General features: G+C 39.2%; 2 protein-coding genes across 4 annotated transcripts in view; both read left to right on the top strand.

Annotated features, from left to right (window-relative positions):
- Nucleotides 1–136,052: 136,052 nt before the first annotated feature.
- UBOX5 (U-box domain containing 5) overlaps nucleotides 136,053–144,179 on the top strand; it is a 99,552-nt gene continuing 91,425 nt past the window's right edge. The window contains exon 1 of the mRNA XM_053704311.1: nucleotides 136,053–136,155. The gene's annotated coding sequence lies outside the window, so the exon portion shown is untranslated. The remainder of the gene's footprint in view (nucleotides 136,156–144,179) is intronic.
- FASTKD5 (FAST kinase domains 5) overlaps nucleotides 136,107–144,179 on the top strand; it is a 20,841-nt gene continuing 12,768 nt past the window's right edge. Inside the window, exon 1 of one of the 3 annotated variants that reach the window (XM_053704308.1) lies at nucleotides 136,107–136,155. The gene's annotated coding sequence lies outside the window, so the exon portion shown is untranslated. Of the gene's footprint in view, nucleotides 136,156–136,274; nucleotides 136,377–144,179 lie in introns of those variants that run through there. The other 2 variants (XM_053704307.1, XM_053704310.1) reach the window with 2 other exon arrangements.

Genomic DNA, 144,179 nt, shown 5'->3' with positions numbered 1-144,179 from the left:
AAATACAATAAAATTACAATTTAGTGAAATACTCGATACAGTATAGATATGGAATCTATAGATATCTGAGCTTGTGGGCTACAGATTAGGATACAATATTTTCAAAATAGAGTAGTGATGATCCTTAGGGGACCATACTGGTAGAAATATAAGAAACCTTATTAACAATTATTAAATCCTATTGACAATTATTAAATCCGCAGATAATTTAGTTAAGATTGGTACAATGTTAAAAGTAATATCTATTAATAATCCATAAAAAGAAAGAAATAATGTCTATTTAGTGAACCAGTGAATAAAACACTCAAAATTGTGTCTAATGTATCAAAAAAAACAAATGAAGCAAAAAACATACAAAAAATCACAATATGCAAAAAAACATAATATGCAAAAAGACAGTGCTTAATCAAATCTTGTGAATCCTAACAAAAAATAAATCCTAACAAAATATAATCATGCGTGTCCTACCCTAAATTCGAACAATACCGGTATGTTCTGGTGTGACTTATCCGCTTCCCTAGCGGTAATACAAAAAACCAAAGTAAAACAAATCACTGATTTATGCGCCTAGTGCGATGAAATAGCCCCTAAAATATCCTAAATGTTATTGTGGGAGTAACATTTCAAAAAGAGTGAAGTATAAAGGGGGGGGAAAAAACAAAAAGCTTAATAAACAAAGCAGAGCAGACAAATATACGTGTTGGGTAAATAAAATAGTCAAGTTTGTGTCCAAAGTCTCTTTGATGTCCCTCGATAGGGTCCGAATTGGCCAATAATCCTGGGAATGTAGCAATCCAAACAAATGCTGTATAAAATAATCCTGAAAAAGAAAACAAAGTGCACTAAACAAAAAAGCCTATGGGGTTTCAGATTATCGGTAAATAAACTTACCCCATTAGGTAATATCCTGGAAATATGGTAAGCCTCACAAATCGTGTGTTGATATTCGTCTACGCGTTTCGGTCCTCTGAAGAACCTTTTTCAAGACATAGTGAGGCTAGGTATATACTGACCTTATATAGTGTGGTTGGGGGTTGTCCCTTTGAAATATTGGCGCCAAAAAAGGTCGGATGGGGCCGGATTTCCTGCCACATCATCTAGGCTATTTTCCGCTAAACCGGATGTCATAACATCCGTACTTCCGGTTGTCGTAAAACCGGAAGTTACTATTATGCGTACTTCCGGATAAACTATTTCCGGTGTTTACGGAGCCATTTTGGAAGCGGGCTTCTATATATAATTTAGTGGCTAACTAGTTCACAAATTTTGAACTAATTTTTAAGTATGGTCTTTCAAAAATATATTCCTATGGGACTGGTGGGTTATATCTCAATAGTTACTTAAAGATTATTATCGGCGACTTCAGTAATTTCGTTGGGTAATGGCCCTATATCAGACTGGGGGATTTTTTAAAAAGATTTTAGGCTTCCATATTCCAGGATTTACAATAGTCATATGTTACATAATATACAACATATACACATAATGAGGGTATCAGGAACCATGTATTTTATTATTAATTATACCATATTTAACTGAATAAATAAATAAATAGATAATCATTGTTATATATTTAAGAGCTCTAAAAAATGGAGTAAAGAATTTCTCTTTGAGAGGAGTGGTTGTTTTACAGAGGTACTAAATATAAGGGTCGTTTTTATAAAATTTTCTCTAAAATTTTTCTTAAGTGTGTGGTGTGTACTAATGCTGATGTTTCTTTGCAGTATTCATCTAATTGTTTATAGACTTAGAATTCTCAAAATAGATGTATTATCTCAAAGTTAGCATTAAGTCCCTTGGGATAAATGCAATCTAGATGAAAGATCCATTTGGCCTCTGTTTTCAGCATTCTTGCTTCCATGTTTCCCCCTCTCCAGTCCTTATTTAGTTTACAGATAGCCAAATACTTGAAGCTTTCATTTTTTCCTCCATGTACCTCTTTAATATGTTTGTAAAGGGGCAGGTCTATTTTCTTCCACTTTATTTGTAGGAGGTGCTCCCGAATTCTGTCTCTTAGCTTCCTTGTGGTCTGGCCCACATATTGTAGGCCGCACCCACATTCAATAAGGTATACTACATGATGGTCTGTGCATCTGATGGTTTGTTTGATGTTATAAGATTCATTAGTAATCTTGGATTTAAAGGTATCTGTCTTCATTCCGTGTTGGCAAGCCTTACAGAGATGGCAAGGGAAGAAACCTTTCAAGTTCTTTCCCAAAACTCCCATGATATTCTTAGGTGTTTTATTTCTAGGGACACTAGGGGCTAAGATGGATTTGAGATTGTTCGCTTTTCTGAAGATGAAGCCTGGTTGTTCTGTCAGATGTTCCCCTAATATTTCATCTTCCTTCAGAAGATGCCAGTGACGTTTTATTATGTCTTCAATTGTTTTCCTTCTTTCACTATATTGAGTGATAAATGGACATTATTTCTTTCTTTTTATGGATTATTAATAGATATTACTTTTAACATTGTACCAATCTTAACTAAATTATCTGCAGATTTAATAATTGTCAATAGGATTTAATAATTGTTAATAAGGTTTCTTATATTTCTACCAGTATGGTCCCCTAAGGATCATCACTACTCTATTGTGAAAATATTGTATCCTAATCTGTAGCCCACAAGCTCAGATATCTATAGATTCCATATCTATACTGTATCGAGTATTTCACTAAATTGTAATTTTATTGTATTTTATTTTGTATTTTATTATTTTAATTTGTCTACACTTTTAAGTATCATCGGTATACATTAGATAATTGTGTATTACCCTATTGATTAAAACGATTTCAAACGTAACATTTGGTCAGAATTAGTTTACTATTATAGTTGTTTTTTCTAATTTTCTATCATTCTTTGACCTATTTCTAGCCCTGTGATATACCTTAGCCTGTAGGCGCTCCTATATACACTTTTCATAGTTACTACCCACCAGATCTGATAGGGGATCTTCCTTATAGTGAAGCAGGTATCAGTTTTTTAGGCGCTGGATACTTAATCTTTGTTGTTTATAATCTACTACCACACCTATCATAAGTGGACAGCAGCCAAAACACAGGTCTATTCATCTATTTAATCTAACGCTATGGATTCTACATTATCAATTAAGAGCCTTAGAGCTGATGTCAGCTCTGACATCAATATAGCCCTGAATAGGGACAATTCAACAGGAACAAACACTGTGATTGACATCAATACCATTTTTAAAAATTTGGAAAAATTATTGATATCAGAAACTAAATACAAAATAGAAGTATCCTTTTTGAAAAAGTGTTTGGAACTAAATATTGTACCCAAAGGCCTATTAATCACTAAAGAATGTTCTTTTAATACTAATTCGAAAGAATTTAGTGATAACTGGAGTAAAATTATTATTGAGGCATCTCAGGAACTTATGAGACTTATTTTAAAATATAGGGAGCTCCTTCTAACCAATATAGACTTAGAAATTCAAGCTGAAGAGAAAAACATGGAACTCTTCAAAGACTCCCAAACGTTTAAAGAAAAACAGGAACACCTATATACAAAAATTAATAAATTGAAAGACGACACCATTGCGAAGAAAACAAAGAAAATCAACAGAGATCTGAATGCAGCCCAAGGGAGTCCAGACATCACAAGGGCGATTCCAAATGACCAGATGGAATCAGAGGCGACAATACCACCTTTAACAACACAAGTGACAAATAGGAATAATTGGATAGAAACACCTGGAAGAGGTTATCCAAACCAAACACGAAGAGAAAATAAAGGACCAAGGGTACACTTTGATCCAGAGAACCATCCCCAGTATGGATCTAACAGATTGAATTTGAGGAGACCCCCCAATGACAATTTTCCGAATAACCACCTAAGAAGAAATTCCTATTATGATAGAAATATGGACTATGGAGGAACCCCAAGGAATGACAGAGGGCAGCCACTGTATCAAGATCACTGGCAAAGTAACCAGAACCATCCACATAGACCATATGAAAACTATGGGTCTTATAGGATTCCGCAACAAAATTTCAGAAGAGCACCATATACACCAAATTGGAATGATAGAAATCATGATAGATTCTATCAAACACATCCAAGGAAAGAAAACCAAGGATACAATTCACAATGGTCAAGTAATTATGAATATAATGATTACCATAGGATGAAGAACTCAGAGCATAATTTCATGAGAAGAAGACCTTTTCACAACCATATAAGAGACTAGAGCCCACAAGGTGGATACAGAGGACAACAACAAGATTGGAAAAAAAATTATAGAGGACTATGCAATAGATTCTCCCCTCTAGTCACACCTACAAATAGAGGACCTCCAGACTATGGTAGAGAAGAAATCAATCCCACTTCTATATCCACGGCATCTTCCTCCTCATCTTTTTTAGAGATGGGTCACAACAACCCACCACCGAGAGAAGTGAAAGGAAAAAGAAAGCAAATCACACTAGAAAACGTGGACACCCCGGTGAAAAGAAGATACACCGGGGAAGAAGGTCAGGGGCCAGATTTAAGAACAGATCCAGTCTGGTCCATCCAATAAAAAGATCTATTGATGCTGTACGCACTCAGGACAATGACCAAAACATCAATGAAGTTAGAGGGATTTTTAATTTAAGCAACACAGTTCTAAAACCTGAAGATAAAGAAGTCTTGGGATACGGTTTAACGTATGCTCCATCAAGAGGTTTAGATAAATTTCAAACATATCTCCATACCAAGGAATTTGTGAGGAAGCTCACTTTGAAGAGATATTTTCTTAAATCTGCGACTGAAAGAAATGTGTCACTTACATCTAGAACTCCTGAGATGGACACCTTCACACATACGGACCTCAAACCAAAGTCCCGGTTCTATCCCACCCACTGCAAGGGACCAGCGATTGAGGCGTTTGAAGCCGTGGTCTGCAATGACATTAAGAAATTAAAATCAGTAAAGGCATACAATAGAAATCTGAGTGCCAGACAACTGAATGTAATCTCTAAATTAGAACATAATTCAGATATTGTCATAAAATCGGCGGACAAGGGTGGAGGAATTGTAATACTTAATAAATCACAGTATTGGAACGAATCTAAAAGAATTCTTGATGACAAGGTGACTTATGAGGTCTTAAGAACTGATCCTACTAGTGAATATCAAAGGAGGTTGGACGAACTGCTGAGAGAAGCCAACGAAATCGGGATCCTAAATGAAAAGGAATTTAGCTATCTTACCATCAAACACCCAAGGATCCCGGTGTTCTACCATCTACCAAAAATCCACAAGAGCCTCGATAACCCTCCAGGACGCCCAATTATTTCGGGTATTGGATCTCTTTCCAGTAATCTTTCCGAATACATCGACAAAAAACTCCAGCCATTTGTAAGAACCTTGCCATCCTACTTAAGAGACTCAACAGAAGTCCTTAATCTACTCAGGAACATGGAGTGGGATGATAGTTACATCATGGTAACAAGTGATGTAACATCCCTATATACATCCATCCCACATAAAAAAGGACTTGAATCTATAAGTTATTTTCTAGACAAAGACACGAACATCCCAGATCTTCAGAAAACATTCATATTGGATGGCATCAACTACATCTTGGAACATAATTTCTTCTGTTGGGACGGAACTTTCTATCGTCAAGTCTGTGGGACAGCCATGGGGACCAGGTTCGCGCCTAACTATGCCAACCTGTATATGGGCAGGTGGGAAAACATCTTCTGGGAGTCATGCCCAGCAGGCGCGGACCTGGTCCTCTACAAAAGGTACATCGATGATATCTTCCTAGTCTGGAAGGGAAGTTTGGAAGATCTACACCACACACTAGACGTGATGAATCTAAATCAATTAAATCTGAAGTTCACGAGTACGATCAGTAAAAGAAATGTGGTATTCCTAGACCTTAACATAAGGGTGGAAAATGGGAAAGTAGAAACCTCGACCCATTTCAAGGAAGTAGATTCAAATAACTTCATCCATCAGACAAGCTGCCATCATAAGAAGTGGACCTCAAATATCCCAAAGGGGCAATTAATGAGAATAAGGAAGAACTGTTCGAGTGAGGATATGTGGGCTAAACAGTCGATAACCCTTAAGAAATTTTTTTTAGAGAGGGGATATAACGAAACCTCCATAAACAAAACAATTGAAGAAGTAAGCCTTATGAAAAGAGAAAGCCTACTAACCTACAAGAAAAAAACAAATATAACTTCTGAAAACCTCAAAATACCATTTATCACTCAATATAGTGAAAGAAGGAAAACAATTGAAGACATAATAAAACGTCACTGGCATCTTCTGAAGGAAGATGACATATTAGGGGAACATCTGACAGAACAACCAGGCTTCATCTTCAGAAAAGCGAACAATCTCAAATCCATCTTAGCCCCTAGTGTCCCTAGAAATAAAACACCTAAGAATATCATGGGAGTTTTGGGAAAGAACTTGAAAGGTTTCTTCCCTTGCCATCTCTGTAAGGCTTGCCAACACGGAATGAAGACAGATACCTTTAAATCCAAGATTACTAATGAATCTTATAACATCAAACAAACCATCAGATGCACAGACCATCATGTAGTATACCTTATTGAATGTGGGTGCGGCCTACAATATGTGGGCCAGACCACAAGGAAGCTAAGAGACAGAATTCGGGAGCACCTCCTACAAATAAAGTGGAAGAAAATAGACCTGCCCCTTTACAAACATATTAAAGAGGTACATGGAGGAAAAAATGAAAGCTTCAAGTATTTGGCTATCTGTAAACTAAATAAGGACTGGAGAGGGGGAAACATGGAAGCAAGAATGCTGAAAACAGAGGCCAAATGGATCTTTCATCTAGATTGCATTTATCCCAAGGGACTTAATGCTAACTTTGAGATAATACATCTATTTTGAGAATTCTAAGTCTATAAACAATTAGATGAATACTGCAAAGAAACATCAGCATTAGTACACACCACACACTTAAGAAAAATTTTAGAGAAAATTTTATAAAAACGACCCTTATATTTAGTACCTCTGTAAAACAACCACTCCTCTCAAAGAGAAATTCTTTACTCCATTTTTTAGAGCTCTTAAATATATAACAATGATTATCTATTTATTTATTTATTCAGTTAAATATGGTATAATTAATAATAAAATACATGGTTCCTGATACCCTCATTATGTGTATATGTTGTATATTATGTAACATATGACTATTGTAAATCCTGGAATATGGAAGCCTAAAATCTTTTTAAAAAATCCCCCAGTCTGATATAGGGCCATTACCCAACGAAATTACTGAAGTCGCCGATAATAATCTTTAAGTAACTATTGAGATATAACCCACCAGTCCCATAGGAATATATTTTTGAAAGACCATACTTAAAAATTAGTTCAAAATTTGTGAACTAGTTAGCCACTAAATTATATATAGAAGCCCGCTTCCAAAATGGCTCCGTAAACACCGGAAATAGTTTATCCGGAAGTACGCATAATAGTAACTTCCGGTTTTACGACAACCGGAAGTACGGATGTTATGACATCCGGTTTAGCGGAAAATAGCCTAGATGATCTGGCAGGAAATCCGGCCCCATCCGACCTTTTTTGGCGCCAATATTTCAAAGGGACAACCCCCAACCACACTATATAAGGTCAGTATATACCTAGCCTCACTATGTCTTGAAAAAGGTTCTTCAGAGGACCGAAACGTGTAGACGAATATCGACACACGATTTGTGAGGCTTACCATATTTCCAGGATATTACCTAATGGGGTAAGTTTATTTACTGATAATCTGAAACCCCATAGGCTTTTTTGTTTAGTGCACTTTGTTTTCTTTTTCAGGATTATTTTATACAGCATTTGTTTGGATTGCTACATTCCCAGGATTATTGGCCAATTCGGACCCTATCGAGGGACATCAAAGAGACTTTGGACACAAACTTGACTATTTTATTTACCCAACACGTATATTTGTCTGCTCTGCTTTGTTTATTAAGCTTTTTGTTTTTTTCCCCCCCTTTATACTTCACTCTTTTTGAAATGTTACTCCCACAATAACATTTAGGATATTTTAGGGGCTATTTCATCGCACTAGGCGCATAAATCAGTGATTTGTTTTACTTTGGTTTTTTGTATTACCGCTAGGGAAGCGGATAAGTCACACTAGAACATACCGGTATTGTTCGAATTTAGGGTAGGACACGCATGAATATATTTTGTTAGGATTTATTTTTTGTTAGGATTCACAAGATTTGATTAAGCACTGTCTTTTTGCATATTATGTTTTTTTGCATATTGTGATATTTTGTATGTTTTTTGCTTCATTTGTTTTTTCTGATACATTAGACACAATTTTGAGTGTTTTATTCACTGGTTCACTAAATAGACATTATTTCTTTCTTTTTATGGATTATTAATAGATATTACTTTTAACATTGTACCAATCTTAACTAAATTATCTGCGGATTTAATAATTGTCAATAGGATTTAATAATTGTTAATAAGGTTTCTTATATTTCTTCCAGTATGGTCCCCTAAGGATCATCACTACTCTATTGTGAAAATATTGTATCCTAATCTGTAGCCCACAAGCTCAGATATCTATAGATTCCATATCTATACTGTATCGAGTATTTCACTAAATTGTAATTTTATTGTATTTTATTTTGTATTTTATTATTTTAATTTGTCTACACTTTTAAGTATCATCGGTATACATTAGATAATTGTGTATTACCCTATTGATTAAAACGATTTCAAACGTAACATTTGGTCAGAATTAGTTTACTATTATAGTTGTTTTTTCTAATTTTCTATCATTCTTTGACCTATTTCTAGCCCTGTGATATACCTTAGCCTGTAGGCGCTCCTATATACACTTTTCATAGTTACTACCCACCAGATCTGATAGGGGATCTTCCTTATAGTGAAGCAGGTATCAGTTTTTTAGGCGCTGGATACTTAATCTTTGTTGTTTATAATGCACTGACTGCACCACTGTGTACTGTTTATGGGATTGATAATCTATCTTCTGGGAATATCTATTAAAAAGTAAGTCTCATTCTCTAAGTATATATATATATATATATATATATATATACAGGGAGTGCAGAATTATTAGGCAAATGAGTATTTTGACCACATCATCCTCTTTATGCATGTTGTCTTACTCCAAGCTGTATAGGCTCGAAAGCCTACTACCAATTAAGCATATTAGGTGATGTGCATCTCTGTAATGAGAAGGGGTGTGGTCTAATGACATCAACACCCTATATCAGGTGTGCATAATTATTAGGCAACTTCCTTTCCTTTGGCAAAATGGGTCAAAAGAAGGACTTGACAGGCTCAGAAAAGTCAAAAATAGTGAGATATCTTGCAGAGGGATGCAGCACTCTTAAAATTGCAAAGCTTCTGAAGCGTGATCATCGAACAATCAAGCGTTTCATTCAAAATAGTCAACAGGGTCGCAAGAAGCGTGTGGAAAAACCAAGGCGCAAAATAACTGCCCATGAACTGAGAAAAGTCAAGCGTGCAGCTGCCAAGATGCCACTTGCCACCAGTTTGGCCATATTTCAGAGCTGCAACATCCCTGGAGTGCACAAAAGCACAAGGTGTGCAATACTCAGAGACATGGCCAAGGTAAGAAAGGCTGAAAGACGACCACCACTGAACAAGACACACAAGCTGAAACGTCAAGACTGGGCCAAGAAATATCTCATCTAAGGTTTTATGGACTGATGAAATGAGAGTGAGTCTTGATGGGCCAGATGGATGGGCCCGTGGCTGGATTGGTAAAGGGCAGAGAGCTCCAGTCCGACTCAGACGCCAGCAAGGTGGAGGTGGAGTACTGGTTTGGGCTGTATCATCAAAGATGAGCTTGTGGGGCCTTTTCGGGTTGAGGATGGAGTCAAGATCAACTCCCAGTCCTACTGCCAGTTTCTGGAAGACACCTTCTTCAAGCAGTGGTACAGGAAGAAGTCTGCATCCTTCAAGAAAAACATGATTTTCATGCAGGACAATGCTCCATCACACGCGTCCAAGTACTCCACAGCGTGGCTGGCAAGAAAGGGTATAAAAGAAGAAAATCTAATGACATGGCCTCCTTGTTCACCTGATCTGAACCCCATTTAGAACCTGTGGTCCATCATCAAATGTGAGATTTACAAGGAGGGAAAACAGTACACCTCTCTGAACAGTGTCTGGGAGGCTGTGGTTGCTGCTGCACGCAATGTTGATGGTGAACAGATCAAAACACTGACAGAATCCATGGATGTCAGGCTTTTGAGTGTCCTTGCAAAGAAAGGTGGCTATATTGGTCACTGATTTGTTTTTGTTTTGTTTTTGAATGTCAGAAATGTATATTTGTGAATGTTGAGATGTTATATTGGTTTCACTGGTAAAAATAAATAATTGAAATGGGTATATATTTGTTTTTTGTTAAGTTGCCTAATAATTATGCACAGTAATAGTCACCTGCACACACAGATATCCCCCTAAAATAGCTATAACTAAAAACAAACTAAAAACTACTTCCAAAAGTATTCAGCTTTGATATTAATGAGTTTTTTGGGTTCATTGAGAACATGGTTGTTGTTCAATAATAAAATTAATCCTCAAAAATACAACTTGCCTAATAATTCTGCACTCCCTGTATATATATATATATATATATATATATATATATATATATATATATATATATAATCCTCTATGATAGCTCTTGTTAGACGTTATTTTAAGAGGGAGATGTCAGTTAGCACTTAGCAGTATTCTACACCTTCACCTGGAACTGAATGGGTTACCTGATGAGATATCTCGGGAACAGAAATCAGACACGCAGCAAGTAAAATCTAATTACTGTTCTGTTTATTAAAAAGTGCACCATACGTTTATAGAAAATGGTTACAGTATATGGGGTTAAACAATGATGTATCATAAATCACACCATTTTACACAGCGTAAGTTAGAACAAAGGAGCACAGTAAAATATAAAACAAAGAATCATCCCAAGAAGCTAACAGTTTTCGATAACGGTATATCCGGGTGCATTGCCAAGGATATTACAAGGCCATTCTTGAGATACAAGTATTTCTAACATCAGCATATTTTCTTCTCACAGCATAATAAGCTGTTATAATAAACTATAATAAACCATTCTTAACAAAATGGATGACTAAAGACAAAATGGCGTCAGTAATCCTAAATATATTTTAACATTCCACCCTTTTATTCTACCAGAATAACATACTATTAAAATTGAATGACTATATAAAAGGCACAGAAAATTAGTAAATCTATTAACAATAATATAAACCTATCTAATCTATGTGATAATACTGTAGAGAAATGTATTCACATTTCCTGCTATAATATATAGACAAATTTTAAAAACTGAATAGGCCAATAGGGCACAATTTGTCACTACACATAGGTACGGTCTCTCCAATCCTCTCCGTCTACCTCCCAGCATCCCCAAACTACTGGTCTATCTGCACAAAGACCCAACCAGCCCCCTATCTACCCCCAAACAACGCTTCATCTTTATTTCTCAACCTGCATAGCTAGCATCCCCAAATAGCATTGATAGTTTCCTGCTCTGTACCCTCTCCACAGTGAAGCATGACATGGGAACAGCACAAGTATCTCTGGGTGGCCTCTGATCACTTCAAGAACAGTCTTTGTCCTCTTAGAGCTCCACCTCCCTCAGACACTCTGCTTCAATACCATAGTCCATTTGCAGTAGGGGTGCTTTGCAAGTGTCCATCTGCAGGTACATGCTGGAAGTCCAATGGTTTGTTCATGGGGTAGACAAGAAAAGCAGGTGTATCCTCATAGCAAGCAGACACTCGAGTCAGAAGGAGTCTAAGAAGGAAACAAAACAGCACAAGATGAGCACACATCCCGATACAATCACAATTATGTCCAACAAAACTTCTTTCACTTTTTTTTAAGCATCACCATTTCTTTTAATAGCTTAACTTATCCTATGTCATTTAAAACCAGGAAAACATTGTGAACATAATACAAACTAAAAACATTGATTATACTTTTACAGAGAATAACTCACAGCTTCTCTATACAATTTAAATGATATCTTAAACATGAATACTAAGCAAGTAAAAACTACTAGACTTCATCAAGAGGCTGTATGGCTATGCTAAGTAACTTGTGCTAAAGCCTGCCCTGCAACAAAAATGAAAAGTAAAACAGTCAATAAAAATATTTTGTTTTAAATTAATTTCTTCACACTTTCTCTTTGAACTACTAAAAAAAAAAATAACTTAGGGTTGCTTTATTCTGCAAAGCTACTATATGTAATGTTAATAATTCTCCAAATGTGATCTTAATAGAATCAGCTGTCTCATCTGATATAGACACTACTTATTTAATAATTATTTTATGCAACCTAAATTCTCTCGCACTCCTGTATGAGGAAAGAATACAATCATAACATTATTAAAACTACAAAATCTTTTAACGGTAAACACATCTTTATGGTAAGACAATTCCTTTCACTGATAAACACCTGGAATTACAAAACTCAAATTGCAGATATCATACCAGTTAATAAAGGGAAAAATGCATTTGCTTTCATTACACAGATTCAATAAGAGCCATTGTAGGTAGAAAATATACTATCAATACCATTATAATTATACTACTCCCAAAACTCATATTTCTCTGTATAATTGATATAAATTTCTAGCTGAGACGTGTCCTCACTCTCTTTATTTCGAGTAGTTTGATAATATACTAAGGAATGATTACAATGGGAAATTCCTACAAAAACTTCCTATTCTCATACCCTTCTCCACCGCAAGACACATATATCCTTTCCTCGCTTAAATATTTAGGGCAGTATATAAACATGGGGGAACCTTCTGTGTTCTAAAATGGTAAAGGGTCTAGAATATTCTGAGATATTTCAGCATTTTCTTTAAACTATAAAGGTGCAAACATTCTTTATACTCAGTGGGCCATTCAATAGATACAATGCTGCAAGGTTTAGAGTTACACTTATCTAGAGGGTTACTCTGTTTAAGTACATTAACTATAATGTGTACTAATACAAATAAGGCATACTTTTCTACAGACAAAGCTATATGACTTCTTATAATTAATATGATCAATAAAAATAACATAATTACAAGAGAATACAAAACAAGCAATATAAGTAAACAAGTTAGCTGTGGATGACTCTGTAACATTGTAACAGGTCCTCAATTCCAATAGGCAAGGCACAGTCAAGAGAAGGATAGTCTTTATATTCTGAAGACACACATCATAGGAAACAGTCATAGATTACCCAGAGTCCAGTTCTGGGGCTGGTACCAGCATGCAAAGCAAAGAATGAATCCAAATGATAGTTCAGCAACTTTTACTGCAGTATGGTGGTAAAAACAAACTTGACAAAAGGTCTTTTATCTTCTTTTTCTTTCCTTCACCTAGGCACCAGGCATCTCTTTATTTAAAAAGGTTTACTTGCATTCAATCTTCAATATTTTGGAGAGTGCACTATGGAATTTTATCTGTACAGATTTACCTAAATATGAAAAACTCAAAAATAATTTAGTTAGTGTTTTTACTTTCTGGATACAGCTTCATGATCTCATCCTGCAGATACAAATGTTGTGTTAATAACAAAATATATTTTTTTAAAATTTTCTTACTTAAAAACAATCACTCAAATTAAATATATAAAGATACTCATCAATACTTCCCCCTTTGCTCGCGTGAAACACCCCATGTGTCACGCAAACACAACATGACAGCAAACTAAAAGACAACCCATGCACTCCTAAAAGAAGTAGTATACTGTTCTTAAAATCAGGCAAAATCAAATACACCTCAATATTCAATATTCCATTCATACAGCACCCTTCCACACATATTCACTAAAAATAAAAACATAACATTCTCTTAGAAAACACTTAAAACCAACTGTCCACTGCACAAAACAAAACATTAACAGCCGGCACAAACTGTTAACAACCACAATCAACTTGATATTCAACACATATACTCACATTCACTGAAACACAGTAACAACCTTCTATGCCCTTGTTTTGCAACCTCTACCATGCACAATACTATGAGATCACGCTAATAATGCAATCACTTCAGAACATCAATAAACTCTAGTTGCACATTTACAAATAAAATCCCTAACCATAAATTTACAAAGGAACACACAATATTATACTCTGTAAAAGGTCCGATAATAATGGCACAGCCACTGTTCTATATGGCCCCTGCTCGCATGCACAGTGCAAACCCACTGTTAAATAAATCCTGTTTGGCACAAATAATTTGTGAAAAGCCTACGCTATACTTTTACATAACCATGATTTTAATAAATACACAATTATTTGATTTAATTTTTGTATATAATTTGATAATCAACATTTTGCGGCTCTCTGACTAAATATAACAATTGTATACAACAAAATGAGATTTCTAAAAAGAATAATAATAATAATAATTTACACTAACAGATTAAAAGGACAGTTTACCCAAAACAATTCTCCTTTAAATTGTTCCCAATGATCCACCTCACCTGATGGAATGCATTTAATTGTTTACAAATAGCTCCTTTACCCCTATTTTGGCATTTAAAATAACTGATTCAGCCTGTGGTATACCCACTTATAATAAAAAATTATATATACTGGAGTCTCATCTATTGAATAGCCTAAGTAAACACAGTCAGAAGAAGAAATCACACTCTCCGTAGGGCACAGGATAGTTAAGTAATAAAATTACATTTTCCATTGCTCTGTCTAAGCACTGAGCTCCGGTTTTCCAGACAAATATCAGATAAGGACAAGGTATGCTATTACCTGAAACTTAACCCATTGTAATAGGCTGTGATGTAAAAACACAAAAGCAACTACTTCATATATACAAATAAACCTGAAAATACAATTTCTCCTACTTTTTATACTAAACAGCTGTAATAACAAATAATTGAAAACACATCAACATAAAAATAATTTTACAGTATACTGTCCCTTAAAGGACTGACCATTTATAACATGTATATTACATATATAACATAGCCATGATTAGGAAACTTGTATTATTTACCATTACAATTCAACTTCTTTACTGTATCATAACCTGCATATTTAAATAAGAGCCATCACAGCACAAATAGTATTACACAGTAATATGTTACCAATTTATATTAAAACTCTACTGAATTACTCTACTTGCAACAGAAACAGACCCAAATACTTTAGATACCATTTAATAACATACAGCATATACAGCCAGATTACCAGTTTTGCGTTATCAGTGGCTCGGTAATAACTTGCAAGTTATTTCCACTGCTCACCTTTGATAGTGCTGCTAATAGTTACATTGTAGCTATCTTAGGTTTTATTTTTATTTTGCAGGTAAGTTAGTATTTATTTTAACTAGGTAGACTAGTTAGTAAATAGTTATTAACTATTTACTAGCTACCTAGTTAAAATAAATATAAAGTTACCTGTAAACTAAAACCTAACCTGTCTTACACTAAAACCTAACATTACACTAAAATTAAATAAATTAAATTACAAAAAATAATAAACACTAAATTACACAAAATAAAAAAGAAATGATCAAATATTTAAACTAATTACACCTAATCTAATAGCCCTATCAAAATAAAAAAGCCCTCCCAAAATAAAAAACCCTAGCCTACACTAAACTGCCAATGTCCCTTAAAAGGGCCCTTTGCGGGGCATTGCCCCAAAGAAATCAGCTCTTTTACCTGTAAAAAAAAAATAGGGCTATATCTAAAAATATAACCCACCCAATAAGCCCTTAAAAAAACCTAACACTAACCCCTGAAGATCCACTTACAGTTTTTGAAGACCGGACAGCCATCCTCATCCAGCCGGGAGAAGTCTTCATCCAAGCGGCAAGAAGTCGTCCTTCAGGCGGGCAGAAGTCTTCATCCAGACGGCATCTTCTATCTTCATCCTTCCATCTTCAAGACATCCGACGCGGAGCATCCTCTTCTTTTGCTGGCTATCAATGAATGAAGTTTCCTTAAAATGACGTCATCCAAGGGTTTATTGGGTGGGTTTTATTTTTAGATTAGGGACTTTGGGCTATGTAAAAGAGCTAAATGCCATTTTAAGGGCAATGCCCATCCAAATGCCCTTTTCAGGGCAATGGGGAGCTTAGGTTTTTTTATATATGTTTTTATTTGGGGGGGTTGGTTGTGAGAGTGGTGGGTTTTTCTGTTGGGGTTTGTTTGTATTTATTTTTTTTTACATGTAAAAGAGCTGATTTCTTTGGGGCAATGCCCAGCAAAAGGCCCTTTTAAGGGCCATTGGCAGTTTAGTGTAAGCTAGGGGTTTTTGAGGGGGCTTTTTTATTTTAATAGGGCTATTAGATTAGATGTAATTAGTTTAAATATTTGATCATTTCTTTTTTATTTTGTGTAATTTAGTGTTTATTATTTTTTGTAATTTAGGTAAAAAAAATTGTAATTTAATTTATTTAATTTTAGTGTAATGTTAGTTTTTAGTGTAAGACAGGTTAGGTTTTATTTTACAGGTAACTTTGTATTTATTTTAACTAGGTAGTTAGTAAATAGTTAATAACTATTTAATAACTAATCTAACTAGTTAAAATAAATACAAACTTACCGGTGAAATAAAAATAAAACTTAAGATAGCTACAATGTAACTATTAGTTATATTGTAGCTAGCTTAGGTTTTATTTTACTGGTAAGTATTTGTTTGTTTTTAAATAGTAATAATTTAGGTATTAATTGTAATTTTTATTTGGAATTATTTTAATTAGGTTAAAGTTAGTGGGTGTTAGGGTTAGGGTTATGGTAGGGTTAAACTTAGGGTTAGGTTTAGGGGTTAATAACTTTAGTATAGTGGCGGCGACATTGGGGGCAGCAGATTAGGAGTTAATAAGTAGTTAGCTGGCGGCGATTTTTGGGGCAGCAGATTAGGGGTTAATAACAGTAATGTAGGTTGCGGCGATGTTAGGGACAGCAGATTAGGGGTTAATAAGTGTATGTAGGTGGCGACGACATTGGGGCAGCAGATTAGGGGTTAATAATATTTAACTAGTGTTTGCGATGCGGGAGTAAAGCGGTATAGGGGTTAATATGTTTATTATAGTGGCGGCGATGTCCGGAGCGGCAGATTAGGGGTTAATAATTTTATTTTAGTGTTTGCGATGCGGGCGGGCCTCGGTTTAGGGGTTAATAGGTAGTTTATGGGTGTTAGTGTACTTTGTAACACTTTAGTTATGAGTTTTATGGTACAGTTTTGTAGCATAAAACTTATAACTACTGACTTTAGATGGCGGTACGAATCTTGACGGTATAGGCTGTACCGCTCATTTTTTGGCCTCCCAGGCAAAACTCGTAATACCGGCGCTATGGAAGTCCCATTGAAAAAGGACTTTAAAAAGTGTGAGGTACAGCTATATCTACAAGACTCGTATTAGCAGCGGTAGTGAAAAAGCAGTATTATGAAGCTTTTTCACTCATAACGCAAAACTCGTAATCTAGCCGACAGTCTTTCCTTTTCTCCTTTTTTTAACTCCTTGCATGAATCTTACATTACGCACATAACATACTTAAATCAACCTATTAATCTCTTGCCAGAAAAACTCTTTTTTGTATTTACCAGACTTAAAATCACTCCCATCATTGCACTTTCCTTAGTTACTTCACTTGCAAAAACAATAGACTAGATTACGAGTCTTGTGTTAGCCTTAAAAAGCGACGTTGAGAGGTCCCAACACTGCTTTTTAACGCCCGCTGGTATTACGAGTCTTGCAGGTACAGGTGTACTGCTCACATTTTTTCAGCGACTCGAGCATACCGCAAATCCCCTTACGTCAATTGCGTATCCTATCTTTTCAATGGGATTTTCCTAACGCCGGTATTACGAGTCTTGGAAAAAGTGAGCGGTACAGCCTCTCCTGTCAAGACTGATACCGCATTTAAAAGTCAGTAGTTAAGAGTTTTATGGGCTAACGCCATAACATAAAACTCTTAACTAAAGTGCTAAAAAGTACACTAACACCCATAAACTACCTATTAACCCCTAAACCGATCCTCCCCCGCACATCGCAAACACTTAAATAAATTTTTTAACACCTAATCTGCCGACCGGACATTGCCATCACTGTAATAAATATATTAACCCCTAAACCGCCGCACTCCTGCCTCGCAAACACTAGTTAAATTTTATTAACCTCTAATCTGCCGTCCCTAACATCGCCGACACCTACCTACATTTATTAACCCCTAATCTGCCGCCCCCAACATCGCCGCCAATATACTAGTTATTAACCCCTAAATCTAAGTCTAACCCTACCACCCCCCTAACTTAAATATAATTTAAACTAATCTAAATAAAATTACTACAATTAAATAAATTATTCCTATTTAAAACTAAATACTTATCTATAAAATAAACCCTAAGCTAGCTACAATATAACTAATAATTACATTGTATCTATCTTATTTATTTTAACTAGGTACAATAGTTATTAAATAGTTATTAACTATTTAATAACTACCTAGCTAAAATAAGTACAAATTTACATGTAAAATAAAACCTAACCTAAGTTACAATTACACCTAACACTACACTTTAATTAAATTAAATCCCTAAACTAAATACAATTAAATACAATTAAATAAAATAAACTAAAGTACAAAAAACCCCCCACTAAATTACAGAAAATAAAAAAATAATTACAAATTTTTAAACTAATTACACCTAATCTAATCCCCCTAATAAAATAAAAAAGGCCCCCAAAATAATAAAAAATCCCTACCCTATACTAAATTACAAATAGCCCTTAAAAGGGCTTTTTGTGGGGCATTGCCCCAAAGTAATCAGCTCTTTTACCTGTAAAAAAAAATACAATACCCCCCCAACATTACAACCCACCACCCACACACCCAACCCTACTCTAAAACCCACCCAATCCCCCCTTAATAAAACCTAACACTAACCCCTTGAAGATCACCCTACCTTGAGACGTTTTCACCCAACCAGGCAGAAGTGGTCCTCTAGACGGCAAGAAGTCTTCATTCGATCCGGGCAGAAGAGGACCTCCAGACGGGCAGAAGTCTTCATCCAGACAACATCTTCTATCTTCATCCATCCGGAGCAAAGCGGGTCCATCTTCATGCCATCCGACGCGGAGCATCCTCTTCCATCCGATGACTAACACTAAATGACGGTACCTTTAAGTGACGTCATCCAAGATGGCGTCCCTTCAATTCCGATTGGCTGATAGAATTCTATCAGCCAATCGGAATTAAAGTAGAAAAAATCCTATTGGCTGATGCAATCAGCCAATAGGATTGAAGTTCAATCCTATTGGCTGATCAAATCAGCCATTAAGATTGAGCTTGCATTCTATTGGCTGATTGTAGTTAGGTTGCGGCGACGTGGGGGGCGGCAGAGTAGGGGTTAATAAATATAATGTAGGGTTCGGCGATGTTGGGGTCAGCAGATTAGGGGTTCATAGGTATAATGTAGGTGGCGGCAGTGTCTGGAATGGCAGATTAGGGGTTAATAATATAATGCATGTGACGACGATGTCGGGGCAGCAGATTAGGGGTTAATCGGAATTAAGGTAGAAAAAATCCTATTGGCTGATGCAATCAGCCAATAGGATTGAGCTGGCATTCTATTGGCTATTTTTTCTACCTTAATTCTGATTGGCTGATAGAATTGTATCAGCCAATCGGAATTGAAGGGACGCCATCTTGGATGACGTCATTTAAAGGAACCTTCATTCTGTGTTTAGCCGTCGTTTGAAGAGGATGATCCGCGTCGGATGTCTTGAAGATGGACCCGCTCCGTGCCGGATGGATGAAGATAGAAGATGCCGTCTGGATGAAGACTTCTGCCCGTCTGGAGGACCACTTCGCCCGGCTTGGATGAAGACTTCTCCTGGCTTCGTTGAGGACTTCGGCCCAGTTGGGTGAAGATGTCTCCCGGTAAGGTGATCTTCAGGGGGTTAGTGTTAGGTTTTCTTAAGGGGGTTTGCGTGGGTTTCAGAGTAGGGTTGGTTGTGTCGGTGGTGGGTTTTAATGTTAGGGGGGGAATTGTAATTATTTTTTTCAGGTAAAAGAGCTGATTACTTTGGGGCAATGCCCCGCAAAATGCCCTTTTAAGGGCTATTTGTAATTTAGTGTAGGGCAGAGCTTTTTTATTTGGGGGGGGCTTTTTTAATTTTGTTAGGGGGATTAGATTAGGTGTAATTAGTTTAAAATTCTTGTAATTTCTTTATTATTTTCTGTAATTTAGTGTTTGTTTTTTTTTGTACTTTAGATAATTTTATTTAATTGTAATTAATTGTATTTAATTTAGGTAATTAATTTAATTGTAGTGTAGTGTTAGGTGTAATTGTAATTTAGGTTAGGTTTTATTTTACAGGTAAATTTGTATTTATTTTATCTAGGTAGTTATTAAATAGTTAATAACTATTTAATAACTATTGTACCTAGTTAAAATAAATACAAAGTTGCCTGTAAAATAAAAATAAACCATAAGCTAGCTACAATGTAACTATTAGTTATATTGTAGCTAGCTTAGGGTTTATTTTACAGGTGAGTATTTAGTTTTAAATAGGAATTATTTAGTTAATTGTAGTAATTTTATTTAGATATATTTAAATTATATTTAAGTTAGGGGGGGTTAGGGTTAGACTTAGATTTAGGGGTTAATATGTTTATTATAGTGGTGGCGACATTGGGGGAGGCAGATTAGCAGTTAATAAATGTAGTTAGGTTGCGGCGACATTGGGGGCGGCAGATTGTGGGTTAATAAATATAATGTAGGTGGCAGCAATTTTGGGGGCAGCAGATTAGGGGTTCATAGGTATAATGTAGGTGGCGGCGGTGTCCGGAGCGGCAGATTAGGAGTTAATAATATAATGCAGGTGTCGGCGATGTCGGGGGAAGCAGATTAGGGGTTAATAAGTGTAAGATTAGGGGTGTAAGATTAAGGGTGTTTAGACTCAGGTTCATGTTAGGGTGTAAGACATAAATGTATTTTCCCCATAGGAATCAATGGGGCTGCGTTAGGAGATTTACGCTGCTTTTTTGCAGGTGTTAGTTTTTTTTTCAAACAAATCTGCCCCATTGATTCCTATGGGGAAATCGTGCACAAGCACGTTCAGCCAGCTCACCGCTAATGTAAGCAGCGCTGGTATTGAGGTGAGATGTGGAGCTCTACGCTCACTTTTTTGCGGTTAACGCCGGGTTTGTAAAAACCCGTAATACCAGCGCTGTCTGTAAGTGAGCGGTGAGCATAAACTGCTCGTTAGCACCGCACAGCCTCTAACACAAAACTCGTAATCTAGGCGATATTTTATTAACGTTCTCTCTCTTTCAGGAAAACATATACAGTATTTCAAACATACCAAAGACATTATAAATACTCCACTAAAAAAAGTGTCCAAATTTGCAAGGAATGGCCATTTTCCCAGCAGATTGAGACATAAACAAATTATATTTAGACAGGATAATAGATCCTCAGATATTTAGTGTGGAGTAAACCTTTAACACGTAACACGGAACACAGTGAACACAGTGAAACATCAGACAGACAAACACTTTTTACACATAAAATACACAGAATCTCCATTTCGTTACTGCAACACGTACAACAAAAAGAAATAGTTTTCACATACCAAGCTATTTTTGTAAAATACATCCTGTCATGTCATATACAGCATTATGTGCAGGGATTCAGGAACTTTTTCCATGAGCACAGTATGCAACAAGCAGCTACAACACTTATCACTAAGCCCTTTGAACAGAAAACACATTCACACAATACGATTAGCAATGAAATAAGCAATTAGACATATCGTTTGTGACCCTTTTAAGATATGTAATAGCTCCCATAGGGTGCTTCACAGGGTCAGGTCATTTAAGTGCCCAATTCTTCAAACTCTCTGAGTCAGGGGCTCTAATCATGGTTTGCTCACCTATAGTTACAAACGGAGCTTCTGTAACAGTTTTTTTTCTTTTGTGTTTCTGATATAGTGTATGCATTTGGCCCCCCTTTCTGTGCCCGTAACATTCCTGAATGCAGAAGTAAACTTTCTAGCTGAATTTACAGGGCAGTAAGCAATTACTTTAATATTCCTAAGCACAGCACAAATGAAAAAGCCTTGAAGCACAAGCAATTAAGTAATAAGTGTCAACAAGTACCCATACCAGTTCCAGTGATATTTTAACTTAATTTTACTATATGCTTATGTAAGGAAATTTAACCCTTTAAGGTGAGACTTTAACTCACGCTAAAATTACGCTACAACTTGCGCTAAGACTCGAACCTCCGTAAATGCACGCTTACTTTTGCGATTCAACTTGCGCATCACTAGCAGGACTCAAACCTGTCTAGAGGAGTTAATACAGTGCAAGACTCAAACTTGCAATATAAATTGCGCTAGGACTCAAACCTACGCAACCCCACGCTCCACAGCAAGACTCAAACCTATTCATGGGAGATTAACCCCTTATAAAAGGACTTTAAACCTTTATATATCACTAACGCCATCCAGACTTCACAGAGGGAAAAACAGAGTACTTAAGATTGCGGGGACAATTGTGGGGTGGGGGAGGAAAGAGAGCTGTTTGAGAGGGATCAGGGCCAGGGGTGTGATGTGTCAGGTGGGAGGCTGATCTCTACACTAAAGCTAAAATTAACCCTGCAAGCTAGACTCACTGCTCACTGCTAGACCTAATACACATGTGATGCGCAGCAGCATTTAGTGGCCTTCTAATTACCAAAAAGCAACGCCAAAGCCATATATGTCTGCTATTTTTGAACAAAGGGGATCCAAGAGGAGCATTTAGAACCATTTGTGCCATAATTGCACAAGCTGTTTGTAAATAATTTCAGTGAGAAACCTAAAATTGTGAAAAATTTTATGTTTTTTTTAATTTGATCGCATTTGGCGGTGAAATGGTGGCATGAAATATACCAAAATGGGCCTAGATCAATAATTGGGGTTGTCTACTACCCTACACTAAAGCTAAAATTAACCCTACAAGCTCTCTACATGCTCCCTAATTAACCCCTTCACTGCTTGGCATAATACACGTGTGGTGTGCAGTGGCATTTAGCGGCCTTCTAATTACCAAAAAGCAACGCCAAAGCCATATGTGTCTGCTATTTCTGAACAAAGGGGATCCAAGGAAGCATTTACAACAATTTATGCCATAATTGCACTAGTTGTTTGTAAATAATTTCAGTGAGAAACCTAAAGTTTGTGAAAAAGTTTGTGTTATAGTGAATGATTTTTTTTATTTGATCGTATTTGGCGGTGAAATGGTGACATGAAATATACCAAAATGGGCCTAGATCAATACTTTGGGATGTCTTCTAAAAAAATATATATATGTCAAGGAATATTCAGGGATTCCTGAAAGATATCAGTGTTCCAATGTAACTATGGCTAATTTTGAAAAAAAAAACTGGTTTGGAAATAGCAAAGTGCTAATTGTATTTATTACCCTATAACTTGCAAAAAAAACAAAGAACATGTTAACATTGGGTATTTCTAAACTCCAGACAAAATTTAGAAACTATTTAGCATGGGTGTTTTTTCGTGGTTGTAGATGTGTAACAGATTTTGGGGGTCAAAGTTAGAAAAAGTTTGTTTATTTCCATTTTTTCCTCATATTTTATAATTTCTTTATAGTAAAATATAAGATATGATAAAAATAATGGTATCTTTAGAAAGTCCATTTAATGGTGAGGAAAACAGTATATAATATGTGTGGGTACAGTAAATGAGTAAGAGGAAAATTACAGCTAAACACAAACACAGCAGAAATGTAAAAATAGCCTTGGTCCCAAACGGACAGAAAATGGAAAAGTGCTGTGGTCCTTAAGGGGTTAAAGTATTTGTAGAATACTCACTTTATTGCTCACAACTTTGAGTTGTCCCACCACCACACTACCGCTTGACCACCGCCACACCACCGCTTGACCACCGCCACACCACTCCCAGATGACTCCAGGATGAAAGGCTGTTGCTGCCACACACTCACTGTTTCGCGGGCATTTTCAGGTCCGCCCACGGCCGCACCCTGGTCCGCCTCTCATCTTCCCTGTCTGCCTCCATTTTCATGAGGAAAATAGTTTAAAAGTTTAAAACCGCACATGCGATTAATCGTGCAGCCCTACTCTGGATACACAGGTATGTAACATGACACATGAACAAACACTCTAGATACACAGGTATGTAACATGACACATGAACAAACACTCTAGATACACAGGTATGTAACATGACACATGAACAAACACTCTAGACCCTCCCATCTGTCTTTAGTGCTCAAGACCTGGCAGACTAATTTTTAAACAAAACACATACTATCCGAAGCAACATCCCAACACCAACCTGCAATATTCCATAAACAGGCCCAGTTACTCCCTCTGCCACCCTCTGCATCTTCCATCCAGCCACTGAGAATGAAGTTTTTTCCTTAATATCTTCCTCACGCCTTACTACCTGCCCGCTCGACCCTATCCCTTCCCATCTAATACCCTCCCTATCTTCCACCCTCACTCCTGCTCTTCCCCCCCTCAAGCTCTATGCCGACTTGTAACTTCTCTATCCCTGTTGACGGCATCACCATTTGCCCATCGCCCCAAGTCAGCTGCCTTGGAGTTACACTTGATTCAAATCTATCCTTCGTCCCCCATATCCAATTGCTTTCTACATCCTGCCGCAACCATCTACGCAATATTTCCAAGATTCAACCTTTTGCATTAGCCCCGCCCCCACCTGGTCTTAGCCCCGCCCCCATCTGGTCTTGGCCCCGCTCCCTCTCACAAGTGCTGTGGCTAGCCCCAAAATTTTATTGTGACTGTGTGACATCATGTAAAGGTGCCGGTGCAGCTGCTGGGTTTACTGTAGGCTGTACTACTAGCACTGTTGTCATCAAGTGTACTGTGAGGCTGAGCTTCTAACTTCACGTGGAGCCCCTGTAACCATCACACGCACAAGCCCCGCCCTCTGTCAGCTGGCGCCACATTCACGCTTACAGGCTACTGGTTAAGGAGTAGGTAGGTTGTACTTGTGGTACATGTGGAATTATGCTATGGAGCTCTTTAACTAAAAATAATATCTGTTTCCACTGTAAACAGATATTATGTTTAGTTATAATGTTCCATAGTAAAATATGCTAAAGAGGGGTGTGCAGGGTCAGCAGCCTTACAGCACAGGGGGATACGCTGGTGCTGGTCATCATTGTGACTGAGGTAGGGGAAATCCCCTGAAGCACAGAGAAGCAGAGAGCACAGTACAGGCAGAAGTATCATGCTGCACTCAGCACTGTCTCCCTGAACAGACCCTGCGCTCTCTGCAAGAGATCTGCATTCTGCTGGCTTCTGATAGTGGAGCACTGGGACGGGACCCCCCCAACCTCAGGCAGCTCCGTGTTACTGGAGCTCATGTTGTGTCCTGCAGCACTGCTGTTACCAGACATGTGGAATGGCTTCCCTTCTGCTGCACTGGTAAGTGGGCTAAATGATGTTAGTGGAGGTTCCTGACATCCCTTTTCCTGCAGGGTTGGCTGGTGCAGCACATGTTGCTGTCTGTGTAGGAAAGTGTCACTCTCTCCCCAATTAACAATGAGCATAACTTTAAACAAACTCAAATTGTTATTTAGCTTCTGAGGTGAAGCCCAGGGCCGGACTGGGACCAAAAAGAGGCCTGGGCATTTTAGGGCAAAGAGGCCTCCCCCCCGCCTCCCCCGGCTCACCATTTCTTATTTAAAGGGACAGTCTAGTCAAAATTAAACTTTCATGATTCGGATAGGGCATGTCACTTTAAACAACTTTTCCAATTTACATTTATCATCAAATTTGCTTTGTTCTCTTAGTGTTCTTTGTTGAAAGTTAAACATAGATAGCCTCATATGCTAAGGTCTAAGGCCTTAAAGGCCACCTCTTCTCTGGATGCATTTGACAGTTTTTCACAGCTAGAGGGCATTAGTTCATGTGTGCCATATAGATAACATTGCACTCACGCCCGTGGAGTTACGTATGAGAGGGCACTGATTGGCTAAAATGCAAGTCTGTTAAAATAACTGAGATAAGGGGACAGTCTGCAGAGACTTAGATACAAGGTAATCACAGAGGTTAAAAGTATATTAATATAACTGTGTTGGTTATGCAAAACTGGTGAATGGGTAATAAAGGGATTATCTATCTTTTTAAACAATAACAATTCTGGACTAGAATTGTTATTGTTTAAAAATTGCCAGCAGCCTCTTATTTATTAGGGACTCTAATGATTATTATCCTACATAAAATGATAAATAAACAAAGTACAAAAACACAAATACATGCAAATTTCCCAGAGAAGATAAAATAAAAGCCCCAGCTTCACAGAGATTCAAATATCTGTATATGACAAACTATGTATAGGTAACGATGTTAACACACCTTTTATGTAGACACTGAAATCAACCTCTTGGCATCATAGACAAGCTTTATGGAAAATATTAGGATAGTTACTCAAAAAGGATGAACTTCAAAGGGATTAATATAAAGTATAGTAGTTTATAGTCCCCCAAACATCGATCTGCCTTACCCCCCCCCCTCCCCCAGAGGACAAGTCCTACCGGAGAATGTATAGTGTTAGGGAACTTAGGGGCATACTTGAACATTACTAATCAGGGGCTTAGGTGTTCAGGCACCTTGTGAGGGCTACTCTTGTGGCTGATGGGGTTTACAAGGGGGTGCTGAGGCTGATTGGGGTTACAAGGGGGACCCAGGGGCTAATGAGGGTTACAGTGTGGGGGTGCTGAGGCTGATTGGGGTTACAAGGGGGACCCTGGGGCTAATGGGGATTACAGCGTGGGGGTGCTGAAGCTGCTGGTTAAAGGGGGGTGCTGAGGCTGATGATGGTTATGGGGGGGCCCTGGGGCTGATGGTGGTTACAAGGGGGGGGGGGGGCTGGGGCTAATGGTGGTTACAGGGGGGGGCTGGGGCTGATGGTGGTTACAGGGGGGAGGCTGGGGCTGATGGTGGTTACAGGGGGAGGCTGGGGCTGATGGTGGTTACAGGGGGGTGGTGAGGCTGATTGGGGTTACAAGTAGGACCCTGGGGCTAATGGGGGTTACAGGGTGGGGGTGCTGAGGCTGATGGTTACAGAGGGGGGCCCTGGGGCTGATGGTGGTTACAGGGGGGGCCCTAGGGCTGATGGTGGTTACAGAGGGTGCTAAAGCTGATTGGGGTTACAGGGAGTGGTGCTGAGGCTGATTGGGGTTACCAGTAGAACCCTGGGGCTAATGGGGATTACAGGGTGGGGGTGCTAAAGCTGATGGTTACAGAGGGTGGGGGGCTGGGGATGATGGTGTTTACAGGGGGGGGGGGCTTGGACTGATGGTGGTTACAAGGGGGGCCCTGGGGCTGATGAGGTTTACAGCCTCAGCATCCCCCCTGTAAACACCATCAGCCCCAGCCCCCCCTGTAAACCCCATCAGCCCCAGGGCCCCCTTGTAGATCCCATCAGCCCCAGGGCCCCCCTGTAGATCCCATTAGCCCCAGGGCCCCCTGTAAATCCCATCAGTCCCAGGGCCCCCCTGTAAATACCATCAGCCCCAGGGCCCCCCTGTAAATACCATCAGCCCCAGGCCCCCCCTGTAAATTCCATCAGCCCCAGCCCCCCCCATAACTTCCATCAGCCCCAGAGCCCCCCCCTGTAACTCACCTCAGCCCCAGGGTCCCCCTGTAACTTCCATCAGCCCCAGCCCCCTGTAACTTCCATCAGCCCCAGAGCCCCCCCCCTGTAACTCCCATCAGCCCCACCTGTAACTCCCATCAGCCCCCCCAGGGCCCCACCTGTAACTCCCATCAGCCACAGAGCCCCCCTGTATCTCCAATCAGCCTCATCATCAGTGTCATCACCCCCGTTACCTGTAAACCCCATCACCAGCATCAGGGCACCCCAATCCCCATCATGTAACTTAAACTACCATAAGTCCCAGCCCCCCCCCTCCTTTAACTACCATCAGATCCAGGGTCCCAAGGCCATTTTGTATATAAATGAGAAAAGGTCCTCTCAGTCTCTCTCTCTCTGAGAAAAGACCTGCCTCCTACCTGCCCAGCAGCTGCTGCTGTCCAGTCATCATAGTGGCGCTGCCCACTAGCCCCCCGGCCTCACGGAATGCCATTGCCCATGGTCTGGACTCGGAGTCTGGAGAATGGGATGGAGGCTGCCTAATCGATAATAGAGCCACTCAGGGGACCCACCCGGCCCGGCGGCAGCATGTTTCCGGCCGGCTCCAGGCTCCAGCAACTGACACCCACGTGGACCCTGCATGCGGCATGAGTGTAGTGCAGCCACATGCAGGGCGTGTCACTTGCAGTGCGCGCTCAGCCTCAGAGCTCAGACCCAGGCAGGAAGTAGTGCGCCCGGCGGCCAATACAAATTGGGATTCTATATGACTGAGAAGACAGACAGAACTAAATAATAAACTATTGTAATTTGTATACTACTACTACTAGTAGTAGTATACAAATTACAATAGTTTATTAAACATGTACACAGAGTTAACATATATTAAATATATTTAACATTTAGAAAAAAAAAATTCAGATTAAAAAAAAAATTGTATGCCGTGAGGTTGCAGCCCAACTTCACCGCGGCCTACCGGGCAAATGCCCGGTATGCCCTATGGCCAGTCCGGGCCTGGTGAAGCCCCAACTTCCCTTCCCCTTCTGCTCTATTGGATTTAACATCTTGGCTGCCAACCCCCCCCCCCCCCCCAAAGGACAGCAAAGCCAAGGTATATTTAAAAAGCATAGTAAGCAATATTACTATTTATAATCCCTATCTCCTTCCCCTTGACTGTCCATTTCCTCTCTTTTTATTCTCCCTCCATGCCTCACTGTTATGTGTAGTAAATGTTTTATACTAGTGTATTATGTGAACAAAAAACAAACAAAGAAGAAAACATCAAATTTAGTGCATCAATTGCATATTTCCCCTCCTTTATTTTAATGGCCAGTGAATGAAATGTCAGTTTGTTGTTTTATTTATAATTTGGATTTTTTTGTTTTATAAATGTCAATATGTTCTCTTAGGGCTGGAGATGTAAAATTGGGGGTCGATCCGATAAAAATCGTCGCCCGCAAAAGCCGGCGACGCCAATATTTGCGCGGGTTTGGTATCACATATACGGCGTAACCTAGAAGTTACGCGCGTATATTTCTGCCGTCACCCGTAGTTTTTTGGGCTATAGGCAGGTATACCAAACCGGCGCAGTTTGGTATCCAATATGCAGCGTAAGGACTTACGTGGCGAAAATGGAGAAAACTTACTCCATTTTCACCTCGCCACAAAAAGCAGCCGTAAGAAGCCTTACGCTGACTATTGGAGCCCCGTAACTCCCTAAACTAGCTGCTAAAATAAACCTAACACCTAACGCATGCGCAATGTCTATCTCCCTGTCAACCGCGATCTTCTAAAATAAACCTAACACCTAATGCATGCGCAATGTCTATCTCCCTGTCAACCGCGATCTTCTAAAATAAACCTAACACCTAACGCATGCGCAATGTCTATCTACCTGTCAACCGCGATCCCCCCCCCCCGAAATCCCTAATAAAGTTATTAACCCCTAAACCGCCGCTCCCGGACCCCGCCGCCATCTACATAAACTAACCCCCTACTGTGAGCCCCTAAAACCGCCGCCATCTACCTTATCTATCCCCTAATTAGAACCCCTTACACCGCTGTCATCTACCTTATCTATCCCCTAATCTGACCCCTTACACCGCCGCCACCTATATAAAAATTATTAACCCCTAATCTAATCCCCCTATACCGCCGCCAGCTATATTAATATTATTAACCCCTAATGTAAGCCCCTTACACCGCCGCCATCTCTATTAAAATGATTAACCCCTAATTTAATCTACCTACCCCGCCGCCAGCTATATTATCTATATTAACCCTAAGTATATTATAGTTAATATAGGTATTACATTATATATATTAACTATATTAACCCTAATTATATTAGGGTTAATATAGTTAATATAGTTACTATAGTATTTATATTAACTATATTAACTCTATCTAACCCTAACACCCCTAACTAAATTTATATTAAATTAATCTAATTCATTTATAAACTAAAATATTCCTATTTAAATCTAAATACTTACCTATAAAATAAACCCTAAGATAGCTACAATATAATTAATAATTACATTGTAGCTATATTAGGTTCAATATTTATTTTACAGGTAAATAGTTAATTATTTTAACTAGGTATAATAGCTATTAAATAGTTATTAACTATTTAATATCTACCAAGTTAAAATAATTACCCAATTACCTGTAAAATAAATCCTAACCTAAGTTACAAATACACCTACACTATCAATAAATTAAATAAACTACAAACATCTATCTAAAAATACAATTAAATTAACTAAACTAAATTACAAAAAAAAAACAAACACTAAATTACAAAAAATAAAAAAAAAAGATTACAAGATTTTTAAGCTAATTACACCTATTTAAGCCCCCTAATAAAATAATAAACCCCCAAAATAAAAAAATTTCCCTGCCCTATTCTAAATTAAAAAAATTTCAAAGCTCTTTACCTTACCAGCCCTTAAAAGGGCCTTTTGTGGGGCATGCCCCAAAGAATTCAGCTCTTTTGCATACAAATACAATACCCCCCCCCATTACAACCCACCACCCACATACCCCTATTCTAAAACCACCCAAACCCCCCTTAAAAAAGCCTAACACTACCCCCCTGAAGATCTCCCTACTTTGTCTTCACCACACCGGGCCGAACTCCTGATCCGATCCGGGCGATGTCTTCCTCCAAGCGGCAAAGAAGAATTCTTCCTCCGGCGATGTCTTCCTCCAAGCGGCAAAGAAGAATTCTTCCTCCGGCGACGTCTTCCTCCAAGCGGCAGCAAAGTCTTCATTCTTCCGGCGGCATCTTCAATCTTCTTTCTTCGCTCCGCCGCCGCGGAGCATCCATCCCGGCCGACTACTGAACTACGAATGAGGTACCTTTAAATGACGTCATCCAAGATGGCGTCCGCCGAATTCCGATTGGCTGATAGGATTCTATCAGCCAATCGGAATTAAGTTAGAAAAATCTGATTGGCTGATTGAATCAGCCAATCAGATTCAAGTTCAATCCGATTGGCTGATCCAATCAGCCAATCAGATTGAGCTCGCATTCTATTGGCTGATCGGAACAGGGGGGTTTGGGTGGTTTTAGAATAGGGGTATGTGGGTGGTGGGTTGTAATGGGGGGGGGTATTGTATTTGTATGCAAAAGAGCTGAATTCTTTGGGTCATGCCCCACAAAAGGCCCTTTTAAGGGCTGGTAAGGTAAAGAGCTTTGAAATTTGTTTAATTTAGAATAGGGCAGGGAATTTTTTTTATTTTGGGGGCTTATTATTTTATTAGGGGGCTTAGAATAGGTGTAATTAGCTTAAAAATCTTGTAATCTTTTTTTATTTTTTGTAATTTAGTGTTTGTTTGTTTTTTGTAATTTAGTTTAGTTAATTTAATTGTATTTTTAGATAGATGTTTGTAGTTTATTTAATTTATTGATAGTGTAGGTGTATTTGTAACTTAGGTTAGGATTTATTTTACAGGTAATTGGGTAATTATTTTAACTAGGTAGATATTAAATAGTTAATAACTATTTAATAGCTATTATACCTAGTTAAAATAATTAACAATTTAACTGTAAAATAAATATTAACCCTAACATAGCTACAATGTAATTATTAATTATATTGTAGCTATCTTAGGGTTTATTTTATAGGTAAGTATTTAGATTTAAATAGGAATATTTTAGTTTATAAATGAATTAGATTAATTTAATATAAATTTAGTTAGGGGTGTTAGGGTTAGATAGAGTTAATATAGTTAATATAAATACTATAGTAACTATATTAACTATATTAACCCTAATATAATTAGGGTTAATATAGTTAATATATATAATGTAATACCTATATTAACTATAATATACTTAGGGTTAATAGAGATAATATAGCTGGCGGCGGGGTAGGTAGATTAAATTAGGGGTTAATCATTTTAATAGAGATGGCGGCGGTGTAAGGGCCTTACATTAGGGGTTAATAATTTTAATATAGATGGCGGCGGTGTTAGGGGCTCACTTTAGGGGGTTATAGATATAATATAGCTGGCGGCGGGGTACGGGAGCGGCGGTTTAGGGGTTAATAGCTTTTTTATTGTTAGGATAGTGAGGGGGGATAGCGGATAGAGGGTTAGACGTGTCGGGCTTTGTTAGGGAGGCGTGTTAGACTTGTCGGGCTATGTTAGGGAGGCGTGTTAGACAGTGCGGGTGTTTTAGACTTTAGTCAGGTTTTATAGGCGCCGGCAGTTTCTAACGTGCCGCAAGTCACTGGCGACGCCAGAAATTTGTACTTGCGCAGATTTCTGGACATCGCTGGTTTGTCAGACTTACGGCACGTTAGCATCTGACGGCGACTTATATAGGATAGCTCGAGTTGCGAGCTGAAACTGCGGGCGACGCCGGTTCCCTCGCTTGCGCCGCAAACTGCGATCTATATCGGATCGCGCCCCAGGGATGTAAATTGCCACAGCAGCACCAATATGTCTTTTTACTATTTAAAAAGTATAATAAATACATACAGGAATATCACTAAACACTAAAGTTTAAATGGTTTCTGCATTAACCAGTGTATAATTTTTATAATATCTGCACTAGTGTAGGATTTAAGACTTATTTGCCAATGGGATATGTTATGTAGCATCTGGCTTTTGGGAGGATTTGGTGATATCCCATATTTAAATGTTAGCAAAGCTGAAATGGTTTTTGAGAAGAAATCTGCATGTGTTGAAGTTAACTGCTTAGACATTTCAGTCCTATTTTGCATTGTAACCTGTAAAATTGGGTTAACTGTTTGCAATTTACAGACAGCCATGTTTTGAAAATGTTCACAGAATGTCTTTGTCCCAAAATGAGATTGTAAATATCCATTCTTTAAAGATCTTCTTATACACTTCTTAAACCTGGACTTGTCTAAGAAATTCACATATGAGCCTACCTAGGTTTAGCTTTCAACTAAGAATACCAAAAGAACAAAGCACAATTGGTGATAAAAGTAAATTCCTGTTTAAATCATGAAAGTTTATTATAGAACTTGACTGTCCCTTTAATATAACTGATGGTTATGCAAAACTGTGGAATGGGTAATAAAGGGATACTCTATCTCTTTAACTAATAAAAAAATCTGGTGTAGACTGTCCCTTTAAGTGACAAGAATGATTATTTCACCCACATGAAAAGGCGTGGTTTTCCTCTTTAACTTTTTTTTATAAAGATGACTGTTTCTACCTTATATATAGATGGAAGCCTGCAGTGCCTGCACTTTATTGTATGCAATAATCATGATAGAAAAGTAACTGCTTTATCCAAAGTTGCCTTAAAGCAAGGATGGGGAATCTTGGAACTCCTGTTGTTTCAGAACTACAATACCCATGATGTTTAGGCACTCTGAAGTCCAGTTGAGCATCATAGGAAATGTAGTTCTGAAACCTCTGGAGGGCCAAGGTTCCCCATCCTTGCCTTAAAGGGATAGAAAGGTCAACATTTATATGTGCACAGGTGCATTTCAGTTTAATATAGCAGCATTTTGCAATATAATGCCATTAGCAAAAATGCTTCTAGTAAGAGTTATTACTGGTCTTTAGCAGCATACGCACATATGCTTTGAGGGCCTGTTAACCAATTTTCACACCCCACACCATCTCAGAGAGTCAGTATGGTCTCTGACACTTATTAAGTCTTTACAGACACAACACACACCACCGCCTAATCTCTGAGATTGAAATGGATAGTTTATTGAATATGTCTTGTGTTTACAAATGATTACTTTATATTGTTTTTTATATTTTCCTTTTCTTTCATACCAACCTATTCACAATAGTATACCATTAAATAAGAAATGGGGGAGTGGGCTGCTTTGCCTTAAAATGCCTGGGCCTATTTTTGGTCCCAGTCCGGCCCTGGCCTCTCCCCTCTACCTATCCTCTCTAATACACAAGTATACTCCAGCCCGTCCACTAAGAACCAACAATGGCCTGCTCCTTGCATCCGCAACTATCACCTCTTCCCATGCTAGAGTGCAGGACTTCTGTCGTGCAGCACCTACCCTCTGGAACACTCTCCCTCGTGCTGTCAGGCTTTGCCCTAATCTGTCTTCCTTTAAACACTCCCTGAAGACTTTTCTGTTCAGGGAAGCCTACCACCCAACTCAATAATAAATTAACTTCACTTACCTAACATTTCCCTCATCTAACTCTGTATTAACATATTTCCAAATCTTGCAGTCCTCACCTCCTGTTTCTCAACCTCCTACCCTTCTAGATTGTAAGTTCCCACGGGAATAGGGCCCTCAATCCCTCCTGTATGTGTTTGTAAATTTTGTCCTGTCTTTTACAAGTCTTATATTGTTTTATTTAAATGAACTGTATCCATGGACAGCGCTGTGGAATATGATGGCGCTTCATAAATAAAGTATAATAATAATAAATAATAATAGCATGACGCATGAACAAACACTTTAGAAACACAGGTATGTAACATGACACATGAACAAACACTGGATACACAGGTATGTAACATGACACATGAACAAACATTCTGAATACACAGGTATGTAACATGACACATGAACAAACACTCTAGATACACAGGTATGTAACATGACACATGAACAAACACTCTAGATACACAGGTATGTAACATGACACATGAACAAACACTCTAGATACACAGGTATGTAACATGACACATGAACAAACACTCTTATACACAGGTATGTAACATGACACATGAACAAACACTCTAGATACACAGGTATGTAACATGACACATGAACAAACACTAGATACACAGGTATGTAACATGAACAAACACTAGATACACAGGTATGTAACATGAACAGACACCTGGGGCCCGATCCGATATAAATCGTCGCCCGCAAAAGCCGGCGACGCCAATATTTGCGCGGGTTTGGTATCCTATATATGGCATAACTTAGAAGTTACGCACGTATATTTCTGCCTTCGCCCGTCGTTTTTTGGCCCGTAGACTGACATACAAAACACGCACAGTTTGGTATACAATATACGGCGTAAGGACTTACGCGCGCAGATTTCAGAAAATGTACTCCATTCTCATCTCGCCACAAATTTCAGCCACAGGAACCCTTGCACTGACTTAGAAACCAAAGTAACTCTCTGAAGGCCTAACAAGTGCATGCTTAACAACATACATATCAGCAGCTTGATTACAAATAGTTAACCTCTTCAAAGCATTTATTATTCCTGCCCCTGCAAGTTTGCCAAACCAATCACAAAGGGGTGCATCATGGGGCACAAGGGGTCATCATGGGGCACAAGGGGTGCATCATGGGGCACAAGGAGTGCATCATGGGGCACAAGGGATGCATCATGGGGCAAAAGGGGTGCATCATGGGGCACAAGGGGTCATCATGGGGCACAAGGGGTGCATCATGGGGCACAAGGGGTGCATCATGGGGCACAAGGGGTGCATCATGGGGCACAAGGGGTCATCATGGGGCACAAGAGGTCATCATGGGGCACAAGGGGTGCTGGAAGCCCTACAATCCCCTGTTGTTCTGTCTACACATGCTGATTCTATAGTTGCTGCTGAGGTCCATGGTGATGGTGCTCCCCCTGCTGCAGCTGGTCATCGAATTACATACTGCGGAGTTCCACTGCATGTAAGTGAAACTACTACACACCACTGATCGGAACAGCCAATAGAATGTGAGCTCAATCTGATTGGCTGATTGGATCAGCCAATCGGATTGAACTTCAATCTGATTGGCTGATTCCATCAGCCAATCAGATTATTCCTACCTTAATTCCGATTGGCTGATAGAATCCTATCAGCCAATCGGAATTCGAGGGACGCCATCTTGGATGACGTCCCTTAAAGGAACCTTCATTCGTCGGGAGTTCGTTGTGGAGGAAGGATGTTCCGCTTGATGCTGCTTGATAGAAGACTTCAGCCGGATGATGGACCTCTTCAGCCCCCGTTTGGATAAAGACATCGCCCGGATTGGATGAAGACTTCGGACCCTCTTCTGGACGGATCGGTGATACCCGGCGTGGTGAAGACAAGGTAGGGGGATCTTCAGGGGCTTAGTGTTAGGTTTATTTAAGGGGGGTTTGGGTTAGATTAGGGGTATGTGGGTGGTGGGTTGTAATGTTGGGGGGGGGGTATTGTATGTTTTTTTTTACAGGCAAAAGAGCAGAATTCTTTGGGGCATGCCCTGCAAAAGGCCCTTTTAAGGGCTGGTAAGGTAAAAGAGCTGTAAAATATTTATTTTAGAATAGGGTAGGGCATTTTTTATTTTGGGGGCTTTGTTATTTTTTTAGGGGGCTTAGAGTAGGTGTAATTAGTTTAAAAATTCTTGTAATCTTTTTTTATTTTTTGTAATTTAGTGTTTGTTTGTTTTTGTAATTTAGTGGGGGTTTTTTGTAATTTAGTTTAGTTGATTTAATTGTAGATAATTGTAGGTAGTTTATTTAATTAATTTATTGATAGTGTAGTGTTAGGTTTAATTGTAACTTAGGTTAGGATTTATTTTACAGGTAATTTTGTATTTCTTTTAGCTAGGTAGCTATTAAATAGTTATTAACTATTTAATAGCTATTGTACCTGGTTAAAATAAATACAAAGTTGCCTGAAAAATAAATATAAATCCTAAAATAGCTACAATATAATTATTATTTATATTGTAGCTATATTAGGGTTTATTTTACAGGTAAGTATTTAGCTTTAAATAGGAATAATTTATTTAATAAGAATTATTTTATTTAGTTAGATAAAAATTATATTTAACTTAGGGGGGTTTTAGTGTTAGGGTTAGACTTAGCTTTAGGGGTTAATACATTTATTAGAGTAGCGGTGAGGTCGGCAGATTAGGGGTTAATAATTGTAGGTAGGTAGCGGCGACGTTGGGGGCGGCAGATTAGGGGTTAATAAATATAATATAGGGGTCGGCGGGGGTTAGGGGCAGCAGATTATGGGTTCATAGGGATAACGTAGGTTGCGGCGGTGTACGGAGCAGCAGATTAGGGGTTAATTGTATAATGCAGGTGTCAGCGATAGCGGGGGCGGCAGATTAGGGGTTAATAAGTGTAAGGTTAGGGGTGTTTAGACTCGGGGTTCATGTTAGGGTGTTAGGTGCAGACTTAGGAAGTGTTTCCCCATAGGAAACAATGGGGCTGCGTTAGGAGCTGAACGCTGCTTTTTTGCAGGTGTTAGATTTTTTTTCAGCTCAAACTGCCCCATTGTTTCCTATGGGGGAATCGTGCACGAGCACGTTTTTGAAGCTGGCCGCGTCCGTAAGCACCGCTGGTATTGAGAGTTGCAGTGGCGGTAAATTATGCTCTACGCTCCCTTTTTGGAGCCTAACGCAGCCCTTCTGTGAACTCTAAATACCAGCATTGTTTAAAAGGTGCGGGGGGAAAAATACACGCGTAGCTAACGCACCCCTTTGGCCGCAGAACTCTAAATCTAGCCGATTATTATTTAGATATATATACCCATGTGCAGGGATAGGCAAGGTGTCCTTCACTAAAAGTCTTTACCTTAGAAAATGTCCGCCACAGCCTTGGCTCGTGCCTATCCCTGCACATGGGTCAATTTCTATTGGATGTGAGAAACCTTGATTTACATCTTAAAAGGGAATATCACTATATGTACCCTTCATACACAACTATGTGATGTGGTTTAGAGAACATGAATATGTCATAAACATGATGATATTACCTTTTCTGGGCCATTTCCACACAGGCCTTATTATATTTTTCAAAAATATTAGTGTACTAAAACACCCCTCACATGGATGTGGGGGATGACAATTATATGGTAAATAACAGAGGACAATATTTAGGATGAAATATAACAATATTATTTTTTTTTTTAGGCTTCTTAGATGAGGGGGCTGAGGGGCCTGGAGTGGGTCTCCTGCCTCTCCTGGGTTGTGTGGATTCAGAGGATTCTGTAGGAGTGCTGGCCACAGATGAGAGGCTGGAGGCAATGTCCTGCTGGTGTGTGAAATGCTCCACCAACACACCCAACAGTTGGTTTTGTTCCCTCCATCTGTTGTCACTCTGAATCTGCATATCCGAAATAACTCTCAGCATCTGAGATTGGTTCTGGACGATACCACTTAAAGATGCTGCCATGTCCCGTTGCAGCTCAATGGAACACTGTAGTAAAGTCTGTTGGCTCCTGTAAAACCTGCGTTGGTCTCTCTGCATTCTCTCGCAGGTTGATGTGAGCCTCTCGCAGGTTGATGTTTGCCTCCTCTGGAGGGCAATGTATTCGTCGCCCATGGCGGAAGTCAGAGGATCTATAGGCTCTTCCCCAGCAGGGACTCTAGGCGCAGGTTCACCTCTAGCTGCTGTTTCGAGTTGACCATCCTCAGCTGCTGGTGCTGCTGGAGGGATCACAGCTGGTGCTGCCGGAGGGATCACAGCTGGTGCTGCCGGAGGGATGATGACAGGCGGTGCTGCCTGAGAGATCACAGCTGGTGCTGCCTGAGGGATGATGACAGGCGGTGCTGCCTGAGGAATGCTGACAGCTCTATGCTCCTCCTCAGATGCTGGAGCTCTTCCAAGCGAAGCAAATGGTGGAGATCTCCGGATGGACTGGTAATCCCATTGCCGGCTGGTGTGCACCCACTCAGCCTGGTGGTATAATCCCTGACTGGCCTGATATTGGTGGGGGGGGGGTAAAGACATCTACCCTTCGGGGCTGACTTGGCTCCCCCTCCAAGCCAAAGGAATAGTCCTCTGGCCAGGGCTCCTGCCAGGTATCCTCTTGCAATGCTGGCGGCATGAGATCTGGATTGTCAACAGAGGCACTCCAACCCAGCTCATGCCTGGGAGCATACTCTTGCTGGACTCTCTGGACCGGTGGTCGAGGTGGAGAAATACTTTGTGGCGGTGGTGGAGGGGGATGCATGGGCGTTGGCACCCTGGTGACTGGAGGTTCTGTGGAGGAGTCAAATGATGAGAGGGATTAGTACAGTCAGATATATATCCATGTGGGCATACAATGTACATGCTAGGGCCTATACACATTCTCATGTCAAACTCTATAACATGCATGTGCACATTGAGATTTGTGATATGAGGGTTTTTAATATGCAAAGTATACATGTATGTGCTTCATACAATAGTTCTGTGTACATGTCAGTGATGGAGAAAATGTGTTCTTTAAGTGACACTATGGTTGTGATGACTATAGTGTCCATTTACTGAAAACTCTACATGTGGCTTGTGGCCTGTGTTACTCTGAGACATGTTAGTATTTCACTATTCCACCTCATATCATGAATTTCAATGTGTTAAGTAGCATTAAATGGACATTAAACCCATTTTTATTCTTTCATGATTCAGCTAGAGCATGCAATTTTAACCCCTTAATGACAACTGACGTACCAGGTACGTCATGAATTAACAAGCAGTTAATGATAATGGACGTACCTGGTACGTCAGTTGTCTAACAGAGTGCTGGAAGCGATCACAATCGCTTCCAGCAGCTCTCAGGGTATTGCAGTGATGCCTCCATATGGAGGCATCCTGCAATACCTTTTTAGAAGACTCCGATGCAGAGAGAGCCACTCTGTGGCCCTCTCTGCACCGGTAGCGATGGTGCCGGTTCATTGGTGGGTGGGAGCGTAACAGGGAGGCGGGTGGGCGGCCCATCACTACCCGGCATCCGGTTCCTAGAAGTGCAATGTGCACGCCGGGTGCCGGGAGCGTGCGGGGGGCGTGCATGCTCGTGCATGTGCGCGCGTGCGCGCGCATTAGCTGCCCACTGACACCAATGAGGAGGGAAGAGGGGGGGGGGGAAAGATTAAAAAAAAAAATAATATAAATGGATCTGGGAGGGGGATAGGGGTATTGTGGGGGGCTGCTACACTACAGAAAACAAAAAAAAATCCAAAAGAGGAAAAAATACTTTTGTTTTTGGGGCAAATTGGGTACTGGCAGACAGCTGCCAGTACCCAAGATGGCCGCAATTAGATAGGGGAGAGGGTTAGAGAGCTGGGGGGGGGGGGGATCATGGAGGTTGGGGCTAAGGCAGGAGTCCATCACAGCTAAAATATTTTAGCTGTGATGGACTCCTGTCCTTAAGATGGCGGGGACATTTGTGGGGTGGGGGAGGGAAGAGAGCTGTTTGGGAGGGATCAGGGGGTGGGATGTGTCAGGTGGGAGGCTAATCTCTACCCTAAAGCTAAAATTAACCCTGCAAGCTCCCTACAACCTACCTAATTAACCCCTTCACTGCTGGGCATAATTTACGTGTGGTGCGCAGCAGCATTTAGCAGCCTTCTAATTACCAAAAAGCAATGCCAAAGCCATATAAGTCTGCTATTTCTGAACAAAGGGGATCCCAAAGAAGCTTTTACAACAATTTGTGCCATAATAGCACAAGCTGTTTGTAAATAATTTCAGTGAGAAACCTAAAATTGTGAAAAATGTAAAGTTTTTTTTTTTATTTGCTCGCATTTGGCGGTGAAATGGTGGCATAAAATATACCAAAATGTGCCTAGATCAATACTTTGCGTTGTCTTCTAACAAAAAATATGTCTAGGATCTTATACCTATTCCCACCTATTCCCACCTCTTGAAGGGACCTTGGCTATATCAATTATTTTAACCCTAAAGTTACCTTCATTTGTAAAATGTATTAGATTAAAGTGCCTATCCACTGTAGAGTCCTTACAGTAATTCTAGGCTAGACACTTTAATCTAATACATTTTACAAATGAAGGTAACTTTAGGGTTAAAATAATTGATATAGCCAAGGTCCCTTCAAGAGGTGGGAATAGGTATAAGATCCTAGACAGGAAGGAGTTATACTGGATTTATAAACTCAAAACCAGAATTCCTGATGGCCTGAATCTTGAATGGGACATTAGCTATTTTGTATAATTCATTTGTTAATATATCTGTTGATATTGTTTAGACTAAGGACTCTCCAAAAGTGAGATGACTTGTAGCATATAGTTATTATTATTATACTAAATTAGTTGAAAAAATTCCCCTAATATATATGTTTTATGGGGAAATAAAATTTGGTTGATTCTAATAATATAATAATATTAGGTTGTCTGGCGCAACTTAGGAACATGGATGTTTAGAATTATGAATAGCCAGACATTACCTTAATATATGTTTGTATCTCAAGTCAGCCTTATATATCAATTTAAGATGTGTTCTTTTAACTTGAACCAGCATTAAGTGAGCTTAAGACAAAGTATACTGTAGCATATTTTATGTTTATTCACATATACTTTTAATGCTTTGCTGTTGTGACATTAAGGGGTTAAATATGAATCTATCATGACCGGGTATAAGAGGGCCATGAAGAGGAACACCTGTTGTCTCTGATGAAACGCCACTAGGGGGCGTGAAACGCGTCAGACGTTCATTCCGTGTCACACTTGTTAAGCCTTTCTGGAATAAAAGTTTTTTTGTTGAATTTCAATGCTGGTGCTGCCTTTTTTATGCATTTATTGCTGTGAATGGCAATAGATTCGTTGCCGCTTAGGCATAGCACCCAGTCACCACAAGTTTGTTTTTGCCAGCTTTGCCTGAAGTTACAGCGGCGTCTGTGACGTCATCAGGTGGAGCCGTTGCCGGCTGGAGAGTTTGGAGCGGCCGCTTCTACACTACCAGTATGTATCATGAACAAACACTAGATACACAGGTATGCAACATGAACAAACACTAGATACACAGGTATGTAACATGAACAAACACTAGATACACAGGTATGTAACATGAACAAACACTAGATACACAGGTATGCAACATGAACAAACACTAGATTCACAGGTATGTAACATGAACAAACACTAGATACACAGGTATGCAACATGAACAAACACTAGATACACAGGTATGCAACATGAACAAACACTAGATACACAGGTATGTAACATGAACAAACACTAGATACACAGGTATGCAACATGAACAAACACTAGATATACAGGTATGTAACATGAACAAACACTAGATACACAGGTATGTAACATGACACAAGAACAAAAACTCTAGATACACAGGTATGTAACATGACACAAGAACAAAAACTCTAGATACACAGGTATGTAACATGACACATGAACAAACACTCTAGATACACAGGTATGTAACATGACACAAGAACAAAAACTCTAGATACACAGGTATGTAACATGACACAAGAACAAACACTCTAGATACACAGGTATGTGACATGACACAAGAACAAGCACTCTAGATACACAGGTATGTAACATGACACAAGAACAAACACTCTAGATACACAGGTATGTAACATGAAACAAGAACAAGCACTCTAGATACACAGGTATGTAACATGACACATGAACAAACACTCTAGATACACAGGTATGCAACATGGCACATGAACAAACACTGCATACACAGGTATGTAACATGACACATTAACAAACACTCTAGATACACAGATATGTAACATGACACATGAACAAACACTGCATACACAGGTATGCAACATGGCACATGAACAAACACTCTGAATACACAGGTATGTAACATGGCACATGAACAAACACTCTAGATACACAGGTATGCTACATGGCACATGAACAAACACTCTAGATACACAGGTATGGAGCATGAAACATGAACAAACACTCTGCATACACAGGTATGTAACATGACACATGAACAAACACTCTAGATACACAGGTATGTAACATGACACATGAACAAACACTCTAGATACACAGGTATGCAACATGGCACATGAACAAACACTCTGCATACACAGGTATGCTACATGGCACACGAACAAACACTCTAGATACACAGGTATGTAACATGAAACATGAACAAACACTCTGCATGCACAGGTATGTAACATGACACATGAACAAACACTCTAGATACACAGGAATGTAGCATGAAACATGAACAAACACTCTGCATACACAGGTATGCAACATGGCACATGAACAGACACTCTAGATACACAGGTATGTAACATGGCACATGAACAACCACTATATTGTAGATACACAGGTATGTAACATGACACATGAACAAACACTCTAGATACACAGGTATGTAACATGACACATGAACAAACACTCTAGATACACAGGTATGTAACATGACGCATGAACAAACACTCTAGATACACAGGTATGTAACAACACATTGTCACCTTGTCAAATGGCTCAAATGGGGCTGTGTTGACCTTTGTTTTGCCTTGTCAACTCCCTCCAAGGACTGTGATGCACTATATCACCTTGTCAAATGGCTCAAATGGGGCTGTGTTGACCTTTGTTTTGCCTTGTCAACTCCCTCCAAGGACTGTGATGCACTATATCACCTTGTCAAATGGCTCAAATGGGGCTGCGTTGACCTTTGTTTTGCCTTGTCAACTCCCTCCAACGACTGTGATGCACTATGTCACCTTGTCAGATGTCTCCAAAGGGGCTGTGTTGGCCTTTGTTTTGCCTTGTCAACTCTCTCCAAGGACTGTGATGCACTATGTCACCTTGTCAGATGTCTCCAAAGGGGCTGTGTTGGCCTTTGTTTTGCCTTGTCAACTCCCTCCAAGGACTGTGATGACCTATGTCACCTTTTTAAATTGCTCAAATGAGGCTGTGTTTGTCTTTGTTTTGCCTTGTCAACTCCCTCCAAGGACTGTGACGCACTATGTCACCTTGTCAATTGGCTCAAATGGGGCTGTGTTGGCGTTTGTTTTTCCTTGTCAACTCCCTCCAATGACTATGATGCACTATGTCACCTTGTCAGTTGTCTCCAAAGGGGCTGTGTTGGTGTGACGAACCAAGGTTATCCAACCCTGCGCCAGTCACTTATTTGGCACAGAAAGGGTTTTCAGCCCCCCTTTTCTGTCACCAACAGGTCACAATCTAGCCACACCAGGCCAGCTTGTGATTCAGTTTAGTGGGTGCAAGAGTTAATTCACACTCCCTTAATCTGTACTAGACGTAAGAGAAATGCCCAACACTCCCTTTTTAATGCCACCCACACTAAACCAACAATCCTATAGCTCAAAATACTGCCACCACTCAAGATTTATTAAAGGGAAAATCATAAGGAAAAACCCAGACTTTACACATTAACTCTAGAAATACAATTTTAGCAGAAAATAACCTAAATTATACAGTTCTAATATTCCAGTCTCTTTCAGTAACGTGGTTCAATTATTAGACAAAGGCCAAACTTAATAAAGGAATTATTTATTATGCCAAAAATATTATGCACAATGCATTATTAATAAAAAGTTGTTACAAATAAAATTAAACACGCAAACAGTGTTTTAAAATAAAAAGGAGAAAAATAACAGACCTAATACTTCACTAGCTTATGAGTCTGCGCCCGGGGATGGCATGAAAATGATGGCTCCTTAGTCTGTACAGCAGCTCCCCTTGTAAGAATGACAATCTTATTGTTGAGAAATAAGGTTCTTAAACCTACTTTTCGGAGATCATGTTGCTTAACCCCACCCTCCTGGGCGGGCTAAGAAACCCCCCTGTCTTTAGGACCTTCAATAGACTAATTTCTTGCCTGAAATTATACAATCCAGTATATTTTCTGCTAGGTAAGAAATTTCTATATTTACAAGTCTAGACTCTTTTAGTTTTATTGGGAGACTTGGTTTGATATCAAATATGCCATAGGTTGTCATATTTACCTGCCGTTAAGGTTATAACACTTTTAACCCACATATGTACATAATATACCAATGTTCTGTCAGTGACCTGGTCAGTTTTTGTAATGAAGGGCCTGTTTTGCATCATGCATTCTATTGACAGCTTAAGCCATAAACTTTATCCTGTGTATTTCTGGGATGAAGAGCTCGAGTGGTTTTATGACTCAGTGCCTACACAATAACATAAAAGTGACACACTAGTTGCTCTACCCAACTGATTGAATATATTGCAAGGCCCCTCCCATGCAGCCTCTAGTTTGTTCTGTCTCATGGGCGTGAGTACAAGAACATTATGGACCATCTCACACACTCCCTCTCTGGCAGTAAACTCCTGCAACTGTTTTTGTGTGAATATGGCATCTCTGGGTTTTGCAGGTACCTCCCCCAATAAGGTTTGCATCTTATCCAGGAGTAGCACATCATCCCCTGTTACAGAGGTGCCTGTGAAACCTAGTGTCTTGCTACCTAGGGTGTGCTCTCTAAACATATTGTGTGCTGTCAGTTGCTGCTTAACTACCATAGGCTCTTGCCCTCCCACTGGAGTAGAATTCCTGTACTCCTGCACTCTATTATGGTTGGTAGGGGGTTGACTAACTGCCCCCCTCCTCCTGACTGTGGGTTCTAACTGCTGGGGACACTGATGCTGCACATCTATCCGTGTTTTTTTTTTTGCTGAATGGCACTGTGGGGCTGTGTAAATACACTTCTCTGTACTCCTCTCTCCTGTGCCTGCAGTCTGTGTCAGTCTCTGTCCCCTAGCCTGTGCAGTCTGTTTATAGGTCACAGCTGAGGTTACTGGGGTCTCTGTCACCCACAATCTTTCACACTCACTCTGGGGGTCCCTCAAAGAGTATCCTGTACCCTCCTCCCCCACACACTCTGAAATCTGTGGCTTTGCTGCTTCTGTCATAGAGTGGGCTAGTTTGCCCCCCTGCTCTCGCTCACAGTCAGTCTGCCACTTTGCATAATCACACAGAATCTGAGATCCTTTTGTCACTGGTGCAGACAAGCACACATCTTCCTTCTGCCATTTATCACAACTATTGTGTCTTTTCACAGGGTACGGAATTGTCCCTGGCAGAGACTGGCACACATCATCCAGCGGCCCAGTCACCCAGTCATTCTCTCCCCCGTCAATCTCACCTCCTTCTATAGAATCCACTGATTCAATCATAGACAGACATGCACCCCTCATCTGCCTTCTCTCACAAACAGCTTCTCCCTGTACAGGTGAACTCAGTTCAGGCACAGACAGACCCACACAGTCTATCTGCTTTTCTCCCCCATCAGTCTCACCCTGAACAGCTAATGGTAATTCTGCCGATACTGCTGGTTTACGTACAGGAAGACACACACTGTCTGTCTGTCGTTCTCCCCAGTCAGCATCTCCTCGTACAGCTTCACCTCTCAGCACAGACACCCCCAGTTCAGGCACAGCCCTGCGCACACATGCACTCTGTCCTCCCTCCTGGTCATAATGTTTCTGAGCATTTTTACACACAGCCCTTTCCACATAAGGGTCCGCAACTAATGTCACTAGGTCACATGTAGCATTGTCAGGCACATAAAGAGATAACAATCTACCCAAATCAGTACCCAGTAAAACATCATTAGGAATATTTTCAGATACCCCCACATTTCTTAAACCTCTCCCCACTCCCCAATCAAGATATACACGTGCCATAGGCACTGCAAGTTTAATTCCCCCAATTCCTTTAACTACTAGAGTCTTTCCAGGGATAATGTTCTCAGAGTTCACTAGCTTTGGATGCACCGTAGTCACTTCTGCACCTGTGTCCCTTAGCCCTAGGGTTACCTTATCTCCAACAGTCACAGGTTGCAAGTTCTCATGGTTGTTTTCCTCTGGACAGGTAACAAACAAAATAGATGCTGGTACTTCTGAGGGATTACTTCCTCCAGGCTGATTGCCCCAAGTTAATCCTCTCTGGGCAAGTGGAGCTGATGTGGCCCACTTTGTTGCAAACAAAACATCTGCGGGTATCCCCCTGCCCAGATGCAGCACTCGCCCCTCCTTTCCCAGAGGGAGCAGACACACTGGATAAAGGCACAGCAGGTTTTGTGAAGGGGGGTCATGCAGCAGCTCCTTTACAGGTGGATCCCCCCTTAGAAAAAGATTTCCTCCCATTCTCTGGAGACCTGTTAGCTGTGTAAAAATCAGCCAGCTCGCCAGCTTCCAATGCTGTTATGGGCTTCCGATCTAAAACCAATTCTTGAACTCCGGCTGGGAACAGCTGCATAAACTGCTCCTTCACAATCAAATCTTCCAGCTCCTCCATAGTGGCAACTTTTAATCCTCTGACCCACTGTTTAAAGGCTGTCATCAAGTTCCCAACAGCTGTAATATAGCTCTCTGACAAACCTTTCTGCAGAGAACGGAATTTCTTTCGGTAAACTTCAGGAGTAAGATTGTATCTCCTCTGCAGTGCAGCTTTAATGGAATCATAGTCCTGATCAAACTCTGGGGGTAGTTTAGCAAACACCTCCAGTGCAGGACCTTTCAGGCCAGGGGTAAGGTACTTGGCCCACTGCTCCCTTGGCAACTGGAACTGTCTGCAAACTTTCTCAAAGCTACACAGGAATACATCCACATCTCCATCTTTCTCCAGGGTGGGAAAATTCTCTGCACGCACTCTGGGAGCAGGGGGGTCTCTAGGTTCACTAACAACAGGTGAGACCATCCCTCTCTCCAACCGTGCAAGCTGTAACTGATACTCTCTCTCCGCCTGTCGTTCATCAGCCTGTCTTTCAGCAGCCTGTCTCTCAGCTGCCAGAGACGCCTGTCGTTCAGCAGCCTGTCTTTCATAAAACTTTGTAATCAGTTCCATGCGCAAACTTGCATCCACTGAGCCCATATGTTTAAGAACAGTTTGCAAATAACAGTCCAATGGATCCCCAGATCCTGATGAATCACCGCCCACAGCTGCAGACATCTCTCCTGGGACTTCAACTGGTGTGATTTGGCTGTTATCATATTCAACAAGAGCTTGTATTAGTAAATCTTTGTTCTTTGAATGTATTGGAATATCCCGCTCCTGGCATAGGAGTATAAGTGCCTCTCTAGATCGCTGCTCGTATGCCTCCATAGCAAAAATAAAATAGAAAAGAAAAACAGAATAGGGAAGGGGACTGTTTGCAATGTGTGACTATATAATGCACTGAGTTTTAGCCTTTGGAAATTGTAGGAAACAATTTCTTTTAGTACCGGGATTTTCACACTAGCAAATCCACAAGCACTTAAATCTAATAATAATTTTTTTTATCTACGCCGCTGCCTACCAATTTGTGACGAACCAAGGTTATCCAACCCTGCGCCAGTCACTTATTTGGCACAGAAAGGGTTTTCAGCCCCCCTTTTCTGTCACCAACAGGTCACAATCCTGCCACACCAGGCCAGCTTGTGATTCAGTTTAGTGGGTGCAAGAGTTAATTCACACTCCCTTAATCTGTACTAGACGTAAGAGAAATGCCCAACACTCCCTTTTTAATGCCACCCACACTAAACCAACAATCCTATAGCTCAAAATACTGCCACCACTCAAGATTTATTAAAGGGAAAATCATAAGGAAAAACCCAGACTTTACACATTAACTCTAGAAATACAATTTTAGCAGAAAATAACCTAAATTATACAGTTCTAATATTCCAGTCTCTTTCAGTAACGTGGTTCAATTATTAGACAAAGGCCAAACTTAATAAAGGAATTATTTATTATGCCAAAAATATTATGCACAATGCATTATTAATAAAAAGTTGTTACAAATAAAATTACACACGCAAACAGTGTTTTAAAATAAAAAGGAGAAAAATAACAGACCTAATACTTCACTAGCTTATGAGTCTGCGCCCGGGGATGGCATGAAAATGATGGCTCCTTACTTCAGTACAGCAGCTCCCCTTGTAAGAATGACAATCTTATTGTTGAGCAATAAGATTCTTAAACCTACTTTTCAGAGATCATGTTGCTTAACCCCACCCTCCTGGGCGGGCTAAGAAACCCCCCTGTCTTTAGGACCTTCAATAGACTAATTTCTTGCCTGAAATTATACAATCCAGTATATTTTCTGCTAGGTAAGAAATTTCTATATTTACATGTATTACATGTATATTTACTCTTTTAGTTTTATTGGGAGACTCGGTTTGATATCAAATATGCCATAGGTTGTCATATTTACCTGCCGTTAAGGTTATAACACTTTTAACCCACATATGTACATAATATACCAATGTTCTGTCAGTGACCTGGTCAGTTTTTGTAATGAAGGGCCTGTTTTGCATCATGCATTCTATTGACAGCTTAAGCCATAAACTTTATCCTGTGTATTTCTGGGATGAAGAGCTCGAGTGGTTTTATGACTCAGTGCCTACACAATAACATTTAGTGGGCTAATCAGGGGGCTTCTGGCACTTCAAAGAAAATACAAATACAAACACAATTCTTCTTGAAAACAAATAACTGTTTTGAGTGCAAGCTACACCAAGTTAACTCCTTAGCAGCTGAATCCCGAGATATTTGTGACACCTCCCCCAATAAGAGACGCAAAAGGGGGTGGCTACGAGCCACTCCTGATGCTTATCAAAAGGAGCTTCCCCTTGCGGTGAGAACACCATTGCCAGACAGATTGCACCTAGCAGTTTTGGCAGCAGGATGCCCTCCTTTTAAAAGTGACACACTAGTTGCTCTACCCAACTGATTGAATATATTGCAAGGCCCCTCCCATGCAGCCTCTAGTTTGTTCTGTCTCATGGGCGTGAGTACAAGAACATTATGGCCCATCTCACACACTCCCTCTCTGGCAGTAAACTCCTGCAACTGTTTTTGTGCGAATATGGCATCTCTGGGTTTTGCAGGTACCTCCCCCAATAAGGTTTGCATCTTATCCAGGAGTAGCACATCATCCCCTGTTACAGAGGTGCCTGTGAAACCTAGTGTCTTGCTACCTAGGGTGTGCTCTATAAACATATTGTGTGCTGTCAGTTGCTGCTTAACTATCATAGGCTCTTGCCCTACCACTGGAGTAGAATTCCTGTACTCCTGCACTCTATTATGGTTGGTAGGGGGTTGACTAACTGCCCCCCTCCTCCTGACTGTGGGTTCTAACTGCTGGGGACACTGATGCTGCACATCTATCAGTGTTTTTTTTTGCTGAATGGCACTGTGGGGCTGTGTAAATACACTTCTCTGTACTCCTCTCTCCTGTGCCTGCAGTCTGTGTCAGTCTCTGTCCCCTAGCCTGTGCAGTCTGTTTATAGGTCACAGCTGAGGTTACTGGGGTCTCTGTCACCCACAATCTTTCACACTCACTCTGGGGGTCCCTCAAAGAGTATCCTGTACCCTCCTCCCCCACACACTCTGAAATCTGTGGCTTTGCTGCTTCTGTCATAGAGTGGGCTAGTTTGCCCCCCTGCTCTCGCTCACAGTCAGTCTGCCACTTTGCATAATCACACAGAATCTGAGATCCTTTTGTCACTGGTGCAGACAAGCACACATCTTCCTTCTGCCATTTATCACAACTATTGTGTCTTTTCACAGGGTACGGAATTGTCCCTGGCAGAGACTGGCACACATCATCCAGCGGCCCAGTCACCCAGTCATTCTCTCCCCCGTCAATCTCACCTCCTTCTATAGAATCCACTGATTCAATCATAGACAGACACGCACCCCTCATCTGCCTTCTCTCACAAACAGCTTCTCCCTGTACAGGTGAACTCAGTTCAGGCACAGACAGACCCACACAGTCTATCTGCTTTTCTCCCCATCAGTCTCACCCTGAACAGCTAATGGTAATTCTGCCGATACTGCTGGTTTAAGTTGCTTGCCATATGTTATCTATAGAATTAATTCCTTTATACCTGAAATTCTAGGATTATATGGTTCTAGTCTGTTTTTATAAGTGTTGTATAAGGGAGACGTCCCTTTATTAATTAGGAAAAGCATTTGCTGTTGTTTTTATGTGTTATAAGAATTTTTAAATAAAATAGATTGTATAAAACATAAATTAGATTGGTATCATCATTTCCTAGCTTTTTTTAGCGCTGCTAAATAAACCCCATTTTTTCCTCTTATCCACCATTTAGTTCTCTTTGAGGGAAGAACTTTTTTAGCAGCAGGAATCCACCTTTAGGCGCTCCTATCACACTACACATAAATACCTATTGTTCCCTCTTGGGGTGTTTTTAACACTCCAGACTAGTGAGCTGTCTTAAGATGGAAGATGACATTTTCACATGGAGAGAAAAAACTCTCAAAGATATAGTAGAGAATGAGGAAAGAATAAAAGTAAGCCCCTATCTGAATATTACTGAAATAATGTTTGAATTAGAAAAACTTATGACAACTGAATTAAAGCAAAAAATGGAACTAAAGTTTCTTGATAAATATATTAGTTTAGGGATTGCACCAAGAGGATTAAGGTTGAGAAAAAATTGCACTTTTGAATTAAAAGATAAATTCCAAAAGGAATGGGATGAGACATTAAAAAATGCATCCACAACACTATTACAAATTTTAAAGAGATCACGAGAAGATTCACTTGACATAGTTGAGAAGAACATAATCACCATAAAAAATAAATTAAGTAATGAAAAAGAAAATGTTGACTTTAAAAATTCACAGATAGACATTATGAAAAAATTGGACAATTTAAGTATGGAATTACAGGAGGTTAAAATAAGAAAATTAAAGAGGGATAAGGAAGATTATAATGAAGTTGCAAACAGAGAAGAGGAGAAAATAAATAATAGGGAAGAGAGACAGAAAAATCAACATTTTGAGGGTAACACAGGTAATTACAAACACAATGCACATGCCATAAGGGAAAATTATTCCAATTCCCCTTATCACCAATCCAAGTCATATCAATACAATGATCAAAATCAAGAAAATAGGACACCATATGACAGAACTCCAAAAAGGATAAACTATAGGGAAACTACTGAATTCAGACCTCAACAATATAAATCAAACTACAGAACAAACTATTATAGACCTAGGGGACCACAATACATGACAAATACAAATAGAAACCCACCTGAACACCCAAGCTATAATGACTATAGAAGACCCCATACAAATCGTAACTTTTTTGAGAACCATAACTATAACCACTATAGAAGACAGGATGATTATTATGAAGAGCATAACCAACCAAGGGGCCACATAGCATATAGTTATTGGCCAAATGACAATAAACCAAGATACCAGGGGTACAACAACCGTAATAGAGATTGGGAATATAGAAATAATAGAGAACATAATTACAACACACGAATACAAACAGAACCTGAAAAAGAATGGAGAATAGACACCACGAATAGATTTACACTATTAGAAGAGAAAGAACAACAAAAAAACATGAATTATTTTTTAGAGATGAGCCCACAAAGACCCAGCACTTCAAAAAAAACAGAACATTCAAAAGACCCACCAGTGGGAATGAGAAAAAGAATAAGAGAGGATGTAGAGGAGGAAAAAGAAAAAGACAGGGAAATAAAAAGAGTGAAATAAAAATACAACAAAAAAGTGGCATTTTCAATATTAGTAAAAAAACTTTAACCACAGAGGAAGAAAGAGTGTTAAACTTAGGCCTTAGCTATGCTCCCTCTACGAGATTAAACAAATTCAACACACACATACATGTGAGCCAGTTTGTAAGGAAGTTAACCTTGAAAAAATATTTCCTACGGGATCCAATAGAGAGAAATTGGCAACAACCAAAAGAGACACCCACCATATCGCCTATGGCCTCAAATAGTAACATAGTAATACCACAAGTAATTCATTCAAAAATGAAACCGAAATCCACTTTTTATCCGACAAATGAAAAAGGAAGGAATATTGAATTATTCGAAAAATTGGTTCAGGAAGATATTAAGAAAATAAAAACTAACAATAAGATACCAAAAAATTTAACTTACAAAGAAAGAACAGTTCTTAAAGAATTGCAAAATGATACCAGCATAGTAATTAAACCGGCAGATAAAGGGGGTGGGGTTGTAATCATGGACAGAGATAAATATATAGAAGAAGCACAAAGATTACTTAATGAAGGGGATACATATCAGGAACTAAAACTAAATCCAACCAAGAAATTTCTGGGTGAACTAACCAAATTATTAGAGGATGCAAGAGAAAAACAAATTATAAATAAAAAAGAATTTGATTTTCTATTTACAAAATTTCCAAAAATACCAATTCTATATTTCTTACCAAAGATTCATAAAAATCTAAATAATCCCCCCGGTAGACCCATAATATCGGGTATTAACTCCCTCACCTCCAACCTCTCGAAATACATAGATGGATACCTACAGGGCTATGTTAAAAAATTACCCTCTTACCTAAAGGATACCACTGACATCTTGAAAAAATTAGAGGTAATTAAGTGGGAATCACACTACACATTAGTGACATGCGATGTTTCGTCGCTTTACACCAATATAAGTCATGATTTGGGACTGATGGCAATCTCAAATACCCTAGATAGGGACAACAAACTATGTATGGAACAAAAGAAATTCATAGAGGATGGAATAAAATTCATCCTAGGCCATAATTATTTCTCATTTGAGGACAAATTTTACATTCAAAAGAAGGGAACAGCTATGGGCACAAGATTCGCGCCCAGCTATGCCAATCTCTTTATGGGATATTGGGAGGAAGGTTTCTTCCCTAGGCATAGTCTGGGCGCGGATCTTGTGCTCTATAGCAGATACATAGATGACCTGTTCTTTATATGGGGGGGTAGTGAAACTGATCTAAACACTATTCTGACAGATATGAATAAAAATGAAATGGGACTATCCTTTACCAGTAACTATAGCAAAAGCCAAATCACCTTCTTGGACTTAGATATCGAAATTGTAGAAAACCAATTAATAACCAAAACACATTTTAAAAAGGTGGATGCCAATAATCTAATCCATTATAACAGCTGCCACATGAAAAAGTGGAAAGACAATGTCCCTAAAGGGCAATATTTAAGAATTAAACGGAATTGCTCAAGAATGACAGATTATCAGGATCAAATAAAGATCTTAGAAAGGAAATTCTTAGAAAGAGAATATAGTCCAGAAGTAATCAATGAAGCTAAACAAGAGGTAGATAAGAAAGTAAGGAGGGACCTCTTAGAATATAAAACAAAAGATATCAAAGAAAATCGAGATGAAATTAATGTGCCCTTTATAACTGAGTTCAGTCATGACAACCTAAACATCCAAAGAGTTTTAAAAAAACATTGGCACTTAGTACAAACTGATCCCATCATAGGGGGAAAAGTGGGGGAAAACCCAAAAATAATATATAGGAAAGCACAGAATTTGAAGAGCCTACTAGCTCCCAGTCAATTGAAAAGCATAAAGAAGAAAGACACTCAAAGGTGCCTAGACGGAAATCCTTTAAATGGTTTTTTCCCCTGTTTTAGATGCCGGGCCTGTAAATTTAGTAGTAAACAAAAGATTTTAAAATCAAAAAGTGGAAACTTTACTTTCAAAATAAGAGACACAATTAGATGTCAAGATAAAGGCGTTATTTACGCCATTCAATGTTCATGTAAAAAAATTTACATAGGAGAAACAACCAGAATGCTCCGTGAAAGGATAAGGGAGCACCTCTCTTGCATAGATAGGGGTAACCTTGACCCTTATATCTATCGCCACTTTAGGGAAGTACACAACAACAACCTTAAAGATTTTAAATATTGGGGAATTAAAAAAGTTCACCCCGACTGGAGAGGGGGAAACTGGGAAAATAAACTCCTAAAGGCAGAAGCTGAAATTATATACCTAATGAATACCCTCCAACCTGGAGGCTTGAACTCTGAGATAGACATTTCCCCCTTCTTATAAAAGTCTCTTACAATATGCGAACATTTTCCAGGTTAAATCAGCCACTTATATAGAAAATACTCACATACATTAAATAAGCAATAACATTTCAATTTATCTTGGGCAAAGATAGTACAAGCCCTATATAAATTCATTTTTCTAGTAATTAAAAAGGAATTTTTATCCCCCTAAAATAAATAAATTAATTGAATAAGCCATATTTTTACTCACTAGCAATAACTCTAGTTATGGGATTGATAATTTCTGATTTAATTGTACATCCATTTTTAAATTGTTAATTTATAAATTGTTGAACTTACTATCCTTTGTTGAAAAGGAATATGTATATATCGTTCATTTTTACCCACTAACAATAATTCTAGATATGGGAATGATGATTCTGATTCTTATATTTTCGTTTCGTCCATTTTTAAATTGTTACAAATTTATAAATTGTTGAACTTACTATCCTTTGTTGAAAAGGAATATGTATATATCGTTAATTTTTACCCACTAACAATAATTCTAGATATGGGAATGATGATTCTGATTCTTATATTTTCGTTTTGTCCATTTTTAAATTGTTACAAATGTATAAATTGTTGAACTTACTATCCTTTGTTGAAAAGGAATATGTATATATCGTTAACATTTACCCACTAACAATAATTCTAGATATGGGAATGATGATTCTGATTCTTATATTTTCGTTACGTCCATTTTTAAATTGTTACAAATTTATAAATTGTTGAACTTACTATCCTTTGTTGAAAAGGAATATATATATATCATTAATTTTTACCCACTTACAATAATTCTAGATATGGGAATGGTAATTCTGATTCTTATATTTTCGTTTCAGTTTAGGTAATTTTAAGTTTGCACGATCTAAATGTATATTATCTAATAAAGGCACTTTAGAATTGAAATATATAAGTTGAATTGTGTGAATGCTAATAAAGCAGAAATGATAAGTTCTCTTCCTTGTGTATCATGTAACTAAATAACAACACAGAAACAATCATTACCAACTTAAATAAAGTCCACCTTTACATTGGAAGCCACACAGGTGTTGATAGAAATCAAAAGGAAATGAAGGAACCAATCAAAACACATTCATACCTTTAAAAAGCCAGAAGCTAGCAGGATAAGCATTCTTGATAAAGCCCAGAAGGGTGAAACGCGTTGAATGGGACCTGCTACACTCTACTAAACTTCATTTACTACTGTCACAAAGCTGTGTGACCCTGCAACTTTAAACTTTTCTCCTGACCCTGCAAGTTAAAATCTACCTTTGGTAACTTCAGGGAATACGGTGTTACTGCTAAACACTGACCAAAGATTTCTTCAAACCTTAAGAAGTCTGAGGGAACCCAGATGAAAACAATATTTGGGCTATAAGAAGAAAGGAAAACAAAAAAAAAAAAAAAAAAAAAAGAATAACTACATCACCAGAACGGATCATCACCCCTGACCTCTGAATCAAAGAGAAGGTCAGGTGACTTATCAGAAGCACCAGGAACAAACAGTCTGTGAATCCCTCACAGTGAAGATAATCAGCGGTTGCAACCAGGACAGATTAAGGTACCTCTACACTAATTTGCACTACGTTTTTTAAAACACGCAAACTGAACTTTAAAGACATCAAGGTATTCATCTGTTAAATTAACCATTTCCATTAACCACGATTGCTTTGGCACCTAAATCAGAATATTGGCTGTTTTTTGCCTTTTTAACCATCCAGCACACCTGAGCCAATTATATGTCCAAGGAAAGTAACTGTGTAACTTTATAACTGAATTTGTTACTGAAGAACTGTAAAGCTATTAGGATTGATACATTTGTGCCTTTTAAATATTTAATTCACCATTTATCTTAGAAATTTGTTGCTTGCCATATGTTATCTATAGAATTAATTCCTTTATACCTGAAATTCTAGGATTATATGGTTCTAGTCTGTTTTTATAAGTGTTGTATAAGGGAGACGTCCCTTTATTAATTAGGAAAAGCATTTGCTGTTGTTTTTATGTGTTATAAGAATTTTTAAATAAAATAGATTGTATAAAACATAAATTAGATTGGTATCATCATTTCCTAGCTTTTTTTAGCGCTGCTAAATAAACCCCATTTTTTCCTCTTATCCACCATTTAGTTCTCTTTGAGGGAAGAACTTTTTTAGCAGCAGGAATCCACCTTTAGGCGCTCCTATCACACTACACTTAAGTACAGGAAGACACACACCGTCTGTCTGGCGTTCTCCCCAGTCAGCATCTCCTCGTACAGCTTCACCTCTCAGCACAGACACCCCCAGTTCAGGCACAGCCCTGCGCACACATGCACTCTGTCCTCCCTCCTGGTCATAATGTCTCTGAGCATTTTTACACACAGCCCTTTCCACATAAGGGTCCGCAACTAATGTCACTAGGTCACATGTAGCATTGTCAGGCACATAAAGAGATAACAATCTACCCAAATCAGTACCCAGTAAAACATCATTAGGAATATTTTCAGATACCCCCACATTTCTTAAACCTCTCCCCACTCCCCAATCAAGATATACACGTGCCATAGGCACTGCAAGTTTAATTCCCCCAATTCCTTTAACTGCTAGAGTCTTTCCAGGGATAATGTTCTCAGAGTTCACTAGCTTTGGATGCACCGTAGTCACTTCTGCACCTGTGTCCCTTAGCCCTAGGGTTACCTTATCTCCAACAGTCACAGGTTGCAAGTTCTCATGGTTGTTTTCCTCTGGACAGGTAACAAACAAAATAGATGCTGGTACTTCTGAGGGATTACTTCCTCCAGGCTGATTGCCCCAAGTTAATCCTCTCTGGGCAAGTGGAGCTGATGTGGCCCACTTTGTTGCAAACAAAACATCTGCGGGTATCCCCCTGCCCAGATTCAGCACTCGCCCCTCCTTTCCCAGAGGGAGCAGACACACTGGATAAAGGCACAGCAGGTTTTGTGAAGGGGGGTCATGCAGCAGCTCCTTTACAGGTGGATCCCCCCTTAGAAAAGGATTTCCTCCCATTCTCTGGAGACCTGTTAGCTGTGTAAAAATCAGCCAGCTCGCCAGCTTCCAATGCTGTTATGGGCTTCCGATCTAAAACCAATTCTTGAACTCCGGCTGGGAACAGCTGCATAAACTGCTCCTTCACAATCAAATCTTCCAGCTCCTCCATAGTGGCAACTTTTAATCCTCTGACCCACTGTTTAAAGGCTGTCATCAAGTTCCCAACAGCTGTAATATAGCTCTCTGACAAACCTTTCTGCAGAGAACGGAATTTCTTTCGGTAAACTTCAGGAGTAAGATTGTATCTCCTCTGCAGTGCAGCTTTAATGGAATCATAGTCCTGATCAAACTCTGGGGATAGTTCAGCAAACACCTCCAGTGCAGGACCTTTTTCATTCCAGGGGTAAGGTACTTGGCCCACTGCTCCCTTGGCAACTGGAACTGTCTGCAAACTTTCTCAAAGCTACGCAGGAATACATCCACATCTCCATCTTTCTCCAGGGTGGGAAAATTCTCTGCACGCACTCTGGGAGCAGGGGGGTCTCTAGGTTCACTAACAACAGGTGAGACCATCCCTCTCTCCAACCGTGCAAGCTGTAGCTGATACTCTCTCTCCGCCTGTCGTTCATCAGCCTGTCTTTCAGCAGCCTGTCTCTCAGCTGCCAGAGACGCCTGTCGTTCAGCAGCCTGTCTTTCATAAAACTTTGTAATCAGTTCCATGCGCAAACTTGCATCCACTGAGCCCATATGTTTAAGAACAGTTTGCAAATAACAGTCCAATGGATCCCCAGATCCTGATGAATCACTGCCCACAGCTGCAGACATCTCTCCTGGGACTTCAACTGGTGTGATTTGGCTGTTATCATATTCAACAAGAGCTTGTATTAGTAAATCTTTGTTCTTTGAATGTATTGGAATATCCCGCTCCTGGCATAGGAGTATAAGTGCCTCTCTAGATCGCTGCTCGTATGCCTCCATAGCAAAAATAAAATAGAAAAGAAAAACAGAATAGGGAAGGGGACTGTTTGCAATGTGTGACTATATAATGCACTGAGTTTTAGTCTTTGGAAATTGTAGGAAACAATTTCTTTTAGTACCGGGATTTTCACACTAGCAAATCCACAAGCACTTAAATCTAATAATAAATTTTTTTATCTACGCCGCTGCCTACCAATTTGTGACGAACCAAGGTTATCCAACCCTGCGCCAGTCACTTATTTGGCACAGAAAGGGTTTTCAGCCCCCCTTTTCTGTCACCAACAGGTCACAATCCTGCCACACCAGGCCAGCTTGTGATTCAGTTTAGTGGGTGCAAGAGTTAATTCACACTCCCTTAATCTGTACTAGACGTAAGAGAAATGCCCAACACTCCCTTTTTAATGCCACCCACACTAAACCAACAATCCTATAGCTCAAAATACTGCCACCACTCAAGATTTATTAAAGGGAAAATCATAAGGAAAAACCCAGACTTTACACATTAACTCTAGAAATACAATTTTAGCAGAAAATAACCTAAATTATACAGTTCTAATATTCCAGTCTCTTTCAGTAACGTGGTTCAATTATTAGACAAAGGCCAAACTTAATAAATGAATTATTTATTATGCCAAAAATATTATGCACAATGCATTATTAATAAAAAGTTGTTACAAATAAAATTACACACACAAACAGTGTTTTAAAATAAAAAGGAGAAAAATAACAGACCTAATACTTCACTAGCTTATGAGTCTGCGCCCGGGGATGGCATGAAAATGATGGCTCCTTACTTCAGTACAGCAGCTCCCCTTGTAAGAATGACAATCTTATTGTTGAGCAATAAGATTCTTAAACCTACTTTTCAGAGATCATGTTGCTTAACCCCACCCTCCTGGGTGGGCTAAGAAACCCCCCTGTCTTTAGGACCTTCAATAGACTAATTTCTTGCCTGAAATTATACAATCCAGTATATTTTCTGCTAGGTAAGAAATTTCTATATTTACATGTATTACATGTATATTTACTCTTTTAGTTTTATTGGGAGACTCGGTTTGATATCAAATATGCCATAGGTTGTCATATTTACCTGCCGTTAAGGTTATAACACTTTTAACCCACATATGTACATAATATACCAATGTTCTGTCAGTGACCTGGTCAGTTTTTGTAATGAAGGGCCTGTTTTGCATCATGCATTCTATTGACAGCTTAAGCCATAAACTTTATCCTGTGTATTTCTGGGATGAAGAGCTCGAGTGGTTTTATGACTCAGTGCCTACACAATAACATTTAGTGGGCTAATCGGGGGCCATCTGGCACTTCAAAGAAAATACAAATACAAACACAATTCTTCTTGAAAACAAATAACTGTTTTGAGTGCAAGCTACACCAAGTTAACTCCTTAGCAGCTGAATCCTGAGATATTTGTGACACCTCCCCCAATAAGAGACGCAAAAGGGGGTGGCTACGAGCCACTCCCAATGCTTCCCCTTGCGGTGAGAACACCATTGCCAGACAGATTGCACCTAGCAGTTTTGGCAGCAGGATGCCCTCCTTTTAAAAGTGACACACTAGTTGCTCTACCCAACTGATTGAATATATTGCAAGGCCCCTCCCATGCAGCCTCTAGTTTGTTCTGTCTCATGGGCGTGAGTACAAGAACATTATGGACCATCTCACACACTCCCTCTCTGGCAGTAAACTCCTGCAACTGTTTTTGTGCGAATATGGCATCTCTGGGTTTTGCAGGTACCTCCCCCAATAAGGTTTGCATCTTATCCAGGAGTAGCACATCATCCCCTGTTACAGAGGTGCCTGTGAAACCTAGTGTCTTGCTACATAGGGTGTGCTCTCTAAACATATTGTGTGCTGTCAGTTGCTGCTTAACTACCATAGGCTCTTGCCCTACCACTGGAGTAGAATTCCTGTACTCCTGCACTCTATTATGGTTGGTAGGGGGTTGACTAACTGCCCCCCTCCTCCTGACTGTGGGTTCTAACTGCTGGGGACACTGATGCTGCACATCTATCAGTGTTTTTTTTTTTGCTGAATGGCACTGTGGGGCTGTGTAAATACACTTCTCTGTACTCCTCTCTCCTGTGCCTGCAGTCTGTGTCAGTCTCTGTCCCCTAGCCTGTGAAGTCTGTTTATAGGTCACAGCTGAGGTTACTGGGGTCTCTGTCACCCACAATCTTTCACACTCACTCTGGGGGTCCCTCAAAGAGTATCCTGTACCCTCCTCCCCCACACACTCTGAAATCTGTGGCTTTGCTGCTTCTGTCATAGAGTGGGCTAGTTTGCCCCCCTGCTCTCGCTCACAGTCAGTCTGCCACTTTGCATAATCACACAGAATCTGAGATCCTTTTGTCACTGGTGCAGACAAGCACACATCTTCCTTCTGCCATTTATCACAACTATTGTGTCTTTTCACAGGGTACGGAATTGTCCCTGGCAGAGACTGGCACACATCATCCAGCGGCCCAGTCACCCAGTCATTCTCTCCCCCGTCAATCTCACCTCCTTCTATAGAATCCACTGATTCAATCATAGACAGACACGCACCCCTCATCTGCCTTCTCTCACAAACAGCTTCTCCCTGTACAGGTGAACTCAGTTCAGGCACAGACAGACCCACACAGTCTATCTGCTTTTCTCCCCATCAGTCTCACCCTGAACAGCTAATGGTAATTCTGCCAATACTGCTGGTTTAAGTACAGGAAGACACACACCGTCTGTCTGTCGTTCTCCCCAGTCAGCATCTCCTTGTACAGCTTCACCTCTCAGCACAGACACCCCCAGTTCAGGCACAGCCCTGCGCACACATGCACTCTGTCCTCCCTCCTGGTCATAATGTCTCTGAGCATTTTTACACACAGCCCTTTCCACATAAGGGTCCGCAACTAATGTCACTAGGTCACATGTAGCATTGTCAGGCACATAAAGAGATAACAATCTACTCAAATCAGTACCCAGTAAAACATCATTAGGAATATTTTCAGATACCCCCATATTTCTTAAACCTCTCCCCACTCCCCAATCAAGATATACACGTGCCATAGGCACTGCAAGTTTAATTCCCCCAATCCCTTTAACTGCTAGAGTCTTTCAAGAGATAATGTTCTCAGAGTTCACTAGCTTTGGATGCACCATAGTCACTTCTGCACCTGTGTCCCTTAGCCCTAGGGTTACCTTATCTCCAACAGTCACAGGTTGCAAGTTCTCATGGTTGTTTTCCTCTGGACAGGTAACAAACAAAATAGATGCTGGTACTTCTGAGGGATTACTTCCTCCAGGCTGATTGCCCCAAGTTAATCCTCTCTGGGCAAGTGGAGCTGATGTGGCCCACTTTGTTGCAAACAAAACATCTGCGGGTATCCCCCTGCCCAGATGCAGCACTCGCCCCTCCTTTCCCAGAGGGAGCAGACACACTGGATAAAGGCACAGCAGGTTTTGTGAAGCGGGGTCGTGCAGCAGCTCCTTTACAGGTGGATCCCCCCTTAGAAAAGGATTTCCTCCCATTCTCTGGAGACCTGTTAGCTGTGTAAAAATCAGCCAGCTCGCCAGCTTCCAATGCTGTTATGGGCTTCTGATCTAAAACCCATTCTTGAACTCCCGCTGGGCACAGCTGCATAAACTGCTCCTTCACAATCAAATCTTCCAGCTCCTCCATAGTGGCAACTTTTAATCCTCTGACCCACTGTTTAAAGGCTGTCATCAAGTTCCCAACAGCTGTAATATAGCTCTCTGACAAACCTTTCTGCAGAGAACGGAATTTCTTTCGGTAAACTTCAGGAGTAAGATTGTATCTCCTCTGCAGTGCAGCTTTAATGGAATCATAGTCCTGATCAAACTCTGGGGATAGTTCAGCAAACACCTCCAGTGCAGGACCTTTTTCATTCCAGGGGTAAGGTACTTGGCCCACTGCTCCCTTGGCAACTGGAACTGTCTGCAAACTTTCTCAAAGCTACGCAGGAATACATCCACATCTCCATCTTTCTCCAGGGTGGGAAAATTCTCTGCACGCACTCTGGGAGCAGGGGGGTCTCTAGGTTCACTAACAACAGGTGAGACCATCCCTCTCTCCAACCGTGCAAGCTGTAGCTGATACTCTCTCTCCGCCTGTCGTTCATCAGCCTGTCTTTCAGCAGCCTGTCTCTCAGCTGCCAGAGACGCCTGTCGTTCAGCAGCCTGTCTTTCATAAAACTTTGTAATCAGTTCCATGCGCAAACTTGCATCCAAGTGCAGTTTGTTCTGTCTCATGGGCGTGAGTACAAGAACATTATGGACCATCTCACACACTCCCTCTCTGGCAGTAAACTCCTGCAACAGTTTTTGTGCGAATATGGCATCTCTGGGTTTTGCAGGTACCTCCCCCAATAAGGTTTGCATCTTATCCAGGAGTAGCACATCATCCCCTGTTACATAAGTGCCTGTGAAACCTAGTGTCTTGCTACCTAGGGTGTGCTCTCTAAACATATTGTGTGCTGTCAGTTGCTGCTTAACTACCATAGGCTCTTGCCCTCCCACTGGAGTAGAATTCCTGTACTCCTGCACTCTATTATGGTTGGTAGGGGGTTGACTAACTGCCCCCCTCTCTAACTGCAAACTTTCTCAAAGCTACACATGAATACAACCACATCTCCATCTTTCTCCAGGGTGGGAAAATTCTCTGCACGCACTCTGGGAGCAGGGGGGTCTCTAGGTTCACTAACAACAGGTCAGACCATCCCTCTCTCCAACCGTGCAAGCTGTAGCTGATACTCTCTCTCCGCCTGTCATTCATCAGCCTGTCTTTCAGCAGCCTGTCTCTCAGCTGCCAGAGACGCCTGTCGTTCAGCAGCCTGTCTTTCATAAAACTTTGTAATCAGTTCCATGCGCAAACTTGCATCCCATATGTTTAAGAACAGTTTGCAAATAACAGTCCAATGGATCCCCAGATCCTGATGAATCACCGCCCACAGCTGCAGACATCTCTCCTGGGACTTCAACTGGTGTGATTTGGCTGTTATCATATTCAACAAGAGCTTGTATTAGTAAATCTTTGTTCTTTGAATGTATTGGAATATCCCGTTCCTGGCATAGGAGTATAAGTGCCTCTCTAGATCGCTGCTCGTATGCCTCCATAGCAAAAATAAAATAGAAAAGAAAAACAGAATAGGGAAGGGGACTGTTTGCAATGTGTGACTATATAATGCACTGAGTTTTAGCCTTTGGAAATTGTAGGAAACAATTTCTTTTAGTACCGGGATTTTCACACTAGCAAATCCACAAGCACTAAAATCTAATAATAATTTTTTTTATCTACGCCGCTGCCTACCAATTTGTGACGAACCAAGGTTATCCAACCCTGCGCCAGTCACTTATTTGGCACAGAAAGGGTTTTCAGCCCCCCTTTTCTGTCACCAACAGGTCACAATCTAGCCACACCAGGCCAGCTTGTGATTCAGTTTAGTGGGTGCAAGAGTTAATTCACACTCCCTTAATCTGTACTAGACGTAAGAGAAATGCCCAACACTCCCTTTTTAATGCCACCCACACTAAACCAACAATCCTATAGCTCAAAATATTGCCACCACTCAAGATTTATTAAAGGGAAAATCATAAGGAAAAACCCAGGCCTAGATTTAGAGTTCGGCGGTAGCCGTCAAAACCAGCGTTAGAGGCTCCTAACGCTGGTTTTGGGCGCCCGCTGGTATTTGGAGTCAGTGATTAAAGGGTCTAACGCTCACTTTTCAGCCGCGACTTTTCCATACCGCAGATCCCCCTACGCCATTTGCGTAGCCTATCTTTTCAATGGGATCTTTCTAACGCTGGTATTTAGAGTCGTTTCTGCAGTGAGCGTTAGAGCTCTAACGACAAGATTCCAGCCGCCTGAAAATAGCAGGAGTTAAGAGCTTTCTGGCTAACGCCGGTTTATAAAGCTCTTAACTACTGTACCCTAAAGTACACTAACACCCATAAACTACCTATGTACCCCTAAACCGAGGTCCCCCCACATCGCCGCCACTCGATTAAAATTTTTAACCCCTAATCTGCCGACCGCCACCTACGTTATACTTATGTACCCCTAATCTGCTGCCCCTAACACCGCCGACCCCTGTATTATATCTATTAACCCCTAACTTGCCCCCCACAACGTCGCCGCAAGCTACTTAAAATAATTAACCCCTAATCTTCCGACCGCAAATCGCCGCCACCTACGTTATCCCTATGTACCCCTAATCTGCTACCCCTAACATCGCCGACCCCTATGTTATATTTATTAACCCCTAATCTGCCCCCCACAACGTCGCCGACACCTACCTACACTTATTAACCCCTAATCTGCCGAGCGGACCTGAGCGCTACTATAATAAAGTTATTAACCCCTAATCCGCCTCACTAACCCTATCATAAATAGTATTAACCCCTAATCTGCCCTCCCTAACATCGCCGACACCTACCTTCAATTATTAACCCCTAATCTGCCGACCGGAGCTCACCGCTATTCTAATAAATGTATTAACCCCTAAAGCTAAGTCTAACCCTAACACTAACACCCCCCTAAGTTAAATATAATTTTTATCTAACGAAATAAATTAACTCTTATTAAATAAATAATTCCTATTTAAAGCTAAATACTTACCTGTAAAATACATCCTAATATAGCTACAATATAAATTATAATTATATTATAGCTATTTTAGGATTAATATTTATTTTACAGGCAACTTTGTAATTATTTTAACCAGGTACAATAGCTATTAAATAGTTAAGAACTATTTAATAGTTACCTAGTTAAAATAATTACAAATTTACCTGTAAAATAAATCCTAACCTAAGATATAATTAAACCTAACACTACCCTATCAATAAAATAATTAAATAAACTACCTACAATTACCTACAATTAACCTAACAATACACTATCAATAAATTAATTAAACACAATTGCTACAAATAAATAAAATTAAATAAACTATCTAAAGTACAAAAAATAAAAAAGAACTAAGTTACAGAAAATAATAAAATATTTACAAACATAAGAAAAATATTACAACAATTTTAAACTAATTACACCTACTCTAAGCCCCCTAATAAAATAACAAAGCCCCCCAAAATAAAAAATTCCCTACCCTATTCTAAAATACAAATATTACAAGCTCTTTTACCTTACCAGCCCTGAACAGGGCCCTTTGCGGGGCATGCCCCAAGAATTTCAGCTCTTTTGCCTGTAAAAAAAAAACATACTATACCCCCCCCCCAACATTACAACCCACCACCCACATACCCCTAATCTAACCCAAACCCCCCTTAAATAAACCTAACACTACCCCCCTGATGATCTTCCTACCTTGTCTTCACCATGCCAGGTTCACCGATCCGTCCTGGCTCCAAGATCTTCATCCAAGCCAAGCGGGGGCTAGACATCCACTGAAGAAGTCCAGAAGAGGGTCCAAAGTCTTCCTCCTATCCGGCAAGAAGAGGACATCCGGACCGGCAAACATCTTCTCCAAGCGGCATCTTCTATCTTCTTCCATCCGATGACGACCGGCTCCATCTTGAAGACCTCCAGCGCGGATCCATCCTCTTCTTCCGACGACTAGACGACGAATGACGGTTCCTTTAAGGGACGTCATCCAAGATGGCGTCCCTCGAATTCCGATTGGCTGATAGGATTCTATCAGCCAATCGGAATTAAGGTAGGAATTTTCTGATTGGCTGATGGAATCAGCCAATCAGAATCAAGTTCAATCCGATTGGCTGATCCAATCAGCCAATCAGATTGAGCTCGCATTCTATTGGCTGATCGGAACAGCCAATAGAATGCGAGCTCAATCTGATTGGCTGATTGGATCAGCCAATCGGATTGAACTATATTCTGATTGGCTGATTCCATCAGCCAATCAGAAAATTCCTACCTTAATTCCGATTGGCTGATAGAATCCTATCAGCCAATCGGAATTCGAGGGACGCCATCTTGGATGACGTCCCTTAAAGGAACCGTCATTCGTCGTCTAGTCGTCGGAAGAAGAGGATGGATCCGCGCTGGAGGTCTTCAAGATGGAGCCGGTCGTCATCGGATGGAAGAAGATAGAAGATGCCGCTTGGAGAAGATGTTTGCCGGTCCGGATGTCCTCTTCTTGCCGGATAGGAGGAAGACTTTGGACCCTCTTCTGGACTTCTTCAGTGGATGTCTAGCCCCCGCTTGGCTTGGATGAAGATCTTGGAGCCAGGACGGATCGGTGAACCTGGCATGGTGAAGACAAGGTAGGAAGATCATCAGGGGGGTAGTGTTAGGTTTATTTAAGGGGGGTTTGGGTTAGATTAGGGGTATGTGGGTGGTGGGTTGTAATGTTGGGGGGGGGGTATAGTATGTTTTTTTTTACAGGCAAAAGAGCTGAAATTCTTGGGGCATGCCCCGCAAAGGGCCCTGTTCAGGGCTGGTAAGGTAAAAGAGCTTGTAATATTTGTATTTTAGAATAGGGTAGGGAATTTTTTATTTTGGGGGGCTTTGTTATTTTATTAGGGGGCTTAGAGTAGGTGTAATTAGTTTAAAATTGTTGTAATATTTTTCTTATGTTTGTAAATATTTTATTATTTTCTGTAACTTAGTTCTTTTTTATTTTTTGTACTTTAGATAGTTTATTTAATTTTATTTATTTGTAGCAATTGTGTTTAATTAATTTATTGATAGTGTATTGTTAGGTTAATTGTAGGTAATTGTAGGTAGTTTATTTAATTATTTTATTGATAGGGTAGTGTTAGGTTTAATTATATCTTAGGTTAGGATTTATTTTACAGGTAAATTTGTAATTATTTTAACTAGGTAACTATTAAATAGTTCTTAACTATTTAATAGCTATTGTACCTGGTTAAAATAATTACAAAGTTGCCTGTAAAATAAATATTAATCCTAAAATAGGTATAATATAATTATAATTTATATTGTAGCTATATTAGGATTTATTTTACAGGTAAGTATTTAGCTTTAAATAGGAATTATTTATTTAATAAGAGTTAATTTATTTCGTTAGATAAAAATTATATTTAACTTAGGGGGGTGTTAGTGTTAGGGTTAGACTTAGCTTTAGGGGTTAATACATTTATTAGAATAGCGGTGAGCTCCGGTCGGAAGATTAGGGGTTAATAATTGAAGGTAGGTGTCGGCGATGTTAGGGAGGGCAGATTAGGGGTTAATACTATTTATGATAGGGTTAGTGAGGCGGATTAGGGGTTAATAACTTTATTATAGTAGCGCTCAGGTCCGCTCGGCAGATTAGGGGTTAATAAGTGTAGGTAGGTGTCGGCGACGTTGTGGGGGGCAGATTAGGGGTTAATAAATATAACATAGGGGTCGGCGATGTTAGGGCAGCAGATTAGGGGTACATAGGGATAACGTAGGTGGCGGCGGTTTACGGAGCGGCAGATTAGGGGTTAAAAGTGTAATGCAGGGGTCAGCGATAGCGGGGGCGGCAGATTAGGGGTTAATAAGTGTAAGGTTAGGGGTGTTTAGACTCGGGGTACATGTTAGGGTGTTAGGTGCAGACTTAGGAGGTGTTTCCCCATAGGAAACAATGGGGCTGCGTTAGGAGCTGAACGCTGCTTTTTTGCAGGTGTTAGGTTTTTTTTTCAGCTCAAACAGCCCCATTGTTTCCTATGGGAGAATCGTGCACGAGCACGTTTTTGATGCCGGCCGCGTCCGTAAGCAACTCTGGTATCGAGAGTTGCATTTGCGGTAAAAATGCTCTACGCTCCTTTTTTGGAGCCTAACGCAGCATTTGTTTGAACTCTCGATACCAGAGTTAAATTTATGGTGCGGCCAGAAAAAAACCCGCGGAGCGTTAACAGCCCTTTTACCGCCGAACTCTAAATCTAGCCGCCAGACTTTACACATTAACTCTAGAAATACAATTTTAGCAGAAAATAACCTAAATTATACAGTTCTAATATTCCAGTCTCTTTCAGTAACGTGGTTCAATTATTAGACAAAGGCCAAACTTAATAAAGGAATTATTTATTATGACAAAAATATTATGCACAATGCATTATTAATAAAAAGTTGTTACAAATAAAATTACACATGCAAACAGTGTTTTAAAATAAAAAGGAGAAAAATAACAGACCTAATACTTCACTAGCTTATGAGTCTGCGCCCGGGGATGGCATGAAAATGATGGCTCCTTACTTCTGTACAGCAGCTCCCCTTGTAAGAATGACAATCTTATTGTTGAGCAATAAGATTCTTAAACCTACTTTTCAGAGATCATGTTGCTTAACCCCACCCTCCTGGACGGGCTAAGAAACCCCCCTGTCTTTAGGACCTTCAATAGACTAATTTCTTGCCTGAAATTATACAATCCAGTATATTTTCTGCTAGGTAAGAAATTTCTATATTTACATGTATTACATGTATATTTACTCTTTTAGGTTTATTGGGAGACTCGGTTTGATATCAAATATGCCATAGGTTGTCATATTTACTCGCTGTTAAGGTTATAACACTTTTAACCCACATATGTACATAATATACCAATGTTCTGTCAATGACCTGGTCAGTTTTTGTAATGAAGGGCCTGTTTTGCATCATGCATTCTATTGACAGCTTAAGCCATAAACTTTATCCTGTGTATTTCTGGGATGAAAAGCTCGAGTGGTTTTATGACTCAGTGCCTACACAATAACATTTAGTGGGCTAATCAGGGGGCTTCTGGAACTTCAAAGAAAATACAAATACAAACACAATTCTTCTTGAAAACAAATAACTGTTTTGAGTGCAAGCTACACCAAGTTAACTCCTTAGCAGCTGAATCCTGAGATATTTGTGACACCTCCCCCAATAAGAGACGCAAAAGGGGGTGGCTACGAGCCACTCCCGATGCTTATCAAAAGGAGCTTCCCCTTGCGGTGAGAACACCATTGCCAGACAGATTGCACCTAGCAGTTTTGGCAGCAGGATGCCCTCCTTTTAAAAGTGACACACTAGTTGCTCTACCCAACTGATTGAATATATTGCAAGGCCCCTCCCATGCAGCCTCTAGTTTGTTCTGTCTCATGGGCGTGAGTACAAGAACATTATGGACCATCTCACACACTCCCTCTCTGGCAGTAAACTCCTGCAACTGTTTTTGTGCGAATATGGCATCTCTGGGTTTTGCAGGTACCTCCCCCAATAAGGTTTGCATCTTATCCAGGAGTAGCACATCATCCCCTGTTACAGAGGTACCTGTGAAACCTAGTGTCTTGCTACCTAGGGTGTGCTCTCTAAACATATTGTGTGCTGTCAGTTGCTGCTTAACTACCATAGGCTCTTGCCCTCCCACTGGAGTAGAATTCCTGTACTCCTGCACTCTATTATGGTTGGTAGGGGGTTGACTAACTGCCCCCCTCCTCCTGAATGTGGGTTCTAACTGCTGGGGACACTGATGCTGCACATCTATCAGTGTTTTTTTTTGCTGAATGGCACTGTGGGGCTGTGTAAATACACTTCTCTGTACTCCTCTCTCCTGTGCCTGCAGTCTGTGTCAGTCTCTGTCCCCTAGCCTGTGCAGTCTGTTTATAGGTCACAGCTGAGGTTACTGGGGTCTCTGTCACCCACAATCTTTCACACTCACTCTGGGGGTCCCTCAAAGAGTATCCTGTACCCTCCTCCCCCACACACTCTGAAATCTGTGGCTTTGCTGCTTCTGTCATAGAGTGGGCTAGTTTGCCCCCCTGCTCTCGCTCACAGTCAGTCTGCCACTTTGCATAATCACACAGAATCTGAGATCCTTTTGTCACTGGTGCAGACAAGCACACATCTTCCTTCTGCCATTTATCACAACTATTGTGTCTTTTCACAGGGTACGGAATTGTCCCTGGCAGAGACTGGCACACATCATCCAGCGGCCCAGTCACCCAGTCATTCTCTCCCCCGTCAATCTCACCTCCTTCTATAGAATCCACTGATTCAATCATAGACAGACACGCACTCCTCATCTGCCTTCTCTCACAAACAGCTTCTCCCTGTACAGGTGAACTCAGTTCAGGCACAGACAGACCCACACAGTCTATCTGCTTTTCTCCCCATCAGTCTCACCCTGAACAGCTAATGGTAATTCTGCCGATACTGCTGGTTTAAGTACAGGAAGACACACACCGTCTGTCTGTCGTTCTCCCCAGTCAGCATCTCCTCGTACAGCTTCACCTCTCAGCACAGACACCCCCAGTTCAGGCACAGCCCTGCGCACACATGCACTCTGTCCTCCCTCCTGGTCATAATATCTCTGAGCATTTTTACACACAGCCCTTTCCACATAAGGGTCCGCAACTAATGTCACTAGGTCACATGTAGCATTGTCAGGCACATAAAGAGATAACAATCTACCCAAATCAGTACCCAGTAAAACATCATTAGGAATATTTTCAGATACCCCCACATTTCTTAAACCTCTCCCCACTCCCCAATCAAGATATACACGTGCCATAGGCACTGCAAGTTTAATTCCCCCAATCCCTTTAACTGCTAGAGTCTTCCCAGGGATAATGTTCTCAGAGTTCACTAGCTTTGGATGCACCATAGTCACTTCTGCACCTGTGTCCCTTAGCCCTAGGGTTACCTTATCTCCAACAGTCACAGGTTGCAAGTTCTCATGGTTGTTTTCCTCTGGACAGGTAACAAACAAAATAGATGCTGGTACTTCTGAGGGATTACTTCCTCCAGGCTGATTGCCCCAAGTTAATCCTCTCTGGGCAAGTGGAGCTGATGTGGCCCACTTTGTTGCAAACAAAACATCTGCGGGTATCCCCCTGCCCAGATGCAGCACTCGCCCCTCCTTTCCCAGAGGGAGCAGACACACTGGATAAAGGCACAGCAGGTTTTGTGAAGGGGGGTCGTGCAGCAGCTCCTTTACAGGTGGATCCCCCCTTAGAAAAGGATTTCCTCCCATTTTCTGGAGACCTGTTAGCTGTGTAAAAATCAGCCAGCTCGCCAGCTTCCAATGCTGTTATGGGCTTCCGATCTAAAACCCATTCTTGAACTCCGGCTGGGCACAGCTGCATAAACTGCTCCTTCACAATCAAATCTTCCAGCTCCTCCATAGTGGCAACTTTTAATCCTCTGACCCACTGTTTAAAGGCTGTCATCAAGTTCCCAACAGCTGTAATATAGCTCTCTGACAAACCTTTCTGCAGAGAACGGAATTTCTTTCGGTAAACTTCAGGAGTAAGATTGTATCTCCTCTTCAGTGCAGCTTTAATGGAATCATAGTCCTGATCAAACTCTGGGGGTAGTTCAGCAAACATCTCCAGTGCAGGACCTTTTTCATTCCAGGGGTAAGGTACTTGGCCCACTGCTCCCTTGGCAACTGGAACTGTCTGCAAACTTTCTCAAAGCTACGCAGGAATACATCCACATCTCCATCTTTCTCCAGGGTGGGAAAATTCTCTGCACGCACTCTGGGAGCAGGGGGGTCTCTAGGTTCACTAACAACAGGTGAGACCATCCCTCTCTCCAACCGTGCAAGCTGTAGCTGATACTCTCTCTCCGCCTGTCGTTCATCAGCCTGTCTTTCAGCAGCCTGTCTCTCAGCTGCCAGAGATGCCTGTCGTTCAGCAGCCTGTCTTTCATAAAACTTTGTAATCAGTTCCATGCGCAAACTTGCATCCACTGAGCCCATATGTTTAAGAACAGTTTGCAAATAACAGTCCAATGGATCCCCAGATCCTGATGAATCACTGCCCACAGCTGCAGACATCTCTCCTGGGACTTCAACTGGTGTGATTTGGCTGTTATCATATTCAACAAGAGCTTGTATTACTAAATCTTTGTTCTTTGAATGTATTGGAATATCCCGCTCCTGGCATAGGAGTATAAGTGCCTCTCTAGATCGCTGCTCGTATGCCTCCATAGCAAAAATAAAATAGAAAAGAAAAACAGAATAGGGAAGGGGACTGTTTGCAATGTGTGACTATATAATGCACTGAGTTTTAGCCTTTGGAAATTGTAGGAAACAATTTCTTTTAGTACCGGGATTTTCACACTAGCAAATCCACAAGCACTAAAATCTAATAATAACATTTTTTATCTACACCGCTGCCTACCAATTTGTGACGAACCAAGGTTATCCAACCCTGCGCCAGTCACTTATTTGGCACAGAAAGGGTTTTCAGCCCCCCTTTTCTGTCACCAACAGGTCACAATCTAGCCACACCAGGCCAGCTTGTGATTCAGTTTAGTGGGTGCAAGAGTTAATTCACACTCCCTTAATCTGTACTAGACGTAAGAGAAATGCCCAACACTCCCTTTTTAATGCCACCCACACTAAACCAACAATCCTATAGCTCAAAATACTGCCACCACTCAAGATTTATTAAAGGGAAAATCATAAGGAAAAACCCAGACTTTACACATTAACTCTAGAAATACAATTTTAGCAGAAAATAACCTAAATTATACAGTTCTAATATTCCAGTCTCTTTCAGTAACGTGGTTCAATTATTAGACAAAGGCCAAACTTAATAAAGGAATTATTTATTATGCCAAAAATATTATGCACAATGCATTATTAATAAAAAGTTGTTACAAATAAAATTACACACGCAAACAGTGTTTTAAAATAAAAAGGAGAAAAATAGCAGACCTAATACTTCACTAGCTTATGAGTCTGCGCCCGGGGATGGCATGAAAATGATGGCTCCTTACTTCTGTACAGCAGCTCCCCTTGTAAGAATGACAATCTTATTGTTGAGCAATAAGATTCTTAAACCTACTTTTCAGAAATCATGTTGCTTAACCCCACCCTCCTGGGCGGGCTAAGAAACCCCCCTGTCTTTAGGACCTTCAATAGACTAATTTCTTGCCTGAAATTATACAATCCAGTATATTTTCTGCTAGGTAAGACATTTCTATATTTACATGTCTAGACTCTTTTAGTTTTATTGGGAGACTCGGTTTGATATCAAATATGCCATAGGTTGTCATATTTACCTGCCGTTAAGGTTATAACACTTTTAACCCACATATGTACATAATATACCAATGTTCTGTCAGTGACCTGGTCAGTTTTTGTAATGAAGGGCCTGTTTTGCATCATGCATTCTATTGACAGCTTAAGCCATAAACTTTATCCTGTGTATTTCTGGGATGAAGAGCTCGAGTGGTTTTATGACTCAGTGCCTACACAATAACATTTAGTGGGCTAATCAGGGGGCTTCTGGCACTTCAAAGAAAATACAAATACAAACACAATTCTTCTTGAAAACAAATAACTGTTTTGAGTGCAAGCTACACCAAGTTAACTCCTTAGCAGCTGAATCCTGAGATATTTGTGACAGTTGGCCTTTGTTTTGCTTTGTCAACTCCCTCCAAGGACTGTGATTGCACTATGTCACCTTGTCAAATGGCTCAAATGAGGCTGTGTTGGCCTTTGTTTTGCCTTGTCAACTCCCTCCAAGGACTGTGATGCACTATGTCACCTTGTGAAATGGCTCAAATGGGGCTGATTTCTCATTTTGACTTTTTTTTAAAGTTATCTTATTTCTTTATGTTTTATGACATTCCTATATCATATTTATCATAATAAAAAGAATGTCATTAATATTTTATATTTCTTCTTTATTAATTCATGTCACGTCTTACAAAATATCTTTTATGTTGATAATCCTTAAAGGGACATAAAACCACAAAAATGTTCTTTCATGAATCAGATATAGAATACAATTTTTATAAACTTTCATATTTACATCTATTATTTAATTTTCTTTATTTTCTTGTTATCCTTTGCGGAAAGTTTATCTTTGCAAGATCATGAGTAGCAGATAACCTAGGTTCTAGATGTTGATTGTTGGTTGCATATATATATATTGCTTGTTCTTGGCTCATCCATGTGTTCATTTAGAAACTATTAGTGCATTGGTGCACCTTTAACAAATGATACCAAGATAATTAAACAAACGAGATAATCAATGTAAATTATAAACTTGATGAAAATAGTATCCTCTATCTGAATCATGAACTTCATTTTTTGGCTTTCATGTCCCTTTAAGTGATGCTGACCACAATTCTTAATTAATGGACATGCATTTCTAATGTATTTATTTCCTTTTGACATCAACATGTCATTATTCGTATTCAAAAAAAATATGCAGCCACCAATCAGCAGCTAGAACATAGGTTATTTGCTGCTCTTGAGATTACCTAGAAACACATTTCAGCAAAAGATAACAAGAGAAAGAAGCAAATTTAAATAATATCAGTAAATTTGAAATGTATTTAAAATTGCAATCTTTTACATAATAGTGAAAGAAAAAATGTGGGTTTTGTGTCCCTTTAAACCCTGCTGCTTCCTAAATAGTTCTTCTGAATCTTCCTATGCAAATGAAATATATACTTAATACCAACAATGGATTATATTTCAGTTATCACAGTATTCTGTTATCTAGCATTACATTATGTGAAGATGTGCATTACATGAAACAAACAGATAACAATATAGCACATACTAGTTTTTCAAATACAAAAACGTTTCTTATTGACATGCAAAGGTGTAAAATCCGTCCTTGGATTGGATTACGTTTTTACGCTATCTCGGATGCGCCATGTTGCTTAAGACGTCACATGCAAAGGTGTAAAATCCGTCCTTGGATTGGATTACGTTTTTACGTGATCTCAGATGAGCCATGTTGCTTAAGACGTCACATGCAAAGGTGTAAAATCCATCCTTGGATTGGATTACGTTTTTACGCGATCTTGGATGCTCCATGTTGCTTAAGACGTCACATGCAAAGGTGTTAAATCCGTCTGATTGGATTACGTTGTCCCGCAATATTTGATTTGCCACGTAACCAACGTTTGCAAATGAGAACACAAGTTTAAAACCCTGACTTTCTTGGATTATGGATTGTGTCAATCATGTACATTGTTGAACCATAGCTGATAAAGAACACAAAAATATCTTTTGATGGCTGTCTCGTTGAAGAAACGAATGAAGGCAATAGGGCCTATTTAACAAAGGTCTGTCGGACCTGATCCAACAGTGCGGATCAGGTCTGACAGACCTCACTGAATGCAGAGAGCAATACGCTCTCCGTATTCAGCATTGCACCAGCAGCTCTTGTGAGCTGCTGGTGCAATGCCGCCCCCTGCAGATTCACGGCCAATCAGCCAGCAAGGGAGGTGTCAATCAATTGTACTCCGCCTGCTCTGAAAAGTGGTCTTTAGACTGCAGGTTATGGAGCAGTGGTCTTTAGACTGCTATATATAACTGGTGTTTCTGGTGAGCCTGCAGGCTCGCCAGAAACATGAGCCCTCAAGCTCCATCCGGAGCATGATAAATGGGCCCCAATATGTTTTTCATCCAGAATAAATTTTGAGGCAAGTGCAAATACATGAATATACTCCATCTTGTTTAATATGTTTGTCAACAATATTTCCAATATACAAAATAATTAATGTGTTGTGTTGAATCATTGTTGATTGTTGATCTCCAAATATAGTATTGTGAGCATATTATTATTATTGAGTTGGGTGGTAGGCTTCCCTGAACAGAAATGTCTTCAGGGAACATTTAAAGGAAGACAGATTAGGGCAAAGCCTGACAGCACGAGGGAGAGTGTTCCAGAGGGTAGGTGCTGCACGACAGAAGTCCTGCAGTCTAGCATGAGAAGAGGTGATAGTTGCGGATGCAAGGAGCAGGTCATTGTTGGATCTTAGTGGACGGGCTGGAGTATACTTGTGTATTAGAGAGGATAGGTAGAGGGGAGCGGCGTTGGTGAGAGCTTTGTATGTAAGGGTGAGAATTTTGAATTTAATTCTGCTGTGAATGGGGAGCCAATGAAGGGACTCGCAGAGAGGTGCAGCAGATGCAGATCGATGGGAAAGGTGGATCAGCCTGGCGAAGGAATTTAGGATGGATTGAAGGGGGGAGAGGCGGGAAAGAGGAAGGCCAGCGAGTAGGTTATTGCAGTAGTCAAGTCGGGAGATAACAAGGGAGTGGATTATTTGCTTTGTGGTGTCAGCTCTCAGAAAAGGGCGAATTTTGGAAATATTGCGTAGATGGTTGCGGCAGGACGTAGAAAGTGATTGGATATGGGGGACGAAGGATAGATTTGAGTCAAGTGTGACTCCGAGGCAGCGGACCTGGGGCGATGGGGAAATGGTGATGCCATCAACAGGGATAGAGAAGTCAGAAGTCGGCGTAGAACTTGAGGGGGGGATAAGAAGGAGCTCAGTCTTGGACATGTTAATCTTTAGGTGGTGAGAGGTCATCCAGGAAGAAATGCCAGATAAGCAGTTGCTGACATGAGAAAGGACAGAGGGAGAGAGAGCAGGGGTGGAGAGGTAGATTTGGGTGTCATCAGCATAGCGGTGATATTTGAAGCCATAACTGTTGATAAGTTTACCCAGTGAAGAAGTATAGATGGAGAAGAATTTTAATGTAACTCTTAAAAGGACATGAAACCCAATTATTTAACCCAGTTTGCAATTATCTTCTATTCTCAAATTTGCTTCAGTGTCTTGGTATAATGTGTTGAATGAGCATCAATACACTACTAGTTTTTAAGTGAACACATGGGTGAGGCACTGACAATCGTTAAATATATGCAGCCAGCAAATCTAAGCTATGTTCTTGATTGCTCCTGAGCAGTCCTAGATAAACCTTTCTGCAAAGGATAACAAGATAACGAGTCAAAGAATGTGAGTAAGTGTGAATGTTGTTTAAAATGTTCGTCTCTGTCAAAATAAAGTAAGCGAATGTTCTTCTTTCATACTCCTAAATGAAATATTTTTCTTAAAATATTCAAACACTCTAAAGTAGCTTTAAAAAAACAGACTTTATTTAACACGTCGAGAGAAATATGGCATACAGGCTTAGTATCAAATTCAAATATTTGCTTGTTTTAACAAGTACGTGTAGATATACCAACAAGCCCTAAGGATTAGTATATGTTAGCATATGTTTTTGTTTAAAGGGACAGTCAAGTCAAACAAAATATTAATTATTTAAATCTGAAATGCAATTTTCTTCAACTTTCAATTTAACTTTTATCACCAATTTATCTTTGTTCTCTTGGTGTTCTTAGTTGAAAGCTAAACCGAGGAGGTTCATCTTCTCATTTCTTAGACCTTAAAGAGTGCCTCTAATCTGAATGCATTTTGACCACTAGAGGATATTAGTTAATGTGTTTCATATAGAAAACATTGAGCTCATGCAGTATAGTTACCCTGGAGTAATCACTGATTAGCTGAAATGCAGGTCTGTCAAAAGAACTGAAATAAGGGGTCATTTTACAGAGGCATAGATACAAGGTTAATCACAGAAGTAAAAAAATTTATTTTTATAACAGTCTTGTTATTCAAAACTTGATAATGCGTAATAAAGTGTTTTCTTTGTAACAAAAAATAATTCATGTTATGACTGTCCCTTTAAGCTGTGTTGTTGGCATCAAAACATTGATATGCCATCATGTATAATTGTAATGGCCATTTTGTTTGAGATTGGGAGAACAGTTTGGACATCACATCGCAAAAAAAACAATCAATGTAATCAACAAGGACAGCATGTGATGATGTTGTCTCCACACACTTGTAAAACACACTCTGCAAACAATATGGCTCCATGGACCCAGTCCCATAGAAGCCTATTAAATACAGGGTGTGCTCCACAAGTGTAAGAAGACCACATCATCACATACCTATCCTTTACACATTAAATAAATTTAAAATAAATATATACAAAATTACTTCCTCTTCCTTCCCCTCTTCCCACGAGACGGAGGCTCTGGGGGGGGCAACTGCCCCCTCCGACAAGTTCTCATAGGAAATGTTTGGGGAAGAGGGGGAGGAGGAGTACTGTGAGTAGTTAAGGGATCACCAGGCTGAGGAGGAGATTGAGGCAAAGGAGAAGATGGAGAAGGCCCAGGAGCAGATGGGGCAGGAGCAAATGGTGTGTTTGGCACCTCCCGGAGGACCTGCAAAATTTTTTTTAAGAGTATTCAAAATATCTTTTTGTCCTTCTCGAATTTCATTCAGTACTCCTGTCAGGTACACTCTGTATTCCGCCTGTTCCCTAAGGGAGGCACGCATCTCTTCAAGGAAATCATTCAAGATCTCCACCTCTGGTATCTCTGGGGGGTTGTTCTCCTGAGGAGGAGCTGATGCATGGCAGGCTGCTGGTGCACGGCGGGCTGCTGCATGAGGGGCTGCTGCTGCACGGGGGACTGCTGCAGGGATCTCGTCTGCAGCTGGGGCTTCTTCAGGCGGTGATGGTGCAATGATATCTTCCAGGTCTCCCTGAGGTGGCTAGTCATCTGCACCACTCTTATGCCTGGGTGACGGAGGAGCCTGTGGGTGCAGTGCTTCCTCCTCCCCGGCCTCAGACTCTGTATATTTGAAAATGAAAGAAATTGAGATATTAGCACAGTTCCAAATAAAGATGTAAATGTTCTATTTGAAAGTGTATTAATGAGGCTTCCTTTGTAATTCAATTGTAAGCAAAAGCAATCAATACGATTTCTGTATTTGCAAATCCGTCTTTCAGATATCTAGATGGTCAATATAAATGTATTTTTGTGTGCGTCTTAAATCTGTTTAAATGCACACCTAATCTGTAGACTAGATGTGATGGCTTTTCTTCAAATGCAACTTTCGCAAGGTAATTCTGAATGCGTTTACGTAATAATGTATAAAAAAGCGTAATTGCTTAAATAATTTTTGCTTGTGAATGGGTTATGAGGTTGATGTAAAGAGATTAGTAAATAAGCTTACCGGCAAATGAGAAAGGCAGTTTCCTGGTATCAACTCCTCCGATACAGACTATGACCACCTCAGAGATGTTGGGACGCAGCATTTCCTCCCAGTGGGAATACTCAAAAGTTATTTCCGGACCGCCACCGGTCCCTGCTAGGTATTCTCTCTCCCATGAGAGCTTTCGCTTCACTTCAGCTCTGCAGTCCCGGTGCTGAATCAACTTGACATCCCTGTTATAGACCCCCACTGCATTTATGGAATCCCTGATCTCATTCCACAACTTCCTCTTATCTGAAGGGGTGGCCCTCGGTGCCTGCAGCCTCCTAGCCCTCTCCATATAAGCCTCTATAAGGGTCTCCTTCTTATCCATAGTATATCTCTCCTCCCTCTGCCTGGGCTTCCCATGTGATGTGAGCCCCTGTTCCCCAGACTGTGAAGCTCCCTGTCTACGCTGAAGACCACTGGGCCCAGCCACTTGTGAATCTTCCACAAAGTGGCTGGGTCCACCCACTCCTTCCTCTCCAGTTCCTCTCCCCCTTCCTCTCTCCTGCCTAACCTCCTCTACAAGCTCATCCCTAAACTCAGCCCTAGCTTCCTGCCTAATAAACTCTAATAGCTCCGGGCTAATCTGCCCCCTATCCCCCCTCCCGACATACTCAAACAAAATGTGAAGGTGCACAAATGAAAGGGGGTCAAAATAATTAACAAAAAGAAAAAAGTGTGAATGGGATATAAATAAAAGAGAGTAAGGGGTATTAAACAGACAAACATATATGTTGAAAAAGACGAAAATGAGAATATGTAAACAAGAAGTTTTTTTAACAAAACAAAAACATATGGGATGAAAGGGAATGGGGTTTGGCGTGTAGGATGAGAGGGAATGGGGTATGGAGTGTATGTAGTGTTAGCGATAAGTGTATGTATGTATTGAAGGTGTTTGCATGTAAATGTGTTTATATAATGAATGTAGGAACAAAACACTCACACACTCACCCAAACAAACTCTCGCTCACTAACTCTCTCACACTAACTAACTCTCACACTAACTAACTCTCACTAAATCACACTAAATCTCTCTACTCTCAAATCTCTCTAAAACCCTCCAATGCCTAGACCTGCACCTAACTGGAAAAAGCAACACAGTCAAAGAAGCCATGCTTAGAGCGTGCTTATATACCCTATGTAAATGTTTAATGATGTACCAGGTCGCAAAGTAAACGAGGTTCAGGTGTGCTTTCTTAGTAATTATTATGTGTGCAATGTGGAGTATTTGTTTTAATTTGCGCATGCTCAGATTGAGTTTGTAAATGCACATATGTATTTGTGGAATGTGTATAATGTGATGATGTCATAGTGATCGTTTGGCATAACATTCTTCAAAAGTAGTATCTCTAAATCTAAATGTTGATTTGTGATGGTCTCATATTTGTTAAGTTTTGTAAATGTTTATTTGTACTAATGTTTCGTAATCTGCAATGCGAATGTTTTGTTTGTGTATCAGTGAGCAATTCTTTTTGCATGTTGTTTTGTTCCGTGTTGCAAGATCTCAATGTATTTTCCTATTCGTTTAGTGTAAATAATGTCTATTTTTTTTTATAATGATTATGAATGTGGAATGTGTATGTGCTATGTTGCGTGTGCGATTGTTGTTTGTACATTTGAGCGGAGTGTTTTTGTTGTCCATTATGTGGTATACGTAATATGACAGAGCAGTGTGTATTTCTCGTGAGATCGAGTGTTAGAAGAAAAATCTTTGTTTTGTTCATTTAGCATTGATCTCTATGGAAGAATCTATAATGTGCCCGTGATTACGCTTGGTAAATAAACGCGGTACTAGTGTTACCACAACGCGTTACAAGGTTGTTTTCAGACTCGTAATACCTACGTTATAAAATATACGCAATGGGGGCGGAGCTAACTACAGAGCTGGTCGGACGTGCTCTGGTGCAGCTCCGGGGCCCAGGATCCTAATTTAGGTTTTTTTTCACATTCTACAACAACCTTTTCATAACCAAAACTGATGTGGACAGACCCAAGAGCTGGTATGTTATTGCTACGAACTTTTAGGGACCCGGAGAGTCTGTACCAGTCCGCCACCACTCTCTAATACTATAGAGCAGGGAGAGAGAGCCGCCATCTTGAGGACGCTACATTTTATTTACAGGTCTCTTGCCGCCTGATTAGCTCTGAGGAAGCTGAACATCCACTTCTCCTCAAGGTCGCCCTACCCAGCTTGTAATATGCAGACTTCGTCCCACTTCCTTGAGGAGCTGAGGCACTTACTTGAAACCCACCATGCTAGCTTGGCAGACAAGCTGTACGCAGCTTCTAGCAGTAATGGCGGCTATCAGTCCCGGCAGTCCATCCTCACTGAGCCTATCTCTATGGAACGGGTTGGGGGTGGTGCTACGGGGTCCCGGCGCTTACCCCCTGCCTGTAGTATATCTATGGAAAAACGGGATGATGGCACAACAAAGGAAAAAACCTTCAACAGTATGTCTACAAACCAAACCATACAGCACTGTGGAACATTTCAAGAGGGAGAGCACTCACTAGCTATAGCCGCTGACAAGTTTAACGCCGTGACAGTGGTAATACTGCAGGACACAAAGCCGAGTCAGCAGAGCCCTGCGCAAGGATGGAGAGCGGTAGGCCGACAGAATCTACATTTATATCTTGCTCCCGAACCATCCTCTTTCAGTGGTGGCCCGAGAGTGGCTTCAGAACCTAAGTTGCAGAGTGCCCTGCAGGTAACTTATCCAACTACCCGGGTAGAAACTGTACTGTTTTTGTTAGCAGAGTTGAAGATGACGGCTAAGGGAGAATCTCCCATCGAGCGGCTCTCATATAAATTAACATCGGCTTTCACTTCATGGTGCTTCAGGTTGCCTATGCTGGTGAGGATCGGCCAGATAACTCAATACTGCAAGGATGAAAGACGGTTAGCGAGCCCCACATTACGCATAAATTACTATGAGATGGGATAGGCATGGCAGGAACTAAACTTACTACGGTGTTATTCCACCTAAGAGACTTTGTTATGGTTATGATATAGAAATATGGACCTGACAATTCTAAGCCTGCAGTTTATTATAGCCAGTTACCTTGCCCCTTTTTTCTTTTTTACTCTATTTGTTTCTTTGTGTGTGATTATTGTGCCGCTTTTGAAATGTACTTACAGCATCTGTTCACATATTAGATCTTTTCATGAAGTTAGAGAAGCAGGTCATCCCAGCCCTGTAAATGTATATGGCACAAATATTTATGGTTAGTTATGTTGGAATCTCTCTTTTTTTTAAATAAGAAGGAAAGAGTGTTAATATATGTATGTTTCCAAATATATTAGTGCCCAAAAGATTTCTTTTTTTTTTATGTGCAACTACAGGTAATAGCTTTTCTGGCACATTAGGGGTTAAATGTTACTGCGGCCACTTACAAGGTGTGTAGCCCGTCACATATATCTCTAACTTTAATAGAATTTTAATTTGCCCCATAATATTCCTGCCTCCAGTCTAGTTCCTAGTTTTAGTTTAAATTTGAAGTTTGCATTTGTGCCTACCTACCATAGCCTGTCTATATGTTGCTCCATGCTTTAGATGTACTTGATAGACATTTAGATTAGTTATTACTATGTTTACTGTTTATTTGGCTTTACATCTCTATATTACTTAAAGGGACATGAAACACACATTTTTTCTTTCATGATTTAGAAAGAGAATGCAATTTTAAACATCTTTCTAATTTACTTCTATTATCTAATTTGTTTTATTCTCTTGATATTTGTTGCTGAAAAGCATATCTAGATATGCTCAGTAGCTCCTGATTGGTTGCTGCACATAGAAGCCTCATGTGATTGGCTCACCCATGTGCATTGCTTTTTCTTCAAATAAGGATATCTAAAAAATGAAGCAAAATAAATAATAGAAGTAAATTGTAATGTTGTTTAAATTAGTATGGTCTATCTTAATCATGAAAGAAAGATTTTGGGTTTAGTGGCCCTTTAAGCTACTTCCATTATAATAAGCCACACTGCAGGTAAACAAATCTAGATTACCATTTTTTGCCGAGAGATCGCTTTCACAGTGTCCTTCTTATCCCTAATAACTCTTTTGCAATACAGCAATAAGCCTGACAGCTTTTTCTTTATAATAAGGCCCTATAATGGTTATAAAAGCTATTTCTTATATTGAAGTAAATAGACTTCTACCCCCCTACACCTTTTAACTAAGCCTGACCACAACCATATGTTACGTGATGCATGCTGAAGCTGATCTCTGTATAGATAGGTTCCTTAACTATAATGAGGATATGGCTAATCTACTTTTCTCTCTTCAGTTTAAGGAGAGGAGGTAATATAGCTTTCTTTATTAGGGTTTTTTTTACAGGAAAATTGAATAGGTATGTATATGTACTAATTCAGTGGCAGGCTATTTTAAGCTCTAACCTTTTTTGGTTGCCGGTGGGTGTAGGGCCCACACCCGTGTGGCAACAAGTGTTTGCATACAATATATTACAATACCTCTCGAGATATTTCCTATGTCAACTCCCTATAACTACTGTTATTTCTTCCTATATCCGCTCCTCCCCATATCTTTACTCTCATAAATCTTTATCAATAATGGCATTATGAAGCTTTGTCTTATAAATAGAAAGCTTAGATTAAAGTTACACCTTGTGACTAGCCTATTACTACTTACAATGTTGACCTTTGAGGTATCCTGCGGCAGGATCAGGTTCATGTAATACTCACTTGTCACATATTCTGTTTCCCTTTTACAAAAATTCATAAGCATTTCCATGCCAGTTTCCAATTTGGCATGGTGGGTTCGATCCCGTCCATTTTAAAGTCACTAATAACGTTTTTGGTGCAGGCTGGACCTGCATCATTAGTAGTATCTCTGGTCTTATTATGCATTGCATTTCGTACCAGCTCTTTAAGCTTCACCAACTATATGAATATTAGACCTAGGGATTCCTAGAACTAGATATAATATCATTCTAATAAGTAATTGACCTATAGGGTTACTAGTGCGCTCTCACAACCACCTCCTCCCGCCCAATACTCCATAATATACCTCCTAACCTAGGAGAGTTAACTAAGTGGCTTCTCTTGACTATGCCGCACCTTAACTATTAACTATTCCCTTCATGAGTCCATTCTGCAGTGTACCATGATATTGCAACTATCTCCCCTTTGTAGGCAGTTTACATAAGTATATTCAATATATTACCATATTACTCATGTATAGGAAAATAATTGTTATAAAAAGAGGTTTTAACTTTATCTGTACAATTCCATATTTGCGGTTCTAAAAATCTTTCTGTTTAATTAACTTCACCATGTAGCAATCAGCATAATGTCAATCCTAATGTTTATTGTGCATGAGCTTGTTTTTGTACCTGTTGAAAACCTCAATAAAAGATATTTAAAAAAAAATAAAAAAATATACGCAATGGAAATAACGTACACAATATTAGCGAGCAGCCATAATGCAAAACTTGGAATCTGGCCCAGAGGTGCTCACCAGTCCTAATTTCAGCCTGTGCTAAGAGGAATGTGGGTGGTATAAAATATAAAAGGGACAGTAAAGTCCAAATTCTAGCTGAGTATCATGGGAAATAGAGTTCCAACACATCTTGGGTGCCAAGGTTGTTGACCCCTGGGCTAGTACATGCACAGCTTTTTCATGTCCCAAACTGTCCATAGTGCATCTTAAAGGGACAGTAATATCAAAATAACACTTTAATGATTCAGATATAGTGCAATTTTAAACAACTTTCCAATTGACTTGTTTTATCAATTTTGTTTAGTGTTCTTGGTATCTTAGGTAATCTCAGGAGTGTGCACGTGTATTTAGCCATCTGGCAGCAGGGTTTGCAATAACGTTTATAACAATGTTATATATAGTTGCAACACTGCTGCCATAGAATGCTAAACATATGTGCACACTCCTTGGCTCCTATTACCCTATCTAGATTTACTTTACATAGAACAAAGCAAATTTGAAACTAGAAGTAAATTGGAAAGTTATTAAAAATTAAATCATTAAAGTGTCATTTTAATGTTACTGTCCCTTTAAGGTGCACTATGGACAGTTCAGTGCATGAAGAAGCTGTGAAAATTAACATTGAGGGTCATGCGCCAAAGAAAGTGCTATGTGGTAGCACAGGTTGTGATTTCTGCATTGAGGACAACTTTATTTGGGACCCTGACATTGGAAGTGATCCTGCAGTAAAAAGTGCTCCAATAGTAGCGTATTAAGTTTTAAATGCCTGTGAAAGCACTGTTTGGCGCTTGGTTATTCGCTCATGATGATGCTGGCGTTCATTACCTTCCTTCCCTGTTATGTCCTTGGCCTGTGTACTGGATCCTGCCCCTTTGCTGAGTTACCTATTTCGAACTGATTACCTGGATGCTGAACCCTGGAACCCTGTACTGCCCTTTGGCACTCACGCCAGGTTCCAGTCTACTACGGCTACAGAGTTCAGCTCTACCTGGCCTTGGCTTAAAGAATATCACCTATATAAGTAAATCCTGCAAACCAACAAGGTAACCCTCAGTTAACTAAACCCAACCAGACCACAAAGATACAGAAAAAAGTATATTGATAATAAAATACCCTTGTATAAAGAATTAAACCTGCATGACATATGGACTACACACCATCCAACAGTAATAGATTATACATCTCTGGCAAAATCATACTCAGAATAAACTGTCTCCTCTGCCCAGTGGCAGAACTTTTTTTCACTTTCTGCAATGACTTTTTTAGTCAAAATTTTCTGCAGATGATTTTGAAATTAAATACAATTTTAAATGAGGCAGTTATACTTAACTACCAGCTCAATTGCAATATAGTGATTAACTGTAGAATAAAGCATTTTTGCAGCAGTTAAAAAGAGTTAGTCATCAATCAATGCGCTGCTGATTTGCAGTGCTACCCCATATTTGACTGTTCTCATCAGACAGTGCTTCACTGTGGCTGCACTATTTTAAGGAAAATGTACACAATGCAGCCAGAGCAAAGCGTTGTTTAAATAGAACAGCCTGGTTTGGAGAAGCACTGCAAAGCAAAAGTGCTAACAGTTCCCTCATGTCCCATTCCTTCTGCAGTCATGCTGCATTTTCTGAGATGACACAGCGTGTTCTGCCTTGGGGCTCCTCTACCAGGAAGGCCTTTCATATGTAACAGACACCAAGCAACTTAGTTAGACCATGTGATATGTGGTGTCAAGATGTTCCTTCTTCCTCTTGTTGAGATGAGTCTCTTTTAGAATGATTTCATATACAAGAGAAACACAAATTCTCTTTATAGACTTTTTTCATGTAATGACATGAAAGAAATATAAATACATCACTAGGAACCCACAAGTGTATGAAACAAGGAGGATTTATTAAACAGGATAAAATCACTTACATGTGGGGCATAACTGGTAGCCAAAGCCACATACACAGTTCATGTCTACACCACATCCCTAATAGAGTTGCCAGCTATACTGGACAATCTGTCAGTGACTAGGTGCACGTGCAGTGGTAGGTGGGGTCACGCAATGCCCCGCAAAAGCTCTAATTTTGCCCCCACTCTTGACCCTACATGTATATTTTTCACAAATGAGCAGTCATTTTACTCCTTAGTTTCCAGTAACATACAAATAAATAACTTTAGCTCTTTAGCTTCTAGTGCCACATGTAAACAGTGATTTGACCCCCTTGACTGCTTCATATTTGTACTGCGTTGAGGCCTAGGAGATCTTTCTTCACACACATATAATTTTTAAGTGTCGAGTATTTTTGTGAAGATTTAACTGGACCACTGCTGAAATACTGGATTGTCCGGTTGAAAACTGGACAACTGGCAACCCTACATCATGAAGTCTCAGTATCTACTCATTCTAATAGATCCCAGGTATGAATTTCTGCCTGTTCCTACATAGCAGGAATGGAAAAGAGAAAAACACAGCAGAGGTTACGGTGAAGGGGGTCAATTACATTATTAGAGGGTGTGGCAAGGGTGGAACACAGAATCCAGCGATCCAAGTGGGCACAGATGTTTAAATAATGTGTGGAGAACATATAAAGGAAGAATCAAATAAGCTGAGCACCTGGTAGCAGAAGAAATTGTAAAGTGACATATCTGGCAAACCTGGCACATGGATAGATGTCTCACTAAAACCCGTGCTTGTGGGCACAGATTCTGTCCGCAATACCCATAAAACCCTGCTGCACTAAAATGCTTCAGATGATGATACTTTTGGTAAAATGTCACTAGCAGTGGTATAGTGAGCCACAATATAGTCACTAGTGTTAACCCATAATTAATTAATTAATTAACCCCATTGGTGACAAAGGCTTAAATACAACTGCAAAAGAGGCAACAACTTGTCAGGAAATTTCTGGATATTTTATGCGGATGTATAAAAATAGTCATACAACCGCCGGGACCCTATATACATTGTATTGCATATACTCCAGTAAGCTCCACTTGATCAGTTTGTTAAAGGTTGGCAAATTATTAGTTAAGACAACAGAATCAATCAATCAAAATGGATGCCAAAGGCTCTGTGTTCTATCATATAAGGAAGGCATTGCTTAAACATTTTTATTATTATCAGGTGTTTGTAGAGCGCCAACAGATTCCGCAGTGCTACATCTGTTGCCCCAAAAAGATAGAGGGCTAATTTTGACAAAATTCCATTTTTTTTAAAAAAATCTCAAGGAAATATTTTTGTTATAGTAACAGTGACAAGTTCTTTACACATCACCTACATAATATTATGTTACAGCATCATCTACTGGACATTTATATGTACTGCTTCTGTTATCATGGTTTAAAGGGACATAATACTCATATGCTAAATCACTTGAAACTGATGTAGTATAACTGTAAAAAGCTTAGGTGAAAATATCACCTAAGCATCTCTATGTAAAAAAGGAAGATATTTTACCTCACAATTTTCTCAGCTCAGCAGAGTAAGTTCTGTGTAAAAAGTTATACTCAGCTGCTCCCAGCTGCAGGTAAAAAAATTAAAAAACATGAAGAAATGAACAGCAGCCAATCAGCATCAGCAGTGCTGAGGTCATGAACTCTTACTGTGATCTCATGAGATTTGACTTAACTCTCATGAGATTTCATAGTAAGCTTCCTTTACCTGATTGGTGAAATAATATGAGAGTGCACGATGCTAGTCCCTTCAGATGTCCCAGGACAGACACACTAAAATGCTGCTTAGAAATCCTTTACAATGGGAGGTGGCTACTGAGGAACTTTTGAGGTAAAATATCTTTCTTTTTTACATAGAGATGTTCAAGTGATATTTTCTAATCAGCTTTTTACAGCTATGCTGCATCACTTTCAAGTGTTTAAACATTTGGGTATTATGGTCCTTTAAAGGGACATGAAACCCAAAAATTTTAATTCATGATTCAGATAGAGCATGCAATTTTAAACAACTTTCCAATTTACTTCTATTATTTAATTTGCTTCATTCTCTTGTTATTCTTTGCTAAAAGCTTTATCTATGAAAGCTCAGGAGCAGCAGAGAATCTAGGTTCTAGCTGCTGATTGGTCGCTGCATATATTATATACCGATTGTCATTGGCTCACCCATGTGTTTAGTTAGAAACCAGTAGTGCATTGCTGCTCCTTCAACAAATGATACCAAGAGAATTAAACAAATTAAATAATAGAAGTAAATTAGAAAGTTGTTTAAAATTGTATTCTCTATCTGAATCATGAAAGAACATTTTGGGTTTCATGTCCCTTTAAGTAACTGTTTTGTGATTTTTTTTTAAGTAAGGAAACCACACTACTTTTTTACTTTTTAACTAGCTCCCAGTAATGCATTGCTGCTCGTACAGCAAAGGATACCAAGAGAATGAAGCAAATTAGAGAACAGAAGTAAATTGGAAAGTTGTTTAAAATTGTATGATCTATCTGAATCATGAAAGAAAAATTGTCTGTTTCATGTCCCTTTTAGAGTTTGCTCTGGGAAAGCTATGCATGTCAACAGGGCCGGCCCAACCATGGGACCAAGTGGGTCCAACGGACCTAGGCAGCACTTGACAATTGGCAGCACTTCAGTGACTAAATCAATCACTAGAATATGTTGGGTTTCTCACAGCACCTCCTCTATATCCTACTAGCTCCCCAGAAAGAGCAAGACACCTACGGCTAGATTTAGAGTTCGGCGGTAGATGGGCTGTTAACGCCACGCGTGTTTATGTCTAACGCACGTCATTGTTTGACTCCGGTATTTAGAGTTAATATAAGACCATCTAACGATGCTCCTAACGCGTGTATGTCACACGCGTAATCCTGCCCGCGTTAGACAGTCTCCCATAGAGATCAATGGGAAAGCAAATAAATTGCCTTTTTTCACCTAACACTCGATCTCGCGAGAATACGCACAGCTCGGTCATATGACGCATACCACATCATGCACAACAATAACACGCCGCAAATGTCACAACAACAATCAATCAACAAAGCACACAAGCATTACACATTCACAAGCGGGGGAAGTTTTAATACTATTTATACGGGGAATACGCATATACTTTAAGATGCGGAAAATCGCACAATAACAACAAGGATTAAAAAATATATACATACACTAGAAACAAAATCGCATTCAATATCATTATATATTTTGAAAAACATACATATACAACACTTCACGAAGAACACACCATCGCAAATTCACATTTAAAAAGAATACTTTTGGACAATGAAAGCTAAAACGAACACTATGACATCATCGCATTCTACACATTCCACAAATACCAACTCTAAATGAGCATGCGCAAATTCACACACCTAATACACATTGCAATAATATTAATTGCTAATAAAGCACACCTGAACACTAATTACAATGGAAATTGGGACATCATTAAACATTTACACAGGGTATATAAGCACCACACAAGCATGGCTTCTTTGACTGTGTTGCTGGTGGGTCTTTGGAGATTGGAGGTTTAAGAATAGAGAGTTTGAGAATTTTTGAGAGTGAGTTAGTGTTAGCGTGAGAGAGTCAGTTGGTAGTGTTAGCGTGAGAGAGTCAGTTGGTAGTGTTAGCGTGAGAGAGTCAGTTGGTAGTGTTAGCGTGAGAGAGTGAGTGAGTTAGTGGGAGTTAGTGGGAGTGGGAGAGAGTCTGTTAGTGGGAGCGTGAGTTAGTGGGAGTTATTAGTGAGAGTTGTTAGTGGGAGCGTCAGTTAGTGGTAGTTAGTGAGCGTTAGTGGGAGTGTTTGTTATTGAGAATTAGAAGTAGTGTGAGTTAGCGAGCGAGTGATTTATCTGTACACTTAACACATTTACACGCAAACACATTCAATACATACATACACTTATCAATAACACTACATACACTCCATACCCCCTACCCCCTCATACTACACTCCATACCCCATTCCTTGTAGTCCCATTCCCTTTCATCCCATTTACTCTTATCCCATACCCCATACCCATCCCATACCCATCCCCTAGTTACATTTAGTTTACATATCCTCCTTTTAGTCTTATTCTTTTCGTTTATTTAAATACTCCTTACCCTCTTTGTTTTTTTTACATCCCTCACACTTTAAGCACCTTTTTTGTCTTTTTAGTTCTTTATTTTGACCCCCTTTCATTTCATCACACTCACTTTTTGTTTGATTATTTGGGGTTTAGTTTAGGGAGGAGATGGAGGCCAGGCAGGGGACAGGTAGAGGGGGGAGTAGAGGGAGGGGGAGAGGAACAGGGCAGGAAGGGGGGCAGGAAGGGGGGCAGGAAGCGGGGGTGGAAGCGGTGGGTGGACCCAGCCACTTGGTTCAAGATGACCAAGTGGCTGGGCCCAGTGGCGGTCAGAGTAGGGCTTCACAGTCCGGGAAACAGAGGGCATCGTCACAGGGGAAGGCCAAGGCGACTAGGGAGGCGAGGTTTACGATGGAGGAGAAGGAGGCCCTCGTAGAGGCCTATATGGCCAGGCATAGGATGCTGCAGCACCAAAAGACCACCCCGACTGACAAGAGGAGGCTCTGGAACGAGATTAGGAATGCAGTCAATGCAGTGGGTGGCCGGAACCGGGATATGGATTCTATCAAACATCGGTACCGGGACTGTAAACTTGAACTTAAAAAAAAGTTAAGCCTGGAGGCCCGACATGCCGCAGGGACCGGTGGCGGCCCTGCCCTTGAAATGGAGTACTGCAGATGGGAGGAAATGTTGCGGCCCAGCATCTCCGAGGTGGAAGTAGTCGGTATCGGAGGAATCGATACCGGGAACCTGCCACTCTCATCTGACGGTAAGCTCATTGAACAATAATTTCACATACGAATGTATTTCAATGGACACTATACGCAAACATTTACTTTCATGATTGAGGTAGCGAATACAATTTGACAAAACATTCAAATGTACTTATATTACCTAATTTGATTCATTCTTGAGATATATTTTAATGAAGAAATAGCCATGCACACGGTGAAACAATCACAGGAGGCAGCTATATTCAGCTAACAATCAGCATCTTATAAGCATATTTAGATATGCTTTTCAGCAAAGAATATCCAGAGAATGAAGCTAATTAGATAAGAAAAGTACATTCGAAAGTTGATACTAAATGTATGCTTCTAAATCATGAAAGATAAAACATTGGGTTTCATGTGTTAAGGATCAGATTAATGCTATTACGCTGTTTACACGCATTCTATTACTTTGCGGTTACATCAGTATCTAGGCTATAGGTTAGGTGTGCATTTAAACAGACTGAAAACAAACGCAAAAACATTCACATTGACCACAGATATCACAAACACGGTTTAGAAAAAGCGGAAATCGTATTGATTGTTTGTTAGATTTCAAAGTGGATTAATGATTCTGCATTTGTAATTGTATCGTAAGCTAAGTCATTTAAACCTTTATTTGCAAATATGCTAATATATACATTTCTTAATTTTTTTAATTTTTTTTTATATACAGAGTCTGGGGACGAGGCAGCACAGCCTCCTGCATCTCCCCGGGATGAGAGTGGTGGTGAGGAATTCCCACTTCGGAGGGAAGAGGCCCCCCGTGACGAACAGCGCACGGGAGATGATGAAGAGGCCCCGGAAGCACAGGAGGATCCCGCTGAACCCGCGGAACCCGCGGAACCCGAGGTCCCTCAAAGACCCGCACTCCGCCGTGCACGGGCACCCCGCCGTGCACGGGTTCAACAGGCACAACAAGAAGAAATAGCGGAGGTGCGGGTTCTACTGGAGTACATAGACCAGATGCGTACCTCCCGGATAGAAAACATAGAAGGACGACGCAGAATACTTGATGGCCAGAATCAAATAATTCAAGGCCAAAATGAAATAATCAGTATACTGAATAGAATACAAGAAGGACAAACAAGAATGTTTAATCTTCATCAGGAAATGTTCACATTTTTCCGGGAGGCGCATGCTGGTCTACCTCCTGTTGCTGGGCCTCTTGTTGCTGGGCCTCTTGCTGCTGGGCCATCTCCTCCTGCCGGCCCATCTCATCCTCCTCCTCAGCCATCTACTCCTCCTCCTCCTCAGCCATCTACTCCTCCTCCTCCTCAGCCATCTACTCATCCTCCTCAGCCATCTTCTCCTCCTCATCCATCTTCTCCTCCTCAGCCATCTACTCCTCACCTTGGTCGTCCCAGTACTCTTCCTTCCACTCCTCCCACAACAGCTCCAAGGAGGACTCTTCGGAGTCGGCAGTTGCCTCTCCCAGAGCCTCAGCCCCGTGGGAAGAGGGGAAGGAAGAGGAAGTAAGTATTTTTTTCCATCTTCAAATTTTTTTTTTGTGTAATGGATAGGTATGTGATGATGTGGTTTTCATACACTTGTGGACCACACTCTGTATATAATCGACTTCTATGGGACCGGGTCCATGGAGGAAGATTCTTTGCAGAGTGTGGGTTATAAGTGTGTGAAAACCACATCATCACATACCTATCCTTGTTCATGATATTGATTGGTTTCTGTGATGTGATGTCCAAACTGTTTCCCGAATCGCTAACTAAATTACCATAACAATTATCCATGATGGCATATTACTGTTTGAATGCCAATAACACAGCTTAAAGGGACAGTCAGAAAATTATTGATTACAAAGAAAACACTGTATTACGCATTATAAAGTTTGAAACAACAAAACATGGAGAAATACATGTGTGACTTATGTGCTTACCCTTGTATCTATGACTATGAAAAATGACCACTTATTTGTTGTTCTGACATAACAACATTTTAGATATCAATGATCAATACATGGTCAATAATATGCTGTATGAGCACAAGGTTTTACATATACAAATGCTATCCAAATGCCCTCTAGTGCTCAAATTGTATAATGATTACAAGCACTCTTCAAGATTTAAGAAATGAGCACACCAACCTCATAGGTTTAGATAGCAAATTTAAATAAACCCAGACAAATGTTCAATTGTTGAGAAACATTTGATATCCTTGATATTACAGAATTGACTTTTCGAATAATTTTAAAAAATAAAATTTTTCTAAACTGTCCCTTTAACAACATTACATATGCTAACACATATTTTAAGCTTGTTGGTATATCTACATGTACTTTGTCAAAAAATAAATTTTAAAATCACATTTATATTGACGTGTTAAATAAAGTCTATTTTCTTTAAGAGACATTATTGTGTTAATATTTTATTGTAAATATTTTTATTTTAACAATGAATATGGTTTAAAGTCCTTTTAGGAGTGGGGGGGGGGGGAAATATGCTAACAAAAATATATTTGAAGATTAAACTATGTGGATCTCATACATGATACAAAAAACAACATTTGCATTCAAGGGACAGTATCCTATATTTTTTACATAACTGTATGTAATAGACACTACTACAAACAACAAGATTAACATATACTGATATCAATATTAAAAAGCTTCAAACACTTGCAAATAAAATAGGGTTAGCTATATTGAAAATATAGATGAACCACCATTACAACCGTAAAACAACACAATACACCATCATTAACATATGAAAAGACCCTTTACACAAACTGGACAAAGCTGGAGATGGTACTCACATGAAACTCAGAGGCTTTGCGAGGAGTAAGAAAATTACTTACATTTTCTTACAACACAAGACAAAATAAACCTATTGGTTAAACAATGGACTATCTAACTAGAGACAAAATCAAATATTTTTATTTATAATGTGAGTGTCTAATGAACCTTTCATAAAATATACAACGAAATTACATTTAGAAGAAGTCGGCATCATATATTTAGCATATGATAAATGCATATTGATTACTTTATTCAAACACAATAGCGCATATTTATTAATTAGATATGTTCAACATTAAACACAACAGTAATTTTTCAGAAAAAGGAACATTGTTGACAAACATATTAAACATGGACTGTAGAGATTTGCACTTGCCTATAAATATCCTATGCATGAAAACATTTTGCTTTCGTTCGTTGATTCAACCAGACATCCAGCAAAAGAGAATGTGGTGGTCTTTATCAGCTACGGGTCAACAATGTAACATGATGCAAATAATACATATTCGCAAGCTTTTTAAAATTGCATGCAGTCACAAACGTTTTTAACGTGCACAAATATTGCGGGACTACGCAATCCAATCAGACTTTTTTTACCTTTACATGTGCCGTCTTAACATGGCGCTTCCTTGATCACGTAAGAACGCCATCCAATGAAAGGCACATTATTGATCACGTAAGAACGCCCAAAAAAAAAAGGCGCATCCTTGATCGCGTCAAAACGCAATCCAATAAAAGGAATATTCCTGATCACGTAAGAACGTCAGTCAATACAAGGAATCATTGGACAGCCTGGCGGGTGACGTCTTAAGCAACATGGCGCATCCGAGATCGCTGAAAAACCGCAGACAATACAAGGACTCAGTGACATCTTGGCATATCACTAAGAAACGTATTTATATTTTAGGAACTAGTATGTGTGTAGATTGCTATCTAGGAATGTCACCAAATCATGAATCATCTTTTCGGACTTGACTGTCCCTTGAACTATAGCTATGGTGTATATCTTTAACATTTAAAAGATACACATGAGAAATACATATGCCATTGATGTTTTAAGATATGTTTGGATTGTTGTTGAATAACAATAGTTATACATGTATTGATTAAACGTGTCATTTATTCAAGTTTAATTATTGTCAGCCTACCTATAGCCATATATGGGAGGAGATGTATTTTGTTAACATATTAGTTAACTAATATTCATCATCTACATTATTTGCATTACACACAGAGATTGATTTGGTTACACTTTGACAATAATATAGATTTGAAAATGAAATACAGGTGCTGTCAACATTACAATAAGATTGTTTATTAATAAAACTATATGTCCTTGTTCTTGTAAAAAGGACAAAAACGCTTTACAAATGGAAATACATTCATTTACAATAGTGATCAACATCACTTAAAGGGACATTATTTTGTTTTTAAAAAGAGCATACACATAGTCAATACTATTTAAATAAAATGAACACTTTACAGGGATTATATCATTGTATCAATACTCAGATCATTTGGTAAAGGTGCATCAATTCATGCAGAGTTTATAAATACACACATGGATCTGAACTTTTAAATATACATATATACACAAATACAAATATATATATACATATATAAAGAAATTACTCTGCTAATCATAATCAGGCAATGATAGAGCTAAGAGAAAATAATATAAACACAAATAATAAGATTACATTGGAGATGTTAATCTTAAAGTCATTTACTATTGTCTTACATATATGATTTCATTATAACAAATATATTTGTTAGGTCCCTTTAAGGATAAACAACATAAACTAGAGCTTTCAAAAAATAACAGGAAGAATGAGGACAAAGATTTGTGAAATAAAATGTATTTTATTAGTATGTAAGAAAACATACACAACGTTTATAAATAATCTTGTAAAAATAAGGAATATATGAGCCATATGACAAGGTAACACAGTGCATCACAGTCCATGAAGAGAGTTGCCAAGGGCCAGCATAGCCCCATTGGAGACACATGGCAAGGTAACACAGTGCATCACAGTCCATGAAGAGAGTTGCCAAGGGCCAGCATAGCCCCATTGGAGACACATGGCAAGGTAACACAGTGCATCACAGTCCATGAAGAGAGTTGCCAAGGGCCAGCATAGCCCCATTGGAGACACATGGCAAGGTAACACAGTGCATCACAGTCCATGAAGAGAGTTGCCAAGGGCCAGCATAGCCCCATTGGAGACACATGGCAAGGTAACACAGTGCATCACAGTCCATGAAGAGAGTTGCCAAGGGCCAGCATAGCCCCATTGGAGACACATGGCAAGGTAACACAGTGCATCACAGTCCATGAAGAGAGTTGCCAAGGGCCAGCATAGCCCCATTGGAGACACATGACAAGGTAACACAGTGCATCACAGTCCATGAAGAGAGTTGCCAAGGGCCAGCATAGCCCCATTGGAGACACATGGCAAGGTAACACAGTGCATCACAGTCCATGAAGAGAGTTGCCAAGGGCCAGCATAGCCCCATTGGAGACACATGACAAGGTAACACAGTGCATCACAGTCCATGAAGAGAGTTGCCAAGGGCCAGCATAGCCCCATTGGAGACACATGACAAGGTAACACAGTGCATCACAGTCCATGAAGAGAGTTGCCAAGGGCCAGCATAGCCCCATTGGAGACACATGACAAGGTAACACAGTGCATCACAGTCCATGAAGAGAGTTGCCAAGGGCCAGCATAGCCCCATTGGAGACACATGGCAAGGTAACACAGTGCATCACAGTCCATGAAGAGAGTTGCCAAGGGCCAGCATAGCCCCATTGGAGACACATGACAAGGTAACACAGTGCATCACAGTCCATGAAGAGAGTTGCCAAGGGCCAGCATAGCCCCATTGGAGACACATGGCAAGGTAACACAGTGCATCACAGTCCATTAAGAGAGTTGCCAAGGGCCAGCATAGCCCCATTGGAGACACATGGCAAGGTAACACAGTGCATCACAGTCCATGAAGAGAGTTGCCAAGGGCCAGCATAGCCTCATTGGAGACACATGACAAGGTAAAAGAGTGCAACAGGCACAACAATAAACTGATAAAAAGGCCAAATGGCAACAATATAAATACAAATTCAACATGTGGACGGAGGATTATTATCTGCCACCATGGAGCATATCCAGATCCTCCACTTACTGGTCATCCTCTTCATTGTCCTGTGCATGTCCAGCTCCAGATTCAGGCCTTGAACGTAATTGCATAATTTCACGCAGAGTCAAGTCCTGAACCCGGAGCTGGGCCTGCATGGTGTCGTTCATCCCTCTCAGGACAGCTGCGTTCCTCAACACGGCCTGCTCTACTCTTGCTATCCCTTCTAGCATGAGCCATGCTGAGTCACAGCCTAAAATAAAATAAAATTAAATATTAAGGATAATTACACAACAGAATAAAAGATTTTAATACATACATTGTCATCATAAAGACAAATAATTATTTACATAAATTATTTTTCATATATTCTTTACACATGAATTAGGTTATTCAGACAGACAGAAATCATTAAAGGCTCATGTTACTCAAACATGTTGTCCCCTTTAATTGGTTTTAGATGATCCACTTATACAGCTTGAGTGTATCAAATCTTGTTAAAGGATTTACATTGTACTTACATCAGCAATTTAAAAATTCAATTTAGACTGTGGTAGGCACACCTATCCTTAAACATTTTGGCATTGAGGACAAGCTGTGTAAACATAGCAACCAGAAGAAATTACATTCCCACTGGGTTAGACAAGAGATAATGTATCCACATTTGGACATAAAATTTTGGATCCAAGTAGTGGTGTTTGGTATATGTAGTGATATCCAATTAAAGGGACACTGAACCTAAATATTTAATGGACTGATTCAGATAGAGCATGACATGACAAATCTTTAGAAATTACACATATTCATTATATGTTTTAATTGTCAAGCTATATTTTGAATGCAAGAATGTTGGTTTTTATGGAAGCCAATATTTGTTGATGAACTTTGTTTGTGCATGCTGGTTGATGGATACATTCATCCAACAATAAAGAAATGATGGCCACATTTATTTTATTGTTTAAACTAATTATAGGAATAAGTTGTTTTCCATAAATATATCAAGAGAATGACGAATAATTCATAAGAGTATTCTATTATACATTGGCTTAACATTGCATGCTGGATTTGAATCACAATTTAACCAATTTAACTTCACTGTACCTTTAAGTATCTTATAAAGTGTATTTAGAATGATACTTACAGCTGTGCCTGGGAAGGACAATCTGACACCCAGGACAATGAAGGTTGAAACAGGGGGGAGGGATGGGATTGGCTTGGGGAGGGATGGGAATGGCTTGGGGAGTGGTGAGCTGCCGCTCCAGGGTAGGCCGTACAGCTGGGGAGTGGGGAGTTTGGGTCTGGGCAGCTGTACGGGCCAGAATACGGGGAGAGCGGCGAAGGGGGGTGTATGGGCGTTTTTTGGGAGGGACAGGATATGAAATATGGGAAGGGCTGGCAGTGGTCGGGGCATGGTCATGAGTTTGGTGATGGGAAGGGCTCTGGGTGTGTGCAGAGGTGTGGCCATGGTCAGGGGTGTGTGCACGGGGAGGGGTCTGTGACTGGGCAGGGGCGGAATCCAGATGACCAGAAGTGGTGGATCCATCTGAAAATGTAAAAGAAATATATTAACATCTCATACATCCTGACATCAAATCAACGCATTTCAAATTGATTATGTTTTCAATATACTTCGAAGTGTGTTTGAATCTGTAAACTATTCTGAAATGAGGATATGGTATCTATATAGGCACTCAGATGAATCTCAATGACTGTCTGTACAATTTGAAACTTATTATTGTGTTTTGGCATGGAATATGCATGTGACATAATGATGGCATGAATTATATATTCTTAAAAAAATATATACAAGCAGATTTTCATGCTGCCTGATATAGAAAGGGGGCAGTAGTGTATTTGAACAGACAAATAATATTCCTTTTTAAAGGGAAAAAGCTGTAGACTTTGAATGTCTTCAATAAAATGATTTCAAAAAAAGAAACATGTTGGAAACATGATAGATATATTTCACATACCATCAGACTCCAAGGCAGCCTCTTCCTCCTCCATCCCACATGTGACATCAATCTCTGTAAAACATAACATGTTGTGTACACCTTAAGATCAGATATTATAACATATGTTACTGTTGCTCAAATACGCACATCAATGTTGCATTAAAGATATACACACACAAAGTTATGATTTACATCATTTTGATGGAGCATACAAATGACAATAGATTTGTTATTGTCAATAAATCAGAATATTAATGTATTGTTTGTCTTAATGTTAAATTCATAAAAGCATAGTACATAGAACATTTAAGATTTCTCATGTGTGTATCACTTGATGACTGTTGTCAAAAAAACAAATTGAAAAAAACATATGTTAGACATCTTATGAATAACAAATGTGTAGACTAATAAAGTAGAAATTATTAATCGCTCAATAGAAAAAATAAATATATAATCAGAAGATAAATTCTATGATTTTTTATAATGTTATGCTTCATCGGAATCATGATCATAATATTGATTAGCAATACACCTTCAATTACATATAAATGAGTCAATGGACTTACCAGGAGACCGCAAAGGCGGCTCTATGTCACTGCTGGATTCCTGTGGGCTTCCCACACCAACTCTCTCTATGAATGATATAGATATATATTATTAAACACATTTTGGATATCACTAAATCACATCTGTCTAGAATTTTAACATTAATCAACTTTAAAATGTGAAGAATAGAGCAGTCATTACACCAGAAAATGCTTGATTGAATCAAGGGGATTCTGTAAACATATCTGTATTGAACATATGTTTAATGTCAGACTACATTAGACATCAAATTCATCTCAGATGCTGCTATTGCATATCTAAATATACCCAATGATCAATGTTCTTAACCCTTTAAGGACACAGCTTTCACTTAGCTCAATTGTTTTATGACGGAATAATTCCGTCATATGTCCTTAAGAAGTTACAAGAATACACACAAACCACATATTGAGGAGCATCTGTTGACAAATCTAAACAAACATGTGTCACATCGACCCATTTTTTCAATGTACAGTAATCTTGTTTAGGACACAACACATATTTATCACAATACATAACAAACTTGATTATTACAAATATGTAATCATGGTGCTGTTAGAGTATGCAGATATCTATAAAGTAACTCCAACAGATAATTAGATTTATATATCAATAGTTTTTAATAAAAATAATGTAAAGATGAATGAATCTATTTTGTCTTAAAGGGACACTGACATGATTAATTTAAATAATTGATTTCTATGTTCAAACTGTAAAAAATGATTTAACATTGACTCCTATTATAATTAGAATGTTGCTCGATATTAATCTTAAAGGCAGATAAGGAATATTGGATTCAATAAATATTGTTTGTTGAAGGTATCCACCAATCATCAATATAAACCCAGGTTGGTCAACAAATATTTAGATGCACATAAACGTACTTTCTTTATTTTAAACTACATTTAGCAATAGAATATGTCACATATGATGATAGTATTATATTTTATGTTTATTAATATTGCATACTGTATGTGAAAGACAATATTAATAATTGTAGCTCAGTATCCCTTTAATCTAAAATTAAATAGATTCCACAATGTTGTTGTTTGTTAATGAATTATCTACTCCATATGTTGATGTAATGAATGGTATTGAGCATGCAATTAAAATCAAATATGTTATTTAAGGATATCCGAATAATTATATAATTTACATCTATTAAATAGACATTACATATAAATATTGAACAATGTGTATTTAGTATGTAATGTTCATTCCATGTTTCTAAGACAAATGTCAATTAAAATGAGACATACCATACTGTGACAAGCCCTGGCTTGAGGATCCAGCAGCCACATCCAGATCTGTAATATATTAAATGAGGATTGCATATCATTAATACTAATCATGCCATGTTTAAAATATTTACATTAATAACAAATCAATAGAAAAATATTAATCCTTTGGTAGTCCCATGAGTTAATAGTTTCCGCAATTAAATTAATGATAAATATATCCTGGACTCTTATTTTCAATCAGTTGTGTTGTTTACTGTATCTTTAAGAATATCTGCTTGTTATTACATAATCATCAATTGATGGCCATATGTTATAATTTATTAGTATTATTCGTTTTTTATTAGATATAATATTTAAAATAAGAATACTGTATTCTTCACTAATCTAAGAATTTCCATTTAATTTTTAACAACATGTATAAAGCAATGCCACTTTCCGCAAACCCATGTTAACGTGGATGAGAAATGCCATTTTCGCGATCATTGCGCAATGATTCCAAGCAGAATTACGCATCCGTCATTTGAACAACATGTATAAAGCAATGCCACTTTCCGCAAACCCATGTTAACGTGGATGAGAAATGCCATTTTCGCGATCATTGCGCAATGATTCCAAGCGGAATTACGCATCCGTCATTTGAACAACATGTATAAAGCAATGCCACTTTCCGCAAACCCATGTTAACGTGGATGCGAAATTACATTTCCGCTCTGTGACGCATACTCTGTAGAGCGCAAGAAACATCATTCCTATTTCATGTGTCAATAATCTAAAATCAGATATCTAAACATCATATGTAGTGTATGTTGTGAGATCTGTATAGGTTTAGTATCTGACTAAATACACATTTTTGATTTTTAAAATTATAAATATTATATGAAGTTGGATAATTACCTGGTTCAGATTCTCTATCGGCTCCTCCCAGGCCACCGGACGGAGAAGCATCTGCCCTGGCCCCCGCGTCAGGACTTTCAGATCCCGCAGCTGGGAGGGAAGAAGAGGAGGCCGAGGATGGCGAGGATCTAAATCTTTTGGGGACCCAGAGATTGAGGAGCTCGCATAAAGTCACCTCATAAGGGAGTAGGTACAGTTTCCGCGGGGCCTTTCTTTGGCCCCCTCTTTTACGGGCTTGTACCCAGTCCCTTATGAGGTTGACTTTTTTCGATAAACGCAACCTCATATCTCCGAATCTCCTCATGATCTGATCCTGGGTCCTCTGGACGTCACACACCAATCTAACCGCATTGGTGATAGACTCCCAGAGGGCCTTCTTAACAGGCGCATCTGTCGAGCTCCTCTTGTTCCCAAACAGCTGGGGATAAAAGTCCTTGACGGCGTGGACCAGTGCAGCGCTCTCCTCCTTGGTGAACCTGGGAACTGACATGCCTGCTGGGTTTCGCAAAAAATATATTTTAATATATATACTGCCTGCAGGCATTAGAGAACTGACAAAGATGGCAACGTGTAATGGACTTTTATATGGTGAAGTAAACATGAGATGCACCATGGGACAATTTATCTGTACATCTGATTGGATAAAAGTTTGAAATATTGTTATAATGTCTGTGAGACCATCCTGACTCAAGTTGTGTTTGTGTGATGAACTCTGATTGGCCGTTCCTTAATGTTTCATATCTTAGTAACTTCCTTACACATACCGCTTGGTGGTGCTGTAACTTCATTTTTCATGTAGACTTATTTGTAACTCATGGGCCTGTCATGCGGATATGTGTGACGCAGATTTAATATCCGGGATCCGTGAAATATTAATGATTAAATACTCTTTAAAATCTAATACTGTCACATTATTAATGTTGTAGACATTTCTCGGTTTAATAACGGTCTGTTTCTTTAATACAAATACACATTTAATATTGTATGTCTTTATTGTTCTTTAAATAAATTTATTGTGAAGTATTGACATTGCTCTATTAAATGTATTTATAATGCACATTGATTGTGTGCTATTGCGTGACATTACACTAATGTTTAAATATGCTAATCTGGTGTTTGAAGATGCGTTTCCCACGCAATATTTATTAATGTTAAAATTCCGGTTAGAATGTCAGTAACTTGGATAATCTGTTTATAAATGTTAAACTACAGCTTTGTTATTCGCAAATAAACCTCGAGCTTGTATTTCTCTGAAGTGCTCATATATGTTATTGTGCAATGGCGTCTTTAGTTTTAAAGAGACATTACAAACAATTGTATCAAATGATCTGTAGAGATAGAAGATTGTTTAGACTTTAAACTGTAAATCATTTTCTCTTAGTATTTATATATCCTCAACAGAAGAAATTTAAATGCACATGGTTGAGACAATCACATAAGGCATCTCTGTGCATCCACCAATCTTCATCTACTGAGCCTATCTCGATATGCTTTTCAAGCAAAGTATGTCAAGATAGGAAGAGAAGTAAATACACTCTTTAAATCTCTTAAAGGGACACTGTCCAAACAAATTTACCATTGGTGATTGAGCATGAAATGTTAATCAACTTTATTATTTAATACGATTATCAAATGTTAAGTTATCTTGTTATGTTTCTTTGCAAATCAATAATGATATTTTATATTACGGACAATTGTTTAATAAAAACCTGGGTTGTCCTTGACGATTGTTGCATCAATTATTTCAAACAATCAAGTTCTGTCCAGAGTACTGAAGCAAATAAATTAGCTATTTACTGCCTTATTTCTAAAGTAATGATAGCAACATCACAATGAGCATTCATAATATGAGACAAGTTTTAAAGTTGATTAAAATAGAATACTCATTCAGAATGTATAAATCATTGTTTTTTTAACTGGCTACCTTTAAGTATATTTTGAGTTCATGTCCCTTTAAATAAACATTTCACAATAATGCTTAATATATCATAAACCTAGGCACCTTCCTTTTGCTAAATGAGTCTAACATATGAGTAAAGCAAATTTAGATTAACTTCTAGATTGTTTTACACACTGACTGAAATATATTTATTAAATGAGGTCTTTTTTAGCCTTCAGCGTAGAGGGACATTAAGCTATATGTTATGTATGCATTTTGTATAATAATCTTATATTTGACCAACTTAATATGTTTTGTTATTCAATCATTATATTGTAATTATATATATTCGTGGATTAAATACATCTCTACATAGGCTATTTTGATGCTGATTGTTGTTTGCATATAGATGCCTTATATCATTGACTAAGATATGTGCATTTATTTTTATTTTAACAAGTATATTTAAAGACTGAATGTAATTCTATAGTACATTCTAAATATGTTTAAATTCTTGTATAATATTTGTAACAATCTATACAAAATATACATTTTGAATGACCCCTTTAAGGACCCAAACATATTGTATTTTGATTTAACATTGACAAAATAAACTAAAGGGGAAATTACATTCTATATAGATATTTGATGTCTAACCCAAGAGGTAAGATTGTAATAAATACATAATATTACTAAGTATAGTTAAATGACTCCACTAGAAAATTACATAGATTAACCTGGCATCCAATAACTAAATTTTTAAAAATATCAAGTTAAATGACCTACCATTTATAAATGTAATAATTGTAAAATATTTTCTAATAATGTTTTGAGATACCTAAGGAAGATACATGATCTTATACAATTCTTTTTACATTCAACAACACTGTCACTTTCATGTAATTGAACCACTTCACCTTATTAAATGTTAAAACAATCATAATATTACTACATATCCTAAATATTTTTAATATATACTTTTTCAATATAAAAGCATTGAAGAATCTGACTCCCCAATTAATGTTAAAAGACATATTTTAATATTCTCGGAAGATTTTTATTTTCTACTATTAATGCATTATTTTCTCTTATGCATGTGCTTGTCAAATAGCCAACTACCAGTCATGGGAGTCCAAGTTTTATTTATTTACAGATTATATTGATATATATTAGAATCTGTTAAAAATAAACATATATTTAATAGAAAATAATTAAATATTCCAGGAAGTCATCAGATGCCAATCTGAAATGACAAATAATAAAAATGGAACAAAGTTAATACACACGTTGTAAAATATTCATAAAATACATTTAAAATCATATGGTGTCTATGCTCTAACTTTGATCAACATTTTTTAAAGATAATCATTACATTGATTTTAAATTAATGAAATACATACACCATTATATTGTTGATTAAAAATTATATTTAAATATCAAAAATTAAAATTATACATAATAATGTATATCACATGTAAACAATATATGTATGCTGAACATAAATGTAATATTTCATGTCCATTCAAATACCTCTATATCAACTATAATATGTATTCCTTTTTCTGATTGTGATCCCTAAATATCTCATTAAGAACTAAATATGACTAATGTATGTAAGCTACTAATATTCTACAGTCTTCACTAGCATGCATTGGTACACCAACCTGGACAATGCATGGTCTTTGAAAGTCAATTCAGGGGTAAACAGTTGATCTTCAATAGGTGTCTTATTCATCAGTTCATTAAATAGAGGACTGGGAAATACCATCTAAAAAAGTACAATCATCTAAGTGTCTGATTGTGATCCCTAAATATCTAATTAAGAACTAAATATGACTAATGTATGTAAGCTACTAATATTCTACAGTCTTCACTAGAATGCATTGGTACACCAACCTGGACAATGCATGGTCTTTGAAAGTCAATTCAGGGGTAAACAGTTGATCTTCAATAGGTGTCTTATTCATCAGTTCATTAAATAGAGGACTGGGAAATACCATCTAAAAAAGTACAATCATCTAAGTGTCTGATTGTGATCCCTAAATATCTAATTAAGAACTAAATATGACTAATGTATGTAAGCTACTAATATTCTACAGTCTTCACTAGCATGCATTGGTACACCAACCTGGACAATGCATGGTCTTTGAAAGTCAATTCAGGGGTAAACAGTTGATCTTCAATAGGTGTCTTATTCATCAGTTCATTAAATAGAGGACTGGGAAATACCATCTAAAAAAGTACAATCATCTAAGTGTCTGATTGTGATCCCTAAATATCTAATTAAGAACTAAATATGACTAATGTATGTAAGCTACTAATATTCTACAGTCTTCACTAGCATGCATTGGTACACCAACCTGGACAATGCATGGTCTTTGAAAGTCAATTCAGGGGTAAACAGTTGATCTTCAATAGGTGTATTATTCATCAGTTCATTAAATAGAGGACTGGGAAATACCATCTACAAAATAGAAAATCATCTAAGTGTCTCCAATAGGATGTCTCCACAGCCTTATTCTATCAAATAGTTTGCACTTACCATGTGAACATGTATTTGTATGGTTTTCAAGGTCAGCAGAATTGAAATATAATGCCAGACATGATCCCATTGGTATACTTCAATTTCAATCTTGGCTTTTTCCCCACTGTCAGTCTTGGAAATCTTCACTGTCAGGCTTCAAATTGTTCCCTTTCAGTCTTTAGATTAAGTCATCTCCCTAATGTAAGAAATTATATATAAAGATTTCATACAAGTGTGTGAATCAGTTCTGTACCCCTCTCCCACCCCCCATTTCATAATAAATATCTATCACTAGCTTACTAAGCCTGTGTATGAACCTGTGTTATTTTCTATCAAGTGTGAAGATGAGTCATATTGAGCAGAACAAACCTCTGTGTGACATTGAACCATAGTCATTCTAGAGTATCCCTTTCTGATTATGTACATTTTAAGTAATGTGTAAACAAAGTTATATTTTTTAAAATGTATGCCATATGATGTATTTGTGTACAAATCATGCCAGCAACAGTCCATACATTTCTACTTACCATCTGATGTCCTCTTTAAAAACCAGGTGGCAAAGACTCGCTATAGGACCCAATGCCCAGAGCATCACCTATATTATGAGAAATAAAGATTATTCTAACATTTGATCAATACTAACATGTTTGCACAATTCTCTACTTGTCATTTCCCTAGAGTTCACATCTATTGAAAATACTCCAGTGTAACTTCTATTATTTACCGTCTAAAGTGGCGGTTGATGACGTCTGCTCTGACATCAAGTCCCTCGTCCTGGAATTCCCCCTCTAGAACAGGATCATCCTCCTCATCTCTGAGGAGGTCTCTGTCCACCGGGACGGCCTGCAGCATCCCAGCCCGCTGTGCAATATTATGCAGGACGCTACAGGCTACAACGATCTTAGCCACCTTCTTTGGGTTGTACTGGAGTGCTCCTCCAGAACGGTCCAGGCACCTGAATCTCATCTTCAGGAGCCCGAACATCCTTTCAACCACCGCCCTGGTTCTCTTATGAGCCCTATTGTAGCGCTCCTCAGACACATCAGTTGGGCTACGCAAGGGGGTAATGAGCCAAGGCCGGCTCATGTACCCAGAATCACCTATAAATTTAGAACAGAACATAATTCAAACAGAATACTTAAACTAGTATATTGTTGTATAAATATATTTTTTTAAAACCATAATCCATATTAAAAGTTGTCAGAAACATAAAAGAAAATAAATAAATTTATATATAATTCTGTATCTTGCCATTTCATCTAAGACATGCTACATATGCGTATTTCTCCTAAACCAAACCTTGTGTAAAATGCTAACTACATGGTTACATTGCATTCTCTATCTGAACACTTAAGGTAAGACATGCTACATATCTGCATTTCAATAAAACTAGACATTAGCAGAAAAAGACAATGACAGGGTTAAATTGCATGAGATAATATCTTTCCATTTCATCTAAGACATGCTACATATGCGTATTTCTCCAAAACCAAACCTTGTGTAAAATGCTAACTACATGGTTACATTGCATTCTCTATCTGAACACTTAAGGTAAGACATGCTACATATCTGCATTTCAATAAAACTAGACATTAGCAGAAAAAGACAATGACAGGGTTAAATTGCATGAGATAATATCTTGCCATTTCATCTAAGACATGCTACATATGCGTATTTCTCCTAAACCAAACCTTGTGTAAAATGCTAACTACATGGTTACATTGCATTCTCTATCTGAACACTTAAGGTAAGACATGCTATATATCTGCATTTCAATAAAACTAGACATTAGCGGAAAAAGACAATGACAGGGTTAAATTGCATGAGATAATATCTTGCCATTTCATCTAAGACATGCTACATATGCGTATTTCTCCTAAACCAAACCTTGTGTAAAATGCTAACTACATGGTTACATTGCATTCTCTATCTGAACACTTAAGGTAAGACATGCTACATATCTGCATTTCAATAAAACTAGACATTAGCGGAAAAAGACAATGACAGGGTTAAATTGCATGAGATAATATCTTGCCATTTCATCTAAGACATGCTACATATGCGTATTTCTCCTAAACCAAACCTTGTGTAAAATGCTAACTACATGGTTACATTGCATTCTCTATCTGAACACTTAAGGTAAGACATGCTACATATCTGCTTTTCAATAAAACTAGACATTAGCGTCGGTAAATAACAAATGGTTAAATTTAATCCTATAGCTGAACATGACGCTAACAGTTAAAAAATACAGGGGCAATTGTCAAAATAATTAACCATGTTGAGCACAAATACTCACCAACGAGATAACCAGGGGGCATTTGTCTTTCCTCAAACTGTCTCCACAGGGACGACAGAGAGAGGATGCGGGCATCATGACAAGCCCCTCCAAAATTCGCATACACATGCATAATCCTCATCCGTGCGTCACAAACATACTGCACGTTGAGGCTATGAAAATGTTTGCGATTTCTGAAGGGCAAGTCATCAATTGGAGCACGCAGCGCAATGTGGGTACAATCAATGGCTCCCAAGACATTGGGCAATTGAGCAATATCAAAGAATTCCCGCTTCAGGCGCCTCCAATCACCATCATTCTGTGGGAATCCTATGTATTGCTTACTGATACGTACCATGGCGTTCAGAAAGTTATCAAACACCCCAGAGAATGTACCTTGAGCCAGGCCATGCATGTACAGTTCTCCGGATTGAAAACTCCCGGAGGCCAGGACGTATAGACAGCTTAGCATCTTACTCATGGGGGGAACAGCAGTCCTTATTTGTATACGTGGCTCCAAATGAGGTTTAAGAAGCTCGTAAAGGCCAATGAGCTGTTCGCGATCGAGCCGATACTTATCAAAAACCTCAAAGTCGCTCATGTTTTCCAAGGTGTGTCTCACCCTGTAGACACGAGGACCTCGAACCAGACGACCCCTTCGTCTCGGTCTGAGCCGCCGAGGCTGCCTGATTCGACCAACAGCTAGTTCGCCAATAGCACCACCAGCAGCGTCTACCATGTCATCGTCATGCATCTTTCAAAACAGCGTAACAAGGTAAGCACTTGATCTGATGTGGATCACAAGTGATGCTTTGGCCATGTTGTTTGGGGGATTTATAGTACAATTAGTCCAATGGTAGTGAGTTTGTAATGATTGCTGATTGTATTCACCTGTTTGTATGTGAGCGGCGCGAATGCTTTCACAGTGGGCGTTTTTTTGTTGTTTGCTGAAATGTTGTTTTCCCCCAATGAATCTCAATGTGAAAGTGTCAAATATCACACATACAGTGCATGTTTGTAATGTTTGATCATATGCGTAATCAATATTTCTTAAACGCGATCTTATAGTAACAAGCACACGTCCAGGCTAACATGAATGAAAGTGCATATTTGTGTATAATGTGCATCGAATGTGATCGATCAATGTTGATGCAATATTGTTTGTAAACGATAAAGTAACATCTGCCATCTGTAGTATTGTATATATAAGTGATTGCCGAGCTGTCAATATTGTACGCGTCCCTTTAAAATCGCAATAATAATTCCGAACTTCCCGTCTGCCATCTGTAGTATTGTATATATAAGTGATTGCCGAGCTGTCAATATTGTATGCGTCCCTTTCAAATCGCACTAATAATTCCGAACTTCCCGTCTGCCATCTGTAGTATTGTATATATAAGTGATTGCCGAGATGTCAATATTGTATGCGTCCCATTAAAATGGCACTAATACTGAATAACTTCCGGCTGTCATCTGTAGTATTGTATATATAAGTGATTGCCGAGCTGTCAATATTGTATGCGTCCCATTAAAATGGCACTAATACTGAATAACTTCCGGCTGTCATCTGTAGTATTGTATATATAAGTGATTGCCGAGCTGTCAATATTGTATGCGTCCCATTAAAATCGCACTAATACTGAATAACTTCCGGCTGTCATCTGTAGTGTATATATAAGTGATTGCCGAGCTGTCAATATTGTATGCGTCCCTTTCAAATCGCAATAATAATTCCGAACTTCCCGTCTGCCATCTGTAGTATTGTATATATAAGTGATTGCCGAGCTGTCAATATTGTATGCGTCCCTTTAAAATCGCAATAATAATTCAGAATTTCCCGTCTGCCATCTGTAGTATTGTATATATAAGTGATTGCCGAGATGTCAATATTGTATGCGTCCCATTCAAATCGCACTAATACTGAAGAACTTCCGGCTGTCATTTGTAGTATTGTATATATAAGTGATTGCCGAGATGTCAATATTGTATGCGTCCCATTCAAATCGCACTAATACTGAAGCACTTCCGGCTGTCATCTGTAGTATTGTATATATAAGTGATTGCCGAGCTGTCAATATTGTATGCGTCCCATTCAAATGGCACTAATACTGAATAACTTCCGGCTGTCATCTGTAGTATTGTATATATAAGTGATTTTATATCTGACAATATTGTATGCGTCCCATAAAAATTGCACGAATACTGAATAACTTCCGGCTGTCATCTGTAGTATTGTATATATAATTGATTTGCGATCTGACAATATTTCTTAATTGTCCCATTGAAATCTCCATAATAATGCTGTTCAAAAGTGTGGTTTACGTATATGTTGTATTGTAGTATTGAGTGTTAAAGTTCCTAAAGGGGCGGTACAGTGGTGAATCTGTGATGTGTATGGTTGAATCTTGTAATGACGTCATGATATTATTAACCTGCCTATGTAGTTGTGAAATCCTCATTGTGTTGTTGTATTGTGCTACATTGTTATTGTGTGCTGAATAAAATCTAAATGTGTGCTTTGTGGTTGCGTGATGGGTGATACGTGTTATGTACATGTACGTATATATTGTGATTGTGTCCCACATATGCTGACTTCTATATAGCGGTCTGGCATTGTTGTTCCTTCCCATAAAGTGACATCTGTAATCTGGTGTAATGATGTTCGTGTTGTACGTAATTCCTAATGGTTTCTGGTGATGGAATCATGATGTTAAAAGTACATTAAAATCCATATGTTGTGTTTTGTGATTCCTAGAGAGAATGTAATGTGTTTTTCCCCCATCATTTGAATGCACATGTATGAGTGAATGTTAAACGTAATGTATGTGCATCCATGAGTGATTATGTGTTAAGCCTATGTAGATATGCAGTTGCTGCAAGCATATGAGTTGAATAACTGAAATGCAATAATAAAGGTAAATGAGAGATGTTTCCCATTGTGTAGTGTTTGTGAATCCAGAAATGTGTATTGAATTTTATTTTAATTGTAAATGTAATTTTATTGAAATAATAATGTGTTACTAGTGATGGGGATTTGTAGTTGATGTAATCTAAAAGTGTTAAAAATATTTATGGTGTGGTGAATATTTAATATTAAAAAACATAAGTCCACCATAGGGAAATAGTCATTTCTTGATCTATTTATCATCGCTAGGTCTAACGCATGAAATCATGTATTTTCTAGCGCTGGTATTTGGAGTTTTTCAGTCTACGCTATTTGCGTGCGTTAGGGAAATGAGGGTTTCGCGTGCACGAGCACGTCTTCCCAATAGAAGTCAATGGAGGCTCCAAAGATTTCTATTTTTTTTTTCTAAGACTGGTTTTCCTCGTAAAGTGAGTGACGTCATGATCTTGTGTGAAAAAGTAAATAAATCGTGTTCTTTTTGTAAGAAATAAATATTTTGTGTATGTCATGTGGTGTATATTGTTTGTATGCATCGATGAGTGTATGTTTGTGATAATGTTATTCGTTAGATGTAGGTATATGAGGGTCTTTTCCCGTATGTCCATGTAAGTCAATGGGAAAATGGATTTGTGTGGATTTTTTTCAAACACCCGAGATCTCGCAACTTTAATCCTTTGTATTTTAACGAAAAAAAAAAAAATAAGAAAAATAAAGATAGTGTTGTGTTTGTATGAGTGTAAGTGTACTTTGTGTAATATTTGTTTTGTGATTCGTGGATGTTTTTTTTGGCGGTATATGTTTACTACTGGGTCTGAGGTGGCGGTAGAAAGGTGAGCGTTAGGTGTATTTTGAGTGGCGGTAAATAAACTCTAAATACCGGAGTGCGTAAGAAACCCGCGTTAGGAGCCTCTAACGCTGTTTTTTACGGATAACGCCGAACTCTAAATCTAGGCCCTAGTTTGTCTTTAGATTCAAAACGGTTTAAGTAGAAATCTAGGGAGCGCCTCACAGTGGGCAGGGATATTTTAAATGACACTATACTGATTGAGGTGATATCTTACAAATTTAATGATACATACACAATAAAAATTAAACAAAAAATAAAATACAAAATAGGCTGTGTTAGAATTACTCAACACAAAGATACCTATATTCTCATACAGTCCTAAGTAAAAAACATTCATGGATCCATGAGTACAATAAAAAATAAAAACATGAAAAAAAATGCAATATTAAATGGTTAAAAAGTCATAGATAGTATAAAATCTCAGTAATATGAGATTACTAAATGAAACTGCTCCAATAAAGCAATGTAGGATAGCAGTCTAGAAAAGCAATCTAGGAAAACAATCTAAAAATGCCAGTCTGACAATGTTGTACAGTAGGAGAATTGGTTGTTTAGGACCAATAAGAAATAGCTGATGAGCTAATGATATAAAATGTATATTAAAACAGTGTGTAGTGTCTCCAAGTGTAGTGAAAAAATCCCTGATTCCAGGTAGTGAAATGATGCTCCAAGATCCTCAGGGGTTATCCTGTGAGTAGAAGATGTGAAGGTGTCCAAAAAGGTGATAAAAATATATAAGTGTACCTTTAAAGTGTAAAAGGTTGAAAAAATGCAAAAAATTGGTGTCCTAATAATGTGGCAAAAAAATAATGTTATAGTGATGAAAATGCAAAATCCAAAAAAAAAAAGAGTTGAAGTAAGAGAAAAAAAGTGTGACAAATAAGTCCAATGTAGTCAGGCCTAAATCACAGTAAAGTGAAAATAAGTGCTTGAAAATGAAGAAGTATTCGTTCTGATATCCTAAATCCAAATAATAAAACACTAAAGATTCCCAGTGTACCTGTGGAATACAAAAAACATATGGTGCAGTAACGCTACAAAATTCCTAAGCTAAATGAAATGAGGCTTACCATCAATAGCCAACGCGTTTCGGCCCTTCCTTGGGCCTTTTTCAAGACTGTATTGTGGTAAGCACTGTTAAGCCTCCTCTTATACTATGATGTACCAATCAGAATGCGCCATTTTCGCGCCAAAAGGTGTGCTTTTGAACCGGAAGTGCTCTTTTCCTATTCAGATTCTTGTGTCACAATTATATTTGTTCATGTTTATGCTTAATTGTATTAAAATGATTTATTATTCACTGTGTCCTTATTCTCTTTTTTTTTTTATTTGCTAATAGCTCCTAGCCAAATTAGATTTAATAGACAGGATCGTCGAAACCGGAAGTGTACGTTATGTGTTAGTATCACTTCCGGTTCGCCATGTAGGGTCAAAGTCTATCTAATTTGTTTAAGTTTTTCTTTGTGGGCAACTGTTCAATATGCCCTTTAAAATTTGGGATATGTTTGTCCCTTACTAATAGCTTCAAGCCGAATATGATTTGGTAAACAAGATCGCCGAAACCGGAAGTGTACATCACGTGTTAGTATCACTTCCGGTTCGCGATGTATGGTCGATGCCTATCTGATTTTATTAGGTTTTTCCTTGTGGGCAACTAATCAACAGACCCTTAGAGTATGGGATATACTTGACCCTTTCAGAAATTATAGTGTCTTCTTATGGTCTCGATTATTTAACAATAAAACGTAGGACCGGAAGTGACATCACTTCCGGAATTGTTATTTCGGTCTCTATGCTCTATCGTAAATGTCAATTGAGAATTGGGAGTGCTGGGATTTAAAATACTCTATTAACAACTAATGAGATATAGTGAATAATATAGTGAATAAAAACTACATACTGCCAAAAATACAAAATAGAATATGTGTAAAAATGGTTATTAAAAGCAGACATTACTACAAATTCTAATGAGCAATTATTATGCAATTGCTTTATAAATGGAAATTAAAATTCCTAATACATTTTTTATCACCTTTTTGGACACCTTCACATCTTCTACTCACAGGATAAACTCATCACAGGGCTGGATCACCCCTGAGGATCTTGGAGCATCATTTCACTACCTAAATCAATCACTGTCAGACTCAGACCACTCCTGTCCTCTTTCTCTGTAGGGAAGTCACAGGCTCCCAGCAGAATAACCTCATCATGCACAAAGACCGAGAACTGGTCAAGTTCGACATTCAAGTTGGGACGACAAATGCATCTCTTCCTTAAAGGGACAGTCTACACCAGAATTTTTATTGTTTTAAAAGATAAATAATCCCTTTATTACCCATTCCCCAGTTTTGCATAACCAACACAGTTATATTAATATACTTTTAACCTCATTGATTATCTTGTATCTAAGCCTCTGCAAACTGCCCCTTCATTTCAGTTCTTTTGACAGACTTGCAGTTTAGCCAATCAGTGCCTGCTCCCAGATAACTTCATGTGCACGAGCACAGTGTTATCTATATGAAAAACATGAACTAATCTAGTGGTGAAAAACTGTTAAAATGCATTCTGAAAAGAGGCAGTCTTCAAGGTCTAAGAAATTAGCATATGTACCTCCTAGGTTAAGCTTTCAACTAAGAATACCAAGAGAACAAAGCAAAATTGGTGATAAAAGTAAATTGGAAAATTGTTTAAAATCACATGCTATATCTGAATCATGAAAGTTTTTTTTTTGGCCTAGACTGTCCCTTTAAAGAGAATGTAAACTTTAAAAATACTATTAAAAACAGGGGCACTTTCATTCATGAAAGTTTACATTGCACCGGATTTTACAAATACTTACCTTCTCCTGAAACACCAGATCGCTGATCCCACGCTTGCAAGTCCTCTGTACATTGTCAGCAATGACGAAACCGACTCTCTCCAATCACAGTTTCCCCCCCAGGAGCATTCGTCTGGTGAGGCCACGCCATGATTGAAGGAAACCGGTTTCGTCATTGCTGTGTAAGTACAGCAGGAAGAAGCAGGCGGGGGGTCGGCGATCCAGCGTTTCAGGAGAAGAAATTAAGTATTTGTAAAATCCGGTGCATGAATGAAAGTGCCCCTGTTTTTAATAGTTTTTTTAACAACCGGGAACTTTATCATGAAAGTTGACATTCACTTTAACTTCCTTCCCACTTATTGCACAATTGTGCAAAAGCATTGGTTGCACACAAGTAGGTAGGCAGGGAGGCTTAGTAAGGTCAGTGGCCAGGCTAGTAGATTGATATGCTAATCAGTAATGTTGCTTCTAGGAGGTGTCATTGCATTTTTCGGACCCAGGTAACACAATATTGACCGTGTCATGGGATGCTGAACCCAGTTCAGAATATGAATGCAATCCATAGCCATTCCCCGTTTTTGCATAATCAACACAGTTATATTAATATATTTTTTTACCTCTGTGATTACCTTGTATCTAAGCCTCTGCAGACAGCCTCCTTATCTAAGTGCTTTTGACAGACATGCAGTGTAGTCAATCAGTGAAGACTCCTAAATAACTTCATGGGAGTGAGCACAATGTTATCTATATGACACACATGAACTAACACTGTCTAACTGTGAAAAACTTTCAAAATGCTCTGAGTTAAGAGGCGGTTTTCAACGGTTTAGAAATCAGTTTCAGCCTAGCTAGGTTTAGCTTTTCAAAAATACCACCAAGGGAACAAAGCAAATTTGATGATACAAGTAAATTGGAAAGTTATTTAAAATTACATGCTCTATCTGAATCATGAAAGTTTAGTTTTGACTTTACTGTCCCTTTAAGTCAGCGGTGAGCTGGTGTAACGTGCTTGTGCATGATTTCCCCATAGGAACCAACGGGGAGAGCCGTCTGAAAAAAAGTCTAAGACCTGCAAAAAAGCAGCGTAAAGCTCCTAACGCAGCCCCATTGATTCCTATGGGGAAATAAAATGTATGTATACACCTAACACCCTAACATGAACCCCGAGTCCAAACACCCCTAATCTTACATTTATTAACCCCTAATCTGCCACCCCCAACATCGCCGCAACCTGCATTATATTATTTACCCCTAATCTGCCGCTGCGGACACTGCCGCCACCTACATTATATGTATTAACCCCTAATCTGCTGCCCCAACATCGCCGACACCTACATACTATTTATTAACCCCTAATCTGCCGCCCCCAACGTCGCCACCACTATATTAAAGTTATTACCCCCTAAATCTAAGTCTAACCCTAAACCTAAAACCCACTAACTTAAATATAATTTAAATAAATCTAAATAAATATTCCTATCGTTAACTAAATTATTCCTATTTAAAACTAAATACTTACCTATAAAATAAACCATAAGCTAGCTACAATATAACTAATAGTTACATTGTAGCTAGCTTAGGGTTTATTTTTATTTTAAAGGCAAGTTTGTATTTATTTTAACTAGGTAGAATAGTTATTAAATAGTTATTAACTATTTAATAACTACCTAGCTAAAATAAATACAAAAGTACCTGTAAAATAAAACCTAACCTAAGTTACACTAACACCTAACACTACACTATAATTAAATAAATTAACTAAATTAAATACAATGACCTAAATTAAATTAAATTAGCTAAAGTACAAAAAACCCCCACTAAATTACAGAAAATAATAAACAAATTACAGATATTTAAACTAATTACACCTAATCTAATAGCCCTATTAAAATAAAAAAGTCCCCCCAAAATAAAAAAAACCCTAGCCTAAACTAAACTACCAATAGCCCTTAAAAGGGCCTTTTGCAGGGCATTGCCCCAAAGTAATCAGCTCTTTTACCTGTGAAAAAAAATACAAACAACCCCCCCAACAGTAAAACCCACCACCCACACAACCAACCCCCCAAATAAAATACTATCTAAAAAAACCTAAGCTCCCCATTGCCCTGAAAAGGGCATTTGGATGGACATTGTCTTTAAAAGGGCAGTTAGCTCTTTTGCCGCCCAAAGTCCCTAACCTAAAAATAAAACCCACCCAATACACCCTTAAAAAAACCTAACACTAACCCACTGAAGATCGACTTACCGGGAGACGTCTTCATCCAAGCCGGGCCGAAGTCCTCAATGAAGCCGGGAGAAGTCTTCATCCAAGCCGGGCAAAGTGGTCCTCCAGACGGTCAGAAGTCTTCATCCAGACGGCATCTTCTATCTTCATCCATCCGGCGAGGAGCGGGTCCATCTTCAAGACATCCGACGCAGAGCATCCTCTTCTGTTGACGGACTAACGACGAATGAAGGTACCTTTAAGTGACGTCATCCAAGATGGCGTCCCTTAGATTCCGATTGACTGATAGAATTCTATCAGCCAATCGGAATTAAGGTAGAAAAAATTATATTGGCTGATGCAATCAGCCAATAGGATTGAGCTGGCATTCTATTGGCTGTTCCAATCAGCCAATAAAATGTGAGCTCAATCCTATTGGCTGATTGGATCAGCCAATAGGATTTTTTCTACCTTTATTCCGATTGGCTGATAGAATTCTATCAGCCAATCGGAATCTAAGGGACGCCATCTTGGATGACATCACTTAAAGTTACCTTCATTCGTCGTTAGTCCGTCGGCAGAAGAGGATGCTCCGCGTCAGATGTCTTGAAGAAGGACCCGCTCCACGCCGAATGGATGAAGATAGAAGATGCTGTCTGGATGAAGACTTCTGCCCGTCTGTAGGACCACTTCGCACGGCTTGGATGAAGACTTCTCCCGGCTTCGTTGAGGACTTCGGCCCGGCTTGGATGAAGACGTCTCCCGGTAAGTCGATCTTCAGGGGGTTAGTGTTATGTTTTTTTAAGGGTGTATTGGGTGGGTTTTATTTTTAGGTTTGGGACTTTGGGCGGCAAAAGAGCTAACTGCCCTTTTAAGGGCAATGCCCATCCAAATGCCCTTTTCAGGGCAATGGGGAGCTTAGTTTTTTTTAGAGAGTATTTTATTTGGGGGGTTGGTTGTGTGGGTGGTGGTTTTTACTGTTGGGGGGTTTGTAATTTTTTTTTACAGATAAAAGAGCTGATTACTTTGGGGCAATGCCCCACAAAAGGCCCTTTTAAGGGCTATTGGTAGTTTAGTTTAGGCTAGGGTTTTTTTATTTTGGGGGGGCTTTTTTTATTTTAATAGGGCTATTAGATTAGGTGTAATTAGTTTAAATATCTGTAATTTGTTTATTATTTTCTGTAATTTAGTGGGGTTTTTTTGTACTTTAGCTAATTTAATTTAATTTAGCTAATTGTATGTAATTTATTTAATTGTATTTAATTTAGTAAATGTATTTAATTATAGTGTAGTGTTAGGTGTTATTGTAACTTAGGTTAGGTTATATTTTACAGGTACTTTTGTATTTATTTTAGCTAGGTAGTTATTAAGTAGTTAATAACTATTTAATAACTATCCTACCTAGTTAAAATAAATACAAACTTGCCTGTAAAATAAAAATAAACCCTAAGCTAGCTACAATGTAACTATTAGTTATATTGTAGCTAGCTTAGAGTTTATTTTATAGGTAAGTATTTAGTTTTAAATAGGAATAATTTAGTTAATGATAGGAATATTTATTTAGATTTATTTAAATTATATTTAAGTTAGGGGGTGTTAGGTTTAGGGTTAGACTTAGGTTTAGGGGTTAATAACTTTAATATAGTGGTAGCGACGTTGTTGGCGGCAGATTAGGGGTTAATAATATAATGTAGGTGTTGGCGACATTGGGAAAGGCAGATTAGGGGTTAATAGATATAATTTAGGTGTCGACGATGTTGGGGGCAGCAGATTAGGGGTTCATAAATATAATGTAGGTGGCGGCGGTGTCTGGAGCGGCAGATTAGGGATTAATAATATAATGTAGGTTTCGGCGACATTGGGGAGCGGCAGATTAGGGGTTAATAATATAATGTAGGTGTCGGCGACATTGGGGAAGGCAGAATAGGGGTTAATACATATAATGTAGGTGGCGGCGGTGTCCGGAGCGGCAGATTAGGGGTTAAAATGTTTATTATAGTGTTTCCGATGCAGGAGGGCCTTGATTTAGGGGTTAATAGGTAGTTTATGGGTGTTAGTGTACTTTTTAGCACTTTAGTTATGAGTTTTATGTTACGGCGTTGTACCATAAAACTCATAACTACTGACTTTTAAATGTGTTAGGACTCTTGACAGGGTAGGCTGTACCGCTCACTTTTTGGCCTCCCAGGACAGACTCGTAATATCAGCGCTATGGAAGTCCCATAGAAAAAAAGACTTTACGTAAGTCGTTTTGCGGTAAGACCAAACAAGTGTGTGGTACACCTAAACCTGCAAGACTCGTAATACCAGCGGGCGTAAAAAAGCAGCGTTAGGACCTCAACATAATCTAGCCAACTGTTTCTTATTAACGGTCCATATTAGCGGAGGTTCTTGCTATGGTTTTGTCTCTTATGTAAGCCTTGTGATATCACATTTTGTTTTAATAAATAGTTTTAATACGATCCATACGAATTCCACTTCTGTGTCTCCATTTGGAGCCCCAATAGCCTTTATATCTAGAGCTTGATGTTAAGCTCTAGAGTATGTGAGAGTATTAACCTTTTATTGTCCACGCCAAAGTCCATTGCACTTCACCATTTGCCATTTTTCTTCTCTTTTATTGTATATATATATATATATATATATATATATATATATATATATATATATATATATATATATAATTCTTCCACAAATGTAGGCACTCACTGGTCTTGTATAAAACATGAAAATTTATTTAATCCATTAAAAAAAGGTTACATGACGTTTCGGTACATTCCTGTACCTTTATCAAATGTGACCGCAATATCAAGAAAAATATTAAAACTTACTAACACGCTTACCTACATCCATCACCTAAATACCCCCGGTGTTCACTGTACTGCCACCACATTGCCGTGAGAGAGGTCGGCGTCTGACGTCATCAAAACGTGCATCATTATGCGCAACGTCAATCCGCAAGTGCCGAGATCACTATGGAAACCAATGACAACATATCGGCCTGTGCGGCAGTTCCAGTGAAAAGAGTCATTTCAATTTGCATGCTGCAACAAGTTTTAGATGCGATCAGCGAACATAAATATCTGTTATACACGCTTCATGTTCATGTACATCAATGGCTCTAGGACCACCTATATATCTTAATGCAGCAGCAATATGAAATGACTTACTGTGTGTGATAAAACAATTTAAAATAGAAAATACATAACAATAGGGGTGTCAAATCACTATTATTGCCTAAACCATAATTGAACTATAACTGACTATTCTACATTTTTGGAGACGACTAATTTTTACTAGGCCCATTAGTCTATCAGTAAGCATTCATTCATGCCTGATTGTAGTATGATAGAAACATAGGAACAACAATAGTGAGACCTAATATAGTCCATAGATCCAAATACAAGATGCAACCATTTGATAAATTTGATACATTTGATTATTCGTATGTATATCAAATGATGTGAAATGTTTTAGTAAAAAGGACTAAAGTCCAGAGAGGTATTCAAGCCATTGGGTATAAGAGTGTCCAACCTATAGATCCATTTGCTTTCACATTGAAGCAGGAGATTTCCTCTGTCGCCTCCCCTAGGTAAAGGGGGTATGTGATCAATGAGCATTGTCCGTAAGCTGGATACGGCGTGTTTATGTTGAAGACAATGTCGTGCCACTGGCTGATCTGCTTCACCAGTGCGGAGAGCCTCTCGTATTGCACACAGATGATTCGCCATGCGTTCGCGGAAAGTGGTTACAGTTTTACCTATGTATACTCTGGAGTATGGACAGATCAGCATATATACTACATAAGTACTAGTGCATGTTAGGCGATGTCTGATGTCAAACCTATAGTTGTTATGTGGATGCTGGAAGGTATTACCCCTAAGCATACCATTGCAAGTAACGCATCCTCCACATGGGAAACACCCCATCTTGGTTGTCTTTAACCAGGTGTCTTTCTTGTAGTGTTTCACAGGGTCTGATTTGACCAGTATATCCCTTAGATTACTTGTTCTTCGGTATGCTATTCTGGGGGCAGGGACCTTCAAAAAGGTAACGTAGGATCAGTGCCTACCACCGGCCAGTGTCTCCGAACCGCCTTGGTGAGATGTTTGCAGGTTGGCGTGTATGTGGTAACCATGTTAATTTGTCCAGAGTTCAACTTTGCTTCATGTTTCATCAGTCCAGCTTTCATGGGATCCGTAAGGACTTCCTGTGCCTTGGCTATCATCTCCCTGGCATAGCCCCTCTCTGCCAATTTGTCGTTCATCTCTTTAAGTTTTTGTTGCATCATAGGTAACTCACTGTTGTTCCTGATGACCCGAGTGAGTTGTGAGGTGAGAATCCCCTTCTTTTGGTGCAAAGGGTGAAAACTCCTCGCATCCAACAGGGAATTGCGATCTGTTGGCTTTGTAAAAAGAGAAGTGCCAAATCGTATTACACCCTCTGCATCAATTTTTGATATAGTGTGATCCAAAAAATGTACAGATTCTACGCTGTATTCCAACTTAAATCTCATAGGACTGGCCATGGAGTTCAAATGTGACACCCACTCAAGCAATGCTGACCCACCTCCTCTCCACACCAAAAACACATCGTCTATATACCGTGTGTAGTACTTTATATTGGTGTTATCAAATGGCTGCATCTGTTCACGCTCATACCACGCCATATAGAGGTTTGCGTAAGTGGGTGCCACATTTGACCCCATGGCAGTACCAGCAATCTGTAAGTAATAATCACATTCAAATCTGAAATAGTTTTTTCAACACGGAACCACTGGCCTTCACGGATGACGACGCAGAAAGAATCAGGATTAGCGATGAACTGAGTGAGTTGGGGGGTGACACCCCCATTAATATTTACCATAAGCTCCTTAATTTACGCAGTAAACAAATAGACTACCACCTTCATGCAGTCTTCTTATCGGGGTATCACAGAAAGAAATATATACCCAGGGGTTTCAGGGTAAAAAATATACCCACCCTTGGAAGAAACAATATAGAATTCTGCAGAAGGTGGTGTTCTGTGTTAAATAAATGTTCATATGATCTCATCTTATTGGTGATAGAGGAGGTTACCAGGTTGGAAAATAAAATTAAAGCTGAGAATGAGACCATTAAACAAAACAGTATGCATATCCTCCTAGAGGATAATAGTCAGGATTGGGTGACCAAGTTGGACAGTATAGTTAACAAATACCGTAATGATTTAATTGCCTTCAAGAACAAAAAGCTTAACAGTGTAGAGACTGACTACAGGGAAAAGCGCGTATATAAATGGCTATATGGCAAAGACGATGTTACATACAACAGGCGGCACAGAAATTTGCGCCCTAGAAACACACTGAGTATAGTGGACAGTAGTGGAGGTGAATCCTCAGGTTCTGAGAATGTCATTGCCAGCCAAACGAATACTGAAGCGACTGAACATACACAATCTTTTTTAGGGGTGGCAACCCGCTCAGCGGCAAAACCTCCACCTATCCCAACCTTAAGAAAAGAACAAAGGGAAGAAAGACCAGAAGGGGGGGGCTATAAAAAAACAGGCAGCAAAGAAAAAGTAGACATCACATTTAATTTGAGCAATAGACATCTCAGTGAAGATGAATTATCTTTACTGAATAGAAGTCTATCTTTTATACCAACGCATCAAAATGACTCTTTCAACATGTTAGTTGATGTACACAAATTACAAAGACAACTCAAACTTAGGGACCATTTCAGGAATGACATCTATACCCCTGTTCCTTTCAAAAAAACATCAACGTTTGAACCCACTAATACACATAACTCCATTAGGGGTTACACAAGAATGTTAAGCCATGACATCAAACATATGCCACAACAGAAGGTACATTCTAATATAAGTAAAGCAGAATCAAAAGCACTTATGGATTTGAAGAATGATACATCCATTATCATCCACCCTGCCGATAAGGGCGGATTGATGGTCATCCTTGACTATGCAGATTATAGGAAAGAAGCACTCAGACAACTGGGTGACAGTGATACCTATAACAAGCAGTACAGTGAACACCGGGGGTATTTAGGTGATGGATGTAGGTAAGCGTGTTAGTAAGTTTTAATATTTTTCTTGATATTGCGGTCAGATTTGATAAAGGTACAGGAATGTACCGAAACGTCATGTAAACTTTTTTTAATGGATTAAATAAATTTTCATGTTTTATACAAGACCAGTGAGTGCCTACATTTGTGGAAGAATTGTGCATCATGGTTGGTAGTGCACCTTGGCTACTGGAATACGTAAGATTGTGCTTTCTCTAAACTTGGATTATATATATATATATATATATATATAGTCAGGTAGAAAACAGCACTCTCTGGACTTAAGTTTTAAACAAATAGTTTAATTAGTAACGTTTCGGGGAATGCTCCCCTTCATCAGACCAACAACATACAAGTGAATCAAACATTTATGTACACATAGACCCCTCCCCCTAGTGCAAAAACCGCCAAAAACTGGTTGTCATGGCAACCAAACCCACAGTGCAAAGTAAATACAAATAATACAGCATATAATCCAGCAAGCAATAAATAAAGCAGTCAATAACGCAATAATCACACCTGTGAACCCACAGATGCATGATCCTGGTAAATGGGCAGATATACACTGGGATATAAAATGTGAACTAGAGGATACAGACATATGCCAAATGATGCAGTACAGAGTATGAGGAGGAATCCTAGATAACAAACCAGCATCGAGCTGTATAAATTCTTCCTATTCAATACAATTTATAGAACAGTAACACCTTCATTTAGAGCATAATGGCATATCTGTATTAGCCATCTGTAACTAGATCCGTTCTACATTACACATAATACATTCGCAGTGACACTTAATGACTACCACTGATAAGGCATAAGTAACCCTACTTTAGGGATCAGACATTAACCTCAGTCCTAATGCAATGTGTTAATAGTAAAGAGAAAGCATTGACCGTAGTATCAGAGCGTAACCCAGAGGGATCATTCCGTGTAGCCGTGTCAGATGCAGGCCCATGTTAGTGCTTACAGTCTGCACCGCGCATCGCACAGCTAAGTAGTGCGCATGCGTATCGCCCAGGGGCGATCCGCCCCCAATGCTCCCCAGAAGCGTTACCATAGGCTCAATGTGACAAGCCCCTACTTAAGTGCATGTAAACAAATAACACATTTATACTCGCTGTCCAGCTATTGGGCAGAGTAAAATACTAAACTAAACTAAAATAAGTCATTATGACTCGGCGTCCGTGAATAAAAATATTCAAATGGGGTATAGGCAAGGGTATACTACGTGTGAGATGTCAGTGACAGGCAACCCAGCCCGCAGTCCACTAGACATAAGACATCTAATCAAAACGGCAGCTTTCAACCCACAGAATACTTAGTGACTCGGCCCGTATAGTGCAGGAGCCCCCATATAGGATGGGTGTAGCTTGATTATAGTAACTATGGTCATAACTCTCAGTACTTGGATCTACATATTAATTGGCCATAATGGGACAAAGCCCACCATGACGTCATAATATGTGTGGGAGTCACAAGCTAGCGCACACCTTTACACAGAAACTGGGTAGCAGATACCAATAGGTTAGGGCAAATCCCGCCTAGAGCATACGGGAGGGAAACTTAGGTTATCTATCATGTGAGGCAATATTATAATGCACAAATACAATACCCAACCTAATCGGGGTATTAACATACTTCCAGGACAAATCAGCATAATAAAACGTATCACATAAAAAGCATAGTGTGTTAACCCACCGGGGACAGTGGTTAGAAAACCAGAGAAGGATGCATATAAGCGGCCTGACCAATCTAAGTCAATATTAAGTGACAAATCCCTGATGGCAGCATGGGGTGTGCTCAGACAAACACTCATAAAGAATGTTTTGGTAACCAGGGGAACGACACATACCTATGAAGAAGATAGGTGTGCTACGTGCAGCCACATCTACTTTACAAGGTGGAAAACACACAGCATCAATACACATGTAGCAGACAAAAATTAACCAAACACACAGTAATAAAGAATACAAATAAGAATGAACAATCAAAAATCATAGAAAACAGTGCCAGTCTATTTCCATATTCAAACCTCTGGGATGTATGGTGTCCAGTTTAAAGATCCACTCCGCTTCTTTTTGTAGGAGACGTGTGTCCCTATCCCCGCCCCTCGGGAGTGGGGGTACGTGGTCAATAAGCTTAAATCTAAGGTCTGCAACAGAGTGACCCTTTTCCATGAAATGTCTGGCCACTGGCTGGTCACTCTTGCCTTTTTCAATTGCTGTCCGAATAGCGCTCCTGTGATTGGCCATCCTTTTCTTGATGTCGTCTGAGGTTTTACCAATGTAAAAAAGGCCACAGCTGCAATTCAACATATATACCACAAACTTCGTGGTGCACGTAAGATAGTGCTTGATCCTATAGCTTGTATTGTTGTGTGGATGTCTGAACTGCTTACATTGCAACATAGAGTTGCACGTCACGCAACTAGGGCATTTGTAGGAACCTTTTTTGGTGATTGGTGTCACTTTATTGTAGCTGTCAGTAGGGTCTGTATTCATCAGAATATCTTTTAGGTTCCTTCCCCTTTTGTACCCAATCCTGGGTGGTCCATAGTGCTGGTAAGGTAGTGATGGGTCTGTCTGGATGATGTCCCACTTCTCTTTTAGCGTAACCCCCAGTGTCCTTGTGTTGGGGGTGTAGGCTGTGACGAAATTCATTCTCTTCTGGTGATCACTCTTAGTAACCTCCAAATCCACCTGGGACCTTGCTTCTTTTACAATGTTGCATTTGTATCCTCTGTTGTAGAATCTTGCTTCCATTTCATTTAATTGTAACTCCTTTTTCTCATCAGATGTATTATTGCGACAAACTCTCAGCATTTGTGCCCTGGGGATCGCCTTTATGAGTGATCTGGGATGGTAGCTGGAAGCGTGTAGCAATGTATTTCTGTCAGTAGACTTTTTAAATAGGGTAGTTCCAAGTTTGTTGTCAACCTTATAGATTCTCAGATCAAGGAAATCAACTTCGTTGTAGCTGGAAACCTCTTTAAGTTGAACCTGTCCCCCTCTTTCATTCAGGGATAAGACCCATTCACCAAAGGACTCGATTGTTCCTCGCCAGATGATCACGATATCATCAATGTACCGCTTGTAAAAATATACCTGTTGGTTGTCATACACCTTGAATATATTCTCTTCAACATACTCCATAAAGAGATTTGCAAATGCAGGTGCCATATTCGAGCCCATGGCTGTTCCCATGAGCTGCAAATAGAATCTTCTCTCAAACTTAAAGTAGTTCAATTTTAGGCATAAGGATAAGAGTTCAACAATAAAACCTGTTGGTGGTCCCACATAGGGGCACCTCTCAAGGCAGTTGGTGATTATCTCCATCCCCATTTCATGCGGTATAATGGTGTACAAGCTTGTGACGTCAAGACTAGCAAGCACATCACCTGGTTGTATATCAGTCAGTTTGGTAAGATACGTGATAAGAGCCGAGGAGTCCCGTAGGTAGGATCGCATATTAACAACTAGAGGTTGTAGCAAAGAATCAACAAATTTAGCCAAGGGCTGTAATAATGACCCCCGTGCTGAAACTATGGGGCGTCCAGGTGGGTTTACCAACTGCTTGTGTATCTTTGGTAATGTATACAGTATTGGTCTCACCGGGTTGACAGTTGTCAGCCAGTCTTTAGTAGTTGAGTCTATCCAATTCATTCGAGCTGCATGCTCAATAACAGAATCAATCTGTGTTTTATAAGAAATGGTCGGATCACAGGGTAGAGCCCTATAGGTAGAATTATCCGCCAATTGTCTGTCTATTTCAGCTTTGTAATCCTGGTAGTCCTGCAGGACAACCGCACCACCCTTATCCGCTGGGCGTATGACTATTGTAGAGTCATTCCTAAGGGATTGTACAGCTTCCCAATCACTTGTTGTCATGTTGTTTCTAGTCAGGTCATGTTCCCCCTGTCTTATTCTTTGTTGTACCATGCGAGTAAAAGTTTTAATACTTGGGTTAGTTGTGGGGGGTTCAAATGTGCTGGGTTTTTTGAAAGGGTGTCTGTTGTCTTCCATCACCTTTCCCTGGAAAAAATCTCCCAATTTTAGTTGTCTCTGGAAACGCATAGAGTCGATATATGTGGCAAAATCGTCAGGTTTGGTTGTCGGTACAAAGGAGAGGCCCTTCATGAGTACTCGCCTTTCATTCTCAGTCAGAACATGTTGGCTAAGGTTGACCGTCACATCCTCCTCCTTCTGCGAGGTAGCGGGGGTCTTCTTCCAAAATCCGCCCCTGCGTGTGTGCGGTCTTCGCCCCTTCCCCTGGAGCGGGTGGTAATGCCTAAAAAAGGCTGTGTATTGTGCTGATTCTCTGTCTCCTGTAGCCGGTCATTCGAATAATCAGTGTCTGATCCAGAGCTGGAATCCACAGTATTCAGTTGCCGGTGTGCATACGTTCTGAACCTCCTTGGTCTTCTTGGTTGATATTGGGCTCTTTCAGTAGGCCCAAGTGTCCACCGGTACACTTTTTTGTCTTTATAATCCTCCATAACATATCCAAGCTTCTTATTTTTAAAGGCAATTAAGGCATTGTTGTATTCACGTAATTGGGTATTAATTTTCTCCATCCAATTATCTGACTTGTCCTGTGTTAAGATATGCCCTTTCACTTCCTCCAGATTGCTGATATCCTCTTTTGCTTTCTGCATCTGAGTTCTGACTTCCTCAACCACTAGCAGGATAAGGTCCAAGGAACATTTGTTCAATATTGCCACCCATTTCCTGCAAAAGTCAGAATTTTGTCTGCCTATGGTGGGCACATTGTTGATTCTAAAACCCCTAGGTATCAGTCTTTTTCTGTGATATTCTGAGAGGTAGATACCATGTAGTTTAAGATCTACCTCTCTTTTCTTTAATTTGATCAGTTGGTTGTACACGGTCACTGCATTCTCAGCTGGATCTTCAGGTAGAATGGTGTCAAACAGTATCCTTGCTGCATCCAAGTCACTCATGGATAGTGTCTCAGCACCCTCCACATCTGCTGGGGATTACTGGGTCACCACGAAAGCAACAATGGAGCACATTGAACCCACGCAGGCCACAGCAACAATCCCAGCAGATGTGGAGGGTGCTGAAGATCCAGCTGAGAATGCAGTGACCGTGTACAACCAACTGATCAAATTAAAGAAAAGAGAGGTAGATCTTAAACTACATGGTATCTACCTCTCAGAATATCACAGAAAAAGACTGATACCTAGGGGTTTTAGAATCAACAATGTGCCCACCATAGGCAGACAAAATTCTGACTTTTGCAGGAAATGGGTGGCAATATTGAACAAATGTTCCTTGGACCTTATCCTGCTAGTGGTTGAGGAAGTCAGAACTCAGATGCAGAAAGCAAAAGAGGATATCAGCAATCTGGAGGAAGTGAAAGGGCATATCTTAACACAGGACAAGTCAGATAATTGGATGGAGAAAATTAATACCCAATTACGTGAATACAACAATGCCTTAATTGCCTTTAAAAATAAGAAGCTTGGATATGTTATGGAGGATTATAAAGACAAAAAAGTGTACCGGTGGACACTTGGGCCTACTGAAAGAGCCCAATATCAACCAAGAAGACCAAGGAGGTTCAGAACGTATGCACACCGGCAACTGAATACTGTGGATTCCAGCTCTGGATCAGACACTGATTATTCGAATGACCGGCTACAGGAGACAGAGAATCAGCACAATACACAGCCTTTTTTAGGCATTACCACCCGCTCCAGGGGAAGGGGCGAAGACCGCACACACGCAGGGGCGGATTTTGGAAGAAGACCCCCGCTACCTCGCAGAAGGAGGAGGATGTGACGGTCAACCTTAGCCAACATGTTCTGACTGAGAATGAAAGGCGAGTACTCATGAAGGGCCTCTCCTTTGTACCGACAACCAAACCTGACGATTTTGCCACATATATCGACTCTATGCGTTTCCAGAGACAACTAAAATTGGGAGATTTTTTCCAGGGAAAGGTGATGGAAGACAACAGACACCCTTTCAAAAAACCCAGCACATTTGAACCCCCCACAACTAACCCAAGTATTAAAACTTTTACTCGCATGGTACAACAAAGAATAAGACAGGGGGAACATGACCTGACTAGAAACAACATGACAACAAGTGATTGGGAAGCTGTACAATCCCTTAGGAATGACTCTACAATAGTCATACGCCCAGCGGATAAGGGTGGTGCGGTTGTCCTGCAGGACTACCAGGATTACAAAGCTGAAATAGACAGACAATTGGCGGATAATTCTACCTATAGGGCTCTACCCTGTGATCCGACCATTTCTTATAAAACACAGATTGATTCTGTTATTGAGCATGCAGCTCGAATGAATTGGATAGACTCAACTACTAAAGACTGGCTGACAACTGTCAACCCGGTGAGACCAATACTGTATACATTACCAAAGATACACAAGCAGTTGGTAAACCCACCTGGACGCCCCATAGTTTCAGCACGGGGGTCATTATTACAGCCCTTGGCTAAATTTGTTGATTCTTTGCTACAACCTCTAGTTGTTAATATGCGATCCTACCTACGGGACTCCTCGGCTCTTATCACGTATCTTACCAAACTGACTGATATACAACCAGGTGATGTGCTTGCTAGTCTTGACGTCACAAGCTTGTACACCATTATACCGCATGAAATGGGGATGGAGATAATCACCAACTGCCTTGAGAGGTGCCCCTATGTGGGACCACCAACAGGTTTTATTGTTGAACTCTTATCCTTATGCCTAAAATTGAACTACTTTAAGTTTGAGAGAAGATTCTATTTGCAGCTCATGGGAACAGCCATGGGCTCGAATATGGCACCTGCATTTGCAAATCTCTTTATGGAGTATGTTGAAGAGAATATATTCAAGGTGTATGACAACCAACAGGTATATTTTTACAAGCGGTACATTGATGATATCGTGATCATCTGGCGAGGAACAATCGAGTCCTTTGGTGAATGGGTCTTATCCCTGAATGAAAGAGGGGGACAGGTTCAACTTAAAGAGGTTTCCAGCTACAACGAAGTTGATTTCCTTGATCTGAGAATCTATAAGGTTGACAACAAACTTGGAACTACCCTATTTAAAAAGTCTACTGACAGAAATACATTGCTACACGCTTCCAGCTACCATCCCAGATCACTCATAAAGGCGATCCCCAGGGCACAAATGCTGAGAGTTTGTCGCAATAATACATCTGATGAGAAAAAGGAGTTACAATTAAATGAAATGGAAGCAAGATTCTACAACAGAGGATACAAATGCAACATTGTAAAAGAAGCAAGGTCCCAGGTGGATTTGGAGGTTACTAAGAGTGATCACCAGAAGAGAATGAATTTCGTCACAGCCTACACCCCCAACACAAGGACACTGGGGGTTACGCTAAAAGAGAAGTGGGACATCATCCAGACAGACCCATCACTACCTTACCAGCACTATGGACCACCCAGGATTGGGTACAAAAGGGGAAGGAACCTAAAAGATATTCTGATGAATACAGACCCTACTGACAGCTACAATAAAGTGACACCAATCACCAAAAAAGGTTCCTACAAATGCCCTAGTTGCGTGACGTGCAACTCTATGTTGCAATGTAAGCAGTTCAGACATCCACACAACAATACAAGCTATAGGATCAAGCACTATCTTACGTGCACCACGAAGTTTGTGGTATATATGTTGAATTGCAGCTGTGGCCTTTTTTACATTGGTAAAACCTCAGACGACATCAAGAAAAGGATGGCCAATCACAGGAGCGCTATTCGGACAGCAATTGAAAAAGGCAAGAGTGACCAGCCAGTGGCCAGACATTTCATGGAAAAGGGTCACTCTGTTGCAGACCTTAGATTTAAGCTTATTGACCACGTACCCCCACTCCCGAGGGGCGGGGATAGGGACACACGTCTCCTACAAAAAGAAGCGGAGTGGATCTTTAAACTGGACACCATACATCCCAGAGGTTTGAATATGGAAATAGACTGGCACTGTTTTCTATGATTTTTGATTGTTCATTCTTATTTGTATTCTTTATTACTATGTGTTTGGTTAATTTTTGTCTGCTACATGTGTATTGATGCTGTGTGTTTTCCACCTTGTAAAGTAGATGTGGCTGCACGTAGCACACCTATCTTCTTCATAGGTATGTGTCGTTCCCCTGGTTACCAAAACATTCTTTATGAGTGTTTGTCTGAGCACACCCCATGCTGCCATCAGGGATTTGTCACTTAATATTGACTTAGATTGGTCAGGCCGCTTATATGCATCCTTCTCTGGTTTTCTAACCACTGTCCCCGGTGGGTTAACACACTATGCTTTTTATGTGATACGTTTTATTATGCTGATTTGTCCTGGAAGTATGTTAATACCCCGATTAGGTTGGGTATTGTATTTGTGCATTATAATATTGCCTCACATGATAGATAACCTAAGTTTCCCTCCCGTATGCTCTAGGCGGGATTTGCCCTAACCTATTGGTATCTGCTACCCAGTTTCTGTGTAAAGGTGTGCGCTAGCTTGTGACTCCCACACATATTATGACGTCATGGTGGGCTTTGTCCCATTATGGCCAATTAATATGTAGATCCAAGTACTGAGAGTTATGACCATAGTTACTATAATCAAGCTACACCCATCCTATATGGGGGCTCCTGCACTATACGGGCCGAGTCACTAAGTATTCTGTGGGTTGAAAGCTGCCGTGTTGATTAGATGTCTTATGTCTAGTGGACTGCGGGCTGGGTTGCCTGTCACTGACATCTCACACGTAGTATACCCTTGCCTATACCCCATTTGAATATTTTTATTCACGGACGCCGAGTCATAATGACTTATTTTAGTTTAGTTTAGTATTTTACTCTGCCCAATAGCTGGACAGCGAGTATAAATGTGTTATTTGTTTACATGCACTTAAGTAGGGGCTTGTCACATTGAGCCTATGGTAACGCTTCTGGGGAGCATTGGGGGCGGATCGCCCCTGGGCGATACGCATGCGCACTACTTAGCTGTGCGATGCGCGGTGCAGACTGTAAGCACTAACATGGGCCTGCATCTGACACGGCTACACGGAATGATCCCTCTGGGTTACGCTCTGATACTACGGTCAATGCTTTCTCTTTACTATTAACACATTGCATTAGGACTGAGGTTAATGTCTGATCCCTAAAGTAGGGTTACTTATGCCTTATCAGTGGTAGTCATTAAGTGTCACTGCGAATGTATTATGTGTAATGTAGAACGGATCTAGTTACAGATGGCTAATACAGATATGCCATTATGCTCTAAATGAAGGTGTTACTGTTCTATAAATTGTATTGAATAGGAAGAATTTATACAGCTCGATGCTGGTTTGTTATCTAGGATTCCTCCTCATACTCTGTACTGCATCATTTGGCATATGTCTGTATCCTCTAGTTCACATTTTATATCCCAGTGTATATCTGCCCATTTACCAGGATCATGCATCTGTGGGTTCACAGGTGTGATTATTGCGTTATTGACTGCTTTATTTATTGCTTGCTGGATTATATGCTGTATTATTTGTATTTACTTTGCACTGTGGGTTTGGTTGCCATGACAACCAGTTTTTGGCGGTTTTTGCACTAGGGGGAGGGGTCTATGTGTACATAAATGTTTGATTCACTTGTATGTTGTTGGTCTGATGAAGGGGAGCATTCCCCGAAACGTTACTAATTAAACTATTTGTTTAAAACTTAAGTCCAGAGAGTGCTGTTTTCTACCTGACTACATTTCACCTATTCTAGCACCCTGGCCCTTGGGAAACTGTTTGTGAGAGTGCAACTGACTCATTTTGCCTATATATATATATATATATATATCATTTGTGATATTTTTGTGCTGATTTGTGCAGCAAAAACAAACATTTGTGCTGGTTTGTTTTTGGGGATATTGCACATTATATTGCATGTGACCTCAATCTCTGCCCACTTTCTATCCCATGTAATCCAATCATTAAAAAAATAATACACCATTAGTTTGCACTACTATTGTGCTGATTTGTGCCCCAAAAATAAACATCTGTGCTGGTTTGGTTTAGGAGATATTGCACATTTTATTCCATGTGAACTCAATCTCTGCCATCAGAGATAAAGATGATATCATAATGAAACTAACTTCTAAGTGGGTTGGAATCTAAGTATAAAAAAATGATCATTTAAAATCGTTTTTAGCAGCTTAGTTCCTAACTTAACTTGAAGTGTTGTGAGGGCTAGTTTACCTTAAAAAATATATTTAATTCAAGCAGTCTTATAGTGTAGTATAAATTAGCATGCTGCTGAATTAAAGAGTCTTTGGCAATAATATCTAAGTAATTGTAATTGCACAAAAGAAGATTGCCTAACTCTATTTTTATATTTTATGATTTAAAGGTGAAAGTATATTGAAAAATATCATATCAAACAAGCAAACAAAATAATTTTATTGTGAGAAAAAATATTAAGACCAGCCAAACGGTACACACACACACACCACGTTAAAAATAACTTAAAATAAAGGGTTAAATTCAAAGATAGCCAATTAGAGTAAAATAATATACTGTATATCAGATCAGTGATATCAACTGAATATCAGGGGCTGGATTAGCAGCATCAATTATGAAGAGAATATATTTGCTCATTTAAAACCATCCCTTTAAATATCCGGGAATGTAATAGCAGCGATAATTATACAAAAAAATGGCAATGCTAGTCTAAGACTAAGCTCCTTCTATAGTGGGAGCTGATATTACTTTTACTCTGATATGGAATGCCTAGGACTCCTCCGAGGAAGTGTTATGTGAAAGGCGCGTCAGGGACACGCTCACGAGGGAACAGTCCCTCTTTTTTAATGTTGCTTACTTAGGTGTTTTTTATTTAACAGATAGCTGATTTTTTGGTCTAGGCATTCCACTTAATATCCTGAACAACTCTCAGTACTGTAGAATCCCTCATATAGGTCATGAGGTTGTTAAACAGGGGCTGTAGAAAAGAGTCTACAAACTCTGACAACGGATCCAATAATGATCCCCCCCTCAAAATAATGGGGCATCCAGGTGGATTGTGTGTATCCTTATGCAATTTTAGCAAAAAGTAGAAAATTGGAGTAGAAGGGGTACAGATGGGTGTTATATCTGCATCTGTGATTTATACACTGCCTTAGTTTAAAGTGAAGGTAAAGTTTGCTATACCACATAATCCATGTCGAAAGGTCTACAGAAATGAATGGTACTTTCATTCACGCATGCTTATTGCGAGTGTTCCATCATTATCACATAGGACTCTTTGCCGAGACGGATGATGCCTGCGGTTTGAAAAAAATGATCGGATTAACGCATGCGCATTGTTTAACGTCGACTAACATATGCGCTGTTCATTGGTTACACGTGAACGCACTTTTGAGACACGTATAGAGCGGGTGGGACCGCTCTATATGTCAGACGGACAGAAATCAGGAAATGGCAAAAAGGAGGAGTAAAGTGTCGGCACGATAGGGAAATAAAAAACATCTTTATTATATAAATATAAAATATTTTTCAAAACATAAGTTAGTGATTAGATAGTTTACAATCTCAATAAAGCATTAGTGTATAGAGATAGTGAAAACGTAAAGGGACACTGAACCCAAATTTTTTCTTTCGATATCACATAGATGTGGAGTTGATCGCTCTTTTCCAGTATTGTTCCCATGCGCCGCAACGCTCTGTTCCAGTATCGTTCCCGGGCGCCGCATCTGCCACTGGGAACCTATTCATGGTCTCCCGTTCCCCCCACAGCGGGATGTGGTATCTTCTGAATTTGGGATGCTAAACTACACCTTTACCTTTATATTTTTTCTCCCAATAAAATTATTTTGTATGCATGTATGATATGATTTTTTTCAACATATTTTCACCTTTAATTCATAAAATTAAAAAAAAGAGTTAGGCAATCTTCTTTTGTGCAATTAATTCTCTTTGCATTTTGTATGTATGCTAATAAGCAGGGCCGTTATTGTTTAAAATAGATTCCAACCCTAGCTGGAAATACTATATTTTTATTTACCATACCGATCCCCATTTGGTAAGTTTCAAATATTCGCCCCTTTCCAGTCCCGTGACAAAAAAAAATAAATAAAAAAATAAAAAATTAAAAAAAAAATATTAACGCATGCGCAGTAGTTGCGCTAAGACAAGCAGTTTGCGGTCTCTCATCTCATGGCTATTGTTCGTTATATCCAAGCTTGGCGCCTGCGCAAAATGTAGTGTACGGCAATGTTTATTGCGCATGTGTACAACCTTCCTCCGTCACTTCTATATATACTCCATGTAACGAATTTGCGCACGCGTAGTACGTGCAAAGGGTACAGTATTGCTCAAGGGTTCTTGCGGATGCAGGGGGAATATTTTAAGCGACGGAACTATATCCGGAGTAAGGCTGTCCAAGACTGATCTATAGCGGAACTATTGGTAAGTATGTTCTTATTGCATGGGGGGTAGGACACTGTAATCACTGTATATGGTTATAGCAGGGTACGATACTGTATTTATTCTAGCAAGTATATTCATGTGTGCTCATTTACCTTCTATTTGCCACAGAGGACTGAAGCGTAGTTCTGGCTGCCGAGGGGTTAGAGTGACATTTTCATCACTAAACCGACTGAACCTGTCTCTCCTAGATCGAGTTTAGAGTAAGAGCGTATTTAGTATAAACCATCCATATTAGCGCTTTGAATCTGATGCTTTAAAATATATAATGTTAATGTAGCGCTGGGCACTAATTTAGGGTTTCTAATTTTTATTTAATCTGCTGTCAGTGAATACTAATGATAAAGCCTTGCCAGTATATAGTGTATACATCGCGTGGCTGCAATTTATAAAGTGAGGAAATACAGCTGTAGAGCGTTACAAAGAGCGGGCCTGTTTTTAGAGTATATATAAAATGGTGTTTCTTTTACATGGGGTAGAGTGGGTATCCAGATGTGTCATACCTCTTAGAAATAGGGCTGAGGCATACAAGATCTTAGGTTATGATATGCAAGTTAGGGCTGTCACATACATTTCAATGATGACAACAGTCTCCCTAAGCAAAAAAAACCCCAACAACAAAAAACAAAGGGTTGATAATTAAGAAAAGGGTTTGTGAACATAAACTACTATTGTATTCTTACTAACATGTATTTATAGGGACGTGGTGCTTTAAGATTCATGCATCCTTCTGGTTCCTGTCGTCCTGGATCATAAGATGTCATTTAAAATAGGAAGTATTGTTTATGGATATTTTATAAGGTCACTGTACACTAGATTTTTCTTTGCATTAATGTTTTGTAGATGATTCATTTATATAGCCCATCTGGGAGTGTTTTTGTGAAAAGGTATAGTTTTGCGTATTTTTAAATAACATTGTGCTGATTTTCAGACTCCTAACCAAGCCCCAAAGTATCAGATGTTTACTGATGTCTACAGATTCCTGCTTGCTCCTATTTGTATAATTGGTCTTTTCATATGCAGGGGTGGGGGGGGGGTGTCCTGCTCTTCCTGCTTTCTCAGCCAATTTCAGTGGGTTTCCCCAGCCTAACCTCATCAACAGTGCTAAATTGGGAGCTTCTATACTGGATTTATATATCAGTATCTGTGCATATTCTTCTTTATATTAGTGTCTGTTACATGCAGTTTTATGAATTTCTGCAGTCTTCATTCTGGTGATAGTCAATCAGAGGCTATATTGCCAGAGCCATTACCATAAAGGGGCATAATAGTTGAAAACATGGTAGGTAGATGAGTGGAATAAAGCAGATAGGTATTTCAATACTAGCGACTTTGCACTAAAGTTTGTTTACCCCCCCCCCACAAAGGGGTTAGATACAAAGTAGAAGTACCAGTTGGGACTCGCAGAGCACTGTAGGTACTGAGCAGAAACTGCCTCTCATCCAATCAGCAGTGCTAGTTACACTGTTAAGTCATGTAACTAGCTGAAGTGTCAGTTTACACTCTGGATCAGAATCCATTTATCCCTCATCTGGGAGTGTTTTTGTAAAAATGTATAGTTTTGCTTATTTTTAAATAACATTGTGCTGATTTTAAGACTCCTAACCAAGCCTCAAAGTATAAGATGTTTACTGATGTCTACAGCTTGATAACAGAAGTACATTGGGAAGTTGTTTAAAATGATATACTGTATCTGAATTATCAAATAAAAAAGTGTTTTTAACCCTATCCTCAGCTTTGAGAGAGTCTCACTTTAAACTCTTACAGAATATCTATATAACTCCAAACAAATTCCAACATTGGAGGAAAGAAAGGGAAAATAAATGCCCTAAATGTGGGTGGCAAGAAGCAGACATAATCCACATGATCTGGAGTTGCCCTCATGTAGTTAGGTTTTGGAAAATGCTGGAGCATTGGCTACGCACCACAATGTCTTTCTCAGCTTTGACATTAACCTTACAAGGCATAGTGCTGCTTGATATTAAAAATATTCCAAGATCTCAGAGAGCCTGTGCACACAATATTATACTCATAGCCAGAAATTTGATATTTCAGAACTGGTTGAAACGAAACCCACCTACTGTTCCACAGCTAAAAAATGCTTTATTAAAGCAGTTATTCATTGAACAATCTGATGGATTAGGAGACACTTTAAATAGAGCCAAATCCTTCCTAGCTAAGTGGGAGCCTTACTTACACCATATACCCAGGGACACAAGACGTATCATAATTGCTCCCTTTAGAAACACTGACTATGTCCTTAATGCGAGGCTAAGAGGAGAGGAACTGTATGTTTAGGGTCAACACCTCGGGGAGAGGCAGCAGGAGAGGCACCGAACGGAGAGCGGCATATTGTGAGTTTGTCTGTTTATTTTATATATATTAAAATTGAGATGTCTACCACAGGTCCTAACGTGGGCTCCCTTAGGTATGAGTCAATGCCTAGGAACTTAAGTTTAGTCATTCTTTTAAGCGTTGTAATTATCAATATATTGTTCGCAAAGAATTTCATATGTACCATGATTGATTTGTCCTTATTGTTTTTGTTTCTTAACCTGTGGTGGTGATCAAAAAATAATAAAAATATTTAAAAAAAAAAAAAAAAAAAGTGTTTTTATGCCCTTTTAATATAAAGTTAAGACAATTTGAGGTATAAGGGTCATTTCTAGACTTGTGCAGCAGCAAAAAATTTGGTTCTTCTGAAATGAATATTCAGGAAAATTGTCCGAAATATTTGCCTGCTGCACTTTTTCGGTATTTGTTTAGTTTTATAATGAAACAAATACTGAATATTCGTGGAACATTTACATTTGTTTTCGTTAAAGGAATGTAAATTTTCCTTTGGTACAGGTGAAAAAGTTATATTTAACTCTAGCGTGCTGGAGAGCCAGGCTAATCACAACACTTCTTCACAGAGCGCTGGGCCACACTAATAGGTACTTAGTGCGGCAGATTCCAGGGTCTGAGCTAAAGGACCTTCTTCCAGGGTCTGAGCTAAAGGCTCTGGGATCCGTTGTGCTAAGCCTCCTAATAGCGCGGCCCAGCGCTCTGTAAAGATCTGATGGGATTAGAGCGGCTCTCCAGCACGCTAGAGGTAAGTATTTTACCCGTAAAGTAAATTTTAAAGAAACAAATTTGTCAGTATTTCCTTGTTTTCTTTAACTTCTTTGTCGTTAGGTCTGCATGGGATGTCCTACAATATATGGCGTCCTGCAGCTTCCCCCTTTGACAAAGGCAAGGATCGGCCTGGGGGCATGCCTAGTAGCGTAGGAAGTCCCTCACGATCCGATCCCGGTGTTGAAATCACGTGATTGCCAATTTCATTTTTACTAATAGTGTTTACATTTGGAACTTCATTCCATTGTTAACCGTATAGTACAAGAAAAAAGGAGTTAAATTTAGTTGGTGCATTTGTTTGGCTATTCGTTTTGTTAAAAAAAGAAACGATTATCCATGTTTTCCTTACAAATTCACAAGCCTTATCACTTCTGTATGGATGATAACTACATTTAATGAACATTTGTCTGTTAATGCAAACGCTTTCAGGTTATTAGAACATAAGAAGAAGGGAAAAAAGCAAACTTACCTGGCAGCGTTCCTAGTTTACCTCTTAAAGGAACTGTTTGTTTTTGTTTTCATTTCTACCTGCCGTGGCTCTAGCACATAACATGTTGATGGGCAGAACGCTAACCACAATGGTACAGAGGGTACTGCTGGGGTCCTCCTCTTATACTACATATTTATACTTTTCATTAAAAAAAAAAAAAAAACATCTTTTGCTCCTGTGTAGAATTTTGCTTCTCCCATGTTCCATAAGAGGGCCAAAAGCAAGTTCTGTAACCTGTAAATGCTGCTCACCTAATAACAGGGTCAAGCAATCTAGGGGTCGATCCGATAAAAATCCAAAGCCAATATTTGCGCGGGTTTGGTATCCTATATACGGCGTAACCTAGAAGTTATGTGCGTATATTTGGGCCATAGGCAGGTATACCAAACCCGCGCAGTTTGGTATCCAATATACAGAGTAAGGACTTACGTGGCGAAAATGGAGAAATCTTACTCCATTTTCACCTCGCCACAAAAAGCAGCCGTAAGAAGCCTTACGCTGACTATTGGAGACCCGTAACTCTCTAAACTAGCTACTAAATAAGCCTAACGCATGCGCAATGTCTATCTAACTGTCAACCGCGATCTGCTAAATAAAACCTAACACCTAACGCATGCGCAATGTCTACCTACCTGTCAACCGCGATCTCCCGCCGCAATACCTAATAAAGTATTTAACCCCTAAACCGCCGCCATCTACATAAACTAACCCCCTACTGTGAGCCCCTAAAACCACCACCATCTAACTGATCTATCCCCTAATGTGAACCCCTTACACCGCCGCCATCTACCTTATCTATCCCCTAATCTGACCCCTTACACCGCCGCCACCTATATAAAAATTATTAACCCCATAATCTAATCCCCCTATACCGCCGCCAGCTATATTAATATTATTAACCCCTAATCTAATCCCCCTAAAATAATTATCTCTATTACCAGCCCTTAAAAGGGCCTTTTGCGGGGCTTTGCCCCAAAGTAAACAGCTCTTTTGCCCTATAACCTGCCCTCCCTACACCGCCGCCACCTATATTAATGGTATTAACCCCTAATGTAAGCACCTTACACTGCCGCCATCTATATTAAAATTATTAACCCCTAATTTAATCTACCTACCCCACCGCCAGCTATATTATCTATATTAACCCTAAGTATATTATAGTTAATATAGTTATTACATTATATATATATATATATATATATATATATATATATATATATATATATATATATATATATATATATATATATATATATATATATATATATTAACCCTAATTATATTAGGGTTAATATAGTTACTATAGTATTTATATTAACTATATTATCTCTATCTAACCCTAACACCCCTAACTAAATTCTTATTAAATAAATCTAATTCATATTATAAACTAAAATATTCCTATTTAAATCTAAATACTTACCTATAAAATAAACCCTAAGATAGCTACAATATAATTAATAATTACATTGTAGCTATGTTAGGGTTTATATTTATTTTACAGGTAAATTGTTAATTATTTTAACTAGGTATAATAGCTATTAAATAGTTATGAACTATTTAATAGCTACCTAGTTAAAATAATTACCCTATTACCTGTAAAATAAATCCTAACCTAAGTTACAAATACACCTACACTATCAATAAATTAAATAAACTACAAATATCTATCTAAAAATACAATTAAATAAACTAAACTAAATTACAAAAACAAACACTAAATTACAAAAAATAAAAAAAAGATTACAAGATTTTTAAGCTAATTACACCTATTCTAAACCCCCTAATAAAATAATAAAGCCCCCCAAAATAAAAAATATTTCCCTACCCTATTCTAAATTTAAAACAAGTTCAAAGCTCTTTTACCTTACCAGCCCTTAAAAGGGCCTTTTGTGGGGGCATGCCCCAAAGAAAACTGCTCTTTTGCCTGAAAAAACCCCCACAATACCACCCCCCAACATTACAACCCACCACCCACATACCCCTAATCTAACCCAACCCCCCCTTAAATAAACCTAACACTACCCCCCTGAAGATCTCCCTACCTTGTCTTCACCACCGGGCCGAACTCCTCATCCGATCCGGGCGATGTATATCCAAGCGGTAAAGAAGAGGTCTTCATCCCAGCGGTGTCTTTATCCAAGCGGCAGCAAAGTCTTCTTCCATCGGGCAGAATCTTCCATTAAGCAGCATCTTGAATCTTCTCTCCACCGACGCGGAGCATCCATCCCGGCCGACGACTGAACGACGAATGAGTTACCTTTTAAATGACGTCATCCAAGATGGCGTCCGTCAAATTCTGATTGGCTGATAGGATTCTATCAGCCAATCGGAATTAAGGTAGAAAAATCTGATTGGCTGATTGAATCAGCCAGATTCAAGTTCAATCCGATTGGCTGAACCAATCAGTAAATCAGATTGAGCTTGCATTTTATTGGCTGATCGAAACAGCCAATAGAACGCGAGCTCAATCTGATTGGTTCAGCCAATCGGATTGAACTTGAATCTGGCTGATTCAATCAGCCAATCAGATTTTTCTACCTTAATTCCGATTGGCTGATAGAATCCTATCAGCCAATCGGAATTTGACGGACGCCATCTTGGATGACGTTATTTAAAGGTAACTCATTCGTCGTTCAGTCGTCGGCCGGGATGGATGCTCCGCGTCGGTGGAGAGAAGATTCAAGATGCCGCTTGATGGAAGATTCTGCCCGATGGAAGAAGACTTTGCTGCCGCTTGGATAAAGACATCGCTGGCATGAAGACCTCTTCTTTACCGCTTGGATATACATCGCCCGGATCGGATGAGAAGTTCGGCCCGGTGGTGAAGACAAGGTAGGGAGATCTTCAGGGGGGTAGTGTTAGGTTTATTTAAGGGGGGTTTGGGTTATATTAGGGGTATGTGGGTGGTGGGTTGTAATGTTGGGGGGTGGTATTGTGTTTTTTTTTTCAGGCAAAAGAGCAGTTTTCTTAGGGGCATGCCCCCACAAAAGGCCCTTTTAAGGGCTGGTAAGGTAAAAGAGCTTTGAACTTATTTTTAATATAGAATAGGGTAGGGAAATTTTTTTTATTTTGGGGGGCTTTATTATTTTATTAGGGGGCTTAGAATAGGTGTAATTAGCTTAAAAATCTTGTAATCTTTTTTTTATTTTTTGTAATTTAGTTTAGTTTATTTAATTGTATTTTTAGATAGATATTTGTAGTTTATTTAATTTATTGATAGTGTAGGTGTATTTGTAACTTAGGATTTATTTTGCAGGTAATTGGGTAATTATTTTAACTAGGTAGCTATTAAATAGTTCATAACTATTTAATAGCTATTATACCTAGTTAAAATAATTAACAATTTACCTGTAAAATAAATATAAACCCTAACATAGCTACAATGTAATTATTAATTATATTGTAGCTATCTTAGGGTTTATTTTATAGGTAAGTATTTAGATTTAAATAGGAATATTTTAGTTTATAATATGAATTAGATTTATTTAATAAGAATTTAGTTAGGGGTGTTAGGGTTAGATAGGGTTATTATACTTTATATATATATATATATATATATATATATATATATATATATATATATATATATATATATATATATATATATATATATATATATATATATAATCTCTATATTAACCCTGATATAATTAGGGTTAATATAGTTAATATAGCTGGTGGCGGTGTAGGGGGATTAGATTAGGGGTTAATACATTTATTATAGGTGGCCGCGGTGTAGGGGGATGTAGGCAAAAGAGCAGTTTACTTTGTGACAAAGCCCCACCAAAAGCCCTTTTAAGGGCTGGCAAAAGAGCTGAATTCTTTGGGGCATGCCCCGCAAAAAGCCCTTTTAAGGGCTGGCAAAAGAGCTGTTACTTTGGGGCAATGTCACGCAAAAAGCCCTTTTCAGGGCTATTTGTAGGGTTAGACTTAGGTTTAGTGGTGGTAGGGATAGTTTAGTATTTTAGGGGTTAAATAATTTAATATAGATGGCGGCGGCGGTAGGGGGATTAGATTAGGGCTTAATAATTTTAAAATAGATAGCGGCAGGGTAGGGGCTCACTTTAGGGGGTTATAGATTTAAAGGGACACTGTAACCAAATTTTTTTTTTCGTGATTCAGATTGAGCATGAAATTTTAAGCAACTTTCTAATTTACTCCTATTATCAAATTTTCTTCATTCTCTTGGTATCTTTATTTGAAATGCAAGAATGTAAGTTTAGATGCCGGCCCATTTTTGGTGAACAACCTGGGTTGTCCTTGGTGATTGGTGGATAAATTCATCCACCAATAAAAAAGTACTGTCCAGGGTACTGAAATCAAAAAAAAAAGCTTAGATGCCTTCTTTTTTAAATAATGATAGCAAGAGAACGAAGAAAAATTGAAAATAGGAGTA

This window comes from Bombina bombina, chromosome 2, assembly GCF_027579735.1.
Source record: "Bombina bombina isolate aBomBom1 chromosome 2, aBomBom1.pri, whole genome shotgun sequence".
In the NCBI taxonomy this organism is placed as follows: domain Eukaryota; kingdom Metazoa; phylum Chordata; class Amphibia; order Anura; family Bombinatoridae; genus Bombina; species Bombina bombina.
Note: the sequence above shows the minus strand (reverse complement) of the source record. Positions and strands in the feature narration are given on the sequence as shown.